This window comes from Tetrao urogallus (assembly GCF_951394365.1).
Source record: "Tetrao urogallus genome assembly, chromosome: 6".
Taxonomy (NCBI): Eukaryota; Metazoa; Chordata; class Aves; order Galliformes; family Phasianidae; genus Tetrao; species Tetrao urogallus.
In genome coordinates this window covers 27,639,919-27,784,097 of record NC_136819.1, presented here as the reverse complement: position 1 = coordinate 27,784,097, position 144,179 = coordinate 27,639,919, and the positions used below count along the sequence as shown (strand labels likewise).

Genomic DNA, 144,179 nt, shown 5'->3' with positions numbered 1-144,179 from the left:
TGTGGAGCCAGTAGTTATTTGTACGCAGAGGTGTGCTAACTTGTAATGAAGAAGGGGAAAAATTGTTATGGTCATATTTCACTCTTTAGATGCAGAACTAGTTAAGAAAAATACATCTGAAGAAGTTTTCTGGCAGAAAACACTCATTTGAGGCAAACAGAGCAAGCTGGGTGATATGCTGGGTTTGTAGCACTGAGCAGCAGGGAAGAAACTTGGGGGCTGGCACTGGGCAGCCAGATTGGTGCTCATCCATGCACCACTCCAACCCTTCTAATATGGCCTCCCTCCTTCCTCAATGCCTCCCCTAAAGAAAGGGAAAAATGAGTATTTCTGATTTTTGGTCTGAACACAGACAAAAGTACATTTTAACCAAAATTTCCAATTACACACAAAAGAAATTATAAGTCTTCCACAAAAATTATGAGTCTTCCACAGTTCTTTTCAGAAGGGACTCAGCTCCTGGCTCAGAGAGGAAGAAAACATTCATTAAAAAGTGAATGGAGGCAGAAGCAGTGTAAGCAGGGTGGTGGGAGAAGGGGCAGAAGCCAACGAGGAGCTGGAAGGGAGAGAAGGCCATGCTTCAGAAACCATCTTCACCAAAGCAGAGCAGAACGAGAAGCTCAGTGTTTGTCACCTTAAACTGAAGACTTCTACAATCCTCTGTGCAACAGGCACAGAAACGATGTAGATGGGAAAGGCTCCTGCATAGCCCAATTACTACAGACTTCACAGCATTAGTCAAATTAGAACCAGAAGACTTGTCTGGCCTGCTCCTTTGGGGCCACTGCTGCATTGTTCCCCTTGTGAACGCTATTTCCCAGCACTTTGTCCAGCCCAGTTTTAAATTACCCAAGTGATGGCACTTCCACAGCTCCCCAAAGACACTGTGCCACAATGTAATTTATCTCAGAGGTTTTAGACGTCTTCCTTACATTCAGGATGAAATTAAGGAAATTTATGCCGCTAGTTCTCATTATCACGTCCTTGGAGCACTCTCAACCACTCTCCTCCCTGCCTGAGATTTACATGCTTCAAATACTTGTAAATAGCTGTTCTTCTCCACGGTTATTCTTTGGCCACAGCACACAAATTTATTTTAATCTTTATAAATTAGCTCAGGCAGCCCTTTCATATACATCTTGCTCTGCTCCTGGTTCCTTTGAGATGGTCAGCAGCAGCCTAATATCTGGGAGTGCCTGCTCCCACCAAAGCCAGCAGCAGATCATCTGCTGGCTTCCAAAACAACAGGTTTTCAAGAGAAGCTGGACTGTTACGAAGCTTAAATCTAGAGCGATACACACAAGCTGCCTTCCTTGTCCACCCCTTTGAGGGTCTCGCCATCTCTTTCTGCACACCCGGTGCTTGCATGAGGACTGCTGTGCTGACTGGCACACAAAGGAGGGCAGTGACATTTCCAGAGTTTCAACCCAAAAGTCAGGTCTCCAGCTGAGAGGAGTGAAATGCACTGTAACACTCACTGCCTCTGCAGATCTGATCGCAGCAGGGGATGTGAAAAATACACTGATACGGGTTATCCTCAAAATACCTCCCACTTCACTCGGAAGGTGCCAAAACCTGTAAATTCATCCATTTGAATGCAGTTCTCAAGTAAGATTTCACACAGCACCCTCGGCTTTTACTGACACGTATATTTTATTGACAATTTAGACATCTTAATCCTTCGGTGTTTTTTTTTCAGCTGTTAATTCTGCATCTGCTTAAAAAAAAAAAACCAACACCCATAACCTCACATCTAGCATGATTAATTCATTCTTTTCAAGTCCAGCCTGTTTACTGCTCTTTGTTCATTTACGCACTAGCTGTTTACAGATTCTCTCTTAATATTAGCTCTGTTATTTGCTAGAGACTCAAGTCATATTTACCATATGGTAATTGCAGAGATCACATGGACAACAAATAGTGGAAGCTGAGCTGTTACAGCAATTACAGTAAGTGGCAGCAGTCTCCAAGCTATCTGCTGCCCCACCTTCATGTCTTTCCCCCTCACCCTCTGTTGCTTTTCCTTACGGGCTGTACAAACCCACATGCCATTCTGATCTCTATAGCACAGAGATTTGTTCTTCGCTATGGCATTACTGCACAGGTTTATTCACCTTTTGGTCTGCATTTTATCTGCTGGTCTGCCCTGCCTGGCTGTCTGCCCCACTCTGTTCTGTCAAGGGTAGACAACTGAATTGCAGCCTAGAGCTGGTCACCCTAAATATCTGCTTTTTCCATTCTACTTTTGCAACAGAACTACCTTCCTCCTTTGCCCCAAACAGGAACGCAGTATGCCACCCCTCAGAAATTTCCTGAGAGAATCCTAAGAGACCAGATTTTACAGGGTAGTTATAAGTCTAATGGAGCATCTCTTTAAACCTATTTGGACACCTTGACCTCATGAATTAATGAATTTTCCACTTGCCATCTAGATGTGATTTCACATTTCCACAGAAACCCAAACAGATTACTACAAGAGGCCACTGCTCTTTTCTCCAAAGAAATTCATGATTTTTTTTTTTTTTTCATTTGGTTCCTGACAAGAGCATTGGGCAGGTCTCACATTTGAAAGGTATACAGCTAAGCCATGTATGTAGCTTGATTCTTCCAGAAGATTCCAAAAATCTCAAGATTTCCTGCATGTATGCTGTCATAAAGGTGATACAATATAGATGTCATGATGGGGGCATAAAACAAAGCACCTTGTCTGACACGGACGATCCCCCCCTCACCATGTCAAACATACTGGTAGTGACAAGACCCTAATACCCAGCACTCAAGTCTCAACTGAGATATTAGCGAGGAACACGTAGAAACTTGGATGCATGACAGTGTCTATCAGAAGAATTTCCTAGCATAGTAACATGATAGTTGTAGTGTTGTTCTTCTCCAAAGTGGAGAAGTACCACTTTCATGTATTCAGAGTACTACTTTGGCCAGCTTCCTTCCCAATGGTCTCCTTTTTGTGTAAAGTCACCTCACTTTTGTGCGATGAGCACTGTCTTTCTATTCCTGTCAACCTGATGATTAGATGATTACCAGCAATTAGATGAAGGCTGGTAAGACAGACGAGAAAGAGGTCCTTGGGCCAGCTCTTCTTTGGTACAACTCAGCATAGTTCCCATGAATCCAAGAACAGTTGCCAGAGGAGCTCTGGCATCACTGCATACAGCATAATCCACCAACAGGAAAGCTTAATCTACTTCCTATCTGTAACTCACTCACATCACACCCAGCAGTTGGAGGGACCTTCCTGCTTTCGCTATACCAAACACTCTTCTCATCAACCCCCTGGTTCCCGCCTTCCCCCTGTACTGGACCCAGGTTTGCTACAGTTAGTCCTGCCAATAGGAGCAGCTGAGTCATGAGTGATGACCACATCAGCCAAAGGCACTGAAAGGAGAGAAGGGAAGGAGAAAAACCTCTTTCCACAGTCCCAAGTCTCAGCAAAGGTCTCTTCTCCAACACGTGTTCAGAGTCACTTTGGATCAACTTCCTGAAGCACCTCATCCTGAAAGTGCAATGACACAGTCGCTAGTGCTAGTTACTTGCTAGTGCTTGAACAGCATGTTCAGCACACACAGCCTCCCGCTGCATGGGCCATTTAAGCCACTGGGGCAGAGAGGTCAGCCTCAGCCTTGCCACCAAGGAGCACAGCCTTTTCTATTGATACTACCCTTCCATCCATTTCTGTAGAGAGAAGATAGAGATGTGCTCTATTTGAAGTCCAAATCTCTCCTAAGACAAGGTTAAGGCAAGAAAATGGTAGGGTACCTCACTTACTGGGAGTACATGTGGAGAACTGGCTTGAGCAACAGCTAAGGCAAAAATTAGCAGCTTGCATTTTCCCATTATTCCACACTCAGCCCATCCCCTGGCCCCTCGGGCCAGAAAGCCTCTCCTGCTCATCATACTTCCCCAGCAGCATCCTGAACCCAGCTGTCCCTGTAGTCACCGATGACAGCCTCTCCAGAAAATAAAAGACAGTCACTCTTAAAGCCAAAGACTTGAAATGAATCTATTTTGCTGAGGGAGCAAAATGAGCAGACAATGAATAAATACAGTTTTCCAATGAATTTGAGCCCTGTATCCCAACAGGATCCCCACTCGTCAGTAATCCATCCTCTGCCTGTTGTCTTCATTCTCCACTGTCCACGCAGGTGCACAGCGATATTTCATGCCCCTTCCTCTGAACCTATAAATACTCAGCACCCAGCCAAGCAAGAAGCAGCCCATTTCAACTTCAGCACTACAAGATTGGCAGCACTTGTTAAACTGCTCCACTGCTTCATCACATCCAGCGTTACGAGGCATAATCCTAGTCTCAATTTAAGAACATCAAGTTGCAGCTTCCAGTTGCAGGAGTTGTCCCCCCTTTATCCCTTCAAATGAAAGATCAACACGAAAGCATTGGCTCCCATGTAGGTATGTGAAAATTACAATCATGTCACCTCTTCAGGATCTCAGCATCAATAAGTAGAGTAAGTTCCCAGAGTCCTGCATGACCAACCACATTCTCAGCTGTTATTGCACCCATGCCTCTTCCTCAGTATCTCTTGGAAAATTCTTTGGCTAGAAGGACAGTGAACCAGGCCAAAAGAAGCCGCAGGGTACCACCAGAGAGCTCCCAGACTCAGTGGTGTTTTACATAGCAAGCACTGGATACTTACTATGATGAGCACTTGTGCAATCTGTGGAATTCACAAATAAATCGAGAAGTACTGGAAGGCTCAAAGGAAAACTAGATATGCATGTAAATACTCAAAATATCCATAGGTTCACCAGGTGGGATGCAACCCTCCTGCTCCAGAACATATTCCAACTGCTTGCTTACGAGTTTTCATAAAACTTCGTAATGTACACATGCAGCACAAGCTGGGAAGGCCCTTCTTAACCTAGTGTCTGTGTCCTAACTGGCCCAGATGCTCTCTTCAACCCAAAAGCCAAATCCCTATGTGCCCATGAAACAGACAGAAGGCTACACATAGCATAAATGAAGGATTGGATGTGTGAGGGATACTGTTAGAAGCCTGGGGAAGGCATGGAGTTGTTGTGTGATGTGTATGCCCCATCCCTGGAGGAGTTCAAGGCCAGGCACTCTGATCTAGTGCAAAAGTGTCCATGCCTATAGCAAGTTGGCCTTTAAGGTCCCTTCCAACCCAAACCACTTTTGATTCTGTGAGCTGGGACAACGACTGGAGTATAATGAATAATTCCATATACTTAAATAGGAAAAGCAGAGGGAAAGGGCCAGAGCTGAGGGAAAGAGAGGTGGCTGTGACTCACTGGGGTGTATTGAGGCAGCAAGGAGAAGATCTAGGCAAGCAACAAGCGCTGGCAGCCATTTGGCTGACAGAAGTGCATCAAGTGCAGCTTAGCATCTTCTCACCTTCAGTTTCCCGGAGTGATTCCCCAAAAGGGAGGCAGCTCTGTCATGCTCTGAAGGTGAAGCTGTGCCTTCTGCCTGGTATAAGAGCACACTGCAGCCAATGGGTAAAATTGCCTACCTACTAAAAAGCAAACCCCAACACTGCCAGAAGGGACAGGCTTATTTTTAGCTGGGACAGCAGCAGGGTCACTGCTGGTGCTGCATTTCCCCATGGAAGCCAGGGTTTCATGAAGTGCACTGTGTGCGCAGGGTCACTGCAGGGGAAACATCTGTCAGGCCAGGTTTGGGGAGATAGATTATTGAAGTTAGGGAAGAGGAAACATTTACTAGAAGAAGTGAACCTGAAACTACTCTGTAAGATTAAAACAGAAGCAAAAAAATGATGCTTGAATAGTCAGAGCAGGTGGTAATTTAAGCGAAGGCAACTTCTCCTGCACCCTTTTCTAGGGTGCTCAGGCAGGAGAATTCTCCATCACATCTAACACCAGATGCATTCCCTATGCTTACCTCTTATACTGTACATTCTGAAAGGCCCATTCCTGTCTGGGATATGCAGCAGCATGCCATTTTGCCTCATCGGGATCCTACACAAATGAAAAGTTTACGCAGAGAGATCCAGCTTGCATTGTACCTTCAAGACAGCAACACTAAGACCTCCCTCTCACTCCGGTCTTTGGGTCCACAAACCAGGGCCCTCAGTTATCTGTGTGGCAGGCAGCTCCCCCGTGGCTCTCAGGCCATGCTGTCTAATCAATCGCGGCACATTCCATGAGCACAGGGCAGCAGGCAATCAGCCCATTGCTGCCTCATGAGGAGGAGGGGCAAGTCCTCCCCCACAAGTGGATTTTGTGGGTGCAAACCTAATAAAACAAGCAGTGCTGCTCACATTTGTACTGCCAGGGAATACAGTATGGAAGCTTCAACGTGGTGAGATCATTGCTGATGAAGTGCTGAGCACTAGTGCAAAGCTTTCAAGGGACTTGAAAGAATTGAGAGCAGAGGGGAAGTTATTATTTTATTCTCTTCTTGAAGAGGTCCATTTGGCATGTTGCATCTGAGAAATAGCTTGGCCTGCACTCCTTGTATTTGATGTTATTTTTCAATCTAGATCAACCACTGTACGTGTTCTTGGGAAGATTTTATATTAAAAATTCCTTTGTCTTCTTTTTTTTTTTCCCTGTGTCTCTTAATAGCTTATCAAGTACTTTGCAGATCCCATCACTCTTAGGTTCTGTGCAACTGATTTGCATTCAGGACTATCCATCTCATCAACAGTAGACTTCAAGGCTGAACCCACTCCAAGCCTTTACTGCTTCAGGCAATACAGACAGCAGCTTTACAGGTGGAAGCAGGGCTTCTTAAGCCAAGCTGAACATTTTCCATGTCCAGTCACCTGCTCCTATCTGCACTAGTTTTTGCCTTTTTGTTGGCCTAACGCCAACAGGAACTGATCGGGCACTAAAGGAAGCTGAATGCAACAACTGCTCACACACTGCTGTGCCCATTGCCTGTAGGGGATGGAACAGGAGCAGGAACAAGCAGATGGGAAGGCTGTAGAAATCATAAAAATGACTAACGGCAGGGGCATCAGCTGTACAGGCAGGGACAGGTCTCCCCCTTCAGCATCTGCTGGATCACTTATCAGGCTTGTCCTGCTACATAAAGGTCTTCCACATATATCTTTTTCAGCCAACATGCACATCCAAGGGTCACCACATAAACTCAATCAAAATCATGAAAGATGATGGAGGTAAACTTTCAACTCAGTATAAAATATTACTTCTCATCTAGGAACAGACACATCAAGGTGGAAAACCAAGACACCTAGGCCTTAGGGCCCCTCAAACAAATGGGGCCTGATAGCAAACTGCAGAGAGGGAAGGACAATAGCTTCTCCACATAGAACATCACCACTTGGGCAACCCCTGTGGGCATGGGGAGCTGTGGCAGAAGGCACCCAGAGCCCAGGGGTAGGTTTCACAGCCTGCCTAGAACCTGGCAACGGATTCCCTGCTATCACTTCTCCCGCAAAGGGGAGCGAGGGCACATCCAGACAGCAGAACAAGATGTGGACACATGCTAGCCTTGGTGTTGCCTCTGATGTGGCCCTGGGAAGTAAACTGGCTTCCACCAGTGGCGTCAGCATACAAACACGCTGGCACTCGGCATCATCAGCACCAGATGCCCACGTTCACTCCTGCACGTGTCACCTTCAACACAACCACACCTGTGAGATCTAAGAAGTTCCCTCTCACACACGCATCCTGCACCGCTACCATCTCTTCCAATTAAAACCCTCTTCTGCTTTGCTGCTGGATACTGCTGCTGTTTACTTTGAGACAGCCTCCAAGTACCAGGCTAGGAGGAGGTGATGAGGTGATGATGAAAGCAGCGGCAATGCGGTCTTGTATGCTATAGTTTCTAAAGCTCTTTGACACGTCCCTGGTTGCAAAACATGCCCAGCAGCACAGGATATTTAGTATTTCTGATTGCTCTTGACCTGGCTGTCTCTGCTGCTGTCCTGAGTTAGGAGGCTTAGGTAAAAAGACAGCAGAGTATGAGAAAGAAGCAAATAGAGCAAGTCCAGCTTTGCAGCTCTGAAATAATCTGCTAGTGAAAGGAAACGCTGAATGGAAACAGAGGCTTCTTCCTAAATCTGAGTGCTCTGGAAAAGAGCACTGTTTTACTACGATGGAAAATCCTCGTTGGAGTGTTTAGTTAGAAAACAAGCTATCATAAAGGAAATGTTAAGAGCCCTAAGCTCCCCTCTCTGCCATGATGTCAACTGTCAGGGACATCAGTGACAGCTCAGCTGTGTGATCAAAGGCTCCAGCAAGCGGATTTAGAGACAGAATTGCCAGAAAATTGAGATTCAAAGGAGCCCAGGGCCACAATGGTCACCTGTTTATAAATGCTTCTTATGGATGAACTAATTACACTATGATGCTGTATCACAGGGCAACATTACCTGGACCTCTTCACTGCATCACTGGAAGATGGGGGTGGAGGTGATGGTACTTTCAGCCTAGCCTGACATATCACTGCTGCTTGATGCCTTGTTATTTCTGCAAAATCCTGAGTTTGGGAGGTCATCATGCTCAGCTTTGTGCATACATGCGTTGATCACCACCCAGAGCTTCCAGTTTCAAGCATTAAGGCAAAGAAAACAGAGGGGAAGGAGGGAAGCCAGCTCCCACCTATGCCTCGCCTCTTCTGCAGCAGCCCCTTCACCCTGCTGCAGGCTCATGGTGATTCCCAGACTCCATCCTGGATGTACTTAGGGACAACAATCTCACCTACTTCTGCAAACCCCATGTCACCAACCTCAACAAACGTCAGACCACAAACTCAGCTGCACAGAGCGCTTTAGTTGTACACCAAGAGCAGCTTGGGATCTTGCGTGTCTCTTAGTGCACAGAGCTCCTCAGGACAGAGCCTAGCTTTTAGGCTAGACATCTGTACAGCACACAGAAACGTGGGTTCCCAACTGGACTGATGCCTCTAGGAGTTACTGCTATCAAACACTAAATGAACAATAGTGCTAATCTGCGCCACAACACCTAAGCACGGTGGGTGATGGCAGACAGGGTATCACAGCCATCAATTTCCTGGCGACAGAGATTCCTTTTCCATATCAAGATACTTTTTGTCTGTGTAATCTAATTTCCTTGTTTGATTTTTTTTTTTTTTTAAATACAGAATTAGATATTACTGCCTGATTTAAAAAAAAAAAAGGTACCTGGCAGACAACCAAAGCCATCTTTTTAACTGTTGAAGCACATGAAAGGCATCAGAAACAGACAACAACAACAAAGAACAAGGAACTATTTGTCAACACTGTTTGGTCATTGGGGAAGCTTAGGGGAGGAGAGGGATGCTGTTTGTTTAAAGCAAGCAAACAAAACCCTGACAGACAGGCCATTTATCTGTACAGTACTTCAAGATATTGTGGAGAGAATACATCTTAACTTGGTCTCTATCAGAAAATGCTGACACACTCAGTTATGGCTCTCCCCATCCCTAAGGATGGATGATACTATGGCAGAAGGAACCCTCTGAGACCAAGGGAAGTGTTGGGTCAGGTGTGATGCGGCATTAGGTCAGCACAGGCTTCAGCAATGCCCTCTGCAGCCCTATACAGAGTACAGAGCTACTCCTGCACTGATCTGATGATGGGAAGGACTGTCCCCATCTGGCTACCACACCTGGAATCCCTGCTGGAATCCCACAGCTGGCCGCTCTGGCAGTGGTTTACTGAGAAAGGAGCAACTTCTCTGCAAGGGACGTGTGCTGTGGGATGGCTCCACATCTGCCTCCCCTTTCACATTCTGTCATCCGCTAGCTGTAGCAAACTCTTCCTCACCAATATAGGCTGGAAAATACCATTAGCTACTTTGTACAAACAAGCTCTGGGGAAAGGGGTGGGGGAAATGGGGCGGGACAGGACGCCCTATGCCCAGCAGCATGCCAGAGTCTTGTCACAGAGGCTGGGAGCCCACCTGGACTTCCACTATGCCCACACAGGACTCCGCAGCGGGAATATCACAATATCATACCTTCCACATTCTTGAACCACTGGTTTATCAAAATAGAAGTAGTACTTGGCTTGGGGAAAAAAACAGGCAGCTCAACTGCACCTATTACCTAGGGCTATGCATGTCCATTCCCTCTGCCCCCACCCCAGCTGGCATTGCACCCCTCTGTTCACAGCAGGAGGGTGGCTCAGGTGGCCGCCATCACACTGAGCACCAGCAGCAGAACCAAGGACCCCCACATTCCTCTGCTCTGCCCCAGTCAGCCCTTGGCAACAGCAGGACGTGCTCCTTTCCAGTATCACTACTCCCGCTCAGGAAACAAGTCTCGTTCCAGCTGACCACAGAAGCACCAAATGCAAATCACTTTCCTAGCTAAACCATCATCAGGGCACACAGCTGCTTGCAACAGCAGTGGATGGAGCAGCACCAGGGACTCCCTAGGAATGTCTGCCCATGTGGGAGCAATGGCTCTTCCTGCTGCACCAAAGCAGAGTACTTTCAAGGCTCATGTGTCCCAGCAGCTTCTGCCACGCTACCAGGGAGAGCGGGTGAGCACTGTGGGCAGGATGGGGCTGCCAGCTGGGATTTCCATCCTCCAGCTCTGTTTTCTCCAGAGATAGGCAACAACTCAAGTAAAAATCACCCTTTTGCTATATGAAGTAACGTGAGAAATTAATACATATACATGCACATAGAGAGGAGGATGCATATAGGGCACGCACATTTTTCCAGTGTCTCCCCTTGGATTTGAAGTATATTTCTCAGGTGAAATCCCCCAGATGAGCTCAGGAATGCACGAAGAAGCCAAGAAAACCAACTATTTCTCTACATTTCCACTTGAGAGAGGAGGAAAATGGCTATATCCTAACATTGTAATATAATTAAAACCAAAACCACTTGCAATGGTTTCATCTCCCACTTAGGGCAATACTTCAGACACAGGTAAGAACAATAAAGCTTAAAGAGAGGCTGGGCAGAAGAAAGAGCAAGAAATCACCCACCATCCAGGCCAGTTTGCGTGCATGTATATGTGCGAGCCGGGGGCTGCGGGAGCCCCGCAGGCGGCCCCGTGCCCTATTTAGGGCAGCGCCTGGCGCAGCAGCTATATTTGACACCGGGGGTAAACAAGCGGCACCAGCGGACAGAGCGCGACAGCTGCCCGGGACGGCAGCCCTGGTGCTCCCGGTGTGCGGCAAGGATGGCCCAGTACCCCACCCCGGCAGAAATAATAATAACAACAGCAATAAAGAAGGGGGGAAAATGAAAACGAGGACAAAAAAATCCAAAGGAAATAAATTTATAGCACTGCATGAGAGGCGCAGCTCCAGGCAGAGCCCCCCCACCCGGCTGCCGGCATCCCTGCGGGCCGTGCCGCGACACCCCCGGGAAGGATCCCGGCCGAGGCTCCCGCCGTGCCCCGCCGCTCCCCGGCCCCCCCGGCACGAAGGCTGCAGCGGCTGCCGCGGGCACGGCGCTCCCGCACCCCGTACACACGGCGCCGCCGCTCCCCCCTCGGCCGGAGCCCGCAGAGGGTCCCCGAGCCCCCACCCCGGCGTCCGCACGGACCCCTCGGCGGCGGGGCGCTCGGCCGCCAGCCTCCCTTTCCCGGGGAGCATCGCTTACTTACCCCTGCTGGCGGCTTTCCTGAGTTTTTGGGAGGTGGGGGGGCTCCACTGGGATAAATCCTTCCGGTTCCTAACGGAGCTCACTGCATCTCGTGGGTACCACCGCCGTGCGTGTGTGCGGGGCTGCTCCTCCGCATGTCAGTCCAAGTTGCCGTGCTCGCTACGGAACCTGGGCTCTCTTGTGCAGCTGTCAGGGTGAGCGGGGAGGTGCATCTGGAAAAGGGGTGGGGGGACGGGAAACGTCGGTAAATCCACCAGCCTCGGTCTTCAGCTTCAGGCACGGCGAGGGAAGGGGGAGGAGGATGGAGATGGAAGGGGGTCGACGAGGGAGGGAAGAAAATGGGCTGTACCCCAGATGGCAATGAACGTGCCGGGCTTCCCCAGCGCGTCCAGGCTCTCCGCACCGCGCAGCAGAGCGGCGCTCAGCCCGATTGCCGCGAGACGCCGGGGTTTGCACAACTGCAGCAAGAAGCCAAATCAAAAAGCCAATCTGCGAGCCTCCGAACTCCACGTCACCCTATCAGCTGGGAGCGAGAGCTGCAACAGAATTACAAGCCGTGCATATTTATGCTCCTGAACCTGGGGGGTGGAGGGGTGATTTTCGGATTGTTTGAAGGGAGCCACAATGAAACCAGAGCAAACCCTTCACAAAACAGAGGCAAAGCAGCTGTCTTGCATGTAATGCACGCACACAGACCTCTATGCTCCCTGTGGGTTATGGATGGATGGGAACGTGCACTCACCCTCCGAGCGTACTGACTTGACTTTGTGCATCTCAAGCAGGGGAGGGGATGCTCACAGTGGCAAAGCCTCACAGCAGAAGCTATTGATTGCACATCTGAAATTTAAGGGATCTGCCACAGATTAAATATAGGCAATGTAATTACACAGGCAGCCTTAGTCCTGGTAACTACCCGAAGCCACATGCTTTGGTTTGTGCTTGCAGAAAGCACCCGATCATTTTTTTCAACCAAAGTCAAATAGCAACTTGTGAGACAGCAAGTCATCCCAAGGCAAAAATACACATTGCCTCCAAAGTTGCTATTTGACTTGGGCAGGAGATGGCCAGGGGCTGGTTTCTATGACCATGGAGCAGGACTGCAGCTCTGTCTCGCACAACACACACAGTGACCTCTGCACACGGGTTTGTCTTCTGTTGCCATCCCCTCTATTTTTGCCTGTTGCTACCACAGACACAAGTTTCCAGCCGTTATACATGCTGCTGTGACTTTTCACTAATGTAATGAACCACAGAAGGTACTGTAAGGCAATGTTTCCTAGCACAGCTGCATACCAGGGATGGGCGATTCCATCCCTCAGAGACCAGCCAGCAGGTCACAGCGTCCCTGAACACCAGCTGCTCCATCCTGGTGATTGACCCATAGGGCAGCCCTGACCCCACCACAATAGGATGGAAGGGTCCAGAAACCTGCAGGAGCAGTTAGTTATAGTCTGGAACCTGCTGTTGTTAATTAGAAACAGGGGAGCAGCTGGAGGAGGACTCAATCACTGCCAGGTGTGGTGAATGAGCATGAGGCAGCAGCAGAGAACAGCCCACAGGGTCTAGCCTCAGCTCTGCATCACCATAAGCCCCACCTGCTTCTCCTTTTGTCTCCCAAAAACCCAAAAAAGACAGGCCAGGTGGGGGACATGGGGACACACCAGTCAGAGAACAAGCTCTAGCCAGGCCAACATGCCCAAGCTGGGGATGCCAGCCTAAGAGCATCAGTCTCTCAGTGCTCTCCAACGCTTAGTGAGGTGGCCCTGCTGGCGTGGCGGGAACTCTCTGACACAGGACTCATCATCAGGTGACCCCAAGCAAGTGCAAGAGGCATCAAAGAGGGGGGGGTACAAATGGCACATTAGTGGGTGCACACCCTCATGCAGTGCACAGGATGGCAGCTGATAGGAACTTCAGACAGACAGAACTCTATTGGATGCAGCCATTTCATTTCACATCAGTTCCTCAGCCCAATACATAAAATCACACCTAACGCATTTAAGAGATACTCGGGCATCTCCCTCTTTCCTCCTGTTCCATATGGACCTGGTCTTGTATTGCTCAGTTCAGGTAGAAAATGTTCATAACAACAGGAAACGTGAAAGTTTTTGTCTCCTTGGTATTGGAGGTGTGTTTGCAAAGTACTAACTTGGAGTGAAAGCATACAAACACTTCATTTGTTAACACTAATAATGATAAATCTCTCTTGTTCATGTTACCTTTAGCAAATCATAGAAATTTCAAACTACCAGACTGCTTGCTACTGACCTACTAAGCAAACCTGGATCTCAGTTTTAATGAATACCAAAATCACATGATGTTTTGAGTGTTACCTAACCTAAACCAAAACTACCAAAAGACTACCAAATACTCATATAATTACAAAGCAAAAAAGTATATGTAAACATGTAAAGCAAAAACTGTTCCCCTCCAGACTCCTCCAAGATCATCTGAAACCTCAGAGGCAAGATCTCCTGTCAATCAGAAAGGCCTCTTGAGCTCTTGAGATTTGGGTCAGAACAAGAAAAATAGACTTCATTCTCTTTTCTTTGCCTTGCTCACCTAAGGGTAGAGTTCCAAGATCCTATGGCTTCAGTCTTCTGCTGACAGCCATGCTGGTAACAGAGACACTGCCTGTGGAGCACACCTGAAAGCAGCACAGCTGGTACAGGCAACCTGTGGAGCAGGCATCAACTTGCTCTGCCAGGGCACAGTACAACCCAAAAAATCTGCCAGTGTCATATACATTGTGGAAGAAACTCTGGGAGCATGTTAACTGAATCAGAAAGGATCTATGTCTACTCCTTCACTCTCTAAGTATGCACTTAACACGCACAGGTAAGGATTCCACACAGTTTCTATCCAAAATTTAGACTGATAGGGCCATATTTTTACTATTTTATAGCAGAAATCACAAGCTGCAGGCTGAGCAAATTCCTAGCTGAGCAAATGCAGGGAAATGGCTCCCACCATCTTGCTGTTCTCCTCTGATCTTTCAGCTCATGGTCTACTGAGCCAAGGAGAGACACAAAATAATCTGTATCTACTTGTGCTGTTCCACCGACTGCTCCTGACCCACAGTTTGTATCCAAGGACCTAGCACATCTCCCTTTTCTCATCTGAGATTCGATCGTGGTGTGATCTGGGTTGTGTCATGTTATTTTTTCATAGCTTTGCTTTTCCTACTTCATCAGCTTTCATCAGGTGCCTGCTTAGGTTAATGTCAGAAGCAATGGGATAATGTCACATTATGACATTTATTGGTATGATGCATCTCTGGAGCCTTGAAATGAAGTTCCAGATCTGAGAAAAAAATACTTTCTAGGGGAAAAGAGGAAAGGAATCACTACATTAGAGGCAGCTCCAAGGCTGTGATTACAGAGGAAATGTTTAACGTGAAGCTTTGTGCTTTATTTTCTCTTCACAAAAAAAGCCTACTTTGCAAACATGACTGGAGCTCTGAAAGCCAAGCTAGGCTTCATGCACACATCCTTACCAGCAAACAAGATCCCATCAGACAAGCCATGGGATATCTGTGACAGCCCATGGGCCTTCATAGTACTTCCCATGAGCAGAGGGCAGTTTCTACACAGGACTTAGCAAATCACTGTCTGCAACAGGTGCACAAGAAAGGATGAAACATTGCTTGTTCTTTGTTTAGCGTTTGTGTGCTGGACAGGAAGGAGTGAAACAAATTTGATCTCTGATTTGCAGACGTGACTTTAACACGTAGGAATTGATAAGATCTTCCCATCAATACTTAGAACTGACCCCAAACTAAACCTTCTGGGAAGTTCTAAGTCCATCTTACGATGAGTACTTCTGTATGACTGTCTTTACAACAGCAACTGAGTACAGCACAGGGACAAGCCCAACTGTAGGCTACTGATACTACAAATGTATCTCGGCCTGTGCTTGCCAAAGGTATTCTTTGTACATGAACAAGGACCTAGAGGATAAACCTAATCCTTCAGACATTGTGTACAACAACAACAAAGTCAAAAATAAATTTAAAAAAAAGGAAAAAAGTACATATAGTAGCTAATCACTGTGTGTCCAGAGCATCTTAACTGCTGATAACTTTTGATGACAAGTAAGGAGAGTAAGGGTAGACCTCAAAGCTGGGCTTTGATTATGGTGGAATCCAGGACACATGTCGATTCTAAAATTCTCCATGTTAGTATCAGTGAGTGGTATGAGCAGTAGAATGTACCTGCTCAGGAAGAACACTCTTGTACCTGCTCAGGAAGAACACTCTTGAACCAGACCTAGCAAGATAGTACAACCCAGGCAGTAAACAAGCATTCACTCAACAGGGTTTTTCTCCAGCATTTTAATTGCTAGCTGGGGCTGGTGTTCAGAGATTGAGCAGCTCTGAGACTTTCCTTCTTTGTAGGCATCTTACAGAAACAGCACAATACCAATCCTATTATAAACTAGTGTATATGTTTTGGAGGGTCTTCAATAGCATAAGACTTTTTCAGGAAGGACCAATGTTCTTGCTTACAGCATCAGGGACCATGCCTAACAAGCACAAGCAAATCCAGAGGCCCCTTCCAACTGCAGTGACTAATAATTAGCAACCAGCACCCATACTGCTGGAAATACACCCCTTTTATCAGATTGAGAAGAAATATACAAGGCTCTGATTATTGAAGTGGTTTGGACCTGCTTGTCTTCACGCTCTCACCAAGGAACAAGAAACCTCACATCAGATGAAGCTGGGCTGAAGCTGTGACAGATGACAGCAGCTGACATAATCACAGAGGCCTGCAAGCACACCAGCACATTCTGATGATTCTCATAGATGCCTCACAGAGCTCTAGAAGAGGATTCAGCTCCCAAACTTGTCAATTATTTTTTTAGCTGTTTCCCAAAATCATTTCAGAATCCAAAAGTAAATAGGAAAAGCTCATACTTCATTGATTTCAAAACCCAAGAGAGACAAAATCAGTGGCACTTCTTCCACTCTGGTTTCCCTGTTAAATATTTGAACCGAGATTTCTTCTGCTTCCTGCATGCTGGCTAGCAAGAAAAGAAAAATCCACAGTTCTAAAACTAAGCCAGCTGTTTGTGGGGAGGAGGACTCACAGACACCATAGAGCAGCAGCTGGTGCTTCAGCTATGTGCTGTGCATGGCCTCTCTCAGATTCTTCTCCTTCACCTCTTCCTTCACAATTTTGGAGACAGTGCATTTACTAACTGCTTTTGCTAACGGAAAATGGTCGGGTTATATTCTATGCAGGTAGAACACAGGTAATGGAATAGATATTAGGCTCAAGGGTGAAGGTTGCCTTAACCTAGGGACTGCATCCAAGGCTTCATATCATAGCTTGCTGCTCTTTGAGGTGCGAGATGCTGGAGCTGAAGGCCCCGGACCTCAGGGGATGGTACCAGATCGCACAACACAGACCTCGATAGCACAGTCCAGTGGGGATAACAATAAATGCTGAATAAAGATAGAATAAGATTTTACTATTCCCTTAAGGTGAATGTAATAATTTTTTTAGCAAAACAGCTGAGACATACTAAAAATGTCTCCTATGCAATCGTGTCTCTTCTTTTAAAAATCTGGGACAAAGTGAGGAGCACCAGATTGTCTCTTCCCCTTGAGCAGTTAGAAGGAAGCCATGCTTCCCCTCCAGGAGACTCTGATCCCTGTTTGTAAAACTCCAGGGAAAAAGGACCTTTAATGTAAATTAACATCAGCCATTCTTGCAAGCTAATAGTTTAATTAAAGGAGTGAAAGCCTTGCATGGGGAGGCCTTGGAGAGGTGCATTGCTCCAGGATACGTGTGGCCTTTCCCCAGGTAACACAAGCGGATGAGTGCTCCTGGCCTAGCTGAGCCCATGATGCCCTCCCTGCTCCCCCCTCAGTGCTGAGGAGAGAGGTCTTACAACAGGGCTGGGCCATGCTTCTGACACATGTCCTGGTTCTGGATGAAGTGGGTGACCCTGACTACAACACCGGATGACCCTTAAAGAGTTGATTTACTCAGGCTCAGTTTCTGCTCAGACACTCAGCCGTGCCTTTTCCCACACATCACCTCACGCCATGCTGTGGGGAGAGCTTCAGCCCTGATCTCAGTCAGTGCATCTTTTATGCTGCAGGTCTAGAGCAGCTCTGCTTCCCCACAGCAATCTGTGCCCTGTGCAGGAAGAGACCTGCAGCAAGGTATTTCTCATCTCTCAAGGCAGCTGCAAGGGCTAATTGCTTGACACTTGGCCGCAATGCCCTCTTGAGGATCAAGGTGTGGCTCAGAACACCCATTACGTGGCTTATTATGTGGCTCATTACCAAGTTTAGTATTTACTAGACAAGAGAAACAGCCTGCCTGCTTACCATTACATTGCTCACAGCACAGGAGCAGCAAGGCCCTCAGCCTGGACCTGCCACAAGCCCCTTTGTAATCTCTCTCCAGCCGCTGTCCCTACTGACACCCTGTTGCTTGTTCTAATAGCATCCAGCAATGGGCTGAGCCCTTACTTAATCAACATGCTTATTTATCTTTCTTGTTACTGAGAAGGAAAATAGAGGTGGTTCCATGGGACACAGGCAAAGCGCTGCCATGTGGGGACTAGGCAAAAGACCAAGGGTCCTGTTTCCTCCTCTGGCTGGTGGGGCACCATCCCCTCTGCATCTCCCTTTAGCTCAACACGTCTCCAGAATGCTGCATTCAGAAACCTGGTGGGTTCACTGCCACACCCATGTGGGATCCCAGGAAAGGTAAAGGAAATGGCCTTCCCCTCCATGTGCATTATTGGCTTTAATCACCCAGGCACGCAGGGGAAAAAGCATACAGTATAGCCATGAAGGGAACCTCATTTCATCATGCCTTTGGAAACACAGAAACCTGGGAACATACTCCATCCATCCTCTGCAAAAACATGTTTTTGTCCTCATTTCTTCATCAGTGATTTCATGGTTTACTGCCCTCATGAGATAGAGCTGCAACTGCAGCTCCCTTGTTGGACTTCTTTGGTGGATGTGCTGAGACCTTAAGACCATTGCCAGCATGGGCTTAAGGAATGCATGTTCAAAGAAGGGAAAAAAAAAAAAAAAAAAAAAAGATATTATTAGAAAGACCAAAGCCTCAATGAGTCCCATCACTTCCCCCAGCTGCTGCTGTGTCTAATCATCTTCATAGTGTATCAGGAAGTATGAAATTACCGATTAATTTTATGACTGCGATTTTCATCACAGAAGGTGGAGACAAAATATTCCTCTCTTCAATGCAGCTGCAGATTCCCTCTCATTCCTCCTTACCCCACATACTGCTGGGGAAACCAGTGATACAAAACATTGCAAACCAGGTCACCTCTTCTCTTTGATGAAAATGCACAGACAAGCTCCAGTTCTTGCTACAGAAATCCCTCAGGGTGCTGAAATGCTGAGCATGGGAAGTTACCTTCACAGATTTCCCAACAGCAGATAGTGAATAAATAAGCCACGTGCACTTCTTCCAGGGCTCTGCTGCCTGGAAAAGGCTCCTGCAACTCTCAGAGTGGTGAGGGCAGGCTCTGAGCCAGGCCTCCATCCAGACACTTGCGCCCATCAGCTACAGCTGTCTGAGCACTGCACTGGCTTTGGCCAAGACAAGGATCTCCACATCTTGTAGGACTCGATCAGAAAATGCACACTGCTGAACTATGGATGACCTTCTTTAGCTGGTACAGAACTTGAGGTCAATCCCTCCTCACACCTATCCACACCCAGCAGCTCTGGTCCTCTGCCTTGCTACATGCTTTTAGAGAGGTGAGCATAACAACGTCCTGATCAGTCCAACATTGCTACAGCACACAGGTGGAAGGTAGAGCTTCCCATCACTTTAGCAAAGTAGAGCAGATGATGAGATAAAGCCTAACTCTGAATATGGACTCTGTCCAGAGCATCATAGCTACCAATTCTCTACAGAGTCTATCAGCAGACATTTAATGACAACAGCTGAGTTGATGTATTCTGCTAAAAGACAAGATCACAACAAACAGGGCATCGACTTGGTCCTGACCTCGAACTAAACTGGAGCTGGTTGCAGTCCCAATACTAATGGCTCAGCCTCCCGAAGAGAAGAGGGCAAAGTGCCCAGGGACCTCCTGGTATGGACTTCCTTCTTCACCTGCCAGACACACAAGGTCACTGGCCACCCTGCCTCTACACTCTGCTTGTTTATTATTCATTTAAAGAGGTGTAAAGTGGATTACTTGGGCAGCAAGAATTCTCCAGCTTCCGTGGCACGGGATGGAGCTAGCAGCATGGGCACGTGCAGATGCACACACTGCTTGGTTTCCACCAGCGGCTTCCAAGCTGGGCTGAGCAGGTCAGAGAACTTGGATAGAGACAAACCCTGTAGTTAAAATACAAAACTAAACCGAAGTGTTATGGGCTAAGATGAAAGGAAAAGTAACTCCAAGGCCATGAAGCATTAGTTTTGGTGTGTTTTTTTTTTTCCCCTTGCTTTAATGTGATGGATCATCTGATAATGACAGGCAACCGCTCTGACTGACGTGTACATCCACGATAAAGGAGAAGGGAAATTGGATCTGAGGCTCCATACTGTATTTTAGTGAGTTTCTAGAGTCACCAGAAAGGGCTGCTTGGTCAGACTGCTAATGCCATCACATTCCCTGCAGCCACAGACACGCAGTTGTGTGTTCAATTTCCTGCCATCACTCATTGTGTCTTACCGTGCAGCCAAAGAGCAGGAGTGTGAAGTGTATCTGATCTAGAGACGTACACAAGTTAGGCACAAGCTCTGGCTACAGTAGGAAATTCAACTGTTGATGAGAACTAACAGGCACCCTCTCCTCTCCTACCTGCATATCCTAATCTGTTGTTGTTCAGGGTTTAAGCTTACACCTATTGTCACTTTCACCAACAAATCAGTGAATTGCTTTATAGTTGTTTTTTTTTAGCTCAGCCTCTCTCTGCTGAGAGGAAAGATCTCTCAAAGGGAATTGGGGCATTTCCTCCCTCCCATCTTCCACCTCTAGTTGCTTTGTGCCATCATGGAGTTAACACACTGAGCAACAACTTTGCTTCCCTTTACTCTGACACCTTCTGCAGCCTGCAGGAAAGGCTGGTTGGTCAGCTGAAGGGGAATGGAGAAGCAAAGGAGACTGTAGCAACAGTTACCTTTGCTAAGATAGAGTGAAGACTCCTTCGTGTTCAGATACAGGATGAAGCTCCGCTGTAAGGACATGAGGAATCCATTCCTGCTGTGGGCTCTGCTAGGTCTTCAAGCAAAATCACCCAGCACACTCAGTCTGCTAGGCAGGAGGCCGCTCATCCAGAAGAACCATGAGACTTGAGGGGAAAACCAAACTCCAATGGAGCATGGGGCACTATGCACTGGATTCTACCCTGCTGATATTTGGAAGGAATGAAGTTTGTGAACCCCACATGGAGAAATGCATTGCTTCTGGTATCTCATCCTGAGCTGAGTACACACAGCTCCATGTCTCAGAGATTTCAGAGTCCCGACTCTTGTTTGCAGCCCTCACTTGTCTTTGTACCACTAGAGTACAGCCCAGATCAGTCAGATGCAACGAGTTTTGCCCAAGTACAGCCAAATGCTAAGCAAAATACCCAGGATATTTCATGAAAACAATTAATTTATTTTACATCTATGGACTGAACAAGCATCTGCCCCTGCATGAGTCTAAACTGCACTCCCACTTTTGGAGATCTGCACTACAGCCCCTTGAAATGCCTCCCTAGCTGAAAAATTCACCCAGCAATAATATCACTTGTCTGACTGGCCCATCAGGCAGCAATGTAATAGACAAGATATTGATGCAGCAACCTGATGTAATCAAGAGCTATAAAAGGCAAAGCAGTAAATCATTCGGATGCAACAGCCTGCGCACTTAGCTGTTCTTTATGTTTTCAAAAGCATTCAATAAACCAAACTGCATTTAACTATTAACAGTCACACAGGAATTTTCCTTTGCTAAACTCATGCTCTTGTAGACAGAGATAGTAGCAGGCAGGGAAACATGGCAGGGAAGTAAGTCAAGAAGTGTCCAGAATTAAGATTTATTTTTCTTCCCTACAGGCTATCTGAGGCTTACCTCACAGTCAAGCACAGCTCATGTAAAAGGCAACTCTCACTGCTCCTGGGGTGATGGAGTCAACCACATCCTCCCTAGAACTCAGCGCTCTTAGAACTGAGCATCAGGCACGCTTCTAAGACCTGAAATGAGAGCTGCAGCACAGACAGCTCTGACAAAAGCCTGCACAACACTAACTGGAAATGAAGAGTCAGGTCTGTCCCTAACACCTCAGTTAGGACCAGGACATTGGCAAGTTGCCAGGCAGAGGTGGATATGCTGATGTCTGTGTTCTTCCTGAGCGAGACCTGCTGATCCCCAGAACTGTGCATTCAGGGAAGTTGGAGAAACGCACACGAGTGGGACTTCAGAAGAGATTCCTGCTGGAGGACCATCTCTGCAGAGTAGAAAAACGGGTCACAGTTCCCTACCTGCCAGGGACTCAGTATTTCAGCATACTCATGGAAAAAAGCCTCCTTATAGATTGCAGGTATGGAAAAGCACTTTTTTATTCCAGCCCAGGGGACAAGCTCTACTTTTCCTCCACATCTCAAGACTCTGGTTTCCAAAGAGCAAATCAGTCAAGACATACAGAAGGTAAATATGATCAATAATTCCCATCAGTTTTTAAAGTGACTAAAGAGACAGCTCAGGAGCTGGAAACAGCTGTAGATCAGGCAAAAATGGAGACACTTTCTCAGCTGCTTCTGTACCAGAATTCCTGAGAACCAGGAGATGACTGAGCTTTTCTTTGCTTATTTGGCCTCAGCAATAAGGCAAACTTTGAGTCTCAGACAGAAAAGAGTATCAGTACTTCAGGTTTCTTTACAAACCCTTGACCATCTCATCAGCCTTCCCCAGCAAATTTGCTGCAGGTGAGTGCACACGATGAAACCTGCCTGCAAAACCAGCTAGGTCTCACAGTGGGTGTCTGGTGACAAGTGCCTCTGATAGCCGTGGAGCTGCTTTAACTTACCCCAGCTGAACATTTTCCCCATTGGCTGACATTTAACTGCCCTGTTTTTTCCAGAATTTTTCAAGAACTCAGACACTCAAGGTGACTCATCCCCAGCTAAGCCAGAGCAAGCAGGAGCTGTCACACCGTGCAATGCTCTGGCTGCCCAGGGGGGCTGCCAGTAATGCAGAGTGACCAGATCCTTCCTTGCCTTATTAGCTTGTGTATCAGCCAGATATTGCAGGGCGTCAGTCAGGCTGGATGGACCCCTCCTGGGTAACAAAGACATGAATGAGGAGGAGCCCCTCCCTATGTTCTGCAGTGGGAGATTTATACTAATGCAGCAACAAAACTCAGTTAGGTTCACATCAAGCAGCCCAACTGACTTGCATAGAGCTACCCCAAGATAAATGGGAAGAAAATCCCTAATTACAACAACTTGACAAGTAACTTGCTCCTTCTCCCATTCTCCTCCCTTTCCTTTATATCTTGTCAGTCTCTCTATCATCCTGCTCATGATTTTCTCAACTTTGCAGCATGCGTAGACTGAGGATTAATCTTACCGTTGCGAGCAGAATTAGGGGCGGCAAAGCAGTAGTCGGAACAGTCTGGAGCAGGAGGCATGCGGTCAGCAGCACGTCCTGCATTGCTAGGCTTTGGAAACATACCCGTGTCTGCCCACACCAAAGGTTTTTCCACCACGGCCCCCCTTCCTTTCCCTTCTGGTCCCCTTCTGATTCCCAGGCCTGGGCCAGCACACTTCTCACTAGGGGGCAGCAGGAGGCATGCAGAGCGGCACACAGCAGGGCCAGCTGTGAAAGATGTCGGGCTAGCCCTCCACATCCCCCAGATCAATAAATAGGTGCTCCCACATGGGGATGGGACAGAGCCAGCCAGCAAAGCACGGGGTTACTCCAGAGGCTCTAGGGCAGCACTGCCTGCCATTAATATTCCTGGCACAGCATTAAAAAGAGAAGCAAATGGGATAGGAGGCCAGAACGGCAGCCTTGATGTAGGGACATGAAAGGAGATATTTGCTATCAGATCAGAGATGAGGAGGCACCATGACAAAAAAAGAAAAAAAGGGTGGGGGGAGGGGGAGGAAGAAGAGCTACAGCGGAGGGTTCAGCTGCTGAACAGCCATATGATGGGCATGAATTTGGAAAGAGCTGCTGCTCCCTCAAAGACACATGCACTGCTCTGCCTCTCCCTGCTTTATTACAGTTGTAGAGGAAGGAAATGGGGATGAAGCTGTGCTCACACTTTAGAGCTGCTAAAAGCTGTGGAAAAATGAATTGAACACACAGGATGAATTGAACAATAGAGTTGAAGTGACACAAAGTTTGTCACTGGCGCCTTGGGAGTGGGAATTACTCAGTGTGGGCAAGCTATCCTCTGTTTGAATAGCAGAAGCTGCATTTATAGAGCAGCTTGCTCTGAGAGGCAGCTTAGTCGTAGAAAACTGAATGCAGCTCTCATTTTGTGGGCCAGGAACCTTCCATTTTGGTATAGTGCAGCACAAGAACCTGCTCCTAAAGTACTTGGAACAAGTGCTTGGGTTCTACTTAAATACTAGACATACTGTAGGTGACACCAGTAAATTAAATTAAAATCAGATCAAGTTTCGCTAGGTAGATAATAAGATGGGAGGAACAAAGCCCCAGAAAGCAGAGTGTGCACCAGTTATGATGCAGTTCATCTTCCCCAAGGATCAAAGAAGATCTTGCCAAAAACAACACAAACCACACCATTCTCCACTGAAATGAAACAGACTGAGAAGCACCACAGAGATGTAATTAGCTGTAACAAATAAACTGCTTTAGGACCAGAGGTGAAGAAGGAAAAATCCAAATAGCACTGGGAAATAAGCTTTTACAGATGAAGGAAAACAACCACCAGTGGGACTTGGCTCGGGAGAGCTCCTGGGGGCTCAGTGGGATTTGAGGCCTGAAAGTACTCACACAGGTCAGCAAAGCTTGGCAGGAGCTAAGGACAGGGTGAAGTTAGGTTCCCAAAGTTGAGTGGTGGAAACAGCCCAAGATGGGAACAGTGTTCTGGAACACAGCTACCTTTTTGCAACTTCAGATTTTTAAAATAATATTTAATATTTTTAATTGATCTGCTTTACTTCAAGCAGGACTCTTTGGCCTGAGGAAGGATTACACTCCATGAGCATACATCGTGGTTTGTGCATGCAGACAGCCTGGAGGAGGCACAGCTCTCTTTCAAAATTTCATGATGATGCTGACTTCAGACCAAAAGAACCTTGAACAATCCCCTGTGCTTCGTTAACACAGCTCACATGCCAGACACTATCTCTTCTTGCTCCACTGAGGGTACTCACATAGCACAGACTCAAGAGGAACAAGATCTGCTTCCTGAATTTCACTACAGCTTTTAGCTTCATACTGATGAACCAAAGGAAAACTCTTTGCCCAAAGATGCCTTTTGAAGTTTAGGAATGGAGTAATGAGGTAAAAGGATTTGAACAACTTGACCAGCAAGTTTGTTGTTTGTTCTGGATGTATCAGGACACACGACTAGAGCTTTTTCCAGAAACCAAACAAAGGTTCATCTCATTTCAGTGAGACAGGTACCACCCTGAACTCTCAAACCCACTGCTTGGCCACCTCTGTCCCTGCAAAGTAAGTAGAGAAAGATCTGTCCATGGGAGCAGGTCCGTGAGTGGGTTCTGTTCTCCCAGTGCATCCCATCTGCAGTGACACCTTGCTGAGCCCAGAGGTGCCGGTGTGGGCACCACAGGCACCAGTCAGAGGGGAAAAGGTGCACTGCAAACAGACCTATAAAAGAGAGCAGGCAAACGAAAATGTGAACGTGCCTTCTCTGAGCTCTGGCAAATTGGCACTGAAAAAGAAGCATGAGTCATTAGAAGTAAAGGATAAACCTGTCTCTTGTATTTAAAATCATACAAATACTGAAAGTTCTTAGCTTCTCAACCTGCATTCCCCATCCTTACAAATACGGTTAATGCAGACATAATGTTAAAGGCACAAGAGGCAACAAGTGGAGGCCACAGTGGGCAATCCCAATCTGTTAGTCAGACAGCACTCCCTCGTATGACGAGGCAACACACCTTCCACCTGGCATACTCTCATGCCTTGGCCAAGTACTGCCTTAAGACACAAGAGGAGCTAGGAACATCTTCCTTACAGAAGTGTTCTCTGGGAGGCACCAACACCGAGGAGCTAGCTGATAGATGAGGACATTGTTTGCTGATATGATCAGTCCAGACCCATTCCTCCTCTGTATATCTCCATGCATATCTGCCTATTTCAGTTCTGCAGATGGGTGTCTCCAGCACAAGGCTGCGGCTTCAGCAGCTATCAGCCCTTTATTTGTAGCCTTCAATACTGGTTTACCACAAGGGAGTGGCAGCTTGCATTCCCAGTGCTGTCCCTCTGGGATGCTGATAGCAATTTGGAGAAACCACTAGAAGGGGAGATATGCAAAGACTTCACTCTGCACAGCTGAGCTTGCTAAACATCAAACCATTGTTGGCAGGACAGTGATGCCGGGAAACAGCCCCACCAACAGCTGGGCTGAGCATAGATGTGGCTGGCTCCTTCCAAACCCACCCTTGGAGGGAAAAATCTCTTAAAGAATGGTCTGGATTTGGAGGACATTCCGGATTTGTGCCTGTGCAGCTCCTCCAGTTCTATTTGTACCACTGCAATGTTCCTAGATTTTGAGATTACTTACCATATGGGTTTGCACCCTATGGACTCCCATCCTGTCCCTGTTACTTTCTGATCCCAAGGCTGGGTACACGACCTAGGCAGAACTATGCAAGAGCCCAAGCAATGGTTGGAGAAATGGAAGCAGGACAGCAAGCAGGCCCTACAAACTGTTATCTTTTAGTACATAATTTCTAATTACATACTTAAGTGAAGCCTAGAGTAATTTAGTAAGTTAAGCATGTAATTCCACTTTAAATTATGGGTGATTCCCTAAAGCAAGTGCTTATGTGTGCCTGGGGCTACTCCCTGAGTGCTGCAAGGCTCCCTGGGCATCTGAGAGGTCACGCTCCAGCCACCACATCACTCTGCACACTACCAGACTACAAAGCCTCACTCCACACTTGTGTGACAATCCCAAGTCACCCAGAGAACAACTACTTTTGTTGTAAGAGGAGTTGATGGGAGAGAGATGTAGCCTGTTGTGTCTGGGGGCTGCCTGGCCCTAGCTACACACTGCACCAGGCAGCCCAAGAGCCCCAAGGAGCCCTGCCCCTCTCCATCTGCCCGCACAGCTCCAGCAGCCAGCTCACCTCCTCTCACCCCGCTGCACAGCTGTGCTGGAAGGAGCGCATAGCACAAACCTGCCTGCTTCCTAGTTTCAGTATCTATAAAAGGAGGTTAAAAATAGATTCTAAAGGTGGCTGTCTATCTGGAGATCCTTTGATGAGTGCTGTGCAAATACAAGTTGTCGTCACTAACAGCCAGGTAAGATGAACAAAGAAGTGGGGGAAGACCTGTGCTCAGCCTTTTGATGGGTTTGTTGTGTGGAAAAACAAAGATCTATTAAAGATACCTTTTGCTGCTCAGAGAAAAACAGGAAACAGTGCCACTTATTTCACTTTTCATCACGCATACCTCAGGTCTTTGGGTTCTCCAAAGTCCTTCGGATCATCAGCTCATCCACAGAGAAAGAAAAGAGGAGGCAGGAGAAATCAATGTGACTTAACTAATTTTACGGGTGGCTGTCATGCAGCTGGAGGTAGCGTATACATACGACTGAAGACTTGGCAAGCTGGAGAAACATCACACTTCAGCTGGTGCCAATACAATGGAGAACGGATTGAATATAATGCTCAAGGGAAGAATGAGAAAGAGGTAAGGGCTGTCAGCTGCTCTCGGACACATGGAAGATGCTCCCAACAATAAAACCTTTTAAAAACCTTCCAGAACTAATTTCATACCCACTCAAGGAAGGCCACTCCAGCCAAGGTGAAGGCAGCAGATCAACCTTCCTTAAGCAACTGTTTCCTCCTACTTTGTTATCTTCCAGGATGAAAACATCCCAATGCGCTGAAAGAGTTGTGCAAGGTGCTCCTTCGTCTCTTACTGCAGATGCCAACACACCCTGCCAGAGCTGAGCCAGAGGCACGGATCCAACTTGGGCAGCTGGGCATCTTCCTCCACTAACAGACTAACAGCTCAGGCTGGAAGGCATCTCCCCCCAGCCTTCCCAGAGCACATCACTAGAACATGGGACTTAGCACATCACATTTTCTGCATCTCTACACCTAGGAAAGATCACAGCTATTGCCAGTGATTGCAGTGATCTCCTTTGTACTATCAGCTAAAAGGGACAGCTAATGGCTCGAGCTGCTTGCTAACACCACCAAGAAATTTATCTGGTGCAAAGGATCATTTCTCTGGGCATCGCATAAGTGCAGAGAACTAATTTTTACCCCTTGCCAGCTGGGAAAGGGGTAAGAATAAAGGGTGGGAAGAAAAAGCAATTATCCCCTTTTTTTCTATTTGTAGCAGTTATGATGTGATTTATCCATGATAAACAGGGGGAGACCATGACAGACCTTCTGTACCTCTTTTATACTTCTTAGGAAGTAGGAAACAATTTCTTTCAAGAGCAGCAGTCAGTTATTTCTCCAAGGTCAACAGTCAGTTCAACCTAGACAGCACAAATGCTCATTGGCATTTCAGAGGTGAACAGCAAATAAACATCAGTTGTTTAACAGATTCCCTCCTCTCTTCCTTGTGCTAGATCTGATTTCTCCTTACGGAAAAAGATAAAAGAAATAGGTATTACTAAGTAGCTTCCATTGAGCTACACAATGTCATGTTGCTGGGGCTGCCTTACTCTTTGGGCAGGACAGGGAATCACTCTGGGGGAACATCCCTGGATGTGCACAAGGTCAGGTTGTATGGGGCCCTGGGCAGTCTGAGCTGGCAGGTGGCAGCCCTGCCCATAGCAGGGGCTTGGAACAGGATAGGCTTTAAGGCTCCTTCCAACCCAAGCCATTCTATAATTCTGCGATCCCAGAGCACTCTGCCTGTGCCAGATGTGTTCTGGTTGAATATTATCTGGAGTGCACAGTCACCTGGAAAGAAACGCAGAGATGCATGAGGAAGTAAGCAGAATGCAGCTGAGAATCTGGGGGGAGAGGGAGATGCAATATCACTGTGCACAGCTCGCGTGCAACTCAAGTCAATCCACTCTGGTCATGACATTTCTCTTGGTAGAACATGTCCTCTCCCCACTTCCTCCGCTCTAATACACTGATGCCTTCATTTCCAAAGGTGACATGATTACAAGGAATGCTAAAAATACACACAGGCCTTCGTTCTCTCCACCACCTCCCCTCCTCCGGTAGAACAGAATTTCCAGCTTTCGTGTTAGCAATCAAACAGTGATTTAACCTGAAAGGTGTTCTGGGGGCCAAGAGCATTCATTTCTTTTCATTATGTCCCTCCTTTACACAACACAACGTACCAAGGCTCACACAGCCCAGCCTAGTTCTTTGGATGACTACCAGCCCTTTCGCCCAGCCAAAGGGAAAGGATACCATTCCCTCTTCCACCCTCCAACATTAACCATGCCCTTCTGCACAGAAAGAGCTCCAGGCTTTTACAGTTCAAACGTGGCCATTTCAACTACTCTTTGAGGCCAGTACAGCCTTTTCCTTGCCAAAAGACCAAGGTTATAGCAGACACAGAGTAGGGCTCCATCACATGCTGCAGCCTGATGCTCCCTCAGAACATGAGCCACTCAGTGCATACATGCCAGAAAAGCCCTGCCAGCTGCCCGGGGGAGAGGGCCTCAGAAACCAGACAGGCTAGCACTTAAATACAGAAGACCTTAGATAACAAGAAGGTGATGATAAAAATCCTCAGTTTGTCTTGCTCCAAATGTTCGATGCACTTGTAACTCTACAAAACAAGAACTAACACCACATTCAGCCCATGGATAAGACAGACTTTATGCAAGCAAGCTGCTCAAAATGATGGGAAAACAGTTAACAAAATTACAGCTTATTCATAAAATTAGATCACTATAAATTTTTGTTGCTTCAAATGCTTTTACCTCACATTTGAAACATTTTCTTTCTCTGCTGTGGTTTGAAAGACATACCTAAATACTAAGTTACAGTAATTCCTGCTTGTGTGTTAGGTATCCAAAATAGAAGCTTTAATTACAGGTTGGAAATGCTATAAATGGCAGGCAATAGATCTCAACAACAGTGGATCAAAAGGGAATGAAAGCCAGCAACATGGTTGTTTTTGTATAAAACCAGAGCACATTAGCCTGGTACAAGTCCTCAAACGTTAGACAGAATTTTACTTCAAGCAAAATACTATGCAAAAGATTTATGACTTAGGAAGATTAAGAAAATGCAATCACTTCTACTTAGGATCGTTGTCAGCATCACGAAATTCAGGTACTGAGACTTTTTCAACGTTCTTTCAGAAAAAAATGCCCCTTACGCCTCTAATTTGTTCACAGAAGAGCTACATGACTGAAAGGTACTTCTGTCAGTGAGTGTCTCAAAGTAATCAATTTCAAAATTTAATAGGAGAAATCGATGGTTGAAGCATTCCAGCACTTGTTTGGGGGTCCATAAGTTTTTTATTTATTTAAAATCAAGTATTTACTTAAAATCTCAGAAAGCCCTTTGAAGGTGGATGCTCTGCAGCAGTGCGCACATCTCATGGAGCAACTTCATTACAAAGTTAAACACAGGATATCTTTCCGTACAAAAATAGCACACGCACTTTATGTTCTAGTTACTGATCAGGGATCGTTTGAGTATGAAATTTGTACTAAAGGATAATGAGTTATTCCCTTGGGAACACGGAAGCAAGCTGCTCTGTAAACCCAGAAACATGAGTTACCTCAAAAAAAAAAAAAAAAAAAAAAAAAAAAAAAGGAAGACTGCCTTCTGAATGCCTGGTTCATTACAAAAACTAATCATTGGTTCATTTTAAAAGATGAACACAATGACACATTCACATGTGAGCCAGGCTCACTGCTACACACCAAGAGGAGGCTGTGCTCCCCACAAGGACAGCCCACTCCTTCCAGGTCTGCATAGGACTCTTTGAAGGGAGACAGAGACTGCATGCCCAGGATATGTGGTTTATTACTTATCCCCACCTTTCCTTTTTTTAGTAACTAGATGGTCACCATATCATTTTACGGTCTCTTCCAGAGATAATACATATGATTTTCCTGTTCCATAAGTGACTGAGGGATTACTTGGTAAAAATAAAAACCCTTGCATATTGCAATTATGCTGATGCAACCATATAACACATTCCATATAATCCCTAAGCTAGATCCCCTGCAGAAAGCAAAGCAGGGGCTGCTCTGAGCAAATTCACCAGAAAAAGTTGCACAGATCTCTCCCAAAATCTCCTCTTATGAAGATCAGGCTCCTGAAGCCACATCAGGATGAAAAGAATCAGGAAGGAAAGGACGCATTATCTGGGTGATTCCCCAGACCTTGACAGAGGCACCACCTCCAAGCACAGTACCCAGCATGCGTCATAGCTCAGGTGGGCAGACATAGAAACACCCAATGTCCCAACAAAATCCAAGACTAAATAGCATTCAAGTTTTCGGGGGGGAGGGTTGTTTGTTTGTTTTTTAAAATCAGGGCCATCAAAACCTTCACTTTGTTCTGCCTGCCTCTTTTTTAATTGCAAATTAATAGATCTGTGTACAAAAGCCTGGACTCGGTGAGGTCTTCATACACTGAGCCTGGCTGGTGATTACAGTGTCCCCTGTGGGTGCTTCGGTTTGGATTTCAGAAGTTCAGGAACTACCAAAACTTGAAAAATATGGGAGTATTACCACTGTATTATCATCGTAGTATTGTAAGGGCTTCTTGGGTGAGATGTTTTTTTTGTTTTGTTTTGTTTTTTGCCTGGTCCCAGAACCTCACCAATGTACGAACACAAAGTCCTCAGGGGGAGACTTATCTGAAGCGTTGACTTCTTAAAAAAAAAATAACAATTAAAAATTTGACTTCTAAATCTAAGTCAGGTCTCCTATGGAGCAGGAATGACAGTAGTTAGAGATGGAAAAGAGCCAGTAAGTCACTGAGCCTGGACTGCTGCAAGTTCCCAGAGACACGCCAAGGACATGTCAGGACTTGGCCTGGGACTGCATCTGATCTCAGCCAAAAGGGCAAGAAGTGGTGATGGGATGAGGACAAAAGCGATCAGCAGCTGCCTCTGCGCACTCTGCCAAGGAGAGCCAGGGCAAGCCTCCTTGGAACAGAAGTCAGAACTTCTCAAGTTAGGCAGATGGTATTTGATCTGCTCTTATTACATAATCCTGAAAGGTCTGTACCCAGTTTTCTACTGTCCTAATAACGCTGTTTTGCATGTTATGAGAAACCTCAAGCAGCATCAATAAACTATTCTCACAGGGCCAGTTTGCTGACACACTCTTCTTGCTTTTGCAGTACACAAGGTTATCTTTAATGGCAGAAAATATCTTTTTATTGTTCCCTGCTGACTTGGTGGAGATAGATCCACTGACCTTACCGCCCATGCAACTTGTAGTCTAGCTGGAGGATGTTCTAAGCAAAACTTTTGCTCCTAAAGGAGGCTGAGTTGTCAAGAAGCTCAGAGCTTTTCAAAAGAAGAAATTTAAAGTAATATCAGCATGCTCTGATTTTCAAACTTCATTCGGAGCCCGTAGTCCCATTCACAGGGCCCTGAGTTCATGATTTTGTTATTAGTTCAGCACAACCAATAAGCATGTTTGCACTTCACAGGGAGCACAGAGACCAAACAAGTGTGCAATTTCAGACTTTTGCACCAAGAATACACATTTGCATGGCAAAAAGCATTTGCAGTGGGGTGGATAGCCAAATAGCAGTAAGACTTGACCCCAGATTGGATGGAATATAGTTACGTCAAACATATAAGCACGAGCAGACCGGAGTCTTTCCACGCTTGAAAATCACTTCATTGCTAGACAGGTATTCTGTTTATGAAGAAGCAGAACTGCTTCTGACAGGTTCTTGGCGATACCAGGTAAAGTACTTGTGGGTAGGCCAATAAACATAAACAAAAAGGAGACTGGAACTCACCCAACTGGTGAAGGGGCTCTCTAGCAATGCAGCACTCCTCAGGTAGCAGCCTAGGTGCAAGAGATGCTCTTCCTTCAGTGGCTGGCCTTTATATGAGTGCAGGGCAGCTCCCACCTGAGTCCACTCCTTTTGCCCATGTGCAAAGCACAGGTGCAAGCAATGTGCCTGCGCTCCCTGGGCCAACCACACACTGCTTCACCAGGTGCTTAATCACCAGCTCAAGCCCTGACCTAACAGTTCCCCTCCAACAAGTAATTTAAAATGATGGAAAACATACACCTATCTTTTACACACGCGTAGTGCCCTTTTGAGACTATGAAAAATGCTGGATTTCTTCTTATTATATTACAGCACATGTGAATTCTGCTTGAAATACTTAATACAAAACGACATAATTTAAGACAAAATGAACAGAAATAAATTTAGGTTGCAGTTTTAGTGAAAGGAGGGAGACAGAAGGACTTGTTTTCAGACACAACATCTCAGCTGACGTAAAAGCCACAGTATCATCAGCCAGGAGAGCAGAACATTGGAGACAGTAGAGAAAAGGTCTTCAAAACCCCTGTCAACTGCAAGCATGCAGCTTACCCTGTGCAGTGTGGGGATAACACTCCTGTGCACAGCCACAATGTGCGCAGCTACACACACAGTGAGCATGAAAGACACAGATTCACCAATTAACTGAGGAATGGACTACAGCAATTGGTTCAAAAATGTATCACAGAAAAATAACCTATCTGGTTGATTGACATTTAGTAACCTATTCATTGAGAGGAACCTATGTTGTTACATCACTCTTACTGAGAATATTTTCTGGGGGGGGAAAAGTTTTGGAAATTGCTGAAACGTTCTGTGTTGATGTTCTTTTGAGCGAAAAATATGCTTTTAAGACCAGTGGCTTTTCATTACTGAAGTTAAAGCTCCCTGAGAAAAAAGAATCAAGAACAGGAAAACACAAAAAGCAAAATAAAACATCACTGTTCACTCAAAATCATTTATAAAACCACCGCCTTTCAAAACACAATACCTGACTTTTCATTCTGACTTGAGACAAGAGCATTTTTAAGCCCAGAAGTTCTTCCTAAGACAGAAATGATTTTCCTCTTTCCTCTATCCAGAGGGACCAGTCAGAAAGAACACTCTGTTTTCTAATACTATTTTTGTCCCTAAGCTTTTCTTCTTTCCACTTCTTAAATTATTTTTTCTTAGTTTCTTTTTATTTTCTTTCCTTTTCTAAAATGCCCTATGTACTGTAAAACAGAAGAAACTTGAGCTGGGAAGCCAAGATTATTTGCTCTTTCTCTCCTCCTTTCCCCTGTTATTCAGAGGGAGTATGAAAAGAGCTATATTAAGCTGAAATTTTATTCTGCCATCCTCTATTCAACAAAAGATAGTCCACTAAAGCCACTAAATCACAGATAACACTTCTCTGGGCAACATTATTAGGAGCTGACAGCTGGTGATGGATGAAGATCTCATCTTTTATAGAAAAAAATACATTTAATTTCCTTTGTACATAAAACAGAGAGCAAAGCATTGTGTATCTAAAGATAAAAAGAGACCCAGTGTATGCAGGGTGCCATACTTAAGGGGATACAATAATGGGGCTGTGTTTCAGAGCTTACATTTTACAGGACATCTTCAAATTAATTTAGAAACCACTATTCTTCAACTCTCAATAGACAGTGAACACTAAAAAAAGCAGAGGACATTTTGCGATCAGCTCCATTAGAAATAAGCAGCGCAGAACCTGAGCTGTTACTTTTCAGCAAGAACGCTGGAAGAAAGGAGGAAAAATAGAGAATGCATCTAGAGGACAGACTGATGGGTTTCTCTCTGATTATTCCTGGGATTAAGCAAGACTCCTGGGAGCCACTGGGGCTCCTCAACTGATAACAGAAAGGATTTCACGCAGAACATGCACAGTAGAGTCAGTATCAACGCCAAGGATTTCATCTGCCACCTTGACAGATGGCTAAATGTTAAATTAAATACACTATTTGTCCATCAATTAAAGCACATCAAGCCTGACCCCAAGCATGCTGGGTGAAAGCACATAAATTTCTCCCGCAGAGACGGGTAATACACAGTGCTGCCTTATTGCTAGTTTGTTTATTTTTTCCCTCAAATGACCTGTGACCACGACACATTCTACTTTTCACATTTGCAATGTATGAATGTATTTTACATGGCCTTTCTGCAGCACTAACAGCTGCTCCTTTGGTTGAATTTAATTTTAGCACACCTCCCAAGCAGGAGATGGTGCGGATGAAACTTTAATTACCTGTCTGTGCTAAGGAGGACTTTAACTGCACATGTTCAGCATGAAAATACAGTCGGTCTGATTCCAGCGGTAGGAAAGACTGCTTTGGTTCTCCTGGGGTAAGGAAGAGTTTAAGAAAAGCATCTGTATGGAGTTCTTGTTTCCATGTCCAGACTTTGGATGCGTCTGGCTGCAAGTCCTCATAGGAAAAGAAGGCCCAACAGTCAGCAATGACCTTACTTTGAATACAAATCTGTAGTTAGCTAGGCTAAAATACAGGGGATGTTTACTGAGAACCTTACTCCAATGAAGGATGAAAAGAAACTTTCCACTGAAAACACTGAGAAAAAGCAGTCTTTCCAAAGCCAGAAAATTATGGAAAATTCTGTGCTCATCTTCAGGTCAAAATAGCTTTTCTGCTTTCTCTAAGACTTTAGGCCAACACTTTTTTTCCTTATTTTTCTCCAGTTCCCGTAAGAAACATCGCTTGAATTGAAGGATAATACTTAGGCTTTCCTCTTTCTTACAGAAAGAAAAGCTCATCGAACATGCTGGAAATCAACACGCAGCTTCTCCTGGGCTTGTGCTGGAAGTTCAAACAGAGCAACTTAAAGCAAATCCAAGATCATCGAGAATTACAAGGATTTCAGAAGGTGAAACATACTGCTTTAAGTTTCACTTATAAACATAGTACACAGTGTACACACAGTTAACTGTAAAACTTCCACAGAATGCTCACCTTTAAACCACCCCAGGTTACTGCTTCTCTGTGCAGAAATGGGTTTCTCCTGATGTGAGTGCTCAGCACTGTGCACGCATTCCTGCCAGCACCGATCAGTGTTACCGATCCTGTTTGTCAGGATTGCTCCCCACCTGCTGGTGGGGTGTATCTAAGACATTGTTAAGAAGTTTCTGCATTCTGTAGTCTGCTTTATAAGTTCCACCACTCATCTCTCATTAGGTCCCTCAAAAAGTAATGCCTTCTATTTGTTTCCACGCAAACCACAACAGTTACAAAGAACACAGTAACACTATTTGATAGAGCAAATTCTCAGCTACAAAACATTGTTTTTCAACACAGTCACCACCATTTGCCCATGAGCTGATTGAGACGCTCTTCATTTTGTGATATCACAGCTGTGCATGGCTGCCCAGAACAGAACTTTTCTTTTTCATTGCCGTCCCCACTGCTGAAACAGTGCTAACAGCTGGCAACCATCCAGCTGGACACTCACTGGTGCTACACTGAGCTCACAGATTCACAGAGCCTTGGAAAGGACCTCTAGGGACCACCTCCTCTAACCCTCTGCTAAAGCTCTCCTGATCCTGGAGACAGCTGTAATTCATCAACTCTGGACTCTCAGCAACAGGTGCTGGATGCTTAGATTGACAAATCAGGAACTTGGTAGGGCTGTTTCCAGGTACCCTAGAGATGATCAGAAGTGGCTTTTAGAAGGATAATTAAAACAAAACAAAAACAAACAAACAAAAAAAAAAACCAATCAAAATAAGCATGAATCCCAAACCAACAAATGTTTGCCTCTGTGTTACGAACTACAATTCTCCTTATTTCTGGAGTGTCTTCTATTTCAGGATGTGCGACAACTTAAGAGACTTTAATAGTGTCTCTCAGTCTGGTACTTTCATAAGTATTATTTCCAATTCTGTTGCTGAGAAAAGCACAGCATAAAACACGAGGCTGTCGTCCAAATGCATGGCAATAAGGCAAAAATCCTGAGGCAGCTCTACCCATTTTATGAAAAGGACAGCTTCTGAAGCTGCCAAATGTCACTGATGGCTTTTTTTTGTTTGTTTTGTTTTTGTTGTTTTAATTCAAAAACAAATAAAAGGGGGTGGGGGGAATAAATGGGATTTTTTAAGTGGAAGATCACTAAATATTCAGTCCAACTGCGACTATCGCTTCATGTGTATCTTAAAGAGAAGGGGCAAGTTAAAATGTTTTCCAACTGCATATCATTTCTGTGCTAAGATAATTCCATCACTTTCCAGAGATGTCATCTCAAAGGCAGTTACAAATATGCCCTTGGAAATTATAAGAAATACAATACCTGTGAAAGTGAAGTAGGGGAACATTGCAACCCACAAAGAAATATCAAAAGCCAAAACTGGGTCCTACATCACAACATTAAAAGTGTTCTCCACAGAATTAACTGCAACCACATTCCAGAAATGTTAAAATAAGATTACTGATCCCAAAATATCCCTCGTATCAATTTCCTAAAAATACATGGGTTATTTTCAGTGTGTGATTTGGCCATGAAGGAACGTGATACACATAAGGGCTTCATCAAAGAGAAATATCTTTTCTTCTTCCCATGAGGGAAGAGGTAACTTCTCTTATGTGCTGTTCTTAGAAAGCCACGTGCTTATTTCAGGGGTAGTATCACACCTAATGTGTGCAAAACTGGAAGCTACTGATTCCTCACCATCTGCAAAATAAAGGTAACTTCAGTCAAGGCTGGGAAAGGAAGACACTTCCTCTGGAATAGACATAATTAATCTGAAGAATCCACTTAAGATGGGTCTACGCCATGCAATGTAAGGAAGCAATTCCAGTGGCCCAGCTAGCACCTTTGCAGCTGCCATGGTGCTAGCGTTAGTAGGAGCTCTAGCTCAGGGAAGGCTGTCACTGCACGTACTGCACTCTGAGCAATCAATCTTGCTGCTGCCAGTGGAGCTGCACCAGAATTTGAATTTAGGAGCTGAAAAGATGCTTAGCAAGCTAGTAGTTTGAGTTGCTCCTTATTTGTGCTATTTTATATCTTCTTCGCCCGAGAACATCGTATTAACTTGCAGGTAAAAAAGAATGTAGAAACAATGAAATGTTCCTTCTTCTCTAGTTATAGCAAACCTTAATGTCCCCATATTCTTGGTTTTTATAATAATTTTATAATAATTTCCTTATGGCACATACATTTGCCTTGTCTTGTACTGCTCCTCTTGGTCCTCTCATGGTTATTTGCTAGCACATTTACTTAGAAGCAAAGGTACTTATGGTTCTGCACAGGGAAACGCACAAACACACAGCTCCAGCCTTGTTCCAAATGAGATACACATTCTGATGGTCTTCACAACTCTGTCAGGAGAAAACCTGCAGAAAACATGGCGAAGTCATTTTACTTACTGCTTTATGACTTGCTCCTCAAACTCTTCAAAAATCAAGGTAGATTTCTCTTCCTGAAAGACTGGACCTTATCACAAGAGACTGAAAAAACTACATGCTGAGGGAAGATTTACATGAGCACAAGGAAGCTACCCCTAAATAAAGTGTCCAAAAGGACATTTCGATTGCATTTCACAAATCCCCTGCAGAGAGAATAACCACACGTTTGTGAATTCCCAAGGTTTTATCTATAGGCATCACTGAATACTCTGAATCCAGAATCTACAGTTAATTTGTGCTCTAGTGCTCTATTCCTCCGAAGAAGCATATCCTCCTCTAATAGCAAATAAACAGCAAAGACAAAAAGATGTTTCAGAATAATTCATCAAAAGGTAAGCATTTTTGAGCATGTGCACAAATATGCATGTAATCATACACATAAGATGCCCTTTACCACTACGCAGTACTTCAGGAAGATGCTGCTGCAATGCTTGCTCACATGAAAACTGCACACGTCTTGGTAACTTAAGCTGAGAAGCTCCAACACAAAGGTCTTGCCTGCATGCAGACACTGATAGTTAAACTAATAAAAAAATCAGCCCACAGCTAAATAAATGCTACTTGACCAATTACCAGCTGACACTCTGCACATGCTCCTGTATAGACAAGTTCCTGAAAATGAAACATAAGAACATTATTTAGCCAAAAACAAGCTCACTGTTTCCGAACAGTTCATATGCCTGTGGAGTCCCTGACAAGCTTAAGAGCTTGAAGTCATGCAGGGGCTCTCCAAAGCAGCACTTATCTGGTCACACACATCAAGATGACAGCACTGTTGTTTTCACTGTGGCACTGAGAAATGACTCTTGAAATGTGAACTCTTGCTGAAGAACCTCTCTTTTGAACTGTGGTTGTCAAAAAACAATGAAAAAGAAAAACTGTGATATTCCCAAAATCAGTTTTTTTGTTTTGTTTTGTTTTTTAATTGAGAACTCTCATATACAGCCTGTGGAATTCTGTGCAAACAGAAGCAAACAAAGAGCTTCATACAACATAGTGCTTTTTAGTTTGATCTCGCATTTAGTTATATACATATTGGCATGAATTGCTCAGGACAATTCCTCCATCCCAAATCTGTTCCTGATGCTGGTTTAGAACATAAGGTAGTCCAGCCTGAGACTTGGTTCCGTAGGCAGCAAAGCAGGCTTGCTCAATCACTCTGTCTTGAGACGGGCAGCCTCTCGCCGTTGCTTCTGAACGGTCCTGGAATCTTCCCACAGCTGGGGTCCTCTAATGTTCTCCCAGTTATCCAAGTCAGATTTTTCCAATTTCTGCATATAAACATCAAACAGAAGTGTCACCTTGAAAGCATTATGATTTAAAATATGCATTAATCTGAACTGTTTTCTATCTGTGCAAGACAGAGCATCACCATCGGGGTGAAGAACTGTCATCCACCCTCCAAAAGTTGTTCAACAACAAAGAGAAATAATTTGGAAGTATTCATATAGCTAATAAATGATTAAGGTGGCATTACTGCCACTGCTTATCAACAGATAAGGAGAGGTAGAATAGGAAGACCTACAGCATCTGAACATGACTGAAAACATTTTTGTATTCATTCTTTCTTCGCTCACCTTGTTTTCCAGATCAGTTCCTCATGTGCAAGTCTGCCTGAGTTGGGAGCGATAAGCATTGGTACAGCTGCATCACTTTTAGTGCTGACCTGAAGTATTCTGTCAGCACAGATACAAATCTTGCTGGAAAAGAGGAATCATCCAGCACTATGAGAGACAGTAACAGTGCAATTCCCTCAAATCCATGCAGTTTTAAAGTGGAGAGAAGTGCACGACGCTTTCTGCTGCCTAGCTTTTATGGTACCCAATAGACACAGGCCTCTCACAAAGTCGTACATAGGATGTGCTTACTGGCCAGGCTGTTAGCATATACTTAAAAACTAGTTAGATTTTAAATGATCTCCTTACCTGTTCCTATTATCCCCACTCAGATGAGGTACTCACCACAGTCTTTATCTAGCCTGAGGGGAGAGCAAAAAGGAGGAAGAGGAGCCCCTCTAGCTTCACCCATCAAGTGCTGCTGTTGAGGAAGCTGCTGCTGTTGGAACTCACCTCCACAGTCTGGGAGAGATGCAGAAGTACCTAGCAGGTGCAGACCCAGAGTGCAAACCCCACCCAATGCTCTGTAGATGACAGTTTGCTCTACCAAACAGTACTACTGTGCTATTTTTACTTGCTGTAGTTTGCACTGAAATAAATAGGAGGCATTGCTTTTGGAGCGATGTAGTTTAATTTGAGCTTGTAGTTTAATTTGCTTTAATTTGCATGCAAATACTAAGGGACTTTAAAAATAACTGCAGAACAATTCAACAGCTATAACAGACCTGCTACTATGAGCTCATGTTACATAAAAGTTTTCTGCCACTTCTACAATTTGCAATAAGTTTTGTCAGATATCAAAAGAAATTAGGCAGCGCTCAACAGAAGATCTACGAGAACACAGACACAGCAGACTTTCCCAAGGTAGAAGCAGCTGAGTTTCTCATATAGTGGAGCTGGCACGGGTCTTTCTGAAGCATGGCCCTCACTATTTATACATCTTATAACTAGCTGCTATTTGATTTCAGCTGGAAGGGATCCATGCTGACCTAGGAAGAGGGAGAAGGAGGGTGCTCAGGGAAGGGATGCATCATCCCATGCATCAGCAACTATCCACTGTGCAAATTCAGACTTTAACACCTGATTCATAGCAGTTTCAAGGAAACTACACTAAAAATAACCTTGTGCTTTAGCATATGGCAGGCCTGCTGATTTTATTAAGCACAGAGGTACCACACAGCTGTGAAGTTCTAAACTATTCCCAAGGGTGCTCAGCTCCCAAAGTCCAAACAAGAAACAGCATTTAAAATATATACCACAAAGCGTGTAAAACCCAAAGATACACTATGTAAGTGTATCAAGAGAGAGATGCATACTGGAGAACCTTACCAAAAGTTTGTATTAATCTGCCCTGGAAATTCACAATGGCTTTTCAAAGAGTTTATAAAACTCTTCCAATGGAAAGAGTAAAAGCAGCTGGAAAACACACTGTGATCTAGTGACAGAATAAAGCTACCACAGCTCTCTGCAGTAAATGCAATTGCCTCAAACTACAGCGCAGATGAGATGTATGTACGGTTTTTTTTTGTCAATTAAAACACAAAGAATTAAAGAGTCTATTGAAGCAGAAAGAAACATTTTTCTTATTTATTTTCTTTATATTTACATAAAAGGTAACTTCTTTCCCTCTACAAAGCTTCTTCAGACTACCCAAGCCGCATCACACTCTTAGAATTCAGGCATGATGGCAGGGTTTCTTTCCAACTGAAGCGAACCTGACTGGACTGGTTTTATTTTTTTTTTATTTTTAGACCCCTGTACTGTGCCCACCTAATTTCACCATAAAGATGGTAAGCCATCTCCAGCTTTTACTAAATCCATACAGTCTGGCAGTTTTAAAAGTGAAAAGCTTTTTTTCCCAGTCAAATGTACTAAATAGTCAATCATTGGAGACTACAATGAAATGTAATCAGATCAGACCAGCCCCACTTTCCCTGCTCGTCTCAAATAGCCCCAGGGATAATGAAAATTAGCTGTTTAAAGTAAGATCAGTGTAGTCCATTAAATCTACTGATTCACTTCCTAAATCAGCTAAACTGCCTCTTAAAAGTACAGGACTGACAGAAGCTGTAAATCCAAGAAAAAATGCAGTTATGCAGGCAGGCACAGTGAATAAAAAAGAACATTCAACTCTTTGCAACACAGCTGACTTTTAAAACTTTTGTTAAACAGCCCACGTGGCACCAGTGCACCGCACAGGACAGAAAGAAGCCTTCACTTCTGAGCTGCTGGTTCAAATATCTGGCTGGTTGGTTAGTAAGTAAAAGCCATAATCCTCTGTAAACCTTACAGTAAAATAATTTTTTTAAGAGTTTGAGTTCTACTCCTGCAGGATCATTGTCAGGCCACAACAAACCCAAATTGGCAAAAATACGTGTAGAGCCTTGCTGCAATGATGAGTTGCCACTTGCAATAAAAGTTTGGCTGTAGTCTGCTTCCTACATGTGAAATCCTGTTTATTGCATAGCGCGTTGCAATAAGTTCTGTGACGAGTGCCACAGAAAGAAATAACTCTAATTCAAAGAGACAATTATTTCCCATTATTATAGTAAGCAACCCCATTTGCAGATAAAAGCTTAGCCAGGGAAGAACATACTATGGCTGAGAAGCAATGAAAGAAATGCATTAAGCTTGGTTGTTCTTGCTAGACTGTCAAAACAACTTGAAGTCCATGAAAGATAGACTGAAGAGCTCCATTCTGACACAGAGATGCAGACGTGCAGAGTTAAGGTTTATACTATATTTCCTCCAGAGGGACTGAAAGCCTCAAGTTTATCATCACATTTCTCGGGCTTTATTATCATTTTTTCCACAGCATTTTTCCCAGAGCCATGTCTCTGACATCTCATTTTCATAATAAAATCTTGGTTTCACTCACTTTGCTTAGGATGCAACAAAATTTTATATTCAATTATCTGTGATTTAATTATCTATAATTAGCATTCCTAAGATTAAAAAGAGGTACCTTTCTTTTTTTCCAACTAGAGAATATTTAGTTTTTGTATTAGTTATACATAAGTGTATTAGGAAATTGAATGCTATGGCCAGAATATTTTTTGCTCAGTAAGGGAAGAAATGTGAAGTTTTTGCATTTAAGTCTCCACAGGTTTAATTATCTTTTTAGCTGCTGAAGACTGGCAAAATCCACACAGATGAAACCAACAGAGTTCTTGTTGCTACCTTCGGTAGGACCCAATGCTATTCACCTACAGCACAAACAATTAACTTAGCACGAGCTTGGTTAAGAGGCTCTTTCTACATAGGTTATTTTCCCCTTAGTTTGGACAATTCAGCACTGTGGGGCTGTGCCCCAAATCAGAAAGACTGAACTACATTGGGATATACTGTTTAGAAATTAACTCTATTTAAGCATAAGACTACGCAAACTCTCCAACTGGCATGGCAGAAGGAATCATAGGATTGAGAGTGAACAGAAATATCTTTAGTTGGCAATGTTGTAAAGGATTTGTATCATGGATGCCATCTATTTGCAATGCCAAATTGTCTATTACATTTTTTTTCCCAATTTGAAGAATGAGAAATGCTTGCCTTCGTCTCAGAGGTATCATCAAGTTTAACGTTTGCAGAGTGCACTCATAATCTCGTGTGAAGATGCTACAGTGATACAAATTACTTAATAAAACAAACAATTAAGGTAGTTGGTTAGAACTATATGGTTACACAACTTTGCCATGACTTCCCCCTTTACTCTTAATATGAAAATCTTGGAAGTCACACTAAATCTCACGAAATAACTTGCTATGTATGCATCACACTCACACAGCACACACGATGGACTTCTGGGTTCAAAGAATTTACAGAGCAGTATGGACGAAGTCAAGAGAATTCAAGCTGCATGGGTCATTCGCTTTATTGTTTCTTCCTTCATCAAAATTGAAACTCTGAAATACTCAACGTATAAAGAACAGCCCAAGTTCTTTACTACACCCGCAAAATCAAACGTCCAAAATTCAGCAAATTCCACAGTGAATTAAGTAATGAAGTACACTTAGCATGGCTTCTACTTCCCTGGTATATGGAAGTCTTATTAAGCTATGGTTAACTTGCGCTTGGAAGTAAAAAGCTGCTTACTGAGGTTTATTTTATGAATTTACACTTCAGGAGACTTAGCCAAGCTGACAGCAGTGAGAAATTTCTGGATGTTAAGTGTCTTATCTTGCCAACTTTGCATCATAATGAACTCTGCAAAGGTCTGTCCTGGTTTCTGCAGCAGAGCCCTCTAAAAGAGGGACAGACACTTGGGATGTGTGCAAGCTCTCTTTCAACTATTGAAAGCTGAGCTTGGCTGAAGGAGATCCAAGATCTTTTGCAGTGCAGAAGTGCAGTAAGAGCAACAAATCACTCCTGAACCCTCTAGGTCTGTGCCTAGGAGGTAGAGCAGATGCATTTCCACAGCCTGTCCCTGTCTGGAGCCCACAAACGCCTGCTGAATTTTTAAGCTGGCAACACAGAGAAGGTTTCTTTCACGTATCTTACTTGGATTATAAATACACTTTCAAGTGTGAACTATTTTTTCACTATGTGTACCTAAAGTTTGGCAAAATGTATCTGCCTAACAATTACAAAAAACAAAAAACAAAAAACAAAAAAACCTCTTGAACATCTAAACCAAAAAGCATTGTACAAGGATCGAAATACACTGGACTTACAAGTCCCACCTGGTGTTTTTCCCTCTGAAGAGATATGAAAACTAGGCATTTACAGGCTTCTTATGTGAGAGAAAAAAAAGCTGTAACGAATATCAGAGGGAAAGGGCTAAGAGACCACCAGCAGAAGAAATGATCAGGTGCTGTGAAACTGCGAAACTAACACCAGTGTGTGGAAATAAGAAAAGAAACAACTAGAATAACTATACAACAATAATGTCAAATTAAACTTCAAGCGAAGCCTTTACATGACTACCTCAAAGTAACACACTCTTTCAAATCAGCAGCCAACTGCATTAACTAGTGTAGCTCTCCAAGCTCCTGATTTCAACCTGTGTCGCACACAGCACCGCCCCTATCCTGGCCTTAGCCAGCTCAGGCAGCACACAGAGATGCTGTTCTTTACAACTTCCTTTCTCTTCTATACCTTCCTGCTGATTTTCAATACATCTCTCTTCCAGAACTCGCTTGTCAATTTATATGCTTAAGCAGAATGCTTTTCTCTTTGAAAAACTATGGCTTTGGTCAGCTGTTAGCAGAGCAACTTCAATCCTTCCAGCCAAAAATAGTTTTTCTAATGACATCAATGGCAACTTTTGATTTGTGTTATTGGGCAGATGTTTGATGAGGACACTGATATGGGTGCTGGTGCCCCACTGTACTGCCAAGGTCAGTAAAGATACTTCTCAGCAATACTGCTGACGGCATAGTAAACAAGTAGCTTGAAAATATACCATTCAATTCGTCTGTACCAATGGGCCCTCAAAATGTTGTAGCTGAGAATGACTGAAGAACTTATCTGAATTTTTCCAAGAATAAAGAGGAAGTTTTAGGAGGTGAATTCTGGGGTATTACTTTGGTTGGAGTATGTTTCAGGTTTGAACCTCCTCCACTTTCATTTTTGAGCTGTATGATGGCACAGTGAACGCTGCCTGCCTCATTGACCTGCTGGGAAGATGCCATGAGAGGACGGAGCACCGCAGATCGAAACATTAACAGCATTTCATTCAGCCTTGTAACTGCTCAATGAACAAAACTCAACTCTAACCAGACACATCACAATGCCTGGGGTTAAACAGGGAATGTGACCACTCAATTATTAAGAACCTGATTATTCCATTAAAAACTTCCAGTATCCATGATCAGTCTCCAGCACCATCTCCTTCTCCTGCTTGATCAATAAGTCTCTTAAGACATCAGCATCCCACTCTTTGTCAGTAACTTGCAATGCACAGTATGTTTGTACTGTTTAAGTGCTACATAAAGATGGTCTACAGTAATTTGAAAAGTAAGGAAAAAACATGTGAGAACTGTACTAGCAACCTTCTGAAGTCTTTCAAACAGCTGGAGCGCCTATATGGGCATCATCTGGCAGTCACAGTATTCTTTGACTTCCAGATTCCAGATAGTTTCTAAGGAAGCTCTTATCTCAGTGACCTGGCAAAGTGGCTTTTCATTGGCCACTTCATGTTAGTTTTGCTTTCCCTTTTCTTTTTTTGTCCATTCCATAAACACTATCTGCTTTGCTGTATCCACTTCAGAGGTAGTAAATGCAAGGAATGTATAAAGCCTCAATGGCATGGCTAAATTCCCATACACTGTATTAAAAGCTACTTTAGAGTTATTTCATACCAAAGATCTAGCAATTCCCCACTGGAGGCCCAGTAATGACAGATGTGCTTTACATTTCTACATAGTCAGCTCCTCAGAAGAACACTCCCAGCACTGCCTGGGAGATAGCTGCTTCCTCTAGGACCATAAATGAACAAATTCAGTTGTGCTGTGTGGATGTCACTTTCCCTACTCTTTTAAAAAAAAAAACAAAAAACTTTTGTTGACAGAGAACACACAGAGTTGGCCCTAACATGATGAGAGCTGCTCTGTTCTTCTGGGTTAAAAAGCCACACAAGGATGCAGGCAGTTACAAAGAATTCTATTTTGGAAAAAGGAGAAGAGATTACTTGTTCAACATATGTGTACATTGCAGTCCAGTTTGCTGCCAGACTGCACTGTTAGCTGCCTTACTTTGGTTTTTACCTATGAGAAATCATCATCATCTTACAGGGCTAAGAAACACGCAGATGCAATACACATAAAGAAACAATTCATACCTACTGAGAATCCCATGCAAAGAGATATGCTATAAAAATGAGTAGAAAAAAAAATATTACAGGACTGTTTGCAAAGATGAATTCCAGAAATAAGGCCAGTAGGAAGTGATGTCCTGTGAGCTTTCCTCAGGAGGTATGTGTCTCTTTCTGAATGAAAGCTTTCTCACAGCACCTCTTCCTAAGAACCTATTCCACCCACCACTAAATTCCACCTTTATCTGATTGTTGTTGTTTGTTCAGTTTCTTTTAATCACATTTTGAGGCACAAGAGCTTTGAGAGTGCAAGAAGGAGGAGAAAACTGCTTGGGTATGGATTGCATACACACTCAGAATAAAACTCCTAGTGCAAGGTATTTTTAACCAAAATCTTTCCCTTGTCTTGTCCACGGCAGTCTCTATGGCAAGCTAACACCACTTTGTCCTTCTCTACAAAACCAGAAGTGATGAGGACTTACAGTGAAAAAAAGAGTCCCCAATTCAGTTTACACTGGAGTAACTGAAATGCAAACAGCTTCATCCAGTGCTTGTCCAATGTACAGCCTGGAAGACAGGCAGAACCCATGACTGTCTGGAGCAGCTTTGCTTAACAACACTCTGACAAAGAAAAGATGGGAAGGGCTTAAAGGAAGAAGGAACAACATCTCATCTCACTTGGTGTCATAAACCAGCGTGGATTTTCTTCCCCAATATTTTTAACATCTCTTAAACAGCTCAAGATACATAGCCACTAGCATTTAGCTCACAGACACTGAGGTAAATCAATCAAACAGGCCAATCCATTAATTCTCAAACAATAACAACAAAGTCAGTAATCCTCTGGTATCAACCAGGGAACCAACAAGATGCTTGCAGATTTCAGCCTCTGCTGAATTATCTTCCAGTACAGTCCTCCCATCCGTACCTCTAATGTATCTACTGAATACTCTTAAGACAGTAAATACACAGGTTATAGTCCCAAACCACCCCACCATACCTCTGATTTTGATTTTCTAACTGTCCTGGATAAACATTTCAGCGCTGCCATTGCAATACCTCTGCTATAATTCTCAAGACAAACAGCGAGACGTCCATTCAGAGCTTACACTGACCTTTATTTGATCTATCAAATTACGAGGAACAAAATCTGCAAACCACTCAGATACATTAAACCAGGAGTAGTGTTCTCTAGACAATCACACAGCACTGTACTCTACTCACTTATCCCGTGCCAAGCCCAACAGTTCACAACCAGTTGAAAACTTTAAAATTTTTCAATTTAATGTTCTGTAAGCCAGACTTTTTTTTTTTCCTGTTATGTTCAAATGATGTTCCTATCTGTTAATAATGGCCTTTGCTCCTACTATCTTTGTTGCATCAGAGAACTCATCAATAGCTGGCACTTTCCTCTAATGAAGGTATTTATATACAACTAGTGTTCCTTTACGTACTTTCAAAAGTATTCAAATCTTTAAAGTTTCCTTGAGGCATTTTCTCAAGCCCTAAGTGCACATATTCAGCCTTTTCTGCAACCTGTTTGATTACTAAAGTCCTGTTCAAGATGTGGACATCAGAAGCAGATATTGCACTTGAGTACGAGCTTTATCAATAACATACTCAGAAGTAAAAGTCATCTCTTCCTACTATCTGCCATTCCAGTTTATATTTATAAAGTCTGAATTAGCTCTTTATGCCACAGCACCACTATAGAAGATCAATCTGAATTATTCATTCACTGACTCCTAAATCTTTTCCAGAGTTGCTGCATTTCATCACACAGTCCACTCTGACCTGCATTTCCATTTTTTTAACAGATAAGGGCGGCTTTTTTAACGAGTACTTCGCTCATTTGATGGGCCCCGCTTACCAAGTAATGCTGAAGAGGTCCCAGCACCTTCCTGGCCACACTTTGACTACTTCAATACTTTGGTGTCACTTGTACATCAGTAATGATTTTACAGTTCTTTCCAGATCACTGAAAAAAGAACTCAGTATTGCCTAGATATGTCAACCTGTCAACTTATTTAAAAGAAAACTCTGTGATGTCCTTTTATCAATCTTCTCTACCTTCTCATTTACTATTTTCACAGCAATAATTTTACATTATTTAACCGTACTTCAGTTCCTGCTGGTTAAAAACGTATCTGGTTTAAACTCAACTGATTTTTCCATCATAAAATTATAATTCTGTAGGTTATTAATATGTTCTTCTTAAGGTTGTTATTGGCTGTTGGGTTTTTTGCTTGAAAAACCATAAACAACAATTCTTTATTTCAGGGTCTGATGTGACTGACTTGAAGCAGGATCATTTTTTTTTTTTTTTACCGTCTACTACATCACTATTTTCACAAAAGTACAGAAACAAAATGCCAAAATAAGGAATGCAATTTTGGCATCACATTTAAGCAATGACAAGGAATATATTCTGATTGTTAGGTATCCACAAAAAGTTTGTGACTCATCACCATAATCAGTTCTTTACCCCTTTCTTCCAAACAGTCTTTTTGCACTTTCAAATACAATACTCTAGACTTTTGTCACAGGTCAAGAACTTGACATTTTTTACAGTGTGTTCTACAAGGCACAGCTCAGCAGCAGAACTACATTTCCATTAGTACCAGTGACACTAGTGGACAGAGCTGTGATTTATTAGGCAAAAGGGAGCAGCAAGGACTAATTGGCTGGATGAGGACACACAAGTGTGTGAGAGGAATGCCTAAACAACAGAGAACACACGCAAAGGTAGCTTGTTCCTATGAGGTACGACCTCATAATGAATGGCATTACTAACAGATCTGAGATACAAGAAATGCAGTACATAATTCAGATGCAAATACAATCTTGCTCAAATCAGCACACTTTCCAAAAACATTCCTATATGAATAAATGGTAAAGTTTGTTTAGTTTGAGGGAGTAGTAGTTAATAAACAAGATGATAAAAACATCTTTGTTAATTTTCTTGCTGTAAGTTGATTGTATCTGTGATTACATCTTTTCTCATCACCACCACATCACATTGAAGAAAAAGTGCAGACTTCAACAGGCATGAAATAGGAGAACTGTTGTTGTCGTCTGTAATAATCCAATAAAGGTATATCCTTAAGCAGAAATTATTACATTCTAAAAGAATCCAGTATATATTCAAAATGTGGACTTTTGTAAGGGCAAGAAGATAACTTTAAAAGTCATTGTGAGGGAAGAGCAATGGACATTTGCATGCATCAAGCAATCATGCTTCAGAAGAGCTGGCTTGGTCCCCTCAGTAACAGCTGCAGATATAATGCTAATAATATCATAAAATAAGGCTTCACATATTAAAACAGCAACTTTTTTTTGAAACTGCCCTTGATCTTTTATCACACCAAATTTAGAAACAGCCACCAGTGTAATCCTCCAATGTGACCTAAATATAGAATTAGATGTTCTTAAGAGCTGGACCACATGGGGTCCGCAGAAAAGTGCTCTCCTAAATGTCAGCGGTAACTCGGTGATTGGTTAGATTTTGTCCATCAGAATAGAGAGGCAGTAAGTATTGATGAAAACTGTCAAATAGTGACAGAGAGGCCGTGAAGTACACGCTTGACTGCCGAACTGCTGGTGGTTCCGCCAGCTTCACTGAAGCAAGGAATGAGTATGCCTCCTGCCTGCGGGTCAGCGCTCGCAGTAAAGTACACGTTGAGACCAGAGACCAAAACAATGATCTGGATCTCTTCTAATTATGTGGAAATTCACATCCATTTGTTTTCCTATACTGGTCTGGCGTCCCTAGAACCCAAGCACTGCTTTGGAAAACTTTCAGCATGAGAACTCTCAGCAGTTTAGATTAAGAAAAAGTAAGATTGCTTCTGTCACTTCTGTCCATCAGGAAGGAACCTCATTACCTGAGTAGGCTTGTAATACATTGTTATGCGGGCCACATCCTATTACCATTGATTTCTCCATAAAGCTGATGCAATTATGGCCATTTAAATATTACCCTTCAACTATTTACTTATCTTGTTGGAAAGAAATCTAAGCATATCTGAATACAGATCAGTTGATTTTGTGGTTAGGCAGCAAGTAAAATAGAGATACGGTTCTTTTTACTGCTTGTGGTTCTTCCATATAAATGAATCAGAGTGGACACACATATATTCTATGGAAAACGAGATGCAGAGTAATTGCAGAGGCATTCAGAACTGACTGGATTTGTATGTGTTGAGTTTCCACTTGAGCTTTCCACATGTACTTAAAGATCAAAACTTTTTATTTCCCACACCAAAGAACACAGTTTGTTATAGAACACAGCTCCAAATTATTTTCAGTAATGGTAAAACATTGTCATAAGTCTAGCAAGTAGGCAGATGTTCTGCAAAATTACATAGGTAAAAGTGCAAAAGGTTGAGAGTTCTTTCACAGATGAGTCACAGAAGAGTAATGTAATAGAAAGGTTTTATTAGCAAGACCACGTACCACCATTTGGACACTTAAGTGTGAGAGCTATGGGTGCAATCAAGCTCTTGAAGGGCTTGTGACAGGAATGTTGAATGCCATAATCACCGGGAAGACCATGGTGATAGACAAAGTGTTAACTAGACATCTGATCTGCAATTTTAAAACATTAAAAATTATCTGAATTAGCTTTATGCTTTGCTTCTGGATACAAGGAGCCTTTTTCCAGTTCTCCTAACAAGGCTTTCTGCAGACCTGAAGATTTATGAAACTCTAAATATTAAACTGGACAAAATAGCTATTTTGAAGCTCAGTAATATTTGAAGAAAATGTACTGTGGAGGAAAGAAAGAAATATTTCTCTATAAAATTTCCTGAAATAGTGAGAAAGTAATCACGGTTGTTTGAAAGCTATACAGAAGTTTAAAAAGCAAGAAAATGGTAAGAGGCAGCACATCAAGTACACTGTTCAGGCTAAAGAGCATCAAAACTTACGTAGCAGAAGTGTTGACATATACACATAATCATACCATCTAAGCCCAGCATCAGCTCTACTTTTATAGACCAGGTAAACCACACACATAGTCAAATTTATTTGTAGGCACCTGGACATCAAAGTAAAGCTGTTTTCAGAAAGAAGCACTGCATGTTCAAAAATCTTACTTTACATAAAACCTTATTTTTATTGGACATCAGTGAGTCCAAGGCAGATGGCCGATCTAATTTTAGATAGGGACAGACCCACCCCACCAGCAGCTAGGGTAATAAAGGGTAGCCAAGGTTATGAGCCCCAAGCAACAGATTTATTTTACCTTATATTCAGATTCCAACGTCACATTGTTCTGCTTCAATTTTTCCTTCAAAGCAGGATCAACCTGTAAAACAAATATATATATATTTATATATAAATATAAATAAAGTTTGCTTTTAAGATTTTTTTTAAAAAAAGAAATTTAAACCTCAAATAGATCAGTACATGAAATCCCTCCTCTCCTACAAATATATGCTGTTTGTTTAGACAGTAGTATGATGAACTGGGCTGAAAAGAGACAAGTCAATAAACTTTCATATCAAACCAGAAGCACATCTGTAATTAGACCCATACTTGCACAACATTAGATACTTCCACCTGAAACTGTTCAGATCAACAGTTTTGAAGTAAATAAAGCCTTAAACAAACAAAAGAAAACCAACAAAGAAAAAACTGCTTTCATGTTACATATTTTACTCCTGAATGGTGTGTTCAGTGAACAGGCATACAACACACTCTGCTTTACAAAGTCTACACATAAATCAAATTTCCAACTTTCTGGAGAACACATTGCTCTTTCCTAGCTTTGATTCTATACCAACAATGTTGGCAATTACTGCCAACCTACAGTTAGTCAAAGAACAAACCCAAGAACAGAAATATGAGTGAACAACAGTGGATAAATTTCATGCAGTTGAGCCCAGAGGGAGATGTGCTCATCCCTCCCCTTCCTAAGCCTTTCTTAAAAGGCCTGAGAGCAGAAACATTCTTCATCCTTAGAGAAAGTGTTTCGTCTTCTTTCTCCTCAAACAGAAATCAGCCAAATGTGCAGTACTCAAACACAGTCTTTAGGCTAATCAGTTAGACTATCAAATCTACCACAACAAATCATTCTCATTTTTAGACCTTAAATACAAATGCTGTTAAACCAATAGATATGTGAGGGGACTGGAAATGTGTTCAGTTCTACAGCTATGGTTCACTAGTCCAACTATGAACAACTCAATCAACATAAATTGTTACTCTTAATTTGCTACTTCTTGATCTGATTGAAAAGTGCTCAGTTATCCTTATCATCGTTGGCTTTGAAAGTCTAAAATGAGTCTAGAAAGGAGGGAATACAAGTTAGACAACTTGCCTGGCTTCTACCTTCAGATTCTGCCCTATATTGGTCTCCTACACCGAATAAAAAATGAGATGCTATGTCTGTGCCTTGGTATTCAAGGCCTGCACAGAACTGCCCTTCACTGCAGACAGATTGCCTCTCCCTTTCTGTGACTGTGACCTCCAACAACAGCCATGCCTCATTAGAGCAGCAAACCCATCCATCACAGGCACAGAGTGGGACCTTGCTGGGCGGCCAGGCAGGCTGCAGAGCTCGTGTTTGCTGAGATGAGAGCGATCGCGGACCTCAGTGCGTTCAGAACTAAATGCAAACACCATTTGTTACGCTTAGCGTTCTCACAGCACACATATGGACAAGGGGAAATAAATGCTTCAGCAGGTGAAGAAGCAAGAAGGAGGGAGTTTCATTTCCTCCTACGTTCTCCCTTCAGTTAATAAGACACCTGAGATAACACGGTTGGAGCAGCATCTTTACTTAATTAGCTGCAGCCATAACTTAACTCCTACGAGGTGAAAGGAAACGAGCAGTGAAGGTCCTTCTGTCCTCACACTTCCTTCCATATTTATTCTTCCCTCTGTGAAGGGAGAAGACTGGCTAAAGCAGATACATCCCAGACATCCCAGAACTTGTAACTGTTCCACATTATCTTTGTAATACTGACAAAAATGCAAAAATGAAAGAGCATGGTTTAAATTTCTCAGAAAAAAACACCACTATCCAATAAACAAGAAACAAAGAAAATCTACTTCTTTAGAAGCACAAATTTTATTCAACAAATTAATTTACTGAAAAAAATAGCAATTGAACCCTATCTTGAGGGCAAATGATGCAAACATCTTGGCAAGGGCTTAATATTTACTTGACAAGTTGACAAAAGACTCAAATCCAACCTGCAGAACATGATATTTTGTTTGAAGTTGGACAAAAATATCAGGGAGCAAAGATGTATTTCCTCTTATCTTTACCTTTCCCTACATACTTACCTATAATGTATAATTAAAACACACTTGACTCTGCTCTGAAGTCGAGTCACATGTGCTCTAAGGCCTTGGCTGCAAAGCCCCATTTTGCAGTTGCCAAATCTGAACAGAAGGTCACAAATAATTTTTAGAACTAACAGGGTAGTTGAAGGAAAGTGTGCTCTGAAGCTCTGCTTTTCCAGCACTTGTACCATGCTGCGTAATCCTTCTGACAGTACAGTAAGAAAAAAAGGAAACGTAACGGTCCTATTGCCATTCTGAAAAGGCAGATTAACATCAATAAGAACCACAATCTCAGATTATACCAGGAACACTCACGGTGTGGGTAGAACCAGAGAAGTGCCACACATTACACACCTTCCTCAAGAGCCAAGCACAAGCACATCTTGCTTCATTTTGATTGCCATGCCAACACACGTGCTGCTGAAAGAGCTACAAGTATTCAGCCACGCGTTGAAATGAATCACCAGCTATGCTGTGAATACAAATCCCCATTGATAAAGCTGATGGGAAAGGGCAAAGCCCAAATGCCCTCACAGCCTGGCACTGGCAGTAACCTCTGCACCATCATTTAGGAGGCAGTCAGTAACAGAAGACAACATCCATTTGCACCAGCCTATTGCCTGTCAGGCCAAATCTCCGATACTCCTTTAAGATCTATTTAAATCCAAGCTCTGTCACTAAAAATGGAATTCAAAGATGCATGTTGTTCTTTTAATTACTGCATATCTTGAAATTATTGCTGAAAAGCTACTGAAAGGCACAATAAAAGTATCTGGACAGTTTTCATGAGAAGCCACCAGCAAGGCTTGGACATCTGTACTAAAGATACCATTCCCCAAAATGGGTTCACCCCTTACTATTTCTGCATAGAGCTCATAGCAACGTGAGTGAAACCTTCTCAAAGTATGTTGCTCTATACAAGTTCATTTTGCATTACATCTCTTGGAAACACAAGGGTAGGTATACAGACAAATCTCAACACAAACTGTAAGTGCAAAGTTATCGAACTATAATTTTGTCTTGTCTCACAAGCTCCCGTACCTTCAAATTTACCCTTACTAAACTTCCAAAGGTTCTCAAGATTATCAAAGAGAAAGACTTAAAAACAAAACAAAACAAAAAACTTCAGGCAGCAAATCACAAAAATATGCCTAGAAATCTTAGTAGGCAGCTACTTGAAGCTGTAAGTCTCTAAAATCCTTTTAGAAGATAGCTCACTTCTCATGTTAAGGCTAACGTTCCAGTCTTTCAGTTCAAATTAGCTCCAAGCCTGGCTCTGGGTGCAGAGCTGGAGCATCTCCTCAAGGCGGGCAGGAACACCTCAAGCCCACGACCCCTACCAGGCTGGGGCCTTCTGCAGTGTGCTGTGAGAAGCTGCCAGCCCCTGTGTTCTCTTGGGTAAAGGGTATTTTTTATTTGCGACACAAATATTCCTGGCATGGTTATAAACCTAAGAACTACTAAAAATTCTCTAGCTAACAGCTCTGTGCTAGTCCTCAGTGACCACAGCTCATTTTGGTTTAGAAGCAAATAATAAATACAGTGACCGAGAGCTGTGAACGTCGCTTATTTTACCTCAGAGATACCCAAAGGATGGCTCTGTCAGCAAGGAGCCCAAAGAACACCACCACTACCCCCTGTCAGTGCATTAAAGTAGGCGAGCAGTGTCATCCTCCATTCAGTCCTCAGACAGCAATGAATTGATCCACGTTCTGATTTTCAAGGCAGCATCCTGTCACCCAGAACAAATGCACGCCCGGGTGTGTAATTCAGACAGCCCACCTTCACAATAGTTATCCTTTATTTACCCATACCTTCTCACTATTTGTAGGCTGGGGTTTTAGGGCAAGCCAAGCTGTGAGTACAGAACATCTTCTAAAACTGTGGGCTCCCTCATGCTGCACAGCAATGCTGCCAAAGGACAGCCATGCCATGAGGAGAGCCCTGTGCCTCAACAGGCCCCTCTCACATCAGCCATACGCTGGTGGCCAGGGCCTGACCAAATATTTGCACTCCAGCCTCAGAAAACTTTCCCTCTAGCAAACATTTCCAGAAGACAGAACTTGTCTACCCTAAAACTAGTTGGTTATTTTTACTAAAACATGGGTACTCTTTCTTACCCAGTTCTCCACAAAATAATATCCCACTGAAAGATTTCAGCTTTTACTTTAGAAACGGGAAGGGCGATGGACAGGATTTAATGAACATGAATTAAGCTTTTTTTTTTTTCTCCCCCATCTGCTCACACCAGCATAAACAGATGGGCCACAATTCTCCTGCAGCATCCACAACACAGCCCACAAAATTGACTGCTTGCATGAAATCCTGCAGTTTGTTCTCCACACCCATTTTTGAAACCTAGTATAAAACAAAAACCACCAGTTCAGGCTGTCCCATAGAATACTATCTTCAAATCCACAGATCATGTCAACTCTATGACTCTCCAACTAGATGGAAAATCAGCAGTCTTAAGCAGAGCAACTTAAATTTTCCTTGAGGAAAGACTCCAATAAGTTGTTACAAAAGTCTGTGTCACAAATATTCCAACCTGTGGCTTTTAAGCAGCATGGGCAGCTGTGGACATGAGACGACGCATCCCAGGACTGGGGCAGTGCCTGTAATCTACAGCCAAGTGTCATTCTGCTACAGGCAGTAAGAGAACGAAGGTCAGAGCATCAGCAAGAGCAAAGGGCAAGGGAAAACATACCATTACATGTGCCTGCATTCCCAGCAGCCTTTAATTACTTTATTCCGAATTTTTAATACACAGAAAACATGTATGTAAGGCTATTGCTCAAGCTTGGACAGGAATACTTCTGCATATTGAGGCAATACTGAGAACAAATCCAACACTCAGGCTCACATCCTTTGACTCTTTCATAAGATCTGCATAGAACACAGACAGAAAAACAAAAACTATATATATTTAATCCTGCCTCTGACAGAAATCAATGCAGACATTTCCAAAGGAGCAATATTAAATCTTATTACAGAAGCAGTTCCCACAGTTTTGGTACATGATGTGCCAGTAATCTCTCAAAATCTAAATCTTCTGCTTGCTTCCAGATGGATTAAAACAAATAAACAAACAGAAAGCACCTACAATCTCAAAACCTGGACCACGTATTTTCACATAATAACGTAAGGGCAATGCAAGCTATTATGTTCAAAGTTAATATGGAGACCAAACCAAACTCTTCATTAGCAAGTACTTAAGCACATCTAGATTTTTTCGTATAAAATCATCACAGCTAACAAAGTTTTCTAGCTCTGATTTCTGAGAGGGAAAAAAAGGTACTCAAGCATTTAATCAATGAATGGTATGCCTTCATATCCTGCTTGATTTGCAGGTGCACATTTATTTGATATATAAAACATAAATTAGCACCTTAGACCTTGGCTTTGAATATGCCACCATAAATTTCATTTCACAGTAAAATTCAGCACAAAAACTGCTCTTTCTGGTACAAAACTCTGGAAGCAACAGCAAAACCCTTCGTGTTTCTGAAAGGTCCCTGCAAGAAAACCCAAATCTTGCTGTGTACATGAGGATGCAGCAGACCCAACCTAAGCGCAGACCCAACCACCTCTGCAGGGCAGAACCTTCCAGTATGGGATTTCAAGGGTGGCACCCCCAAGCTTTACTATATCCTGATTCCCCTGTAGCCCAAGAGCACAAAGGGAGGAACTTGCCAAGAATTGGGTGCAGTTTCCCCCCAATCTCCTTTTTAGTTTCTTCCGAACAAGAAACAAAAGTGTAAGAGCTTCCAGGTGAATTGGAAAAATATGTTCAAGGCCTCAGAGTGAACTATGCAAGAAAGACAGAAATGGCTCAGCCTGCTTTTACTGACAGAGGATTTAATGCTTTAATCTGTCGCTACAGGAAGGGGTGAAAAGTAAGGCAGCAGTGAGTTCAGTCCTCTGGGCTGAAATGTGGACCATTGGTCTCTTAACCTGGAAGAATGTGCTTGGAGAATTTGCTGAATCAGCCACCACAAAGCATTAACAGGCAAAACAGCAAGAGGAACAAGATATCTGCTTCAGAAATATAAAGAATGTTTCTCAAGGTGCCTTTGTGAAGCCTCTTTAGTATGCAATACCCGTCCTGCTACAGCCACTTAAACAGTATGAAGTACACAATACAAAATAAATGCCCTTAAGGTATCAGTCCAGAAAAAGGAAATGTTACAAAAGCCTTTGTAACTCCTTTTCTTCTCCTCAAAGTGGGTATAATTTATGAAAAATTCATAAAATCTACTAAAAGATTTTTACCATATTTAATACGAGCTTCATCACACCTTAACTTACCTTCGAGCACTTTTTAACACCTCAACAAACCTCCCAGAATTCCTTATAATGCTTCGGCTGTTAATAATCTGACACGTGCAGCTTGGAACGTATTTTCTGCCATGTTGGCTAGCCTGGCACCACGCTGTTTGTCAGTGAATCGCTAAGGTTAGAAAAGACCGCTAAGCTTTTCTAGTCCAATGAACAACCCATCACCTACACCAGCAAGAAAACATACACTGAAGTCTTCTTCTGAGTCCAAATATTTCTCAATATAAAACAAAAGAAAAATATTTTGCTGGGTGTTAACCTCAACAATTGATTTTGGCTACACGTCTCAAAACTTTCTGTAAGTACTGTAACAACGTTGGCATTTTTTAATGGGCATTTTAACAGAAACAACTTTCAGAATTCAATGTGAATTTCATACAATGGCTTTCGTTCTCTCCAACCTCCATCTCTGCAACAAATTACATACTGAAAAAAACGTAGGTTTTTCTAACAACCACCATCCTAAACATCCATTTTGTAAAAGAATTACTGCCTTTATAACAGCTTTCCACCCTACAGTAAAAATACTTTCCATACTGACATCTAGTGAAGTTTTACAGAAAAAGAACTTGCACAGAGCTTACTGCCTTCCAAATGTACATATAAAATGACTAGAATTTGTATGTCATGCATTCTTTTCTTTTGAAAGATATTTTGCCACTATTTTTAAATAAAGAACATGTTTACCTGCTGAAGGCTCATCAGATGTTCTGATGGGTATATCAGAGGAAGCCATAATGATGAGATGTGGAGTAATTAAAATTAAACATGACTAATGCAGTTACTGGTTTTCCATTATGCGAGATGAAAATTTGCAGTTCCAATTTGCCATTAGATATTCCGAATAATTGGATCTTGTTACTTACTGTATTGTTTCAAATGTGACGTATCTATTTATAGCAGAGAAAAACATAAATGGACCATGTAATGCTTCCAGAACTAAAAAAATACTATAGGACTCAACAACAGCTGTGCAGAAAGCAGTCCCTAAGCCCTCTGGCTACTACTGTACTTTTAAGGGCTAAGCATCCAACATGAAAAAAAACCAACTATAATAAGTTCAACGGGAATTATGAATGAGAAGCATTTTAATTCATGCACTGTAGATAATAATAGGGCAAGTTCTCTCTCTACGCAGTATTGCAAAGCTTGCATTTCTACATCCTGTATCAGTGAAGAAAGAAAAGATCCTTTGGGAATACCTAAATGAGAGTCTCCTGCTCCCATTCATCACAGAACACGGAAGGCTGTGTAAGAACATGTATATTCTTTAAGGGTTCAGAAGTGGATGGGCTTTAAGGAGAGCTTGTGAACTTCTTGACCCCATGGCTGCCATTTTGCCTGCACTAGGACTACACGCAAACTCAAAGATCTTCTGTCATCCTGCAACTCCAGAGAGGCAAGACGCCATGTTATACCAGCTACAACATTCATTTCAGCACTCACTCCTGTTCTCATTTTTGTATGTCATAAAAAAAAGGCATTAAGCACTGCCTGACACAACACACAGGAGGCTCAGTGCAGACTCCATGGAAAATATATCACCCACCTAAACACAAGCACGTCTATAAACGTGTTGTGTAGTAACAGATACTTGGAGAGATATAGATCGTGTGTTTTCTCATTAGCAACTGTATTCCACACACGAGTTTGGGTTCTGCTGTTTCAGCCACACAGAAGTAGCTAGCAACAGAATCAAGTGAGTTGAGTTTTTCCAGCCTCAAAACACAAAGGATAAGGAAGATCTTAGAGACCACACTTAAAACGGGAGCATCTGCAGGTGTAAAGAGTTTTCAATGCCTTCTTGGTAACAACTGTAAAGATCTACAAGTCAAGAGCAACAGAAAATCCTGATCTGGGGACTGGGACCTCAGCCCTTCCACTTGAGTTTCAGTCTGCTGATTCCACTGCCAGGGCCTCATAAGGAGACTGCAAAGCTCTCCTCGTGTTTGTGGGAGGTGAGGGGAAAACAGCTGGATGTTATGTTTGAGCTAAAAACTACCTGAATCTGAATTACACACTTGCAATCCCTCCAATTGCATGGCTAAAAATACCAGTAATTAATCGTGTCAATGTGACAGGATTTAAAAAAACAAACAACAAACAATAGAATACTTAGCGCTGTATAAAATGTAAAATTCTGAAATCTATCAACATTTTATATACCAAAATTAGTTCCACTTGCAATGGCACTATAATGAGTTTCTCCACTTAACAGTCTTCTCTTCATCTGAATCTAATCTTGACAAGAGAAAAGAAAGACCATGAAGAATTATGAAATGGAAAAATGGCTTCTGTTTCAAAATGAGGAACCCAGAATACTTGCATTCTATTTCATACTTTGTCACAGAGAAGCTCAATAATCTGAGATAAATCTGCCAGATGTCCAGCTTTCCCTAGACGCAGCCCTTTTTTTCACCCAGAAATTCAATCCAAACCAGAAAAAAAAAAGAAAAGAAAGATTTGGCCACTTGCCTGGAATTTCCAGATGCTGGGCAGCACAGTCATGCAGTAGCTCTGACGCAGTTGCTAGATGATTGGAAATCCTGCTGAATATATATGCACTGGGACTGTCAGCCATCCAAATAGAGTTACCTTGTGTGCAACCATCCAGAACATACGCAGCAAGCAGCCTTTACTGAGAACTCCCAAGTAAGATATGCCAGGTAGGACAGAAATTGTGTCCTCGTTTTCCTGGACAGAAACACAAGAGCCCTCACATGAAGTATTCACTCTATGGCAATCTTCTAAGTGCATCCACATACAAGAAAGCTGGAACAACACACCAGGCCATCTGACATTTACTTGTTCAGAACAGGCAACATAGCAGCAGCCACTCTGCTGGCACACAAATCTCAAGATTCAGAAGGAGATTTACAGGCAGCTAACACCTGGTTGTGCAGCAAAATCCACAGCCTGAATTAGACTTCTGAAATAAAAAATTAAAAAAAAAAATCAAAACGCAAGGTGGTTAAAATGCCTAGGAGGGGAATTCACACTGGGCAGCAATTAGAGCAACAGTAACTACAGAGCAACAACAGGAAAGACTGAGGAGTTTCCCAGACAAATAAAATGTGCCTTTAAACTCCCTTCCACACCCTGGGTAAGGGCGTGCTAACCAAACCAGAAGGTACCAGAAAGCATCCCTACTTTTACAGTCATTCTGTACGAAGCCTTGGAGATTGTACTCATCAGCTCACCTAAGGGAGATCACATCTCACTTAATATAGATCGAGGAATATATTTAACCAAGCCTAAAAGGTTTTCTATATACTTAATAAATGACAAGCTATGCAACACCATAAAATCTCTAGCACCAGAGAGCTTGGCCAAAAGCAGAATATTAAGCACACAAAGGGCCTTCAGGCCAGCTGTGATAAACATCCAGGCAGCCACAGAACAGAGGAATCACAGCTTCTGATCTAGTCAGATACTAAGCCCATGAATCTTTAAATCAATTATTTCCAATCTGTACTAAAAACACATCACCTTTCTGCCTCTTAAAGACAAGCCACTTCTCATTCAGCAAAGCTCATTACGGTATTCTTTCAAAAAGACATAGCATAGCATGGATGGTAGGAAAAAATGTGTATTACCAAATAATATTACTATCACCATATCCCATATCACCAATTTAATGAGACTGTTGCAGCTTTCAACAACCATACTGTGTTTTTGACAGCCCATATATAGTTCAGGTTACTAGCAGAAGTCTTTTGGTGTTCATAGGTCTCCCGGTACTACTAGCACAGGCTCCCTTCATCAGAGTCTCATTTTCTTCAACTTGATAGGGATTACGTGAAAAGGCAGGTATGGGCCATATGTCACCTCCAGGCTGTCCCACAGTGTTTTTAGCTGTCAGTGGTGGCAATAAGCAGGGGGTGCAAGTGATTGAAAACCATCTGAAAGCATGCACACAGCATCAGCCTCTGGATGGAGAGACGATAAGAAAAATCTTATCGAACCCAGGACTGGATACGTATTTGGCTTTTGAGAGGTTAAAATGCTAAACGGAGAGGATGTCTGAAAAATGAAAATTCACCTATCTGTTGGGCATAGCAAATTCAGTAAACACTGTTTATAGATGAAGTGGGAAAGTAATCTGAGCTCAAGCAAAATTGATTACTTTCTCCTTAAATCGATGCAGAGTATACAAATACAGTGCTAGCAGCTGAACCTCAAAGATTTCCAAGAATAGCATAGATAGACAGCTTATTTCCATACAGTCCCTCTGGACTGAACCGAAACAACAGAAAACTGATGTCTGAACATCTGGTACCACCACAGTGCAGCTCTGCTACCTTTCATTTCTGTGCCATATTGCAGGGCAGAAATTACTGCCTTGGACAATTCTGAACCACAGTCAAAAGACATAACAAGCTTCAAATCCCCGTGCCAACAGGAGCCAGGCTGCTTCACTTAACATCCAATTCTAAAACCCTCCACTAAGCAGGCCATGCTTGAAAGCAAGGTTTGCTTTAATTTAGCAAAAAGTGCTCCATTACATGAGAAATGACTGACAAAGAGTTTTTTTTCCCTACAAGCAATCTTAAGTCTATGCATATGAGAGCCTCTAAAGCATCAAAGGTTTCAGCGTATTATTTTCTTAATTTTTGGAGGACCTAGGATCAAGATCAGTGAATTTAGTCTTTGAAAATCACTTAAATCAACTTACACAAGGAAATTAGTCAAAGTTTGTCCTTGTTAGGTGCCTGACTCAGGCCAACCTGAACTGCTTAAGTAAAAATAAATACAAAATCATCAGCCTCGATCCCTTGCCGCACTGTGCTTGTGTCATTAGCTTACTGAAACCAATCAAATACATAAAGGTGCATTTCTAAGTAAATAAAAGTTAGCCAAAAGCTTGCTGAGAAGACTTAGTTACTCCACCAAGTCCAGTGACAGACCCTAAAATGATTTCATGATTCCTTGCTGACAAACTTAGAAAAGACACCTTCCCCATCCAGAACAATCCACAAAACATTAATTAAAAAGGTTTTGATTCAGTTTTGTTCACACTTGCATCCAACAGATTCCTTTTAATGCTACCTCCTATGACATCATGGGAGCAGAAAAGGCAACTCTCCATAATCCCATTATACTTCAAAGACCGCCAGCGGATCAAGTAAGAGTTCCTTCTGAAGGAAGGCACGAGGCTCCAGGGAAAGAACTTTAAGGGCAGGCATGAACACTGTTTAAGCTTCTGCTACAGTCAACTGAATAGAGATGGGTATTTCTAGAGGCAGTAAGATACGTGTTTAAAATAGGATCTGAGGCTTCCGCACCTGAAATTACACAAATGTTTATCTCACCTACTATTTACCTGTCAAACTGAATATACTGCTGGGCTAAGGATGGCGCATCTCACTGAAATGTGGTAGCAATAAAGTTTTGAGCTTAATCTCTCTGCTTTTTCCTGCAGTCAAACAAGAACATCATTCTCAAGCATTTATTTGAATAAGGAAAGAAGCATATTAAGGAGGCATTCCTGGCTCAAACTATCTACACTGGGCTGCCTGGATAGCTCCCAAACTAGGCTCTGCATTCAAGACAGTGGAAACATGAGCAAGGTGAATCCCAGACAATGCACAGCATCACAAGCATATATTTAGATTTAGCTGAGCAGATACTGAATGTTTTAATTTCACTTACATAACTCTAATTATACAAATAATCCAATTTTGACTATTTTAAGTACTAACAGTGTTAATTTTATAATTTGACCTTTACGTTGGAAGGAGGTGCTGGCACATCTAGAAGTCCAGAGGATGAGTCTATACGCATCTGGAACAAAATCAAGCAGAAAGTCTGCAGAAAATAGAAGACAACTGAGTGTATGGAATGACCGGGGCTGGCAGCCACAGAGTCATGCCCATCAGTTATTGTTAGAACAAACCTTGTGCTTCTCCCATTCAGTCCAATTGCAATGACCTCACCTGGTCAGATTACTCCTTTACAATGGTGAAGTCAGTCACGTTTTAGTCAGACTTCTGTACTTAGGGAATACTGAGTTGTAAATGATTTCAAGCACAGCTCCATCAAACAGAAGCAATAGCCAACAGGCAGTTTTAGTAGCAGTAATTCAGGGCGTGGCTCCACCTGCCATTCCTGTATACACACCTGAGCTGGTTTGTGTAATGCCAGCCAGCAACACAGCCTTGTCTACTCACTTGCAGATGTACTACCCTTTTTGGGTAGGTATTGCAGCCTTGTATGAATATCGAGCTGCTGCAGTTGTCATGATCAGTGCTTTCCAACAACTTTCAGTGCAGAGGAATGTTTCAGACTGCAACACAAAAGCATTCTAATAGGCAGATACCCCTTGTTGACTATCCACTCCCAGCAACCAGTACATGCTGGGCTGATTTCCTGGACCTTCCTGAGGCAATTGCCAGTTGCATACCTACCTGATACAAGGCCTTAATGGCAACAGGATGTTTCTCTGCTCCTGTTTCCGCCTGCACTATTTCACCCTGACCCAAAACACTTGAATTAATGCATCTCAACTGAGGAAATGTTTTTTTAAATACTCATTTGAATTTAAATAATTCTATTTGACTTAATTAACTTGACTATTGCCTATGTAAAGTAGAGCAGCTTTAATTACCTTCCTTTCACAGAGAAAGTGAGACTCACTAACATTCGGTAACTGCCTTCTGCAGTCATTTATATCTCAGTAAAACATTACTAAGGTGATCTCTTAGAATTCTACTTCTGGGGTGCGCTGTCTTTGCTTAAGACAAAAGAAAAAGAGGAGTGAACCGGGATCTTACATCTTATGATCTTGTAATAATGTTATATCTTATAACCACTGAAGAGGTCAGTACAACGATGCACTCCTGCACAACGCATGTTAGGAACTATTTGCAGACTTTATAGTCAATTGATGCTTTGCTTCCTGACCTCAAGATTCCAGGTTACCCACAAGTGCTCGTGCTGCACGTACCCTGAAGGAACTTGTTTGGTGCGATCACCTCACACTGAGAACCTGCCTCCCAATAACACCTCCTCAATAAAGCTGTATTGGAGATTAAAAACTTTGTTTTATTAGTCAGAAGGGTTTGCTAAGGATTTGCTGTCAGCCTGGACTTCCCCAGGAAGTTGATGCATTGCTGCTCTTCAGCCCTTCACGTTAACTATCAGCCAACAGTACAGACCGCTGGTCTGTTACTTCTGTCCAAGACTCATATCCAAAATAAGATCTGAATTAGCACGTCTCTAACCATGCCTTGAATGGCAAAAGTGGGCACAAAGTAAATAAATATAAATTCAAAAAAATGTTATGTACTTTAAACACTTTTTGTATATTAAACAGAAGTCACATTTTCTGTTTTAAAGGTGTCTCTGTTCAACTACATGTGCAACATTAAAGTACGACAAAGACAGAGCTTAGTTTTCCATTTGAGAATAAAGGTGCTTGGAAACATGCCTACACAAACCCGCCCATTGCTTCTCCACTAATTCAAGGTGGTTTTCCCATAAGCATATCTGGTTTTCCATGTCCAACTGCAATTTGCATAAACTCTTCCCAGAAAAGAAACAGTTGCCTAATCTGCATTAATGGCTATTTTGGCAACAACAGATGATGGAGAAATCCTCGATTCTGTCTAGCATAAGAGGCATTTACATCAATAAGCATCTCGGCACAAGTTTATTTAAATGCAGTCTGCTCAGCATGCTTGCAGAATACAGCTGGTCTTGGTATCCCAAGTAAAATCAAGGTGTACCCAATGAGGTTTACTTCTTTTGAAAGAGATAGACGTGAACAATGCCCTGATATCCAAAGATGCTATTCTAAAAGGACAGAATATCTGTTCTTGCTGCTAGTTCCTCTCCTTCTGCAGCTCTGTTTTTGTTCCAGTCCTAACACCACACATCAGCTGAGCCATCTAAGTCCTGTCTATCTAGCAGCAGAATTAGCAGACACTTAAGTTCAGCAGCCATGCTCACAATAAGTGGTACAACATAATTTGCACGTCCTTAATATACAACCAGAAAAGACAGGCACTCAGGCATTACAAAGCCTACCCTATATCCAGATGGGTTGCTTAACTTTCCACAACCTCCATTTTTTCAGCAGTAACATGGAGATAATAAACCTGCCATGTTTGACAGCAAGGCTATGAAGCTTCATTAATTTAAATGATGAGAAAGCCTACTGAGCTCCATATAGAAAAAGTGTTATTTAAGTAAGGTTTTTATTCCAGAGGAGCAACAAAAAAAGATTCCATTTCTGTTATTGTCTACATCAATTTGCATACAACTGTCCAGCTCCCCAAGAGGTGCACTCTTCCTTTTTCTGCTAAGGACTTCTGTGTGTTACATAAGAAAAACATTTACTCTAACAGAAAGATGTCTCAACCAGTGAAGATCTTATGATCATTGGATTTTTAATAGCATTTTTAAATTACACAGATTACCGTTCTTTACCTAAGTTACATGTGAAGTATTTCAACCAATAAAGAGAGAGAAGACTGCATTCTAATCACTTATGCTCTCGTAGTTGCTGAATTAGAATGGTTCTTAACTCTGTTTTCATGGACATAGAAACAGAAACTAATGGAACGCATTACTTTCATTTGTCTCACTGTAACTACCAGCCTAAAGTTGGTATTGCTCGATTGCAGCTAATCTATACTGTTCTTTATTTAAATTTCATCTATTCAAAAATAAAATCATGAAAAGAAAGCACAAAAGAGATGCTGCAGCCTTAAGTAATACAGGCTGGAGCAGAATCCAGATGTCCTCTTTTAGCTTTTCAGAGAACTCCAAGGTGCAGTAGCTTCCCCTCAGAGCTTCCATATACTGCTGTCTAATTCAGTGATGCTTCCCTTGGTTATAAATGCTGAGACACAGAACATCATATGTCTGAATAAGTATAACCATGACTGTCTTTTTACTCTGGGCTGCGGTCACTGTTCAATTAATGGAGGTCAAATGTAACCTATTGAGTACAGATCTGACTAAGAAACTGACAGGAATAACAGACATCTTCTCCCCCCTCCTGTGATCGCCACCTGATTGGAGGAAAACTTAAATGCTACAGCTGGTTCTGAAAGCCTAGGACTGGAAAATGTAACCAGCCAGAGCACTAAGATTCTTCTCCCATCTTATGGGCTATGTCACGTAAGAGTCTGAGCAGTAGCAGCCTGCATGGTGCTTCATGTGCCATAGCCAGGTATGCAGTGCAGAGAGCAATGCAGAACAACTGAAGTAATTCAGACGGCCCACAACAATTGTCTAAGGCGAAACATGAGGGTCTCCACACCCTGAACAGGTGAGGATCTGAAAGATTTGACAGTAGAAAGCCACCGCAAGCCTGCTCCGACTTATGTTACAAATTCTGTAGTGAACATCTTATGCACAGACAGTGTCTGGAGTCTCACATAAACACTTTTTATATGAAGTGCTCTACCATCTTTAAAAAGCTTCACACCTTCTGCAAGTCAGCAGCGCTGGGACCACAGTGACCCTCCGCATCGCAATGGCAGGCTCACAAAGTACCCCAGCCCTGCAGGCATGTGAGCCCAGGCTGAACCGGGCCATGCACAGCCTCATCCAGTGGGCAGCAACTTTCTTTTGTGCACCTTTTAAAATATAAAGTTGTTTAGTCTAAATTAGGTACAAAATCTTTCTAATAACCTCCTTCCTGATGTGCTACACTTCCTTTCTCCAGACTCAGAATTGCCACTTACAAACAACAGTAGTAACCAAACTATTTGTTAATCACTTTCCACAGCTGGCAAAAAGACTTGCTATTATCTCAGCCTCTATTATTCTATACTGCTTGCTGCCTAAGAGCATAAAATAATATCTCCTAATACTAATATTTTGTTTGTCCGAGCAAACTATCTTTTATGAGTCAGCACATTTGCAAAATGAAATGAAGAGAAAACCACTTGAAGTACCTTGCCATGTAGTTTGTGGACATCATATCTTATCTGAGCAAACTCACGGAGTCCAAAAGATCCCCCAACAATGTAGAGCTGAAAAACAACACAATGAAAGCGTGTGTTAGAATCATCACAGAAAAAAGAATCATAGAACCACCAAGATTGGAAAAGATCTCCAAGATCATCCAGTCCAACCATCACCAACATTTCCTGCTGAACCATGTCCCCCGGTACAACAACTAAAATTTACATGTTGTGAAGAACACTCCACATACTGACACAGAAACACAGAGAGCAAAGTTTTGTGGTCTGGCAGCTGGATATATTACAGAGCTACAGCTTCAAAAGGTTGGTAAGAAAATCCTTTGAGAGTCCTACCACAAATGGGACAGCCCCATATTTGTAGCTCAAGGCATTAATGCTGTTCTTGTGGATAGATACTGATTCATCTATACATACAATAGAAAAGGAAGTATTAATATCAAGGAAAAAATAATGCTTTCTTTATGTATGAATATTCTGGTAAGAACAAGTAACAGGAAACAGAAAATAAAAGCATTCAAAATAGTTTAAAAGAGCCTGAAAATTATTTAAGATTTATTCAGCCGTATCTGGTATGTCAGCTGATGATACGCTATCTTCACACCATATGCTGAAAGTCTCAAGGAACAGACAGTAAATGAATCTTAATATGGTTGACATCTCAGCAAAAAAAAAATCCATTAGCTGATATTCTTTAAGCTCTAATGAAAATTATGTTAATTAACATCTTATGTGTAAATTTAACAAATGTCATGTCCTAAAGAAAGAAATCAGCAGTACTACAGTCAAGTTTATAGTTACAAACAGCGCTTTATGGTTGTGATGTCAGAGTGGCTGTGGTGGAGCCAAAGCAGATGCACTGGTGTACAGCAGGTTCAACGAGAGAGAAAGCAGAAATCCTTGCAGCATCACTTCAAAATTAGCCTGTCTGACAACAAAATTGCATGAAGTATATTGTTATGAGATGTAATATGAACAAAGGCACGTTCAACTATAAAGCAAATGTTTGGGGACTTTTTTAGCTTAGATCATCTAAAACTCTGTAAAGTAGCTAGTGGAAGTGAGGCAGACAGCTGCTGCATGAAATAAATCATGCGCTGCTCTCATTTGGCCTCACCACACTGTTTCACTTGTTTGACAGCAGCCATCTATTATACATTAATTTCATGTTTGCAGCTATACACATGATAAAGAAGTTGATACACACACACTTCTCTTCCTTAAGACAAGTTTTGAAACTGTAACCTTATTCACAACATCTTTATGCTGCTCCTGGGGTAAAAAACTTGCATTTTGGTTTCCTTTTGCTTTTCATACAGCATAAGCAGAACAGCCAGCGTGGTAAGCTGGACACGTCACTTAGAGCCATTATCAATACAAATGCCTTACACTTCCAGTACTGTGATGGTCAGTTTCTCTTCCTCCAGATCTTCTCCAACCTTGGTGATTCTATGATTCTATGCCACAGCAGCTACGGGCAGCTCTTAAGTTAATTATATATATATATTTAACTGCATTCAAAAGTCAGTAAAAGAAGCAATGACAGTACAGGAAAGTATCAATGAGTTTGTGCAACTGTAATAGCATTAAAGGTAACAAAGTACCTGGAGACAGACAATGTGTTGAGTGAAGTACTGGCCTTGGCTTAAGTACTGCTGTTCTCTTTTGTACTATGAGGGAAGATGTCCTCACCTTGTTCATATAATTGTATTTAAAGGGAACAGTACAGACATACAAACAATGATAGATCTAGATTTAGCAGGCAAAATAATCAGAAGTGGGGTAAGACATTACAAATTTCAGCAATGTTCTTAGCTTGTTGGCTTTGCATACTCCATAACTCTCACTCACGTTTCTAGTTTTCCAATTTATAAAATGGAGATAATCTCTACGTTCCTTGCAAGATAAAAAAGCATTACAATGAATTAAATTGCTCAGTGTAAGTCAAGGGCAAAGCAAAGTCCAGTATGTTCCAACAAATGCCAGACAGGCCCAGACAAAAGAGACACAGGGGAAATCCAAGCAGAAGCTATTCAGGATACCATATAAATAGAACAATTAGGTTGGCAACATTTTCATGAGGTCAGATGCAACTTGACGCTCCACTTAAAGTGAAAACTGGGAAGGTAATTCCAAACAAAAAGAAAATTAAGTACATTTTCCTCCATCCTGATTTAATAATCATACATATGCTTAAATCATAAAATGCAAATGCATGAGCAACTGAAGATTACCCAAGTCAGAAAGTTGAGATATAACGGCATTCTGCAACAGTTAGTTTTACATGCTTCAGATACAGAGCACAAACTTTATTATGGAGTGAACACAACCTGCTTAATTACTTGAATGCAGTCAGCAGAGTGATGAAATGCTGTGCTTTCTCCTTTCCTCCCAAAGTTTAGCTTAGGATGTAAAACCAGGAAACACGTTGGTGAAGCAGCACTCAGCACCCGTTAGGGTGAGCAGCTCAGCAGCACAGTGAGCTCAACCTCCCATCAAAGAACTCGTGCTGGATCATTTCTTTATGTTTCAGTGAGTACACAAAAAAAAAAAAAACCAACAAAAAAAACCCCTACAACGTTGTAATGCAATTATGCATGCATGGAAGATTTGCGTGTTGCAAAACAAAATGAAAGATAGGATGTGACATAAGAGCACCATCTGTCACATACACTCAGCAGCCTCAATAAATGTCTTATGTAAAAAAATGACATAAAACTCTCTTTAATTCTTTTTAAAAATCTATTTGTTCACTTCTGCGTTGGGAAGTATGTTATGCAATTAGTTATAGATGGCATCAGGCTGATCACTTGAACTGTGTTTTAGGATGGATAACACTTGTGTTTGTCACCAACCACAGCGAGACGATGTCCACCGAGGACTCATAACAGCACAAGAATATAGTTAAGAGCAGATCCCTACTTTTTTGGAGCCATTTTCAGTCTCTTGGGCTAAAACAATAACAGGAAACAATTTCTCCAGCAGCAGCGATTGGTGGTGTTATAAGCATCCCTGTTGCTAGAGAGACTCATCCCTGTTACAGCAGTGGCTGTGACAGGCAGATCACGAAGGTACATTACATTTGTTGCAGAGCCCTACATGAAACCACACTAATTAGTGCTGGCAACATATATTACAGTGTAAAGAAAGCAGGAAAATGTTATGATAAATATTGCTGGTGAAGGAATGTGATAATTTTCAACCTCTTCTCCAGGACTGCTGCTGCAAAACCCTCCAACTACTCATTGTGAGCTTCAGAACTAGAGCAGCTATGAATGATTTTTATTTTAGTTTGCAGTGATCACAGTCAAAAGGGTTTTGGGGTTTCCTTTCTAAAGAACTGTCATGTATGCAGTGTAGGGCTGGTGAAAGACAGCAATTTGGCAGCCCAGGGGACTGAAGTCTCCCATTTGTTTCCTAAATAAAGCAGCATTTTGCACTGCCAAGAAAATCAGCCGAGCCTCAAGCGCCCTCCTCTGCCAGCTCCCACTCAAAGGAATTGCTTGCCAGTGCTGCGCAGGCTGCTGAGAGAGAACCGGAGCAGAATCCTCTCTGAAACTGACTGAGATTTCACCCTGCTCCCAGTGGGAGCGGAACCAGGTCTGCCTTTCTTCTTGTCCACAACCACTCTCGGCTCAGATCAGGGGAAAAACAAAAATACAAATCTCTTAATTTGATTCAAGAGCACAATCAAGTAAGGGAGCGCTCCGACTTGCTGCGTACACTAGAGCTTACAAACTGCACTACATCCAGAAACAGATTAAACACGCCAATAGATGGCTGCATCCTCACCTGGGGCAGCACCTGGCACACAGCAGAGGCAGTCACAACCAGCTGGTAACGCAGCCCTGTGCAGTGCTACGCAACCTGGAACTCCAGGCAGAGTACTGCACTTGGACAAGCACTGCCTTAACCAGTTCAAGGTAGAATATGTTCAAAGCAGTCAGTCTGACAGTTGCAAATACGAGTGGCTACAGGCCACAATACACCAAAACCAGTCCACACACTTAGACTTACAAAGTCGTATGATTTGGAAGGGCTCCTTAAAGGCCATCCAGCCCAACTCCCCTGCAATGAACAGGGACACCCACAGTGAAATCAGGCTGCTCAGCCCATCCAGCCTGACCTTGAGTCTCCAGGGATGGGGCATCCACTGCCTCTCTGGACAACCTGTGCCAATGCTTCACTACCTTTACTGCAATAAACTTCTTCCTTATATCCAATCTAAATCTCCCTCTTTTAGTTTGAAACTGTTTCCCCTAATATTACCACAGCAGTCCCTGCTAAAGAGTCTGACCCCTTATTTCTTACAGCCCCCCTTTGGATACTGAAAGGCTGCTCTCAGGTCTCCCTGGAGCATTCTCTTTTCCAAGCTGCATAGCCCCAACTCTCTCAGCCTGTCACTTGCAATGCTACTATTCTGTGTCTTAGGAAGAAAAAAAACAAAAACATTTGTTTATTACAATGTCCATTTCATAACAGGTTGGAAAGCATGGCAAACACATTAAGCAGAAACCAACCTAAGAACAATGCAGAAGAGACAGCAAGCCAGATGTTCCTCAGTGTGAGCAATTAGCAAAAAAGGGCATTTTCAGCCACAGCCCTGTCACTTTGCATTACACACATTGATGGCTTGGACTGCTCAGATGACCCGGGAACTTCACTCAGCAGCTGCAGCTGTCTGAAAACCAGGTTTGCCACGGTGGCCAAGCTGCAGCTGCTGGGTACCACCTTCTCTTTCTCCAGAAGCTCCTAAAAGCCAAGATTTGGATTCCTTCTTGAAATTACCAGTCTGGGCACTCACGGGTTCAAAAAGTAGAAAGGAGCACCTACTTGTTTGTCTAATACTTATCTGGAAGATACTCCTCAAATACTAAGAATCAAAAAGAAAAGTTGAAGGCACTGATCCAAAGGTGAGCTCAGAAACAGATGAGCTGACAGTTCTGCATATTTCACATCTCATTGAAAAACTCCACAAGTAATGGATGTTAATGAAAATCCTGCCAATTCCCCAAGCCTGCATTCCCCCACCACCACCTTGAGTGATGCCAACAATGTTAACAATAGCACTGACATATCTAGAAGTAAAAAAAAATGTTGATTGCAGCAATCCTTTTTCATACACTATCAAAAGATAATTTAATAACAGTTTTTACAGAGAGAGCAAGAGCCACAGCTTCCAGTTGAGCTGGAATTCAGCAGTGAAAGAAACTCATCCACAGACAGAAATTCACATCCTGATGGGTGGGAATGTGGGTTTTTGGAGCAGGTCGATAAGGCTGGGAGACCAGCGGTTCATTGCGTGGCCTGAGACACTGCTGGGCTTCTCTGTGGGTCTCCTGGGAGATGAACACATGGTCACAGCATTACCCAATGCCGTCTTGCTCCTCTGATGCCTGGGACAAAGTGTCTATCAAAGAAAACCTGCACTGCTCAAGGCAGCAATGTAGATGGCAACATAGGACAGTCTGTGCACATGAACACTGGTGGAAATACATTTTAGGAAAACATTTACTCATAGAAAAAAAGATCTTTCACAGTTCCAGGCTGCCCTCATCTTCTCTTTTGGCGACACTGCACACAGTAGTTGAAACACCGAAGATCCAGAGAGAGGAAGTGACCTACAAGGAAAGCACTTGTGAACACGCAGTCATTACATGACGAGGGAAAAAAGAAGAAAGCAAAAGAAAAGGAAAGATGTGGAAATCCTCATCTACAGATATGAAGGATTTTGCAATGCTCTACAAGCTTGAAATCTGAAATAGCACATGCATAGAGCAATATGCTTAAACAGGTGTAAAACAGAAATCCCCAAACGAGCACAGACTGTGCGTCCTGCCTGTGAAGACACTGAGAAATTCATATTGATAAGCTGACAGGAGAACTGGAACCACAGCTGCATGTGGCTTCTGCAACTTACAGGATATGAAAGACCCTCGTTTGGAATCAGCCAAAGGCTGAATCACAAACACAAGATTTGGAAAGTGTCCTGAGCATGCAATTTAATGATTTTTACCATGTTTTTTAAAGTAGTGATGAAGCTCTCCTGGAATAGAACCAAGTAACCTGAAAATGCTTGTGTACGGTAGGCTTCATGAGATAAGGAGACATTTTACATTATGATAGGAAAGAGATGCCAATGCAGCTGACAAAGACACTTAAGTCACCACAGCACAGCCCTCCACCCTAACAGTGAACTTCAGAGCTACATCATGCAGTCAGCCTGGCACCAACACAGCTGTCACCACCTCCACTTCAGCCCTCAGGCTGCCTGGCCAGCAGCACACAAGCTGGAAAAAGTGTGCCCAAACACTGCAACTGACACATCTTCCTGGCAAAGCTGTTGTCAGTTAAAGGTTTTAAGGATCAGCCAAGAAAATCCCTTTCAGACGAAAATATTCTAACAACTCCCAAATGAACACAGGGGAAATAAAAGGATCAAGAAGATAATTTACACTAAAAAGGAAGAAATATTTTTTATATATATTTGTGCATGTATGCTCGTAGCGAGAGCCTAACCTACCACTGAGTTACCATCTCTTTAACCTTGGAGTATTTTTAAAGAGTGTTATAGAGGCTTTTTATTCAAATATGCAGTGCAAGGAGGCAAGACATGAGATTCATTTCAATAATAATAACTGCAATAAAAAAATACAGCGTTGATGAGGTCCGGTAGTATTGAAGAATAAACTTCTGTCTAGTGAAAAAATGTACAGCACGCAAGCTTCTAACAGGACCTTGTATGTCAGTATTATCACCAAATTCAGCAGAACTTGAAGGTCACAAAGGCACACTTTTGCAGTTCTGGACACACATTCAGTGCCACTGGTGCTGCAGTTGATCTTTTAGCAAAACTGTGTTCAGCTCCTGAGGTGCTTTCAGAGTTCAATGTTCAGCTGGGGAGCTGCCATGAGCCACATGAATTGTCCTTTTCCTTCCTCGTTAGGTAGTCTTTGGGCAGCAGCACGATGACATTCACAGGGGAGAATAATTTTAAGGCAGGGGACACGTGAAACCCCAGAAAGAAAGAAAGCAGAGTGTTCCTCTGCTTAACACTGACTCCGGAGGAAGGATCTCTGAAGTAAATAAAGGGGAATGAAATTCTGGAGTGCAAAGTCAAAAATAAATTAATTAATTAAAAAAAAAAAAAAAGACAACAAAAAAAAAACAGTCACCCCAAAACTTCCGCTATAGACTGATGAGAAATCGTGCAAAAGCATCAGAAATGCTGAAGGGCTGCCATGGTCTGGGACCCGCAGCCCTGCTGGCAGCTGCTTCTTTAATCCCTTCCTAAAGAGTACCACGAACTTCCCATCCTAAGGAAGAGTCCCTTCTCCCTCAGCAGCCGACCCGACGTGCGTGGACTTCAGCGCTTCTTTCACAAGCCACAAAAGCATCGCCACCCACAACGTATCAACATCCGTGCAGAACTTCTCAGGACAAGCTGACCGGGTGCCTGCAGTAACCCCAGCAGCACAACGCCTGCTGCATCTTTTATGTGCCGGGCCTTCCCGAGTTTACAGGAGCTGCTAAACTCGTCCCGCTGAGGGCTCGGAGGGGTCCATCTCTTCACCCTGCATCTTTCTGCCTCTCAGACCGACGTTTCCCTTTTTCCCCACAGTATTATGACCTGCGTGCATCTTGCAGGACCCGCCAAGACACCTTGTCCTTTTGGAAGACTGGTCGCTCGCAAGCTTTATGGCACTTTTTCGACCCCACAAGAGAAGTGGCACATCCGCGCCGTGCTTCCCGCAACGCCTCATCACGCCCCCAGCTGCGCCTCCCCACCGAATCGGACTCGTTCGTTACCGGAAAGCTGCGGCCACGGCGTCCATAACGTATCCGCACAGCGCCTTTCCCCGCCCCGCCGCACCTCCCGTGCCTTAACCCTCTCCCTGACCGCCCCGCTCACCAGCAGCGGCACGCCGAAGGTCATCGTGCGGCCCCGCCACAGCTTGCGGAGCCGCTCCATGAGGCTCCACCGCCCGCCCGCTGCTGCCGCTTCCGGCGCCGGGCCGCCCGCCACACCGCTCCCTCCGCCGGCGCGGCCCACACACGGCGTTCCGCTGCGCTCCGCGAGGCCGGCACGCCGCTGAGGCCGGCTCGTAGGGCAGGCCAGGTGTTGCCTAGCGTCGTATAAATGTACTGCGTCGTTATATTAAGGCATCACGCTCATGAGTGGCGGTTCGCTCCGTATTCCAGCAAAGCAGAGTTGCTGCAGTGTGGCTGTTGTGGTGAGATCAATGTGCCGTCCGCAAAACTGCAGTGATCCACACCTGCTCTGACATACAGTTAGTGCTCTCTGAATGCATACAGGGGAAGGAGCAGGGACTTTGCCTTCACGAGAGAGAGCTTTGAAGCCACAGGAATGAGAAAGCAAGAAATTATTACGCAGTGGAACAGGTTGCCCAAGGAGGTTGTGGATGCCCTGTCCCTGCAGGCATTCAAGGCCAGGCTGGATGTGGCTCTGGGCAGCCTGGTCTGCTGGTTGGCAACCATGCACGTAGCAGGGGGGTTGAAACCACATGATCGTTGTGGCCCTTTTCAACCCAGGCCATTCTGTGATTCTGTGAAAAGACTTTGTGTCTAAACTGAGATCAGGGACATTTAGAGAAAGCAAGAGGCACTGAGGGATCAGGAGCTTCTACAGCTGGGACACCCCAGCAGGGCAGGACCAGAGCAGCAGGAATCAGTGCCATTCAGAGACGATAAAGCACTGAGATCACTGCTGCAAAGAAACACACAGCATCTGCCCTCCCCAGGGCAGCATGTAGGCTTTGTTAATATTCACTTGGTGGATAACTGCTGTGTTGCCAGCTGAATCTTCACTTACAACAAAAGACAGTCAGCTCAGTGCTGGCAAGGTACACCTGTAGCCCCCAGTAGCTTCTGTAGATGAACAGACATCCTTCCAGAGGGTTTTCTTCATGATTTTGACCTTTCTCTCAAAGCTCATTGATTAAGGCAGTCCCTGAAGTCTGGTCATTAGCTACATCTTTCATTTTGTTTCCTAAGGAAGTGACAGACACCAGAACACTGTCAGTTTTCCCACATTGTTATCCCTTATCCTAATCACATTGCACCCCAGAAACTTGCATATCCTTTCAAAACAAAGCTGACTGCACAGATAAATTCCTCCAAGATTTAGAACCATTCGTTATTTATTCCAGGTAGCAAATGAATGAGTTCTACCATTCAGTCAAATACCTGAATTCCAGAAATGCCAACTTTCATATGGGAGCTAAGAGAAGAGAACAGTCCTGTGCCCATCTCTGTGCTGTACTGAGGGTGGGATGAATCTCCCAAAACCACGACAGCTGCCATTACAGACATAGAAGTGCTGAGGAGAGAGGTTATTGCTTACCTCATTCCTCTCACTTTAACTTTCCTTAGAAACAGTTTGACATGTAACACCAGCATTATGCTAACCTCACCTTTGTTGTTACTTTCTCACCTGTTGCTATTAGCTCTCTGTTAGAGAAATAATCCACAGCTGCTGATGCTCACGTGCAGTCAGCACCCTCATGTTCCAAATTCTAAAAGGGCCCAACAAATCTTGGGTTAAAGGGTTGTGTTGGTGCCACTGAGTGCTCTGGTCAAGAGTTATAAGCTGTTCTTTTGTTTCCACTGATAACTACTGGTATCTGAAATTTTCCCATGATGTTACAATCCAGAAGAGTAAGAGAAAGCAAATATGAAACTAAATGCAAATGCTATATAATTACATGATAATAACAATAATTTTATGTTCAGAAGGATAAGATTTGCTTAAATCAAACATGCTGTGCCAGAGATAAGCAGTAAATTAGACTTTAAAAATGTTTTCATTTTTAATAATCTAAAATGCTGTTAAATTACAGAGATAAAGCTATTATCAATATATATTTTATTTCCACAGTGTCCCTTTGTTCTTGTCATTGTTCAATCACCTTGAACAGAGAGGGGTGAGGAGAAACCTTTTTGAAGAGTGGAATATATTCTCATTTTGATTTACAACAGAGGTTGCATGCCTCCTTGTTATGACCCCTACATAAAAGACTGACAAACATAAAAGTAGATAAACATCTAGTTTTTATGACAACAACAGTTCATCACCCCAAGTGTTACTCCCAATACTTGAAGCACTTATCCACGTCCCTAAGAAGGCTGAGTGCAGCTTTCTTGTCTGTTACAACACAGTCAGTTAGATATTTTATCTTCTGGAATACTGTGAGGGTTTTACTTGTGAAATGTGCCACTGGAGCCATAGTTCTCTCCTAAATGTATAATGATGTTCTATCTGGAGCTCAGGTGCAGAATAGTAACCTGAGGGTGCTGGTTGGCTGGCTTTTGTCAGATCAGGAATCCCTGGTCTATGCAAAAGCTCTGGGAAAGCCTTTTCTTACTCACCTCCAGAGAAGGACCTACAAAGTGATTTTAAAATTCACTGCACATACTGTGCTGCTGGCTATTGGCAGGCACCCTGGGAACTTCAGACGAATGGAACTTGCATTGCTGGTTTAGGCTACAGTGACCATGACTGCAGGTGAAAAGAGCACACAACAGTACATTGTGTAGTGTTGCTGGGCAGCAGAATGGAAAACAGGATGGAAATCTTATTAAACATCCTGGAACAAGCCAGGGTAATCAAGACTGGTGCTGGATTGGATACCAGGAGCTGTAGAACGGCTCACAATGCAGTACTGACTGTGAGTAGCCAAGGTTTATAAGGAGTATAACTTTAGTTCAGTACAGAACTTGCAGCAATTTGTTCAGAAGATGAAAATGGAAGGTGCGTTGTAAAATGCTCATTGTCCAAACACACATTTTTCTCCTTTTTCACTGAAGGTACGCACATGTAACAAAACATGAAGCACTGTCTGTGCAGACATGATGTGCATCATAGCCAAGACCTTCAGCACTGAGAGCATGCACTTCTATATACCTGAGCTAAAGAAACAGCTGGTTGGATTTAGCATGCTCTTGGTCTTCCTGCAAGAGTAAAAGGAAACAACATCTCTGAAGGACTTACAGTTCTTTCTGGATGGAGAGGAAAGTCCTGACTTGATAGCAGCTGTTGAGAACAGCGTTTCTAAAGTTGCAACCTCCTGTCATCACCAGACCTGTTCTTTTTTATCCTCCTTTGTGTGGTCAAGAGGAGCTAGAAGGGGGAGAGAGGCTTGGGTTTCCCTTTCATGCTCTCCTGCATCTTCTGAAACCTTGGTGAGGTAATTGAGTAGAAGGGTTGGTATACCTCTCCTTTTCTCCCTCCTCAGCTTTCTTGTCAGCCATCAGAATGAACAGAAACAACCAGATTCATATAAAGAACCTGCCTGGAGAGACCAACAAGCCAGCTCTGCCCATTTTTCATGCCAGTGAAATAGTGCACACAACAGAAGGCACCATGGTGGCCCATGCATGGGAAGGGTCACCCATGCTTTCTTGATGTGGCCCTAGGTTTCCCCCTCCACCTCCAGAAAGGGAGGAGGAGGAAACAGGTTCATCACTTATTTTTTACCTTCTTGGGTTGGCTCTGCAATGGTCTGGGGAAGGGTGGCTCAGGAGACAGTTTTATGTTTATGGGTGCTGAAGAAAAAACTGAAAGAAGTACTGATCTTCCCAGTAGATTTCTTCCCCTTGTCTTACTGCTCCAGAGGGCCATTTCCCTCAAAAACAGCCAGCAAATGTCAGGTAGAAGATACGTTTGCCAGCCTGGAGAAAGGGAAAAAAAAAGGTAACCAGGAACACTGCCTAGAAGTAGGGGATCTGAGAGGGGTTTGTGCCAAAAAGCACCAACATGGACAACAGTCATCTCTGCACCTACTTAGTAGCTGCCTCTAAGCAGTAGCTTTTTTTTTTAAATCCCGAAGAAAAGCCATAGTAACACATTCATTTTCTGGGTTCTCTTTGTTATTATTTTCAAGAGCAGGGCAGTCAGTCGAGCTCTTAAATTTGAATAATGAAAACTGGTAGTTGTAAGAACATCAGCACCTTTCAATTCCTTCACATGAATTAGAAACCTGATAATTACAAAAGGGATGTGGCTGAGTGGAGCTTGTTGCTGGTCTAAGAGATGAGAAGGTTGAGTTCTGGCTCTGCCTGCCTCACTGGGTGCAAGCAGGAAATTTGCCATGTGGCAATCCAAGCCAAAATACAGAGGAGGCTGCTGGGAACAAGTGGGTGGGGGAAGAGATAAAAAGACAAAACTGTCCTAGTGGAGGGACATCACAGTATGGTGCTCCCTGCTCCTACATGAGCTCTCATGTCTGAGAGAGCAGCATTCTCCATGGATCAAGGAGCATGGGGATCCTGGGAGGAGAATCCAGCAGAGTTGCCACACTCCTCAGCTCAGTGTTGGAGTTCACAATCATTTTGCCAAGTAACTGTAGTAGCAGCCTTTTGAATAGGGTCTGAAGCTTCTCCTCAGTAGTAGGGGTCTTCCCTCCCCTGCTTTGTCAGATGAAAAAAGAGAAAAGAGGGGAGAAACCATGGTGTGCGAAAGGGTGACTGAGGAAGAAACAGCACAAGAAAGAGGAGAATGTTACTAGAGGCCATAGTGGGCACAGCTCAGACCCTGGTATGTCTACAGGTTCGTGAGGTGCCTGAGGCTGAGGGAGTGGCAGAGGTGGAGGGAGACTCCTCGTCTGTTGTGTCCCCATGCTCCTCCTTGTGCAAGCCAAGGCTGATGTGGCTCTGCAGGGCTGCTGGGGTCAGCCACTCCTTGGGGAGGCAGCTCTGGAGGAAAGGGATGCAGGAGCTGAAGTAGGCCAGGCGGTTCACCCAGCGGGGGATCTCTTTCCCACACAGTATCTGTGGAGCAAACAAGAAAAGAACACAGTTAATAGTACCAAAAGGCATTTGTAGTGGCAATGTTATTTCCATCTGTACCATCATCTCAGCAGGGTGAATTCCCCGTTGCTCTGATGAGAGCTGTTTGAATGCAGGGAGCATCTTCTACAGCTAAAAACAGCTCTAAATGCAAATGACTGCACACAGTGACTTCTCAACGTGCACACAGAGCTCTGCCAGCCATAGCCCTTATCAGCATCAGAGCGGTGACTGGGGAAAACAGCTCATGGCCCTCAACATGTTCGGCTCAAAAATTTTGCAAAAAGATTTAGGCCGTTACTGGGCAGACCTTGAGGAGTCAAGAAGCTGAGCCCAATGAGGCAGATGGAGACATATAAGAAGTTGTTCTTTCTGCTCACTTTTCATCCTCATGCTGACACACCAAGTCAGTCAAGCCATGGTATCTACTCTTTTTCCTATTGTCAAATTACCCTTTAATTTCTCTGTGTGGTATTTCCTGAAAGTGGGGAAAAGAGGAACAAACATAACTCTCACAATTGTTTTCTCTTAGCAGACACAGAAGAGGCACCAGGAGCTAATCAGCCTCAATGAGCTGTCTGTGGTAAATATACTGCCAGTGCAGCCAGTCCCACAACAGCATTCCAGAGCCTAAAGTCTGTGGAAGGTACAATGGTCATAATACCTGAATTCTCCTTCCAGTACAGTTTACAGGACAGACTGGGAGGAAATTCCACCCCACTAATCCCACTTTATGTAGATTAATGGTTCCAAGGTTCCCATGCTGCTCCTTCTGCCAATGCTAAATTACTTTGCTCTTTCTGTCACTCTCTTCCTATCTAAAACTACACTTAATTTAATACTAACTACTGCAAAAGGTGTTTGTCTCTAGTCCATTAAAGAGCTTATCTGGTGAGATGTCTATTATTGACAATGGAAATGCAGAGCTTGCTTAGAGATTCTAAGAGATCTGTTAGGGAGCAGCACTACAGCAGTTGCTGGAGGACAGGCCAGCCTGCTTTGTAGTTCTAAGGACTGATGACCATCTGGTCCTTGATGCGTACTGTGATCTGGCCAGAACAATCTCTGCATCAGTCCAGCAGTCCCCTTGAGTACAACTAAATTAGCTAACTCCAACAGCGTGGAATTCCCAACAAGGTGTGGAGCAGGCAGTCAACCCATGACCATGCTAATTCCACTATGGAACTCGGTTTATTTTGACATACATGATTTAAAAATCAATGTGTGAAACCAAAGACATTATTGTTAGGTATCAGAGAATGAGCAGAATCATTTAGCTGCTAAGATTACTTGCAAGCATAGATTTCCATTCTTTACCAAATATCCTGTAACTTACAACTCAAATGTAACTTCTACTTCAATTCTTAACAGTGCTGCATTCTACTTAACCTTAGATACAAACATATGAATCTGTATTTCCAATATTTTTAACCTGTGGCTAATTCCTTCATTAGCAGTTCTCCCATCCAGATCCTTGGTTTCCATTGCTAGAACTACTGCTTGAATCAATAAAAACTAGCTCCTTCTACCTGCATTTAAGACTCATTCATAGAAAATTGGCTGATGTATTCAATTTTCTCACCAGACATCTATTGCTTTCACAAGAATATTCCTTATTTTTTAAAACTGTATTCAATATCTTACACTGAAACACTTGAACCTGAGACAAAGCCAACAAATGCAGAATTGCTTCTAGATTTAGTAGCATTTCTATTTTTCTTCCCCAAGAACTTAAGCAACATACTGCCTGCGTAGAAAGTGACTCAGTTCAGGCTCCTTGGGACATATGCACTCATGTGAATTTAGTTCTCAAGAAGCCATAAGTCTTACTAACAACATGCCCCCAAATATCAATAGGAAAACAAAAACTGAGCATGATTCTGATTTCTTCAGAAAATTACCAGAAGCTAAAAAGCAAAGGAACGGCACAAGGTTAGACTGCCTGGAATGGAAATGTGATTTTAAGATATAGTTTTCTTTTCTAAGCAGATCCCATAGCAACTGAAATAGCCCTTCCCAACATGGAAGCGATGCTGAGATGTTTGCCGTTTGTTTATGGGAGCTTCTTCACCAAGAATGAATCTGTGAGGCTAGGAGAAGCCTCTCTGAGGACAGAGAGATATGTGGACAGCAAGCCATCAAGCAGAAAAGGGCAGGCTGGGGAGCTAAAGGATATTGATGAAGTCAAAGTGGTTTTCCTTTCCTCAGTTGTGCTTCTCTCTTGTTAGAGAAGCCTACAGTTGCTCAGCAAAACACACAGCTCAACGGGAGCAAAAAGCAACTGCAGGGAATGCCACTAACACTACAACCTGCTCCTCTGTTTTCAACTCCTTGCCACAAAAAGTACTGTGCTACAGCACCCAGCAGTACTTAGCTAATGGAGAAACATCAAATAAACCCGACTGCAATGGGATTAAGCCGACTGAGCTTAAATAAAACAACAAAAGCAAAAGGAAATGTATGTTTTCCAACTGGATATGAGTCCACGGAAAATGTACTTACTGAGGCTCTTCAAGGCAGTTCTCAACTGAAAACCAAACACTGGAGCAGTGAACTCACAGAACCCTGTTACTGTCCATTGTTTCCCCAACCAGAACTCTCATCTTTGTTAAAGGTTCTTGGAATTTGGAATTTTTGAGTTGTTTTTTTTCTTGCCTGACAAACAGGTGGGTTTCTGTCTTTTGAAGGGGATAAGCTCCTGCTTGCTTCCTGAGACCAGTCCCCACTTCAGGCAGAAGCCCCTGTGCAGGCTGCATGTACGCGCAGCTTCCACTGCGTGGCACCTTGTGACAGTCACACATGCCTCCCAGAGCTGTAGTTGATTTTGAGGACTGCATTAGAGCCGTGAGTGACCCAGCTGGCATCTGCAGAGTCGAACGGTAACAGCAGTTCAGACATTTGGGGCTGATGCCAAATCTGACAGAGAAGCTGGTCCTGACAGGTTGGGTGCTACTGCTGCTCAGCTGTCGAATCCACACCAGGATTTCAGCTCACCAAAAGGCAGCTCATTTAGAACACAAGACGAGCCTCTCAGCATCTTAAGCCTGCCATTTTGCACTAATGAGTCCCTGGTTAAAATGTATGAAGAGCTCTGGGAGTAAGAACTGCAACCCATGACTCTTCCCTCCATTAAAAACCCTAAGAGCTAGGGTTAATTTCTCAGCAAGATCTTAAAGTTCCTCGTATGCTTTAGTTTGAGCAGGGAAACAGCTGGAAAACTCAGACTTAAATGCCATCCATCAATGGACAAGGCTGAGTCTTCTGCCTTGCAGAGGACAGTGCTATCAGTGAGCTGTTTTCCTCCTCTTTCTCCTCTTTCAAAAGAGAGTGATGCTCCGAGCTACACTCTAAGCACTCTGTGTCTGTTGGCATATGCCAGATATACTCTGAGGTAGTCTCACAAAAGGAGCCCCTTTCAAAAGAGGCTGAAGGACTGAGTAGCTATAGATCCTAAGACAAAATGCTTGGATGCAATAGGCTCTGTGCTGTGCTGGATGATGCACCTGGGGCAGTTCAGGCCACGAACAGAAGAATAAGTCAGGCATGCCGAAGCCACGGCCCCCAGGCTGCGTGCGGCCTGGCACATCTCGCAGTGCGGCCACCCTCTGCCCTGCCCCGTCATGGCGGCAGCTGTGTCCCGGTGTGCACCCATCACTCGGCAACAATCAAAGCACTGGTGTGCGACTGGCACTGTTACTGGAACCAGAGGAAGGGGAGGGTGCAGTGCAGTGCTGACTGTTTCTTGTACCCATCACACACACTAAGTTGCATCAAACTCCACGTGTGTTACACCTGGCACATGCTTGTGCTGCTTGTTGAGAACAGTGCAGTGTCGAGACAAATAATACGGCACTATGCTTAATTTGTAAGGAAACTGTCAGCTTTCAAAGATTACAATTTGAAAGGACATTATCTGCAAAAACACGCTGCCAAATTCGATGCATATCAAGGAATGCTTTGTAAAGACAAAACAGTGGAACTAAAGTCTGTCATCTCCACATAATCTTTTTTAAAAAGTTAACACAAATAGACTCAGTTGTAAATGCTAGTTATTTGGGAGCAAATCTGATTGCAAAAAAAAAAAATAAATCAAAACCATTTACTGATGATGAGTTTATTAAGCAATATTTGGAAAGTGTGGTAGATGTAATGTGTCCTGATAAAAACCAGATTTTTCTAAAATCAGTCTCACCAGACTGTAGCCAGGTGCACAGAAGAAGTAGGAACTTCTGTCAAAGGAAATCTGGAGAGTGCCAATTTCAATTTTTATGACTTGGCAATAGATGAAAGTACTGATGCCACAGATACGGCTCAAGTTTTCATTTTCATCAGAGGTATTGATAATGAATCACTGAAGAAATAGCTTCTTTGGTGCTGTTAGAAGACACAACTAAATATCATGATGTGTATGAAGCAGTAAAAATTACGTTAAAGCAATTTTTGTTAGCTCTTGCCAACAACTCATCTGGTACAGCTATTGATGCTGCCCCGACGATGATTGGTAAAAAAGAGTAACTTATGAAATTAATAGAAGATGACACAATTACCACGGGCAACTCATTTTGATGAAATATCACTGCATCAGACACCAAGAAAATTTATGTGCAAAAGCTTTAAAAATGGTAACATCAAGCCAATTGTCATCAAAGCTATGAATTTCATAACGTCCATGGGATTGAATCATTGCCAGTTCCAGGAGTTCCTTAAAAGAATGGATGCTGATTATGGAGACATCATTTACTTTTCTTAAGGAAGGTGGCTAAGTCAGGATAAAACGCTAGAAAGATTTTATGATTTGCAAAATGAAATCAATTCATTTATGGAACCAAAAGGAAACTTTGTGCCAGAAATTGAAGATGAAAAATGGCTCATAGATACAGCATTCTTGGTGGATTTGACCACTCATTTAGAAGAGTTAAGCATAAGGTGAGAATCAACTTATCTGTGCTGTGTTTCAAATCATAACAGTTCAAAATGAAATTTATGGCAAGCTCAAGATATGGCAAATAATTTCATGCACTTTTATGTGTTGGCTAAACACTATCATAAAATATGCAGCCTTGTTTTCAGTTTTGATAAAAGAATTTGAGAATAGGTTTCAGATTTCCAAAAAAAAATCATCTTTTTGTTCATGTTCACAACTCCATTTCCTTTTGACATAAATACATTAACTACACATTTTCAAACGGAACATATGAAGTTGCAGCCAGACGTTCAACTCAAAGAAAAATTTGATTATGTCTCTTTACTAGATTTTCGTAAGACCTGTCTTAAAAGACAAAAATATCCCGTGCTTCACAATCACACTTTATACGTCATCGCTTTTTGGCAGTACATACATTTGTAAACCACTGTTTTCAAGGATGAATCACAGGAAAAGTAATATTTCATCAAAAATTTCTGACAAGCACCTCGAGAACTCACTAACATTTGCAACCAGACACTGATGAATTATTTTCAGAAATACAAGGTCACATATCCCACTAATTTTATGTTTTTGTTTCTCCCTGTGTTTTATATTTAAATAAAAAATATATTAAGAATAAGTCTTGTTACTTAGATACATTAACTATATTATAAATTTGATATGCGTGTCAAGACAATTCCTGCAAGTCAAAACATTGGACACCCCTGACATAAGACAAGAACTTATTTTTTAAATGAGCCCTCCCAAAAGCAACCACGTAGTGCCCCAATCTGTGAAAATCAAATGCCCAGAAGTAACATTACATTCTTCAAACAATGCATGCTAATTCTTTCAATTCCTATCATCAGGCTGAGCCTCTGAGAGTTCAGCACTGAACATCTGCTAAGCCATGCACCGCCACTTCCACTTTAGCAGCCTTGCTGAAAATGAGGTAGCATCCACACAGGGCACATATCCATTGAGCTACTGTACAGTATTACCCTTGACATGTCTTACAGAATGCAAAGGGTTTAACTGGTACCCAAGGAGGTGCTGTTTCAAGACCAGTGGCTGAGAACAGCTGTTGCCCAGCATGATCATCCATATGTTATAACATACATAAATATATATGTGCACACACACACAAAGTGTGAGTTGAACATGTCCAGGCCAATCCACATCCATGGATTAATGGACATTAACAGCATTAATAACCTTTTTCTTGAATAGGTAACCAGGAAAATCCTACGTTTCCATCTCAGTTTGAAGCCTTCTTTCTTAACACTGCACAGCAGCAGGTTACTGAGGATGGCGATGCAATGAGTACAGAGAATACTGGAAGCCATAGGAACAGGGGAAGACTTTGTCTGGCAGCATTGGCAGGACTCCTAAGCAAAAGCTTCCAGTTTCAAAAGCTATCAACATACTCAGACACTTCATTTACACTTCAGGCACTGGCAAAAAGGACATGGTTTTTTCTTGCCATCTTTGTTTGTGGAAAGGAGACGTATTCTTAGCATTCTCACACACAGTCACACTCAAAGGCTCCATGAGATGAACTCCCCAGAGGGTATGAATTAACTTAGCTCCAAGCTGTTATGCTTAATTATAACAGAAAGGCCACAGAGCTTTTGGTTTGGAAAGACAGCTGCAAAAATAAAACAACAAGGTAAAATAGATGGTACAAAATATCCACATTTATACCAGTTCCAGGGACCTTAAAATGTTTTGCTGTGTTGGTTTTCTTTGTTGGTGGCAGTGGTGGCTTGTTGGTTTTTTTTCCATTTTTCTCTCCAAACTCACTCTTATAATATCTTCACACTTAATATTTTTGGCTAGATAGATCACTTTAAAGAGAAAACCTGAAACTACTGCAGAGGCTCATGGAGCACAATCAGACCATTTGCAAAAAATTGAAATGATGTCCTCGGAACTTGACATTTTGAGAGTTTGATTTCTGTTTCAAATTATTTGCCATACTATTCCGCCGCACAAGTAGGTAGATGGAGGAAAAGGAATTACCAAGAAACCTGGAATGTGCATGTTTGAATTTATTCTGTTAACCACTTTCATTGGGATAGAGCACTCATTCAGGATAGCAAGACTAGAAAAGCTAATGATGGAAAAATGATGGACTTTTATTGTAGCCTTCATTCCAAGGACTCCCCAAATACTTCATAAATTTCAACTGATACACAAACTACCCTTAGAAATCTCACTTTGTCACTACAGAATGCAGTAGCACATCTGGAATGCAGTGCAGCAGTTCACTAACAGCATAGAGTCAAATTCATGCATATTTACAGGCAGTATTGAGAGAAAAATGACATCCATCTGAAATCATGAGGATAATTTATGAGTGCAGGATGTTGTTATTAGTAACATTCTTCTAGATGCATGTGGTATTTTAAAAACAGAAAACAAGATGCATCCTGTTCCTTATAGAACTGGCTACGAGGCTACTAAAATAAAGCACGTCTTTCATCAGCTTGTGTGAGGACTGGCTCAGGTGCCTGGAAACCAAGGCTTACTCGTGTTTTTTATACCCTGTGGTTGCTTATGGTTTGTTGTTCATTTCTGTCCCCCTTTCCTGCCTGTCTGCAGTGCTCTGTCCTCTGCCAATAACAGACTAGCATGTATGCTTTTGCACAACAAAACACACATCTCCTCCTCACAACAGAGACAACTTTTCAGCAACTGTTGACTAAGGAAAATAAATGGGTTTTACTTGTCTCCTTAGGACCTGCTGCAGAATGGTTTATAAAAACTTCTCTTGCTTTTGACTGTGACACACAGGCCTCCTGAAGTTCCCTTCTCTGGTCTTTAATCCCTTCTCTCTGGGCTTACGGCTGAGGAAAGCTTTCTAGTTTTAATAACGTTACAAGAGCTCATGTGTGTCTGGGGATGGACCTGGAAAGCTTTGGGGTTGAATTATGCATTGTGACTAACAAGTTGCCCTCATTTGGTCCTTGACTCAGCAAACTTGCCTTTCTCAGCAAATCTCTAGGAAGTCAAACTACTTTAAGGGAAGCATGATTCTGATGCAAGTTTGTTATATGCTGTCGGTTCTGCCTTAGCTGAAAAAGGACAAGTGACAGACAGAGAGAAAGGAGTATGTGCTGGCCACCATCAGTTGTCCCTTCAGTACAACCCCACAGCCTCCACAGAGAGATTCTGTTTGTGTGGCTTTACCAAGCACATCCATCCAACCTGACATGGAGATTTAAGACTCATACTGTAGTGTCAGCAACCAACAGTAGGAGGCCAGATACCTGCATGAATCCTCACTTGCAGGATTCACCATGCAGACTCCATCAGTTAACCTTCAGAGCGTCATCATTTGGAGAACATCCTTGTCAACTGAATTGAGATTCCTGCTGACTTCAGGAGGGAGGGTGCTATTTAACTCCCAGGGGAACTTCACAGTGCTGCGTCAGTAAGATTCTGACTTCTAAAACCACAAATACACTGATTCTGATTCAGGCCTCTCTCTTCTCCTCCTGGAATGTGTTTTCTATGGATGACGAAATATTGATTAATAACAAAATAGATTCATTGGTATTTAAAGGAGTAAAGGGGTGAAAAGGATCAGCGAGTACAAGAGGAAGATGGATAAAGAGATATCAGTCTGACCCTAAAGAGCCTTCTGAAGGATGATCACATATAGAAGTTAGCCTTGCGTACTAACTTCAGTGTTGGTTCTGGTCAGTTTTAATACCTTTCTCTGGGTCATAATTTAGGAAGCAAATAGAGATCATGAAATCATAGAATCATTAAGATTGGGAAAGACTTCTAAGACCATCTAGTCCAACCACCTACCCCTGATGTTCCCCACTAAACTACAGTCCCTAGTATCACATCTACACATTTCTTGAACACCTTGCAGGGACAGCATCTCCACCACCTGCTTCACCAGCTCTAATTGCAGCCAAATTCTGAATATGTGGACTCCAGCGGAATTCATACCAGCCCAGTCAAGTATTTCTGAGCCAAATTTATCCCATGTTTATGATTCTCTGAAAATGCTCCTAGAAATCCAAACTGGTCCTACTAATAGACCCAACCTTCTCCTAAGTTTTTGTTTGTTTCAAAAAACAAAACAAAACAAACAAAACAAAACAAAACCTTTAGAGCATCTGCAAGACAGATAAATAATTTCAGGCCAGGAATCTGCTACAGAATACAGTGTTTTGACTTGTTCTGCATACATATAAATCACAAGAAATTATTCCTCTTTCAAGAAGAGTGAGAGAAGACACGATAAAAGAATAAAACTTTCTGTCTCTGCTGCCCTCAGGCAAAGTTTTTCAACATCAACAATCTTTAAGGTCAATCAAATCAGTGTCTTTCAATTCATTTCTTTTGATAAGCATCAACTTCAGATCTTGCCAAAAGGGCTCAGAAGACTCACAGACTTTATTGCTGTCCCACCACTGGCTCCTGGGAAATAAAAGGGGTTATTTTCCCTGCTGCTCACAAAAGCCTCGCTTCTCTGATAATTTTTTGTCATGCGGCCTATTGCAAGGTGCTAAACAATTTATTTAAATAGCAACTGTTCCAGTTTCTTGGCAGTAATAACATTGATGAAGGGAGGAGGAGAGATTTCCTTGAGTCATTCCACTTATCTGCCAGTTCTGGTACTGATTCAAAAGTGTTTTTCTCCCTTCCCATGTTGGTTTGCCCTTTTCTGAGACAGGCTGTACCAACTGTTGTCACTGGTAAGAACAGAGCTCCATAGCTTATCTAAGACAGGAAGCTTCAGAAGCACGGGAAATTGCTGGTGGGAAGTGAAATGAGTCATCCTGTTTGTGAATGGGTTAAGCAGTAGGAGCTTTTTCAGAATCTTTTAACTTGCAGCGACACAATGTCCTTACTCAGTACTGAGGAATATCACCAGACTGAAGAACCTGGAAGGAGAAAGCACTCATCCCCTCTCTGGTCCTTCAGTTACTGCTTTTTTCAGGCAGCTGTCCTCAGGCACTGCGCACTCACCATGTGCCTACAAACGAATAGGGCTTGTGCATACCTGCTCCCAGTTTGTCTACTGGCTTTCAACCTTTCTACACGTGTCTAGAGGTATAAGCTGTGCCACCTATGCATTTGCCTTCCACAAGTCTAAATTGTACTGAAGAGTTGCAGAGTAATCACAAACCATGTTCTTGCACTGAAAAAAGCTCTCTGACAGCAGTTTCACAGTTCCCTATATCTGCGTGCACCTACCCTTATATATACTCAAAGAATAGGCTTGGTGATGGCATAATTGTGCCTCTTTCTCAGCACCCCAAGCACACTGTTCATAGTGTACTTCCTTGTTTCCCCAAGATGCAATGACAAGTGCTTCTGCACAGCAGTGGTATGGCTAGGACCTCAGACCTGTGGATTCTTGCAGTGGAGCTTACAGCCAGCAATTACTTTAACTGGCTTTTTGCTGAAAGGACAGATGTATTCTTAGAATCATAGAATCATAGAATCACAAGGTTGGAAATGACCTATAAGATCATCTAGTCCAACCGTCTCCTCATCACCATTGCCACCACTAATACTAAACCATATCATGCAGCACGTCATCCAGACGCCTCTTGAACACTGCCAGGGATGGCGACTTCACCACCTCCTTGGGCAGCCATTCCAGTGCCTGACCACTCTCTGAGAGAAGAAGTTCTTCCTTATGTCCAACCTGAACCTCCTCTGATACAACTTGCAGCCATTGCCCCATGTCCTGCTCGTTGCCTGGGAGAAGAGGCCAAATCCCTCTTCACCACAACCTCCCTTCAGGAAGTTGTACAGTGCAATGAGGTTTCCCCTGAGCCTCCTCTTCTCCAGACTGAACAATCCCAGCTCCCTCAGCCGCTCCTCATAAGACTTGTGCTCGAGACCCCTCACCAGTTTTGTTGCCCTTCTCTGGACACGCTCCAGGACCTCAACATCTTTCCTGTAGTGAGGAGCCCAAAACTGAACATAGTACTCGAGGTGCGGCCGCACCAGTGCTGAGTAGAGGGGGATGATCACCTCCCTGCTTCTGCTGGCCACACCATTTCTAATGCAGGCCAGGATGCTGTTGGCCCTCTTGGCCACCTGAGCACACTGTCAGCTCATGTTCAGCCGAGCATCAACCAACACCCCCAGGTCCTTCTCTTCTTCACACTCATCCAGCCACTCATCCCCAAGCCTATAATGCTGCATGGGGTTGTTGTGCCCAAAGTGCAGAACTTGACACTTGGCCTTGTTGAACCTCATCCCATTCACCTCAGCCCAGTGGTTCACCCTGTCTAAATCCCTCTGAAGGGCCGCTCTACCCTCAGGCAGATCAACACCACCTCCCAGCTTGGTGTCATCTGCAAACTTGCTGAGGGTGCACTCAATGCCCTCATCTAGGTCATCAATAAAGATATTAAACAAGATGGGCCCCAGTACCAACCTCTGGGGGACACCACTTGAAACGGGTCACCAGCTGGACTTCACTCCATTCACCACGACCCTCTGGGCACAGCCCTGTAGCTAGTTCCTTACCCAAAGAAGTGCATATCTGTTCAGACCATAGGCAGCCAGTTTCCCCAGAAGAAGCCTGTGAGGGACCGTGTCAAAGGCTTTGCTGAAGTCTAGGAAGACTACATCAACAGCCCTTCCCTCATCTACCAGACTAGTCACCCAGTCGTAGAAAGAGATGAGGTTGGTCAAGCACGACCTGCCTTTCACGAACCCGTGCTGGCTGGGCCTGATCCCCTGGACACTGCGTACATGCTGTGCAATCTCATCCAAGATGATTTGCTCCATAACCTTCCCTGGTACTGAGGTCAGGCTGACAGGCCTTCTTCTTCCTTTATGTTTGCTTTACAGCAATTTACAACTTCTATCCTTTTGCTATATCATGTCCTTGTTCTGAAAACCAGGAAATTCAATAAATCGTATTATGGAAAGATCTAATTATTTTTGTCTTTTTTATTTTAAAGGGTTTTTCTAATATTTAGTAGTCAATTTTTTTTTTTTTTTTCCATCTGTGAGAGTTTTAATAACCTCTTTTGTCAGGCAGGGCAACTCATAAAGAATATAAATATTTTGCTGTTCCTTGGAGGGCCATTTGCATGTACAGTTGGGATTGTCAGAAACACAGTGACTTACCAGCAGATGATCAAACAGAAGGACTTTACCCAATATTGAAGTCGTCCTGACTTAATCCACATACACAACATTATCAGCATGCTAAAATCTTTGCTGCGTGCCTGCAGCATCCCCTCCCTGAAGCACCTGCAATACCAACAGACAGCAAGGCACGGAAGCTCAGAACATTGCAGGAATCTTGGGCTCTGATACTGGTGGTACAACTGATTTTCCTTTGAAGAAATTGCAGGCATAAGCCCCCCGGGATTGCCTGTCCTCCTGATGAGTTTCTCAGATAGCATGATGCTGATACTATTTGATTTTGGTCACTGTCAACACAAGCAGCTTGAAATGAACCAGTTCCTTGTACACAAATTCCTAATCCCAGTTTGATGAACCTCTTTACTGTAACCCACAACTAATTTGCTTAAGTGGTTTTATAAAACCAGGTACCACAAGACCATATAGCAGTCAGAGTGCCTGAGACAACACTAACTAGACTTTCACTAATTAGATCGAGCTCCCTCACCTTCCCTCGCTGACAGATTCTGAGGATGAAGGAAAACCACAAAATGGTATCCAGTGATGGTGTGTCAGGTGCCTGAAATTGAAGTGGGGCATGCGCTCAGGAAGTGCTTCTAATTTCTCCTTCATGACTGCCTGCTGCTCACTAAGAAGTTCTGCACTGCATTACAGCAGAACTTCATTCAGAACTGAAGACAGTCTGCAGCACTTAATAGGCAGAGATTTACATCTATCAGGCAGTTCTTTACTTCTCAAATACCCTAAAATTCCCTAATGATTAAGCGTTTCTCAAAAAATCCACAGAAGAACCCTGGTCATACATGTTCACTTATTCACTCTCCATGAAAGCTGCCAGAAAATGCAGCATTATGCCTTCCCTTCCATCTTCTCTGCAGAATCAAGGCTTTGGCTGCAGCTCCTTCAGTCCAGGTAACCAGATGGGATCCTCCCAGTCTGCAGACCAGCCACCAGGGCAACATCTGTATGGATACTAATTAGCAAGTCCACAGCCAAGTGAGGACATCAGGAAGACCAAACATGGCCATCAAGTACATAGCCATACAGCCAAGTCCTAAGGCCTGCCGGATATATCTGTGTGAACTCATTAACTCACACATCAGGTTTAGGTTAAATATCAAAAACCACTTCTTTACAAAAAGGGTTGTTAAGCACTGGAATAGGCTGCTCAGGGAGGTGGTTGAGACACCATCCCTGGATGTGTTTAAAAACCATTTGGATGTGGTGCTCAGGGACGTGATTTAGCAGAGGGTTGCTAGACGTAGGGTAGTACAGTGAAGTCGTGATTGGACTCAATTATCTTTATGATCTTTTCCAACCTGAGCAATTCTCTATGATCACCACACAGCTATCAAGTCCCAGCTCCCACTTTGCTTGCTGATACAGAGCAGTACAAGCCACAAGCCAGCTAATTCACCATGGCAGATAAGGCAGCTTTCATCAAAAGATTTCAAAGTTCTTTTCAAAGGAAGGAAGTAATCCAGCATACAAGATAGGATACTCATGAACAAAGCAAGGATGTGACTTGCCTGGCATTAGGCAGGAGGCTCAGAACAATCTTCTCCTGAACTCACCACACTGCTTATGCCCCAGGCACATTTATTCTGCCAAACAAAGCTTCTAACATCCTTTCTCTTAATTCTCTGAATACTTGTTCCCATTTTCTGCTTTTAACTGCCGCTTAATGTAGTTGTGCATAAATAAATGCTAATTAGTATTACTATTACTCCTGCACAGAAGGAGAGCATGAAAGGACAATACAAACACCAAGACTAGTCTCAGCATTGGTTTAGAGCACAGATCTCAGCTCTCTTTTCTACATTTTGTGATGACGTATTTCCGTAGTCTTGAGAGCCACGTGCCATGCAGTTAATGCATTCTGCTCACCTTTACCAGCTGAAGGTTCTGCCTTGGAACTCTACATGTAGCTGGTTGTTTTTTTGTTTTGTTGTGCAGTTTTTTTTAATGGGTACTACAAAAACAAAAGAAAGCACTAAGGCTGCAAAGTAAAGCTAGCATTCAGATGTTGAGAAATGAGAATAGAAACTTGCTTTTAGTTCGAGAGGTTCTGCCTCATCAGATTTCAAGCAGTCTTCAACCATGTGGTCAGAACTGTCCTGAACTAAGCTATGCTACTTCTCTCACACCTAGCTCTAAAACAGAGTAATTGTCAAATTAGTGCACTTACAAAAAAGGATGGAGACATCTGTCATAAGGTAGTCACACGTACTTCTAGTATTGCTGACTGAGACACATTGAATGACTTTGACTTCTTATTGTCTTAACACTGGCTATTTAAGATTTTTAGGCCCCTTTTTCTTTATCTTGATGCTAGAGACCATCCAGGGCCTCCTACTACTAGACCTGAAGTGTACCTCCTCTATTTTTGCATTTTTAATAGTTTAGACAAGGGTAATGAGCACAGTCATATGTGAAGAGCAGCAAAATAATCCTGCTTGCCTCTGAAGGATTTATTAAATTGACCTTTTGAGTTCTGTGGTGGTTAGATCATGCTGTTAATATTTTAGATGGATTTCCCACCTTGATTTACCCATATGAGTAATGAAGAAGATGAAAGCAGAAGTGCCAGAACTAGCTATTTAGGCTTTTATTTTATTATCCAGCTGTGTTAAGGGGCAGCAACAAGTCCACACATATGGGTCTGCTTAATCTGTTAAGAAAGTGAATGTAGAACAACCTAACCCTACATTCCATTCCTGATAAGGTGTTCACTGAAGGTTTACTTCACCTTTACTACAAATCTTAAACTTAAAATATACTATTAGTTTTCTATTAACCTCTGTCTTGTTTGACTTACATTTCAAAGGTTGGGTAAGGAAAGGGCAGTAAAAAGTTTGCTGATGTGTTCCAGCAGAATCAAGGGAAAAGGGCTTTGAGCTTATGGCTTGGGCATGAGACAGAGCTTTTACATGTCAAAGTATATAATAAGCAATGGCCTTATTTCACTGCTGCAAGTAAAGCTTTCTTTAGCTTTCAGTAATAATCGTACAGCTTTCTCTTAGGTTTCCTTCAAAATATTTAAGTTTGCATTTTGTTTTAATAATCTGTAAGCTTTCTGTGGTAATTTAATGATTTGATTCCAAAACAGTAGTTCAGACACTCTACTGCTTGAAACTCATTCTGTACCGACACATTTTCTCCTTGCTTATTTTAACATGACAGCATTTACTGAATGGACTCATGTCATTTTCCGTTCCAATAATTAGCAAAGGTGAAATCAATTAAGAACTAGTTTTCCTAAGAGTGTATGCGAGTCCCTCACAAATTAATTGCTGGTTCTCAGATTCATTAGAGGTTTTCTTCAAAACAAAACAAAAAAAACATCACACATGTTTTGTTGTTGATGGTGGTGGCTTTTTTTCTTTTACAGACTCATCTCACTTAGGATCCATGGTGGGCCTTGTTTGGAAATGGTCACTTGTAGCAAAAGAAACTATTGGACTCTTGCTCTGTATAATGAGGAAAGGTGAAAGATTTGCAGTGACTGAGGATGGGGACACCAGAAAATGAAGTGAAAGTTTTGCAGTTAAAGTAGTTGAACTCAGTAAAAAAAGTTTCTATCCTTGTATTTGCCATACAATTCCTGCAGAAAACACAGGAACATGGTCTTGGTTTTAGATAGAAGGTCAATTGCACTTTCTGTTTCTTATTTCTTTTCTGGCACAGGTCAAGATCCGGAATTCAGATTTACACAAGTGCTGAAGACACATGCCTTAATGAAACATCAACTTTGATCAACTTTGGGGAATGGAGGAAATACAACTTTCCCTCAGAATTGTAGGATCTTAGTCAATTGAAAAATGGAATATCCCAAATTAACAGAAATTCAGGATAAATTTGCACTTTTCCATGCTTCAGTTCTCTCTGAGCAGAAATAACAGCTCTCCTACAATTCAGTATTTTTGGCAAAGTGGAAATGTATAATCATCAAAGAAGTATGAGAAAAAAGTCAACACTTAAAAAAAAAAAGCATTCTAAATAGTGCACGCTAAAGAAAAAATAGAACATTCACTTCTTGAATACTGCAATATTTTGTTAGCAGAACACTTAAGCCATTTTTATTCATTTTCAGATCACGGAGGTTTCTTTATGCTCTTACCATTAAAATGATAGAAGTTTGAGTGCTGGCCAGGTTTGTCTTTGCCATTTCTGCTCTGCAGCCTATTCAATGAGCTTCGATGCAGGAAGTCCAAGTCTTACAGGAAGTTTAAACCAAGCCAGTAATAAACCTGCTGCATCTCTACCTCCTAACCCTTTCTTTTTGAACATCAACAGGCTGTCAAAAACATTAAGGGCTGAGACAGGAGATTTGACTCTTGGCTCTGACTTGGCAGTACGTTCTGGTTCTGTTTCCCCTTCTGTAAGCACTACTACAGATCTGAAACAGCAAAAAACAAAAAAGAGAGAGAAAGAAAACAGCTGTGCCCACCTCAGCCAAAGCAGCAGAGAAATGATTACAGTTCTTGTGCATCAGGTGGTATGCGTTGCCTTTGTACTCTTTGCCCAGCTCTTCCATAATTTTATCCACATCCTCTTCTGTGAAGTCTGTGGTGCCTAGTGCGATGGATTCTCTAGTAAAAGCAAAGCACAACAGGAAACATGGAAAGCTTGAATGAAGAGAGTGATATGTCACCAGGAAAAAGGAAATGATAAGGCAATGGCAAGAAGGCCAGGTGTAAGTCATCAACATGCATATCTGGGGCTATCAGACAGATTCTTACTTAAAAAAATGGCATGCTAATATCCTCAAGTTTATCCGCAAAGCAGATTACAGCACAGAAGCAGCCCCCAGAGCCTTCTGCTCACCACCAGGGACATCTCAGTTCTTGGGGTCTGCTTGTTTCCCCCTATATCCATAGCTGCTCAGCAGAAAATCACAGTAGGACAGTGGAGACAGTTTTCCCGTCATAGAGATGTTTTCCATGGTATGGGCCACAAAGGAGCAGACAGAGCTTTATGTGGGAACATATTGCTTCTCTCAGTATTCACTCAATAGTGCTTGTTCTTCTAAAGTCTGCAGCACCACCAATGTAAACCCATAGCCTGTGAAAGTCAAGTCCCATCTTCTGAGGGCAGTTCCTTGAACCACAGCCCCAAAGCCCAAGCACCTTGAACAACCCCTTAATGAAGTATCCTCTCAGACTCCTCTAGTAAGCTGGCCTGTCTTTTGTGACAGCGTAAGTATAAACACAAGAGATGACTTCTGCAATATCCATAACAAGGTGATGCTCATAAAAAGAGTAGTTTTTTATTTCCCCATGCACTGGCTCTGTATAACACAGTTATTTCCATTCTTGCTGATAGGTAAAACCAGGAGCACGGAAAGGAAAGAAAATGAGAAGAGAGAACTACACTGATTTATAACTATACTTTTAAACCCTTCTAAACACACTTCAGCACCACTCCTCATTTGGTGTAAGTTTTATCAGCCATCAAGAACCCCTGCAGAGCTCCATTTGAACAAGGATTGTGTAAAGGAGGCAGTGAGAGTGCTAATGAGAGAGAAGGGGGGAAAGGACTCCCTGCTCTCCCTACAGAGACAGCTACTAGCAGGGAAAGAAAATGTAGAAAAGGGCCCTTACTTGAATTTAAAGGTCTCGCCAAGCTCTACCGCACTGCCAGGTGTGATCTCGAAAATCCCACTGAAAGGGTAGGGATGCCCTCCATAGGCAAACTCTGACAAGGAAAGAAAACAGACAGACTGTGAGTAATCGAATGAACTCTGTGTCAGGATGGCAGCTGTCTTTAAAGCTCAGCATCAGCACCAGGGGCTGGGCCATTGCCAAAATCAGCTTCAGTCAGTCTCTGAAAGACATTTTCTCTGCCCAGTTACCTAGCAGCCTGAGGATACCCTCAAAGCCTCAGATCCAGAGCAGGTTCCATCAGTGCTAATACTGCTGGCTGCACTGCTAATTAGTACCTAGCACTGCTAATCTACTTCTCAGTGCCAGAAAAGCTCGCTGGGTCCACCTCTTTGTGCCTGTCCACATGGCTTCCTGTCAGTACAAAGTTGAGTGGCAGAGGCATCTGGAAATACTATGAGAGGCTGTCAGCAGTGATACTGAGCTGGGAGAAGCCTTTCCTAGAGTAGAAAGAAATCTGTCCTCTTCTTCCAGAGGGATTTGCAGGCAGCTATGAGGAATTCTTTGCTGGAAAAAAAGCCCAAGCTAATTACATTCTGCTGCCTTAGCATGTGGGTTGAGCCTGGAGGCCCCTCCATGTTATATGGGCCATCTCACATGGCCTATGAAAGCTACTGTGCTTGAGACAGAGCACAGCACCCCCGGCATTTTATCTGCTACATGGCACTAGCTAAAAATACCACGAGTAAGATAATTTCAGTCAGTCCCATTTAATGCTGTTTGAAGGGAGAAACGGAAAGTCCGTGATGCTGTCCTGTCCTTTAGCTTCACTTTGCTGCATCTCTTCTCACAGACACCTTGACCACATCCCTTGGATGCTCTACTCAGCTTCAAACCACTTGGTTATTTCAAAACTTACAGACCATAGACACTGATAAAAACTAACACAAAGCTGGTTTACTCTGACACAGAATTAGCACAAACTTTCCTTATATAGATTTCAATACAGCTACTGATCCATCTCTCTTCCCCCACCCCAGACTTTCCTTCACTGCCGGTCCTTCCAATTTGATTGGTCCTTCCTGCTATTCTGCTACATGCCTGCACAAGTTATAGAGTCTGCAATTACACACTAAAGATCAAAATTGCTACTTGGTTCATGGCAGAACTGCAGAAGTTCTAGCTGGACTACCCAACAAATTAAAACAGAACTGGTCGAGTTTTTCACTGCTCAAAACGTTCTTGCCAAAAACTATAAATTTTGGATTCTTTTCCAGATCAGACCAGCCACACTGTTTTTTTCCCCATGTACTGAAGATAATGAAAGGGAAATACTTCATACCTCTGCCGTAGATCTCAATGCCAGAGTGGAAGACACCAATGCCCAAGGTGGAGGTGTATTCATTTATCCAGTACTACAGTAAGAAAAAAAATCACATTTGGAATTATTAGCAGGAAAGAAACATGCAGCCTTGCCCTAACGCATCCCTCCATCTCCTTTCCTCAAGGCAACTTCTCTTAAGGACAAGAAATATTTTTGTAATTTTTCTGAGACAAATTGTGACTCTTTATAGACTGACAGCAGTGGGCACCTTGTCAGCACAGCTGACTGGGATTACTTCTCCAAAACAGGCTCATCTAATCCTTGCCATATAAGGCATTTTCCTATATTAAGATACAAACAGACCTGAACCTTCATAAACCTGGCTCTGACAGGACATGGTCATTCATCTTTCTCCTCATTTAAATATCTTTCTCTATTTTTTCAGATTCACTTCTCTTTATCTTCCAGATCTTGAAGAGCTTGAGTTAAAGCACTCCCAGATATTTTCTGCACACTATTTTACTTCACTTCCCAACATCTTCTGCAAGTTTTAGGCAGGTTTATTTGGGCAACCAGATTTTGGAGACAAATCCATTTCTCTCGTGTGTCAGAGGAGCACCATTTAGTAGTTACCTACATCATCAGTAATTGCTTTTTAAGAAAAAAGGAGTTCTGAACATACCAGTCAACATTTTGCTCAGAGGCACATCACGTTATCAAGCAGTGTTTCAGAAGAGACTAAAGTCTGGCTGCTCCAAAATCAGGAGTGAGGCAACCACAACATTACCCAACTCTGAGACAAATTTTCAAGAGGAGCTGTTAAGCAACTGCTGCTTTGGAGTCCAGCTCTTCCTCATTAAGTATAGAGCAGAGGAGCACCACAGCACGCATGCACCACTCTTCTGCCAGCACTGCTCAGGGCCTGTTTCCACCACACCGTGAAGGACAGTGCAGACATCCAGAATTAGCTTAGCTGGGGCTTGTTTGGAGTGGGGAGCTGTGCAGCTATGCCAGGGCAGTGCTGCACTGGAGATAATGAGCCCTGCTCAGCACAAGTATTTATTAGGTTAGCTGCAGAGCTGTGCTGCTGCAGAAATGATATTTTCAGGCAATGAGTGGAAATTGCCAGCGCCTGGTGTATTTACAGTTCACTTACAGTTAGCATGCAGTGAAAACGCATCTCTAGTAAATCTCAGCAATGCAATTCCTATTGTAATCAAGCACTGCAAGGGAAGAGAGCGGCGTTCACTTGTCTCTCTGTATGATGATGAGATAGATTCATTAAGTGAAAATTCTTTTATGGGTCAGATAACAGCTTCTGGAGAAGCCACAATGATCTGCAGCATCTCTGGTGCCTGGTGACATGGAGTTCCACATAATGAACAGAACCCTCTGCTCTCAGGCAGCCAGAGGTTTGGCACACTCCATCTACCTCCTGCACTCTGCTTTCTTATGTATTTTTGATGACTGCCTTGAATGCGGTAACTCTGTAAATCACCTGGAAATGCTTTCTGCATGACCATTGCTACTCTGGAAAAACACAGTAGCTTTGATGTGAAAAGTGCTGCCCCCAGCCTGACTTGATGTGGGGTTGGCCAGTATTGATACCTTACACTGTGCTCCCCAAAATTCTTGCTTCTGGCAGTACAGCAGCTTCCTTTCCTTACAGCAAGCCCTGTAATACTTCTTGTTCTTTGAGTTTTGGTATCATAGATCATTTATTAGTGCAGGATACCTGACCCAACCTAGACCCCTTCCCACTGCTCTCTTCAATTTTTGTAGATCCTCTATTTAACTCATCACTGAATCATGCAAACTCTCGGGTCTGGACACACCAGAGCACTAAACCAGAGCTAGATCAAGCAGCCCTCAATATCCACCAGCTGAGATGAGACATGAGCAGCACGTCCTCTTCTTGAGCAGCGCACCGGTGTTTGGGGATGGATGCCCCCTTGTTTTCTGCTGCCTTTCTCCACAGACCTCTGTCTCCCTGCCCACTGCAGGAGGGTTACCCCTGCTCCTATGGTGGAAGGAGATGTATATGGGAAGAATCCATATGATACCAGCCACAACTGCTAAGGAGCCCAAGACCATCTCACATGGGCAGCAAGGGCATGCCCTCAGTTCAGTTCTTTCATCTCCCAGTCTCGTGGGTTAATACCTCAGGCTCTCAGATAGCATCAGTAAGAGTCACAAAAATACTAGTTTCTGCAGTCCCACAGTAACTGCTTCCAGAGGGTAAGGTAAGTAGGTTACCTTCTCCCCCCGGCTGAGCTATTGGCTCACAGCAATAATACAAGTGCAACATACCAGGGTCACACCAGCTGCTTTGCTTACAGGAGTAACTAATAAGATCTTTTCAAATCAGAAATGTTCTTGCATATTAGCTAGTCAGGCTATCCGCAGAGGCCATGCTGCATCTGGCTTCTGTATTTCAAGCAAAGAATTTAAATTGAAATCCACTTTCAAATACAGTTTTCCCTTCTTCCTTGTTAAAGTCCATGTTGCATCCAAACAAATAAGCAAACAAAGAAGAAAAATAATGCACTAAATACAACCGCCTCATATAAGCAGAGCACTGTCATGACACAAGCCCATCCCGTCCTCCACCTGCCTGCACCATTCTTGTTCCCAGCATGGCCATAGCCCCAGAACAACCCCTGCCCAACCAAGGGAGCTGAGACAGGCTGCAGACAGCAGGACAGCTAGTGAGGAGGCTCCACCAAAGGGGAAGGGAGAGAAACAGAAGTATTTCTCTGCTATGCCAGGTGCTGAAGGATTACAGCCATAACACAGACTTTTCTGTATTTAAATGATGTGTTCTTTAGTATGAAACCTTTTATTGAACAATTATGGACAGAACTGTGACAACCTCAGCCATACTTAAATTTCAAGCAAGCAAAAACACTTTTTAGTGTTTTCTTTCAAATAACCTTAATAACACAGGGGTGTTATTGAAGTGTGATCTGATTTGCATCTTAGATAATACTGAAGATTTTTATTTGCAGTCAACTATTATCAAGAGCAAAATGCAAAGCAGCTCTGAATCATTGCTGCTGTCCTCAGCTCACCCCTATCTCCAGGGTACTGCAGAATGTGCCTTCAGTGTACGACTGAACATGCAGCAACCACTGCCTGGCACTGGGGCACAGCCCACAGCTTGTCTCAGGAGGAAACTACGCTGAAGTGAACATGTCAGTCACTTGCAGAGCTGGAAAAAAGAATCCAAGCCAGATTTGAAATCCAGTTTGTAGACATAAGCACGAGCCAGCCTCGTTTTCCAAAGGCTTTGCAGTTCTGAGCATATGAATAGCAGCAACAGTCAGCAAATACACATCTCTTGAGTAAATTGGCTATTGCTTAGATTAAAAAAAAAAAAAAAAAAAAAAATCTGCAGCCTGTTCTGAGCCAGATGAAAGAGCTGGGGGATTGAATTCAGCAGGATCTTAGAGGGACTTGTGATTCATATCTGCATTGCATGCTGCCTGCAAAATCATGCTGTAAAGCCTATACAGAAGGACTTGGACCATTCTGTCTTGTTTCCATCACAAACCAAGACAAAGAACAGCTCAGAAGGGAAGAGAGGCAAGGATGAAGGCAAACAGACTGCAGCTGCTTCAGAAAAGCAGGAGACAGCCCAGGAATCAAATTCAAACCAGAGAGGAACCTCTTCCCATTTGCATTTTGCAGTGTATCAGTTAAGATCTTTTAATGCAGGTCCCTGATGATGTAGAATTTGGAATTTTCCAGTTTTAATTCAAGCCATCCCTGATTTCATGGTTAGTTTGCTTCAGTGTTCCAAACGTCTGGTGAGATAGCTAAGATTCGGGAGACGCTCTGAGTCAGTTGTTATGTTATCTATTTTATTCATCTTTACTCCTCGGAAATAGAAGTGAAAGTCTTATTGGGATGGGAAACTATATCTCATATTTGCAGATAAGAAACTAAAGAGCTTCATTATGCCTCTGTTAGTTTGATACAAAGAAGCAGATAGTGCAGCACTTGCAGATAATGCCACCCTTTGACTTTCCAGAGCATGAGTTTTTAAGAACTGCTACTGAAAACATAGGTTTCCAGAAAGAGAGATCCATCTATATTTCAATTCAATCTTCGGTTGATGCCATACTATAACATCAAAATTTTTATCACTGTTTTTTCTTTATCTGCCCTATTTTAGACCATTATTTTCTGTGGCATCATCAGATTCTTCCCAGCATTCCTGTACCAAGCAGTCCAACCTAACTAGCTCCCTTGAGACTAGAGACAAGACTGTCCATAGGACAGGGCAGCTGGCTCACTGCAGTAGAGAGCCTTGGCTTGTCAGATCCAACTGCAGGACACCCAGGGCTCTAGCTGCTATTGGTATGCTCCATGAAAGGAGTCTGACCAACAAGAAGCATTTCTTCTTTCCTCTGCATTTATTAGATATACCATGCAGCCTTTTCCTGGTATTGTAGTGCTTGGCCCTGCCATTACCTTACCTAGGCAACTTCAGGAAAACATGCTACGAAGTGTGAATGGTCATAAATGTACTGGTCAGTCATATATCAAACACCAGAAAAATTCATCTGTGCTGTTTAAGCTCAAGCCAAAAGCCAGTATTAAACAGAACATCTGATTGATGCAGGAGACCTGCCAGAGAGCAATAAAGTGGTACCTTGGCACTATTTTCTGACATGTATTGATCCAGATCTGAGAGATGAGAGCACAAACAACAAAGCTACAGAGGAAACTAGAGAACATCATTTCAGGAAATCCATGAGTGAAATCTGAGCCCTCTAAGGCCAGATACAAATGCTCAGCAACTTCAAAAGAGTTTCAGTTTCCCCCTGTGAATTTTTCTACAAACCAAACCAAAATCTAGAATGTCGGGCCTGCAGAGGTGGAAGGAAAGAGCCTAAAACAGCTCACAGAATATTCTCTGAATAATGGTTGCAGTAGTGAAGGAAGCATTATCTCAACTATAGACATGAAGAACAGCAGGCTTCCTGTAGATCTTTGTCAAGGCACTTTACTCATATTATGGCAGTATTCACTAGTGTCCCACAGCCCCAAGCATGCACACAGCTCTGCTAATATGTCCACGTCCTTCTGCTGTTCATTCCTTCTGGCCCACAGCTCTAGTAATAAAAAATCATCATCATCATCATCATCATGTGGAATGACAATTATATAGCATGGCTGCTGTAAGTTTTCTTTGGCAATTGGATGAGACCCAAGCTCATTTCAGTGTGACCTGTGTCTCTTTTACACTCGCTTCCCCAGAGGGTCAAGGTTTTTATATTAACCAAATCTAAAATGCTATTTCCCTAATACACTGTGAATACAGATTAAGCATAAAAGGATTTAAATGCATGCACGCAGAACAGCAACTGAAAAAGAAGCTTAACAGGATATTGAGAAGAAGAGTGATGACAGAGGCCTGTCTTTGGTAGTTTATACCTGGGAAAAGCTGTCTGGATAGGTGCTCACCCTGTAGAACTCACAGAATATGACTCTTCTCAGTTGGAAGATCACCTTCTATGCCGTGCTCTCTTTGTTGCTGGCAAAAGGGATCAGATCGCTCTAAATCTTATTAGCCAAAAGCCTCTGTTTTACTCAGGTATGCTAACTTCACTTAAATGCCAGACAATGTTAAAGAAACACAATACTGCAGTAAGCAGTTCTCTTACAAACCAAACCCACAGATCAGTCTCCAGTTGTGATAGGTAACAGCAGGCAAGTCTCAAGAAAAACAATTCATAGAGAGCAGTCACTGGCACCTTTGTGAACAACCAGTGGCAGAACTGATCAAAGCCTGGGAAACTCCAGGGTTTCCTACAGGAGAGCAACCGAGTGCAGAGAAGGCTGCAGCCTCAGTGCAACTGGAGAGCTTGATGTGGCACTTAGATGGAAGGCCATACATGAGAAGACTCCACTTCAGATTTGGACATTAAGACTTTTTAGAAGAACTGGCTGGAGGTACTTCAGGGTCCCTCAGAGCAGGGTCACACCGCAGAAAGAAAAACGCAAGGCACCTCTTTGTGCAGCTGACCGCTCCAGTGCATTTTGGTTGAGAGGGGTTTAAACTTCCTAGCCTGGCCCTTCTCAGCTTCTGTTGAGGGCAGTTTCTCACTCTTCTTGGTAATACATCTTAGTAAACAGGGAATCTTCCAGACAATTACAGCCTGAATTTACAGTTTATGATGCTAAATGTATTCCTCCTACAACCCCATAAAATGCTAAGCTAAGAGAAGAGACAAAGCAACACAACACGTCAGAGTGGCCTTTTGCCAGCACAGAATCACCTGCACTCTGGGGAGGTAAGACAGGCTAGACACCTACAGGACCGTGAGAGCCAACTGTCATAAGCAGCTCTTATATTTTTCAGCCAGGCTCTGCTCAGGATTCTTTTCCTCTCAAGCTAGTTTAAATACATTCTTTAGCTGTTTCTTCAGGAGGAATTTCTTTGAAGCTTGCTGTGGTTTTTCAGACATCATGATACATTTCTGAATTGCCCGATGGATGAACCAGTGCTAAAATCTTAGCAATCATGAAACATAAAGGGCTTATTTCTGTGGCTTCTGAACTCCACATGTGGATTAAAAACTGATGTTGCTGTTGAGGGAGAGTTGGAAATCTACTTATGCTTCAATGTTGTGACATAATGTGATTTTACTGGAAGAACAGCAGGACAGAATAACATTAATCATGCTGCAGAAAGGAAATAACATGCATCTGAGCTGTTAACTTCTGGGTATATTCTGAACATTATACACTTAAAATTATGAAAAAAAAATTAGCTTCAGTGTTTTCACTTACCACTTCATCCTACAAAAGGGCAGGCATAGTCCTGGCTCAGCATACTAACATCACTTGACGACTCTTACAATCATTGACTTTCTCCATTGCCACTCCACTTTCCAACCTATTGCACTGATGGCATACATCATCCTGAACAGAGCTTCTTTCCTGCAGCCATACCAGGGAGAAAGCTCACCCCTGGGTAACCTTTCCCTCAAGTCGCACACAATTGTAACCTGCTGCTCTGGCCAATCTGGCAAAATCTGCATTCAATGCAGCCAACTCCTGCTGGGCATACTGAACATTCATCCAACCAGTGTTTTGGAACTTGATCGGGGACCTGCCTTTCCAGTGGAGGGAGAGAGCAGCTAGCTGGCTAGATCAAGCAACTGTTTTCTGTCCCTGCAGAATGAACATCTCTGAGTCTTCTGCTACTTGCAGGTTCACACAGAAGCTGCAGGAGTCAACTCACAAGATCAAGGGTTTGTCACAGCAGTCATGACACCAATAGCTCAGTTTGGGCATCTGTATTCATAACACGATGTTTGTAGTAAATTATTTGTGCCATATGAGAAGCAATATGCCCTTTTCCCAACCTCTACCTGCTTCCCTTAACCTCAGTTTTGAGTACGCCTGAAGGAGGCCAGGGTGGGTATGCAAGTATCTGAGGGAAGCACTGAAAGGTTGTTGCTAGAGATGGGTAAACTCAATAACCCTTGCAGAAAGGCTTTCCCTGCTATTGCACACCACTTCACATGCTCCATCTCCTTAGTTCTGAGAACATCCCTGTACAATCAATCTCAAGAATATGAAGCTAGAAGGAAAAAAAAGAGCCCATTTGTAGGATTATACTGAAGTGTTTTAACTCCTGGGTTAGCCTTAAAACTCTGCCCCTCTTGCAGTATACCACTGAGTGTCAGTAAAGTCACTGCTTCAAGTGATACAGTCTATACGGTTGGAATTAGGTCCATTCTCAGTCTTAGGGCAGCCATATTTTTGAACATATTTTCTGATAAAGCTCTTATGCACAGTGAATTCTCTGCTTCACAGATGTACCTCATTTGCTGTCTGTGTACAAACCAAGTTCACAGCATAAAGGGAATTGAACTCTCTTGAAAAAGTCAGACGATGTAGGTAAGTTATACAAAGTATTTGTTCACATGCAGTAGAATTATTCTCATGTTGCAGGACTGAATTAGTTGCTTTATGACTCACACATATTAGTCATTTTCCACTTGGACAAAAGAAAGTGAGGTTAGAAGGGGGAAAAAGGCAAGAAATACACCTGGAGAACTTGTGTATGCTATGAACTCAGCTAAGTGCCAGTACCTTTCCCTGAGATGCATTCACAATGACAAATTGAGAAGTTTTCAGAAAGAACAGCTAAGTGATCACAGACTGACTTAAGAGAATTAATACAAAAGAGTTAATAGCTTGGCAAGGCAATGACTACAGATGAGAAATTTGCAAACATTTGACATGAATTATGCAAGAAGACTTTTGAAGAATGGTACAAAAGAATTCAAGTAGGAGTATCGCATTTATCGCACTCAGTTTAAAATGAAGTGAGACTTAAGCTAACTATTCTTGAGTTTTCTGGCAGTAAGAAAGCACAAGGAAAGATTTATATGACCGAAAACTATATTAACAAAACATTAGTGTGCCTGTGCATGGCGAAGTATTGAATGGCCTGAAACATTTTACACTGGTAGTATCTAGGAAGCTATTAACATTCTCAGCTGAGCATATTTTGGATCCTGTGTACCTATGTGCATTGGAAGCCCTCAGTGCAGTCCATTGGGCAAGTCAGGAAGCAGGTTTCCCAAAGACCATATTAGCTGACTCATGCAAAACCACAGGGAGATTAATAACCTACAGTCCAGTTTACCACAGGGCCTCTGAAGTGTGAGTGCAGACTGTAGAATTATTAGGCAAGTCATGGCCAAACTAGAGCCAGCAGCATGGCCTCAGGGCTCTGTGCTTCACCTTTCCATTCAACAGCTTTCCTCAAGAGCTGGCACATTCAAGAGGCTGCCCAACTCTGTGGTCCTTCACCACCTCTGTCCAGAAGCTAGTCCTGTCTTGACAGGCAGTAGTACAGAAGGAAAAGTGACATTTAGTGTATCCTTTGAAAATGTGGTTTCCAGTCTATGTATCAAGTTTGCTTAGACCCAAATATTTGCCTTTGTTGGGAAAACCAGGCCATAGGTAACATGCACCCTGAGCTCTCCATAGAGCAGCTAATTGTCAGACATCTGCAGCTTGGCTCTGAGGTGCTCAAATACACAGTGATTCTCTCTGCTCTGGCAGATTTGTAGCAGGAATTTGAACTTCAGCCTGTCACATCCAAGATGAACACCATAATCATTAACTATAGCTTCTCCACCAGTGTGATGTATGTGCACGTAAACAGGCCCATCAGGAGAGAAAGAGATCCATGCCACCATATAAACAGGCAGTTAAGGATTCTCTGCCAGAGGCTCTCACCCTACTCAGGTACCTGAATTTCTCTCCTTTAGTGGCCAAGTATTCATACAACACTGATTCTTCTGCTCTGTCCTGTTTTCCCTAAGGCTGCTTCTGCCTAGCCAGAACACATATACTTGTGTTGGAACGCCAACTGCCCATGTCTGACCAAGTAGGGCAGATTTTCTTGAATCTTCTTTTCTTATACACTCTCCATCCATTAGTAATTCAAGAATGAACTACTGTTCAGCAGGATCCAGTTCATGGGTACAGCCATCAGAGCCTCTTGGAGCCCTTCTGCACAAACGATGATTCTTTCAGTTATTCCAACACTTACCTAGACAGCCAAATCATCCAAATATACTTAATCTTCATTTCATATCAACAGCCTTGCTTATTTACAAGACTACCATCATTTCTGCATTATAGCTTACTCCATTAATAATTTCACCAAGGACATGTATCTCCTAGATACAAAAAGCAGTGACATCTGCTCTCTTTACACTAAGAAAGTAGTTAAAGCAACTTCTGACTTCTGCTAAGTTCTTATATGGATAACTACTCAGAGAAGGTTGAGGTAACAAGGTCCTTGTAAATTACAGCCATCACAAAGGGACAAGAAGTCTCTTCATAATGTCACCAAAGAGCCAGGAGCACCTCAGGCAGTGAAATAAGCAGACCTTTTGTTCCATTCCTTTCATAAAAAACAGAACAGCATACTACTTTCTACCTGTTTTGCAGAATCTCAAAGGAGGCAGCGGACAACTTCAAAGGAATCTGCTGGCTGGCAGGCTAGGATTTGTTAGACAAATGCTGACTTCTTCAGCAGTAAGGTGTTAATAAGAAAAGGTACATCAACTTTAAAGTAAAGAAAATTATTGTCCAAAAGAAAACTATCTTAGCTTCAAATAGGAGACCAAAGTGCGTTCATACATCCATACACAAAACACCGAAGGACTGTATGGACAATCCCATAGGTAGAATGTCAAAAAAGGACATGAGATTCATATTCTGCTGTAAGTCCATGGACATCGACTTCACCTTGGAGTTCCTAATGGCAACAGCAGCACCTTACAGCCAGGAGTTACACCTACTGCTAGTGAACATGGATCCCCTTGGGCAATAAAGTAACCATTAAAAACAAACAAAACAAAACAAAACAAAACAAAACCAACAATACATTCTCTAGATCTCCTGCCCATACAAGTGCTGTGTAAGGCCATAAATCAAGTTCAGTGCTTACATGCCATACAGACCTGTAAATTCTCATTCTGACCTTCTCACCCACTTGCCAGGAGCAATTGTGCCCGTGAGTCAGCAGCAGCTGTCAGAAGACAGGGGTGTGGGCTGCTTGCGCCCAAGGAAGCCATACTCCCTGCTGGCTTTGGTGGAACATTTTCAAAATATCTCACTACGCCCATGATAGAAATTGGCCGGGTGCCATTAACATTAATTTGCTATTGCAAAAATCAATATTTATCTCTAAGCTTCTAAGAAGGGAATCTGTTCTGCAGCATGGATGGGGGAAACCCTTTAACTGTGCAAGCTGAGATTTTTCCTGGAGAGGTTCCAGGGGCCATGCCTAGCTGGCAGTGTTTCTAACCAGCTTAGCTTAGGAAAATACAGGGAAACACAGCCTTCCTCAGCAAGCCTTGTCCTTTTTTCCTATGCTGCTTTGTCCTGTCTTGGATAAAACTCTTCAAATACAGTGCCAGTTCTAAACTGTGCCTCATCTCTCTGCATTGTCTTTTCCTACGAGAGAAAGGATATGGGTACATTTGTGCCATAATCATGAAGTCTCTGTCTGCATCACAATTACTGAAGAAGTGCATTGCAGTGATGCTTCTATATTAAAATTTAAGGGACAAAGCGGAAGCCAAGGAACTCAGCCATAGCAGTGATGAAACATCGCTGTGCCGTGGGAATTCAAATACACCTTCCCCAAAAGGCCAATTCCCGCCGCTTTGAAGAGGACTATACAAGAGCAGAGCAAAGAACATTTCCTTACGAAGGTCACTGTCTAAAAAAATGGGTTGCCGTGTAACCTAGTCTAATGTCACACTGGTTTTTGGAGTACCTGTCTACTACAAAGCACAAAACTGATAGCAAAACAGCAAGCACAGAAATGCAGATAGTGACTCCTCTATAACTCATGACCAAATGGCTTCCACACTGGGTAATTTTAGCACTATTTAGAATGACTGAAAACAACACTAGCCACTAATACTGTAGGAAGTCTGAGTAATCATTTCTAAATGGTGACACTCAACTTTGGATGCTGACAAACAGCTTTGAGGATACTTTATCCCCCATATGAAGATGCAAGAGAGTGATTAATACATGCAGCATGACATGATGGTTGGGAAAAAATTAAAAAGCTGTGGGAGTTTCTTAATGACTCTCATGCAATATGCTGTACTCTGGTTTGCTTGAGGGCTACAGGGGATTTATTTTTCTTCAAGGATTCCCACTGTCTTTATTTAATAAGCTGCAATGAATGTGTGGCTCTAATGCCATTTAATGGTGATCCATTATCAAAAGATGGGAATGGCAGATAGTTCCAGAGCTTAGCAACAAATATTCAGCATTTATTACTATGAAGACACTGTTTTGGGTGAAAATCATGTAATTTCAGGTTGAAACATGGCCATCTGCATGGCTCTCCAGTGGGACAGACTCTGTGATTGTTTCCCACAAGAGTCACACCCCCACCACAGGGACAGGCACAACCATGCCACATGTGCAACTTCTATGGAAAACACTAAACCTGTCTTCTCTCCTCCCTCCAAAAACCACAGCATTTGTGAGACCAGTGTTGAAATATCACTCAGGCTGCTTTAAGTAATTCCATCTACTGGGTATAGTAAAAATTTTAGACTAATGCTAAAACATAACTTCTATGCTAGTCCACTGTGCACATGCCTAGAAGAAAATCTGAAACGACCATGCAATTCAGCAGGCTGGTTTTTCCATGGACATGCATTTCATAATACCTGTACATCTGAAACACAAATAGTGAGATCAAGGATTGAAGGGGAAAGGCAGGATAAGGAAACAGATGAGGAAGATCAAGGAGAATAGTTTACCTTATGTAATAAATTTCACCAGTAATATCCCACCTCACTCTCCCAGTTTTATTTCTCTATCAAAGTCCATTAGATACTACAATTGTATTTTGGCTTCTATTTATTTTAGTTAAAAGGGAAATGATTGAATATCTGTACCACAGCAGGCAAATGGTACCATCTGTCAGATTCCTCAGAGGTCTGCCAAAAAATTTTCCTGCACGCAGAGTAGAAGCTAATCTGAACTGTGGCCAGGCCAATACAGGAGAACAGGGTAAACACTGTAAATGCCTCATCTAGCTCACAACATCTTCTAGTATCAAAGACATCTGCTCTCAGATTAAACTCTCCCTATAATTTACTTCTTTCGAGAACCATCTAGATGCTCAGATACCTATGACAGAAAAACCAAGGCCTTACTCTGTCTCAGCTGACAAGGATCCATAGCTCTCAAAAGCAAACTAACTCATTTCTAGGAGTGAAGCAGAACACTCCCATTTTGATTAGTACTAAAAATAAAAACCCGTGTAACAATAGGTCACTGAACTCAATAGACAAGTTCTGTGAATGCTCAAAAATGCTGCCCTGACAGGCAGAGACCTGAGAAATTACCACTCTTTCTAAAGCAATCCACTGGCTCTATGCAATGTTCAGACAGTAAGGCAGGAGAACACAAGCAGAACTCTACGCAACTGGACCCCACTGAGATACGGACATAACTCTCACAAAAGATGAAGGAGATTGTGCAGCAGATGTGGATCTCATTTCTTTCACTAAATCTGTAAGTTAGTTATCTTGGAGACCAAAAGAAAAATGAAGATTTTTAATCCTATATGAGAAGGAAATATCTGGACACTGAAGGAATGAAAGTCACTGAAGTGACGAGTGGATAGATTTGAGACCATTCAGTTCCCACTCCATTTATCTGCCTTCTCCCGAGTTAGATAAATGCATATAAGAGGAAAAACACATTTGTCAAACAAATAAGATCAGCAGCCCAGATACTGTATTTCATCTTATGGTAAACCTTTTTTTGCGCTATGAAATGTAAGCTTGGTATCATTTATATAATTCCTTTTACTGTTTTTTCCCTTCACACTTCAGAATATTCCTCAGCTTCTCTGCCAGTGAAAAAGATCCAAACAATTTTAAAAAAGTAATCCATATAAAACTTCAGAGAGGGAACAAAGGTGTAACTGACTGGACACTACAACCAAAGGAATGTTTGAATCTGTGGAAGTTTTCTTCTTTCAAACAGTTAAGCCTACTCAAGCTAATAAACCAATCCCCGTTTGCATGCATCCTATCAAATCTAGTTAAAAAGTAGCTTGTGATCTCTTTGGAGCAAGAACTCTCTTGTTCCACTTTCTACAGTGTCTTCATGAAATACAGTGAAAATCCAGTTCATAGCTGGGTCTCATAGTTACTGTCAAATAATTTATTAACAGCAGGTGAAGGCAGATACCAGCAGTCAACAGGAGAGTGTTGACTCATCCAAGTGAAGAATATAGTTAAAACTTGCACAAGAAATGGTATGTATTTGTTCACATGTACAAACACACATAGAATTGCACCAGAAAAGTGAAGGATTAGAGAACAGCAGCTAACAGTAAGAAAACATGCCCAGAGTTCAAAGTCAGCCACAGCTAGACTGACAGTCAACCTCCTCTCACATACATTTTAGTAATAAAATCTAGAATCACATTCAGTATTGCACCAAAGGTGCAGCACTATATAATTGTCCGTGGCAATTCTCCTTAAGGAAACAATTTTCTCCTAACCATACCTCCTCCACAGTGCAGTCACTTGCACAGGAGTGCTGCTGAATCTCTAGAAATGCTTGTGCTGTGTCAATGGTTAGCCTGCTCAGAGGCCAGCATCTTTCAGCAACGAAAATACACACAAAGCACTTTTCTCAACTTTCTCCCAGCTTGCTATATCCTCAAAGGTATATTTGTACACTGTGAGCCATAAGAATAAGTACACAGCTTGGTTTTCTATCCTTCAACAGCAGTAACTTCCAAGTAACCAAGCATGAAAACAGTGCTAGATGTATAAATACAGGCCACCAATGCATCTTCGTCTCTTAGCAAAAAAAAAAAAAAAAAAAAAAAAAGTGCAGTCATCTGTATTTCTAATGTCTTGTAGCCATGGTTGTTATCTCACTCCAACACTAATGCCAGTGGGGTTTGAGCAGTTGTGTTTGCAGGTATCTTCTTGGCTTTCCTTTCCAACTCAGTGTTAGCAAGGCGCAGACTCCGCATTTGTCAGATGAGATGGTCAAAGATAAAGGACAAGAGCAAGACCAGTTCAATGCTGAATCACTGTGTTGGTGCCAATTCTAAAGAAGAAATTCTCCCTCAGAGAAAAAGAATACCAACTACATTCAACAGAAAGGTGAGATGGAAAACAACATGCTTCACATCATAAGCAAGCATTGGGAAGATGTCTGAAGTAAACAGGAATCAGCACTGAGTTTTAAAGTTTTAATTCAGTATTGATCTTTAATACCACTGCTCAGAGGAGACTTCAGACAAGTTCTTTGGAGCATAGAATCATTCACCATCATAACACTGAAGTTTCAGTTCAAATCCAGTCGCGCAAAATATTTAGATAACATGAACCCATACATTAGGGGGTTAGAAAACTTCTAAATATGCAGAGCTCTTTTACTGATCCAAATTGCCTCACTCAAATTGCCTCAGTATGGGGTTTTTTTTAACAGCAAATAAAGACATCGTCACTTACAGCTTTTAGACAGACCTGAAGAAGGTAAGGATAGCCTCTCCAGTAACATTTAGCTATTCTATCAATCCTTCCTTCGACACATCAGAAAAGCCTGTAGGGCCAAGCAATAGCAAAGCTGTAAAACAGAGAGCTTAAAACTGACATACCTATTGCAAAGAAACTAAATAAAATCTTTGCATCAGAGCTTTCTTGTTTCCACTAAAATAAAACTGGTGATATCCCCCTGCCTGAACCTCCCACTTTTATTTTTTGCAAAAAGAGTAGGAAGAGTGAGGAAACCAGAAGAGGCTTTGTTTAAGGTTGACACAGATGAGTATACAATATGAACAGACAAAAATCAGCCCTGAAGAATTCCAGGGACAGAACAATGCACGTGCAAAGGTTTCAGAGGAACTATGAAGACAGAAGAGTAAAACAAGGACACTAGCAATTATCGTGGGCACCCTCTCTTGTGTAAAGCGTCTTTGGAACTGTAGTACCAATCTTTAAACTGAGAACAGGTTGAAAACCAGTGAACAACACATCTGTGAACTGGACATCTAGTCCAGATGAACTAACAGAAGCTATAATAAAGGATATAATTAACAGATCAATACAAATGATTGTTTGAGTAAGGGTCGACATAATTTCTGTAAGGGGAGTTCCATGAAATCCACTTTGCAATATTCTTTGGAAAAGTCAGTGAATATCAAGAAAGCAGTGATCTTACTGACATGGCTAACTGCCATTTCTAAAAAAAATGTTATGACATTCTTCATATAGCTAGTCAAGAGACAAAGGAATAGAATAGGATTCTGCAGGTGGCATGAAAAACAGAGATAGAAACTGACGAGTCACTGTCAGCTACAAGATCCATCAAAAGAAGCCAGTGGCAGACATTTCAGTGCAGGGTAGTTGGTAGGGGGGCTTTTCACAATAGGGAGCAGACCTGCCAACTTCCTAGTAAAGGAGGGTTTATGCATCTGCTCAAGAGAACCAAAAGGAAGAAAGAGCCATGGGTCATAAAACTCTGAGTTAGCCAGAAATGTTATATGCTTGTTCTGCTCTGTCTCCAGCAATGGGAAGAACAACAGTCTTGGACTAGATGAACCCTTGCCCTGAGCCAGTTTGGCCATTCATGTGTTCGTGTGTTCTCTTCTGCGTAAAGAATAATGAAAACATTAAAAAAAAAAAAAAAAGAAAGAAAAGCAAACCTCTTGAAAGTGAGTTCTCATATTATAACAGTAATTTTAAAAAGGAACAAAATTTTCTTTCCCAGAAGAGAGAGAAAGACACAGTGGAGACCTATTTCAAACTCCTATCTGAAGATTCAGAGAACTGCTGGAAGAGAGTCTCTCGCTCTCTGATAGTTGGGATACAGTTTAAGCAATGGTTTTGAGATTACATGGTAATTGCCCAATTAGCTCTTGCATGCAAAAGGGATTCTCTTGCATTTATCCATATCCAGCAAGGCAGAAATCCAAAGCTTTCTGCTCACTGTGGATTTGCTCTTCCATTTCATTAGGATTAATTTCTCCACCACCCACACGATTCACTGAATCTCTTCCTCCCCTCCCTGCCCCTGTGCCACCTGTCAAAGTTATAAAGATGATTGTTGCTTCTTAAAAGCAGCACAGAGCATCTTTATCCACCTATTTACTGACAGATGCTCTCTCCCCTTCTTTGCTAGACTAGTTCTTTCCTAAAGCCTACAGTCTGTCAAACCATCCACAGAACATAGATGTGCATGCAGTATTTAAACACACCATCTCCAGTAACCCCAGTGTGTAATGCCACTGTATCCCAATCCCCCAAATCCTAGGTTGCTTTCTATTTTGACAAGTCTCAGATGAAACACAAAACCACTTTCAAATCTAGTAGCCATCAAATTAAAAGATAATCTGTATAAACTGGCCAGCATAATGACTTCAGGCTGACCCAAAGCAATTTTTTTTGTTTCTAAAGCAGAAGATGAGTTTGGGTAGATTAACATGCATGCAAATCCTGTTGCCTAGCCATTGGGCAAAACTAGGACTGACTGTTTCTCCTCATCTCTTTCTATTTCAGTCCAAGGCTTATACAGGGTCATGGGAAATAAGTGGGGCATTAATTCTTCTAGCTCTGGCTCATCTACCCCTGTATATTAAGTGACATCTTCTCAGAAAAGCCTCTTGAATTGTATTACCAGAGCTGTTCTATAAGTTAATTGGTGTGGAAAGAGCCATCTTTGATCCTGTTGGTGTCAACAGTACAACATGAAGTCCTAGGAGTTTTCTTTCAAATTGGAATCACGATAGCAATACAGAGCCTGCGGTATCATTTTAAGAAAAATGAGCTGTGGAAGAGTGCTTCTGACCCACTATCCTCTCCACTACTGGAAACTATCTGAAATCCATCAAAGGAAAGCACAGGTAAACTAGGAAGCTTCAATAAAATGCTTAGCACGGAGACATTTGTCATAATCCTTAAAAAGAAATCAGAGTACTTTCAGCAGCCACAGCTGGACAAAAGGAAGAACAGTCTCACAAACATAACGCTGAATCAAATCCCAAGAGACAGCACAACGATGAGACACCAAAGCATTAGACAAGCCATTCTCTCTGCATGCTAGCTCCTCAGTTGTGGGATGAGGATAACAGCTTTTTCCTTCTCCAGGGAAGCACTGGGAAGTACAGTAGAGAAGACAGAAAGGACCATATGCCAGGGTTGAAAAGACTACACAGATCTCCTGGGCACCCTCCTACTACAGCACCTGCAACAGCAGCACAACGCAGATACTGAAAACTGCTTTAAACTGGAAAGTATCAGCAGCAACCAGAGCACAGAACTGCTCACAGGGAACTAACGTATCCTAGCAAGACAGTGTACATGGCCCTCTGCTCTACATTATTTTCTTACTCACTCACTGCACATCTGCAACAATACTAGTGTGTTGCAACATGCACATCTGCAGTTTGCACACCATCATTTCAGATTGCCTGTGCTTTCCTAGCATAATTAAATGAATAACAAATTGAATGACATCTTCCCCTCCTCCTTACTTTGCTCTCCCATTCCTTCTGTACATGCTAAAGCAAAACACTCCCTCTGATTCAGATTTCAGCCTGTCACAAAGCCAGCAGCATTCTCCTAGGAAGCCTGGGCGCTAATGACAGAAACAGCAGCTGCCTCTAAACACTTCATCTGCCCTATGCAATCAAAGGCCAGTAAAAGCAAAGGCCAGGAGCAGGTGCATGGGCTGATCGATTAAAAAACATCCCCAGGTAGCAGGCAAGAACAGGCGAGATCATCCCATGCACATAAAAGTCAGAGGCAGCCAGTGAGGTGGCAAGAGCTGGGCTGGAAGCCCACTCACCATGGGCATGGGTGAGGCAGATCCCATCAGCAGGCCCCCAGTTCACCTCCCAGAAACCCTGCTGCTGGTTGCCCTTCCTTCAACCCAGGCCAAGCAGTTACATCTCAGATTCCAAGCAGCTGTTTGCATTTAACTCCTTTGGCATCCCACAGTCATCTCTACCCACCCCAACGGGAGCACTCTTTCCCTTCCCACAGGTGAGGCAAACCAAAGCAAAGAGATTTAAGCACCTTGCTGTGAGTATGATGGGGGGAGAGGGTGTTGAGTGTGGTGAAACTAGGACTATAGTTTTGGTCTTTCTCAAAAATCCAGTGCTTTAGTCAAAATGAAGGTTTGTCTGTTCTCGGCTAGGGTCCAAGGACATGCTTCATTGGCAGCATTACACAATCTATTTAGAGGTTTTGATTCCCACATGTTCAAAGCACTTGTACTTTTCACAAAAACACAGTGGTGTCACTGAACATGATGTTATGTTTGAACTGAAGAAAGAAAAAAAACATCTCTCCCCTTCTATTATTACACACAAATTCGTTTGTCTGCTATCATGATATCTTAGGATAGAATGAAACATGAGTAAAGTCAAGCCTAGCTATGCTAATCAGTGACAATCCATCATTGATTCACTGAGAAAAAAAGCATCCTGCGAGATTCACCATCGCTTATTTCACTCTGCATAAAGGCATCCTGGGAAAGACAGAAGGATGGAAGAGAATTGGAAGCCCTAGCAAAGCTTAGCATTAATTGTACCACAGTGGAAGAAAAGAGCACGCTAAGTCACACGCATGATCCTGTTTTAATGGTTCATTCACTTGCATACCTAAGAATTCACACGGTAAGGTTTTAAATGGAGGCAGGAAAGCATAACATTGCTTTCGTTTGTCAGCTCAAGCAACTTATTAGAAAAATGCTCTTGCTACTGAGAGCTTTCAGATTACCCAGAACCCTTTTGAAAAGAGCTCAGATGCCTGATGTTTAGTGAGAACTACCACTGTGTCTAGCAACAGCTGCAGACTCCAAGGTATTTAGTAAAGGCATCCTGTGCCACACTGCTCTGTATCTTTCTTTTTGTTTGGGTGACCCTCACACTATGACATTATTCAAAACGCTTTTTCTGCAGACAGGAGGAAGGAAACAAATTTACTCCTTATAAAAACCGTCCAATGGATAAATGGAGTTGGGATTTTGATTTCTTTCCAGATCCGTGTCAATGTATGTAAGCACAAGTAAAACTGAAATAAAGTGCTGGCACTGTTCCCTTCCTACTAGGATAGTTCCAGCTAGAAGGATTTGGAAGTCAAGTTCTCATATCTGAATACTCCCAACATTCAAAAACAACCTACATGTTGACACAAGCTGAGTGACTTCTTTCATGCCTGCTCTTTGGTCTGTCTCTGTCAAGTCCCCCCTACCTAGCCTACTACCTGAACACAAACTGCAGGTGCCTCACACAAGCTCACATGTCCCACTGTTCCTCGAGCAGTAGTAAACAGCATCTCACAGACAGGTATCTAGTTGAATCCACAGGATCTAAATGTTATTTAGGTGCCTTTCAAGGGAGATTTTTACTCATAAAGGACAACAATATCTACACTGCAGTAGCAATACATTCCAAACACACCCAGTGGTATAGCACCAGTACTGCAGGATCCATGATGCAAGCTTAACTTTCTGTTCTGTTTTCCCTGTTCCTACACATATTGCCCCTGTTTCTGGGCATAAAGAATGTTTCTAGGAATACTAGGTCATCAAATGTGGGGCTCAGATGAGATTACCATTACTTCTGGGTGTTTTTGTCTGTCCTCAAGTACTTAAGCTCTTTGAGAGAACAACAATATCACAAATAATGAGCAGTAGGGCACTGAAACCTTACTGACTTGACTGATAAAACAGTTCTCCATGCCTCATGAGCAGTTCAGATGCTTGACATAAGGGATATTGCGATGATTAATAATTAACTGTCTGGAGACACAGAGCTCAAGGACAGATGCCTCCCATCTGCAAGCTCTGCAAGCTGAGGCTGCACTTTCAAGGAGGAGGGTGGGGAGCTGGTAGGGAGAGAAGGTGACAAGGTTGGCACGCCCCTAGCAAGTCAGCAGCCTTTTCCAGACACTTTGCTTTTCGTCTCCCAGCACACAGAAGGTATTATTCTGCTCTTCTCAAGGTAATTTCACTACGCCAGTCACTGGGGGATCAGAGCAGAACGATCTCAGCCAATTCCTAGTGACAACTCTGCTAAATGAGATGCATCCTTAGAAGCTATCTTCATGTATTTAATAGGCTTTAACATCAGCTTTAATGAGACACCTCTGAGACCTCTGGAGAAGTAACAGACAGCTGGAAACATGCTTCAAAGTCCTGTGAGTGTGAGAAGTAAAATCCAAGTTCAGATGCACCAAGTACAGGATTTTTAAGTACCTGATATGTTAGAGAATATTAATTTGTTCTTCACATAAACTTTAAAAATTTCCATTTGCATATTTGTTTGATCCAGCAAGAGCTTTAACTGTATCAAAATTATCCAAAACAACAGCTGCAACAGGAACTGAGCTGCATATCTCAAAGTAATTACACATTACAAAGGGAATCCTTGGAGCATTTCAATAACGTGCCATGTAGCAAACAGCACTTAAGGCCGCAGATGGATACATTAGCTTCCTAGAATAACTTCACTGTGGCAAAGGATTTTGAAGAGGTCAGTTTTATTGCCACTTGTATCTTGCTCCTTACTGTCCTCCCAGAAAGAGGGTGAATTTTAAAGGATGCTGAAAAGTTCAAATTCTGATTGGTTACCATTAGACTGAAGAAGAAATACTGTGAGGGACTGAAGTACAAGGATCTCCCTCACATCCTCCTTTTCTCTTGCCTTCTGATTCAACACCCAGAAGAAACGGCCCATCTCATTAGCTGTGCCTGGACACAAGGGACAGAAAAAAAAATCACTTAGAAGTGCTGCAAGGCTGGAAGGACTAATCCAGTTAACAAGGTGTGGGACAGATGACTTTTTGTCCTCCCTTTCCCACCAAGGAGCATCCTTCCTGTTTGCCTGGCTCTGTCAAGGCCTCTGGCTACCATGGCCTCTGTCTCCTGCCAGCAGCACACTACCCAAGGGAAGAGCCAGAACTGTCCACAGACAGAAAAATAAGCAAAATTTGCATGGATTCATATGGTTTGCATTTGTTTATCCTGCAGAAAGCTTTTGCTCTGGAGAAGCCACCTTTCGCTTACGAAGCTTAAGGAAAAAAAATAACATGTTGTAGTACTTTTCTTTTAGTCCCAAGATTTGAGCTTGAAATGGAATGATTCAGTTTGCCTCTCTTTGATCTGTTTCTATTTGGCTCACACCAGAATTATTCTGTTCTGTTTTAGTTTGGTACAAACCATTCCTCAAACATTTGACCTCAGTATCCACACAGCAGCAAGCCCATGAAGCACAGTGCTTCAGCAGCAGGAAGTGGAGTTGGTCCATGCAACATTCCAACATCTCCAAAGAGAAGATAGCCAGCTGCCTTGGATAACAAGCAGCCATAAAAATTAGAGTGAACAAAGGCACAGCAAATGACACTGCAATCAAGAACAATGAGCACTAGAACTGTGGACAGATCAGCCAAAGCCAGTGGGAGGATTTCAGCTCAGAACATGCACTTTTTGCTCCGGCCTCTGCAGATTCTAAAACATCCAACACTGCCTTCCCACCTTTCAATAATGCCATCATCACAGGGTAGTTTAAGACGATGCATTAGCCTGCCTATCCTTAATGATAGGATAGACTCAGAAGAGAGGCTACATTATCTTTCAGGTTGCATAGTCAACTAAGGAATCAGGGCAAACAAAGACTGACTTCTATCTGAAAATGTCTTAAGAGGAAACAAAGCAATAGGAGTACAGTTGGCCTCTATTTACAAGGAATAGCAAGTGCTTTCTGTTTGTACCCAGTAACAATGAGTACAAGCACTAGTTCAGGAGGACACAGACCAAATTCCAAATCTCCTTAGCCTGGTAGAAGAGATTCAGAAGGAAGCAACTTGGCCATACTCTCATGGTGTGTCTGCAGCCAAGACTTCTCAGCACTTCATGGTAAAGTAGTTCCCTTTCACATGAAGCAAAGGAAAGATCCTTTCTTATATAAAATACACATTCACTAGACCAGAGAACAAGTATGAATAATGCCACAGCATGGTTCCAGCCTAGACGCCCTCCTGGAGCAGCTAGCTCCCACTGGAATCATCCACTCTTCACTAAAGGAATATTTCAAACAAATATTATGTGTTTTGACACAACAGGCCCAGACTGACCAGATCCTGAGCATCCTGCTGTCTGCTTCTGTGGCAGACCTGCATGAAGGGACAGTTTGACTCCCTCAGGGACTTTAACCAGGTCTCTGTCACTCTAGATGAATCAGCATGCTAGATGGTAGTAGTCAAATGCAGAAATACCACTGATCCTCCCCCAGCACACATCTAACAGTTGTGTCAGAACCTCTCAACATATCATGCTTCAGAATACTCCAAACATGTCTACAAGGTTGATAGTTGTGGAACAGGATCCATGAGAGAAGAGACCTGGACCTTCATAGAGGGGAAACCGGACATCAGGTTGATATCCTGAGCTGGCCCCCGATGCCTGTGCTTAGGCAGGTAAACAGAGCCCTTCATTTTTCATGTAAATGCTTTGCTAAGAAAGCATCTCACCTACAGCCCAGATTTCATTCAACTAGAATTGTGCTGAGGTCCTACAAACCACCAAGAGTATACATTAATGATAGAGAGAATGACATCTCACACTAGTCCCCCATGCTTAACCTCTTGATCTTCTCTTTCTGCTATATCCAACATTCATCAGGCAAATCCAGAGCTGGGAGAAGACGAATATATAGCAAATATAAGGTCATCTGCTTCAAGTAGTCTCAAAAAGAGTAGGACACACAGGTAGGCCAAGAACAGATGTCTAGAAATACTCAAGGTTTCCTGCATCATGCACCTAGGGAAAGCTAACCTATAGAAAAGGCCACCTATAACTCACCGTTGAGGTCCTCAGGCACTCTAACTCCCAGGCAGCAATCAGTACCCTAGAAACCTTTTCTTACATTAACATACAGTATAAATCACTAGTAAAAGATATTGAGGAGTTCGCTGTTGATTTAAGTAAGACTAGAGGTGAAGCACAGTAACAGATCCAGGGCTGAAGTTTCAACAAAGCATGTCACCAACAGAGCTTTCGTGGTGCCAGTTCCTCCATCTCCCAGATATGTGAACCCATCAGCATCCACTTGGCAGATGACCTATGTGTTGACCCACATGATGAAGGCACTTACTAAACAGGCTGAAATGCTTTCAGCGTTTTCTAGCATCCGGCAATCCCTTATGTAAATAAGCATCCCTGCCTAACAAAAATCAATTGCAGACAAAAGCATTTCTCTTCCCCTTATCACTGCTTTCTCATACACCTTAATATTCAATGCCGAAAAAATTATTTACTGATTAAGACAAATTTTCCATTCTTAGGACGTAACCTCATATTTTGCCCTGAGAAATCTCACTGATTATTAGATAAAGCTCTGAAGCAATGGGACGTTTTAACTCCTCTAGACCATTCACTCTCAAGAACATCCATTGCTTACACAGAATGACATCAAATTTCCTCCCTCCATCCCACTAAAGAATTTGAGTCAGCTTGTGAAAGCAGTCAACAGACTTGTGAATTTTGCTTTTCTTAGTTCCCAGCAGAAATATAGATGTAACATACTGATTGATTTCCGCCTCCCCTCCCCAGTTTCAGCTACATCATCTTGGCATAACAGAAGCAAGAGAAATCAAAATAAAGAATCAAATAAGCACAACCCGAGTCAATAAAGTGGCTTGGAGTCTTAGAACACACATATAGATTCAGTCCATCTCACTAATGCACAAGTATATATCTAGCTGCCCACCACCACCACCCTTCGAAACAGGTCTGACAGCTGTTCCAACTTAGTGGCTCTGTTTCTGTCACTGGTGCTCAGCTCTTTGCAGCAGAAGCCCCCTCTGCATGTATAATTGATCCCCAGGGGCTGTCCCAACGGGAAGCTAGATGGCCAGCTGAGCCCTGGCACCAGAGTGCCTCAAACCTCAAAACAGAAGAAGCACACGAGGCAGAAAGGTCTGCTTTGCAACAGACAGAGCAGGTCTTTTCGGTTAAGAATGACAGTCTCCAGTACCGTCAACCCATCAACTTTTAACAATACTATGATTTCTTTAAAAATTAAAAATATATATCTGAGGGACATTAACAACTTGACAGTGTAAACAGCCAGAGGCTAAACCTTGCTGCCAGAAGTATTGTGTTCTAACAGGAGCCTGCCTTAATGTTTGGTGAAAACACAAAAAGCAGCAGAGAAAATTCACTAGTCACCAGCTTTCACAGTTTCACAAAAGCAAGCAATCATTTTTCTCAGAATGGCCCAGAATCATGCTCAGAGAGACAGGTTAGCAGATTATGACATTGCCCATAGATGAGGCTAAAGAACAAATCGCAGCAGCAAAAAAAAATTTTGTATCTCCAAGTTAGAACTGACCTTACACCTGAAATCCTGCCCATAAGCAAGCCAAATCCTTCCTCTTCAGGAACCTGAAATGACTTTAGAGATACTAAGCCAGATTGGAACCTGCAGGATCTGCATTAACAGCACTGTCATGGGAGCCAGCCTTACAAGAAGACCTGTGAGGTTTTGCTCCAGAAGAACTCATGCATTTTTCATACTGTGTTACCCTTTCCTAAGCTCACTGTTCTCATCAAGGTTTCTTATATTTGCCAATGCTGAAGTAAAGGAGAGAGTGTTGTACAGCAGTTTTCCCTAGTGCATATAGAACTAACAGAAGTAGGAATTTTCACATTATCCTCGTTGAACCAATTCAAGTCAGTTCATGGGGCAACAGATTCAATGAGCTGCTGATGGGGTGAATGCTGTAGCTGGAGTCAGCTTAAGGACTGCAGTGCTGGAGAAACTCAGCAACAACGTGGACAGGCAGACAGCCTGTCACCCTGACAACATCAAAACAGGCTGTTCAGATAGCATCTTCAGGCTGTTGCTAAGACAACAAAACCCTGTTTATTATGCATAAATGGGCACACTTCATCACTGGACTTATTAACTCAGGCCATGCCACTTACTCTGCAGCTTCTGAATTGCTTTAGATCAGATGTTGCATTGAGTCCTTCTTGAACTGCTGAACTCAGCTGCAGATCAGTGTGTAAGCTGCTGCATCTTTTCATCTGCCAATTAACTTCCTCTCTCCAAAGATGCAAGAGAGAACGGATGTCTAGTTCCACGCCATCATTTTCCTCACATGCTTGAATCAAGCACTGACTACATCGGTGATCTGCACCATCGGACTGCCTTCCTTCTTTTCCCATGCTCAGGCAGAGCAAGGCAGAAATCCCAGTCTGTGCCTGGCTGCCTGCGGTCAGCCTGTCATCACTCTAATTGAATTGATGCAGTCTGGTAGAAAAGCAGAACAAAGCCTTATTTTTCTCCCACCTGCACACACTGCCAGGCTACTCAGCTAGAGCTTTGAGTTATTTGAAGATTTGAATGTACTGCCAGCAGATTTGCCATAACACCAAATTTATGCACTTATGAAGCCAGACACTTGCACCAGGAAATGTTGCATCCAAGAGAGGTGAAGTAGTCTCTCACACCTTGGGCTAAGGATTCTGCTCACATCTAGTTAGAGCAACTCTCTACTATCTGCCTTCCCTCACCCACAGTGTTGATCTATCCAGTTTCTGGTTTCTAACCAAGAGTCTTCCCAGAGATTTTGCTGGGCCCATAACAACAAGTATCTCAGTATGATTATTGCCATTACAGATTTTTGCAGGGGATAATTCACCTAACTTACTGTGAACCCAAGACCTATTATGCAGCACAAGCACAGTTCAACAGTCTAAACCCAGTCCCGTAAAGGAGCTAGCACAAAAGGCCAATGAAAGCCCCAGGAAGAAAAGGAAAACAAGCATCTGAGGTGCACCTGGTCCTCCCCTCCCAATGCTGCTAGTGGCAAGTTCAATTACTTGAAGAAACAAAAACAGTTTAGCATTTATGTAGGGCATATTACAGCACTGTGGGGAAACCTACTGCTAGACACCAGACGACTGTTATCTCACCATTCTGTCTTGTTACACAGCATGCTGTATGTGATGTGATTTGAAGACAGAAGATCAAGGCTCTGTATAAATGAAGTCAGCAATAAAATCCCAAGACCATAACTTTTCCTTCATCATTCAGAAATTTAAAAGATTTTCCTTTAAACTTAGTCCATAAGAAGCCTGTGAAGAAGATAAGACAACACAGAGCTTCCTAAGCCAGAGCTTATTCGTGGAAGAGGGAATTTCTATGAGCTTGGAGAGTGGTCACAGAATAAATAAGGATATCGTACCCCTACCAAGCTTTTCTAAGAATACGGCAAACTTCAGTGAACAGTGTGTTTCTGAGAATGGAAGTGATTCAGATTTGGCAAACGGTTTTGGCCGGAGATGATTGGCAAACATTTTTTAAAAGAGTCAAAACATTTCATTTAGTGTGTTTTAAGAAGTGGAGGTTTTGTTTCAGAACAACTTTTTTAATATATTTGGAGTTGCCAGAATTTAATTAAAATCTCCCAGAGGTAATATTTAGCATTCTGTTCTGTTTGATAAATTAACTGGCCAATGTATGAAAGAGGAAAGAGAAAGGAAAGATCCCACTGACTCTATATCACTTCATCTTTCAAGACCACAAGTTGCTGTATTAACTTAGAGCATCTCTTTAGCTCATCATATCAAGAAACACTACAGCTATCAAGCTATGTGATGAAAAAAAATCCATTTTCCATTTGCTTTCTTAGAAATAGTCAGGTGAGGCTGTATTTCTCTACACAGCTGCTCACAAACAACTAGTGAACAGTGCAAGAAGCAGGACCACCACCCACAAGAGGATTTCTCTCCTTTCTGACTAAGTGAGCTAAAAAGCATCACAGACCTCTACTTACAGTAATCACAAACGTGTTGACATTTATCTGAGGAATGAGACTTAGTCTTTCCTCCAAACAGAGAGATAATAAAATGTTCTGTGATCTAGTCAGTGTTTAAAACATTCGCACCACAGAATGAAGTGTTCTGCTTGCAATCATGCTGCTGCTTCTAAAATAGATTCAAAGACTCCTTGCGTACTGAAGCTAGAAATACAAGGAGCCTCTAATTCCTTTCATCCCAAAGCAGGTAACTGTAGTGGCCAGAGTCTCACACACTCGTGCAGAAAAACAAAAAGCAATGCTAGGATAGCAAGATTGTGTTGGTTTTTAATCATATACACAGATCACCACCTCCAAATCAGATGCAAGCAGTACATGTTAAAGAAAAATGCTTTTCAGCTGCAAAGAACAAGCAGCAAAGGAGCTCCCATCTCCTATTCTCTCATACTGTTCTGTATGAGAGAAAATAGCTTAAAGCACTAAAGCATTCTGCATTTGCAGAGTGGCCATACAGACCCTCTAGCTTTAAGCCTTTCCTCACAGATCACTGGCCTGTCCTCTCTTTTCAGAGCACATAAATTATACAAAATCCAACTCTCACGCTATCTCAGTGTCTGCTGTACAACACCACCACATGCAGCCTTCCCCACCACAAGCTGCTCGTCTGAGAATCCCCTCCCTACCTCCCTCCTGGAATTAAGAGAGCCAAACTGCTTCCTCTTCCTGATACAGCACCATACTGCCAAGCCTTGCTCCCTAGGAAAGCTGAAAGGCATTTATAAAGTCAGAAATAAGCAACCTCTTCAAAGCTTTTCTCCTCACCTGATCTGCTCACAGGCTGTGATCAATTTCCGATCAGCTTCTGCTGGGAGATCAGAAGCTGACTGGCTATACAGAGCATGGTCCATGTTCCCCAGTGGTACAGCTAGAACTACTTCACTTCTTCCAAGGAGAATGATAGACTATTACTACCTACTTAGGTACTATCTATTACCTACTGCTGAAACATTGCAATACCACTAACAGAGAAAGGACAGTCTAGATCAGCCCCCCACCTTCTGCCCCCATCATTCTCTCTGTAGTGAAGGCACCCACTTGCAAAGCCTCTGCCTTGACACACACACTCCCTGGCAACAGGACAGAGGGTACAAAAAGTACAGGCTAGGACTTGTACCCAAGTAACTGCACTGTCAGTATCTAGCTAGCATCACAGCTCATTCACCTGTATTCGCACAGAGTGAGGAGCTATTTTGGTACCTCCACAGTGTTTCCTCAGCCCTCACTTTGCAGATAGGATATCAGTCCACTTAGCTAATATTAAGAGCCCACTCTACTGTCACAGTGAACGGAATGTAATTTTCCCTTGGCTAAGGAGAATTCCTCAACTTCAGCAAGGCTATTGACACTGTCTCCCACAACATCCTCATAGATAAACTTAGGAAGTGTGGAACAAATGAGAGGACAGTGAGATATCTGACTAGCAGAGCTCAGAGGGTTGTGATCAGCAGCCAGTCTAGCTGGAGGCCTGTAGCTAGCAATATTCTCAAGGGGGAACACTGGGTCCAGACTTACGTAACATCTTCAACAGTGACCTGGATGAAGGGATAGACTGCACTCTCAGCAAGTTTGCTGATACTACAAAGCCGGGAAGTTTGGCTGACACACCAGACAGGCTGGAGAGTTGGGCAGAGGGAAACCTTGTGAGGCTTAACAAGAGGAAGTTCTACACCTGGGAAGGAATAATTGCATTCATCAGTTAGGGACTGACCTGACAGAAAGGAGCTCTGCAGAGAAGGACCTAGGTGTCCTGATGGATAACAGGCTGACCGTGAGCCGAAAATGTGCACTTTGGCCAAGAAGGCCAGTGGTATCCTGAGGTCTTTCTGTCAGGGCTACTTAGGTCCATTCACTGGTGTGATAGAGAAATCAAAATGACAACACTGTCACCCATTGATCAGTGAAGCAAGAGAAACCCCATTTACTCTTCTGCAGGGCTGCTCTTTGCTAACAGCCATCAGCCCTTCAGATAGCAAATGATGTATAGGATATAAAGGACTGGAAGACTTTGGGAAGGCCATTATAAATCATTACATTTTTTGGTACTTCTCTAAAGTTAGAAGTCACAAGAAGAAATCTCAGAGCTATTGTGCCTACTATAACCTGAATGCTATTTACCTAAGAATGATAAGCAATGTCAATGGGATAAAAGTGGGACAAGGAAGAGAAAAAGACTCATCCCTCTCATCCAAACAGTTGCTACATCAACACTGCCGATTGACCAGGGCTCCCATTTTTCTCTGCAAAACAGCTCAGGGTCTCATTTTCACTGGCATAAAGCATAAGCAAAAATGCCAGCAGATCAAAGAGAAAGCTTTGTGTGTTATCAGCTGCAAAGACAGTGGAAATTCAGAACAACTATACCTGCAATAAAAGAAGGACAGCAGTGATATAAATACATTTTCTTTAAATTTGGTAGCATGACTGTGCTGTGCAGTAAGCTGAAAACATCACAAGAGCCCCCAGCTTGAATCTCTGCCAAATGGATTATTTTTTGTTGAACATGTTTAGCTAGTTTGCTTTAAGATTTAAACCCAGGCAATATCTGCAGTCATTCTTGTGTCTGATTTAAAGAAGTGACATTTATTAATATTACAATGATTTAGTCAACTATTTCAAAGTAAGACAGAAAAAAAAAGGGTGAGATTCTTGTTGAAGGAAATCAGTCCTGTGAACCAAGTAAGATGATCTACAATAAATAGCTTATTAGGGGGAGTTGGAGGGAAGGGAGCTGCAAGTTATCAAGAGAAAATTGATGATTTATACTTCCAAAGGTAAAGTGATAAGGGACTGATCAGAGCAAACTGCCACAGATTTTACAGACCCAGTTATTTCTGGTAGGTTTCCAAGCAGCTGCTGGCCTATGTTAAGTCCATGTGAGAGATGGATTCTAACTGGGAAAGAGATCTATCCATGATCAGACCCCTGATCTGTATTATTCTGCATTCACACGCACACTTAAATTAGACTTCAGCATCCTGTATACTCTTCAAAATACTCCTGCAAAGTTCTCCCTTCCTCTCTTTTTGCAAGCATGTACAGGTGTGTAGAAGTTCTTTAGCAACACATAAGATATAATCACCCTGGACGCTGGGGGATTAAGAAATTGCTTTTGGTATAGATATTCTGAACACTTGGAATGCCCAGTGATTTTTGCTCAGTTCTTTGATGCTGAAGAAAACAAGTCTAATAAATAGATTTACCTGCTTCAGTAATTTCTGCAAAGCACCTTATTAAGTACAAGGTTTTGTTGTTGTTTTTTTTTTTCCCCTCTCTCTCAAGCCTAGTACTATCCAATGGGTAAAAGGATAAATGGCTATAATCTTTGAATACATGAGACTACACAGAGTGAGTATTTCATGGCTGCACAAAGCCCATAATTGAACTTCTGCCTTAAGGGTAAGCTTTCCTGCAGTGTAAGTGCTTCCAGATGCCATACAGGGGTCATGATGCTTGTCAGGAAAGCGGAGCTTTACATCCAGTTAATTGTTACCCCAGCTGTCTTTTTTTCTTCAAGACTAGTTTTCCAACAGCCATTCAAACAAATGTGCTCATTTCCCAGTTCCCCCGCAATTCCCCACCACAATGTAACAAAGTGCAGATTTTGCATGGCTACATTCCAAACTCCATGGTGTTAAAATCATAGCAGCAATATAAAAGCATGTAGCCTCAATAATCATGATGCAGAATTTGAACTGGAGGTGACTCAGTGGTAGTCAAACAGATGCAACATGAAAATAGAATGGTCCCTATGTACAGAGTATTAACTTGTGCTTAACCCTATGGAGTTAGTACTGACACATGAAGGTTTTTGTGGCTTACCAGGAAGTAAAAGTCATTGTGAATTAAACTGATGATCTCAATTCAGTTCACTGTGCCTGGGTTTCCATCTCAGAACACAGTGACCATAAATAGCAAGTTTCTTCTTCCCCAGCTTCCTAAGGGCTTCATCTTAAGTGTCAGTGGCATTAAAAAACAAACGCAAAAACAAAGTTTGTCCAGCATTCACATTTTTTCAGCTCAGTAGAAAAATATCACTGGTTTGGAACAGCTCAATAGTGGCTGGGAAACTTTAGACCACAGCCTGCAGCAGAACAAAGTAAAAAAAAAAAAGGAAGATAGCGCATAAACAGAAGAGCAACACAACCCCTTTACCTTCTTCAAATTATTAGCTAGGAACTCTTTGACATTTGCAATATTGGCCTCTGATTACCAAGAACTTGCCACCAGATGCTTGGGTTACCAGCCCTTGCTTGAAGAACAGCTTGGGAAAGTTCACAGTTTAAGCTGCCAAGCATCTGTAGAATAGAATCATAGACCATTAAGCATTCAAAACCAAAGTCTTAAGGAAAGACTTTACACCAACTTGCTCAATTTTGCCTATAGTAGCTCTGGTAGAGGCAGCTTCAAGTTATTCTAGTTGTGCTTTTCAGACTGTCTTTCACAGACACAATCCTACCCAAACAGTCCTTACCACACCCTCCTTCCATGAGGAAATAACTCAGCTTTTCTAGCCAACAAAAGAGTACTTAATTTTTGCAATAAAAAGATGCTTGGCATTTACCAGAGCCTACTCTTTGCTTTTTGGTGGCTACTCTCTGGAAAAGTATTTATTGTCTTTCAGCTCACTAACAAATGCAGGGAGGAAGTAAATCACTATCAAAACGCTCCTCATCCGAATATGCTTATCCTAAGCCTGTGCTAAGTCAGAGAGAAAAACAGGTTGAGCCAAGCCATCTTCTCTTTAGGTCTTTGTGCCAAGGATAGGATTCAGATTTTCTGATTTTTCAGCACAGGTAGTTTCCAATTACAATCTATACAAGAAGAGAGCAAGAGAATCAACTTGCTACACTATGAACTTCCAAAAAATATTTCCAAGGAGCATGTCCCTGTGCTCCTCCCTATGCTGAAACTTCACCAGTTCTGACTTTTTTTTTTTTTTTTTTTTTTTTTTTTACTCCTTCTGCTGCAATTAACCTTCAGAGACTATGATTAACTATGATCTCATGCATAAGGGATTGATTCAGATTACTATTAACCTGGAAACAACATCCCTAATACAATTCCACAGATGTTTCTCATCCCTGGATGACATCCCAACCCTCTTTCCACAGCCTGGTAGTGCACGATCTCTCAAAATTAAATGAGAAGTGGCTCCTGCAAAGAGAGAGAGGTGATCATATGTCCTTCCTTAACTGGGACACTGGAAATTAAAAAGTCCTCCCCTCACCCACTACTGCTCCTGAAAAATTCTGCAGAAAATCCAGTACAGTTTTACTTGTAGTTTGGCACAATATGCTAAACGTTTCAAAGAAAAATGCCATGGTCAGCATCATCTCTGACAGCCAGAACATGACATGCCTATATGAAGAGATTGCTGGAGGTGGTTGGATATCATCCTCCCTGAGGAACTGTGCTGGGCTCCTTTCATACAATGTCTGCCTCCAAGCATAAGCTCCCACCCAGCCCCACTGCTCCCCATAATCAAAACTGTTTGGTACTCACCATATCATACACATTCAGAATCACTGGTTCATTGGCCATTGTTGATTGCCGTGGAGGCTGGATTTAAACCTTTCAATCCCTGCCAGATGTGTGTTGCTGCCCCTAGGGTATCCTTTTACCCCGAGACAGACAGAGGGAAATGCCTCATCCTACAGCCTCCAAAGGAAGGAGAATGAAGGGAGGAGAAATGCTTACGGTCAGTAGGTGGGGGGTAAAGTTGGTTGTAGGGAGGTAGGAAGGTTTGGGCTTGTTTTGCTGGCTCTATAGGGTTGCTTTTACCCTTCCACAGCGTGACAGATCCCAGATTTCTTTCTAACTCAGTAGCACACCTTGGAGTCCATAGACTTGTGTAACCAAGCAGCAGTCAGGCTCGTAAATCCCAATCTACAGAAGACAGCCTCCGAGCCCGGAGATAAGCCTTCTTCTACCGCCGTGGGCAGCACCGTGACTGGGGGGGGCCTCGGCGTCCTCGGCAGAGCAGCGCGCTGCTACAACGCGGCTGTAGAACGCAACGAGCGGCGGCTGCGAGGCACGGAGCCGGGCGCACCGGTCCGCTGGGAGCTGTCCGCGGTGCTGGGACTCGGCCCGCGCTCAGGCGCTCCGGAGCGGGCTCTCCGTCCCCGGCAGGACGTGGAGAAGCGACGGTGCCACAGTGGCTCCAGCGCGCGGTTCGGCGGTGGGACGAAAAAGAGGAAGGGGCTGGCTGCCCCCAGGGCAGAGTGGGGATGGTATAGCCGCCATCCTGCCCGCAGCCGGGCGGGCAGACCCGGCCTCGGCGCCGAAGTTAACGGGCAGTTCTCTGAAGGAGGTAGCGAGGGATCAGCGGCTCCAGAGAGAAGAGGATGCCGAGCGGGCGACGCTTCCCGGCACGGTGCGGTTCCGGGTGCTTCCCAGTGCTCTGCTGTCCGCCAGGGCGAGTCCTTATTTCGGGATCAGCTCGTCCCGGGCCGGGCAGCCCTTGCTGACTGACAGCCGGGGAGACCTACCCCTTCCTCTGCTGGCTGGATGCATCTCTGCGCGGAACCCGGTGGGAGGGCGGGGAAGGGATGAAGCGACTGGGCACGGCGAGTAGTTTCACTTCTGTTAGTGGCAAGGTCTGGAGTTTCTTCTGTCCTGGAGCTACTTCACACTCGTGTTAGATCTGGGCAGTCCTGCAACATCTTTCCAGCAAATGCTTTCCTCTGATCAGGATGCAAGAGTCAATTATAAAATCCACTGCGGTAATTTCATCTTCCCTTTGCTCCTCCTCTCCCTCTAAAGGGAGAGAGGGGTCTGTGATAGTGCTGGGAAGGGGTGTAGTAGATGGAGAAATGGGCTCCCGCATGCAGAGATACAAGGTGGTGTGCAAATTGGCATGATGACCTTAAATGTTCAGACACCGCAGACTTTCTGGAGCAGCTCAAAAAAAAAAAAAAAAAAAAAAAAAAAAAAAAAAGCAGAGATGACCTCATCTGCGTTGGAGGCGTATCTGAGGCTTTCTGCCAGCTCTCAGCCAACCAGATCTGAATGAAAATTGCAGGGAGCCTGTTACATCAGCAAAGCCCAGCATGCCCCAGCCCATCCCGACACTGTCTTGAGTCACACGGGAACCATCCCGTCTGCGAGAAGGACTCACTTCTCTTTGTCAGGAGCAGAAGAAAAAGACCATAGAGCTGCGTTTTTGTAAACGACTTGTTACACAGTCTGCAAGAGGATTTGTGTTGGAGGCAGGCGAGCCTGAAAAGAGAGTGCATTCGCACCCTGCATAGCTAACTGCCAGCTCCAGAGAGTCAGCCATGAAAATTATCCCCCAGCTGGTGCCAAAGGAGGGCGAAGTAGTTCTAGGTCTAACCGTATACATTTGTATTTTGAAAGGGGAATACCACAGCTTGGTCTGAGCATGCAGCGTGGTAGGGACTCCAGCACAGCAATTTCGCCCAGGCTGGTTATTCCATGAGTGGGCTAAGCAGTTTCAGACACATGATGCTGGGGCTAGCACCCCAGCTCTCCAACCCATCACCCCCCAGTTACCCTGTTTAGGCACCTTTAACCATCTGGTTGTAGCGGTCTGAGGCTTGCAGGAACAGTTTGTGCAGGTGGGAGTGGGTGCCTCCTACTCCCTTACAGCTCAACGTCCAGATATTGCTTAGAGGACAGACTGAACCCCAGGCATCATTCTAAAGACTGCTAAGCAATAAAAGGCTCCCACTGAAAGGAGCTAAGCTCCTTCGCTTGTGCCATCACTTGTAAAGCAAACCTCCTACTGAATCCCACAGGGCTCCTGCTAAACTGTCAAAGATATCCTGAGATTGTTACTTTTGGCTCTCTCTGCTGTTCTGGCAATGATGTTTTAAAAATACAAGAGAGAGAGAGAGAGAGAGAGAGAGAGAGAGAGAGAGAGAGAATAGCTGATATAAGATCAGCTGATGTAATTGGAAAAGATGAGCAGCACACAATCTCTTTCCACATTTGTCCACTTGCTTACTTGCCAAATTAACTCTAGTGTCTGCAGTACCCAAAGTTCACTAAAAATAAATGAAGAGACTTAACCAGGCCCATATTCCAGTGACAGACACCTATAAATATTTAGTAGTTCAGAACGTGACAGACAGTCACAATCTTACATGTTCTATCCTAAAAACATTTCTAAAATAATCACCTATAGAGAAAAAAAAAAAAAGACCAGAAACCCACTTACAATTTTAGAGACAGAAGAAGGAAAAAAAAAAAAGTTTAAGAGCTTGATTTTAAATTCAGGTGATCAAAACCAGTCTAAATGTGCTTTTGTTATTTAAAGGACTTCTGCTATAGGAGAGAGAGTAAATGTCACTCACACAAGAAGACCAAGACTCACTTCACCTAACTCGAAATATAACTGCAAGAGCAATATCATGAATGTACCTGCTCTAGGCTCTCCAGTGTTCATGGAAAGAAGCTGTTCCACAGTGTCCAGTATTTGAGGGACCCTTTTTTTACCTCATTCTATTGTAGCAAACTTACTATAACTCCTGATAGAAGGGATTGGCCTGAATACAAGTGTCCTAACATTCATATAAGCTACTTAGCAGTCACATAAATTGTTTACAAGGCATGGTTTGCTTTGGACTGTGTTAAAATGTTTCACCAAAAGCTCAGGCTGATATCACTCATGCAACCAAACTATTCTATTTCAGAGGTGTGAGTACAATGCTGCTGACAGTCACACTGCTAACAGGCATCATAGTCTAAGCATTAAAAAGCATTCAAATTAACTGCAAATACAAAGGGAAAGAAAGATTCTCCTTACTCGGGATCTGTTTTGATCCCAAAGCTGTTTGTTTCTTCTGTGTCCTAAAAGTAGCTTCAGGATCAAAGCGCATCCCAAAGCTACTTTCAGGACATCACAAAAACAAACATTTCTCCAGATTTATGTCTAAAGCTCACTTTTAAACAGCCTCTTAGAAGACTAGTTTCCCAAGTTTCTCCACATCCTTGGCAACCACTTAGAAGGTGTTCATTTACATTCAATTTTGGTTATTCACACTTACTATTTGTAACATAAAACTGTGTGCCTTCCAGAATCTCTGCCTGTCAATCAGATAAGACATTCTTAGGTTAAGAAAAAAACACAGTGAAAGGGTTAAAAGTAGACAGTAATGTTACCAACCAACATGAAAAAGAAAACCACCAAGCAGGTATTAGCTTTGGTAATTACATAGTATCAAGGTCATAACTGAGAGCACTCCAGCCACCTCCTCCACGTTCACATTCAGGAAAGTGGCACTGCTGGACAGTCTAAATAGCACTGCAATATTCCACTGGGGACAAGAACAAAAGGAAAACAGAAGTGCAAGAAAGAATTAATGGAAGCATTAGAGTTCATGGTGGCACCTGAGGGTCTGTCTACTTGCATTACTAGTCAGGAATTCCAGCTTAAATTAACACCTTTCCTTAATTCATTCTCACGCACTTTCCAAAGCTCCTTAGAAACCCAGTAGACAATGGAGATTTCAAGTATGTTTCACAGCTGGGCTGCCGACTTTAAACACCAAGACACATAGTGGTTTTATCTCCAAATCAGGTGCACCATCCCTGGCTGTCCATTATATTAACAACTTGTTATTTTGGATTGTATACAGTACTTTTGCCCACATCAAGTTGTCATTCTTACCCTGTTCTGAGTACATTAGCCAAGACTACCCTTTTTAAAGGAAGTAAAAAAAAGTATTTTAGAAAGTAGATGGTATTTTATCAGATCCCTAAGGATTGTGGAGGATATGCTAGCATATAAAGGGAGTTACTGCTCTACCTCCATCTATATCAACAAATCACCTCTTGGGTGGGTGCTGGAGTTTTGCAGCTTTGTTCCAGGAACGTCACAAGAAGCATTTTGATTGGAGGAGTTTTATCTCACTTCCACTTGAGACTTAGCACATAACATTGAGATGACTGATTCCACTCTAGTTATTGTGTGTGGGATATAGAACAAAAACAGGGAGATGAAATCAGCAGAGGATGCCAGCAATGCCAGAGGGCCTATGCTTTGCTCTGTGTTAATGCAATAGGTGAAGCAGTTACCTTCAGATTGTACCAAAAAGGGGAAGAAAAACTGTCAAATTAGGCATTTAAAGGATTTAGCAAGACTGTGGGGAGCCATAGCTGAAAGCTAGGTACGTGTCAGTAGCTCAAGTAGCAAAATTAATATTTGCATTCAACTCCATTCAGTTTTGCATTTTGTCTCCTTTCTCATTGCAGCAACAATTCCCAACTTTTAAATATTAGGTTATTTGTCAGGGAGCACTGAAGGCTGGCTGCTCCTACAGGGATGGATTGTTGAATGCAGTAACATGACTGGCACGGCAGAACCTTCATTATCCATGGCCCCATCCCACAATTCATGAACAAGGTGCACAGGGCAGGCCTGGAGATGGCAGCCACGTTCAGCCAAATGTCAAGCAGGCTCACAGGGATGAAGGTCCAATGTCAAGCTGGGACACCGATGCACAGGTCCAGCCCAGCAGGGCAGGGCTGGAGTCCAACATCCTACCAAGGCAGGCATAGCTGGGGCAGAGGCTGACAGTCCTGGGCTGGATTGAAATGGGGCTGCTGGGCCATGGATAGGGCTGGGAGAGGCTCAGGGTAGAACGGGCAAGGCCATTAGGGGCCACTTGTGCCCTCAGGTCCCTGGCAGTTTGGACTCTGTTTACATGAAGCAACGTTGTCAGCTGATAGGCAATCAATATACAAGAGGGAAACTAGGGTGGAAATGCTGAATATGCATGTTCATTCTGATGGTAAAGATTTGACAAGTAGTTACAAATGTTATTAACAAATTAATGGCACTAAGTAATAGCTCAAGATCAGCAACTGCATGCAGACAAGAGCAATATCAGTAACTTTCTATATACCGGAGGAGATAAACAGGTTTAGTTTCAAAGAGCTTTTCAGTCACATCTTAAGACTACTTACTTGCACCATGATACAGTAACAGCATGCAGTGGATAACACGGTGACTCATGTTATTACATACCGTACAAACACACCAAAAGACAGTACAATAATTTAAAGAGATGGCAGGGATAAACAGCAAGGGAAAAGATATGTCACCAGCTCCCCATCACAGAGGTACACGGAAACAAAGTGACCAAAATTTAGCTGAATAGAAAACTTGCAGTGCATACAGTCAGGATCAAGTATAACTGATGTGCAATGCTATACATGTGAAGATGAGGATAAGATCCAAAAAGCTAGCTGCAGCTTAGCCCTCGGTGTGTGTAAGCTGTCTCTTTCCTGGACTAGGACTATATCTATCCCTCTGCTGTGTACGCCCCAAACTCCACTGGCTAGAGGACTTTCAGGCAGGCCAGGGGAAGGGGGGGAGAGGTCTTCACTTCAGAGCAGAGACCCAGCAAACAGGTTTGCCTGATGTGCACCAGTCCCTCCATCTCCACATAACCAGTTGAATGCAGAGTCCACACCCTGCTGGGATCACCGCCTGCTTTCCATACAATAACCTGGCGGTAATATTACAAGGAGCAGGAAACGTGGACTCTTACTCCTGTAGATTTAAAGCACACTTCAACAAATACAGCACCCAAAAACTTCAAATTATGGCATTTCATACCCTTTTTGGCACGCTTGGTCAACTGGCTCAAGACATGTTCATGCTCACTAGATGCTAAGCTGGGCTGGTCCAGCACCTTCAAACTACCTACTGATTAGTGTGCAGGTATCAGATACATGGGTATTAGGTCTCTTTTTCTGTCCGGCTGAGTATCATATTCTGCAGTCAAATCATAGCTGCATTCCAGAAAAGCTATCAAGGGTATAGGATACCAATAAAAAGGTGCATGTAAGCACCATACCTTACTCACAGAATTTAAGTGTTCCCTTCTCTATATCTATTCTCTTTGCAGTCTGATCAGCACCTGAATATAAAAAGTGAAGAAATCATAAAAATATTGAAAGGTGCGCAGAGTAAAATGCAACTTGTAAGCTGCTATGGATAGCATTTTACAATTCTACAAGACTCAGCAATGGGCTTTGTTTAATGCAAAGATACACCCTGGGAACTCTAATATGCTTTCGCACATCATCTGTACAAACAGGCCATGGCTAACCATCAGATACGCATGCAATGCTCAGCTGATTCTTTATTTAATCAAGCCCAAATCCACTGCAGTACCTTCTCAAACAAAATTGTTCACATCTAATAAGATCAAATACTAAGGAAGATTTACAGATACAGAGGAAAATAGAGCAGGATTTGGAGATGGAACGAAATAGATTTGTTTCTCACTCCTCCCACCCACAAATCTGAAGCAGCCTGCTGTGGTACATGTGACATATGTGGCTACCAATTCTTTTGAATACTGTTATAATATAAGCTGAAAACCATATCAGAGAAACGCAGTAATGGTGTCCCATCCTATCCATATTCATTGGGATTGGTTTGAGGTTTTACTTGGCAATCACAAACTAGTTGAAAGAATCCCCAGCACTAAAGCAGCCTGTGGCAATGCACACTTTCCACCTTTTGCCTATTCTTTACGGTTTTAGCGTGGCCGTAGCCGGAGCTTTACTCACCATTTGTCGTCTTTCACAAAGAACCTGATGTTCTAATCTCTTTCAGCTCTAAATGCATAGTGATTCAGGCTAATGGTGCCAAAGAAAAAACTGTGCATTTTTTTCCACAGAGCCACACAATCAAAAGTTCAGATTAACTGCATTTGTTATTTAGAAAAGCAGAAGCTGTCACAAATGCCCTGGAAGTGTACTGGTCAAAGTGATGATTTCATTTTTCCTCTCACCTACTAACAACACGCAGGTCAGATCAACACTTGAAGAGCAAGTAAATAATGTGAATCTAACCACCTAAAAAGTGAGGAAAATACAATTCTGCCTTTTAACAGTGAGGGAGAAGAGTCAACTGACAGGATAGAGAGATTGATGGAAGCACAGAGCTGTGCCAGAAGCTGACAGAGCTCATAGGTGTAAAGACGTGTTGTTGTTTTTTTATCCTTCATTAACCTCCTGCATCCAACCTGAGCGGGGGCTGTTGCTCCCAGCCTGGTTCTGTACTTATGTCTCAACCTTTTCCTCCAACTCCAGGAGTATGGCCCTACACTAAACAGAGCACTAGCGGTATGTCACTAATCACTCCAACCTACCACAGAGAAGGTAACTCCTGACAGGGCAACTATCAATAGTCTCTGAATCACTTTGGGATGAATCAGACTGTTAAAATATTTAATAGTCACGCACCAGCTTGGCTGCTTCCTCATCAAGCTCAGACCTTACAAGTTATGAGTAATACTTGCACTGTGCAAAGAACTAACATTCTGAAAAAAAAACTGTCTATTTCTCCACTGCTTTTTCCCCCAACACTGGCATAATGATTTTCAGAATGCTAGTGAAAATCTTCTGATGAGACTGAATTATATATTTAAACAAAGGAGGAAAAGGTTCGTTACGTAGATGTTTTCCTATTTATTTTTAACTTTTTAAATAGTCACACCATACTTTCTGCTTTCCAAAGGATGAGAAGGCTAGGTGGCACTGCAGGCTAATGGACTAGCTTCCTATAATATAGGAATTAATAAAGTGAAATTGGCATCCTTATCAACAAGCTCCAATGTTAACATAGATTTCTCCAGCCCTGAATCACTGAAAAACTTAAAGCAACAGGCCTAAGCATATAATTTTGCAAGGCACAAATAGCTCACTTGTTCTAACAACTGATTGTCCTCATAACTGAGCTTGAAGAAATTAGTACATAAAAATGGCAGCATTGCTTCAAACAAATATCAGAGTTTGACTGTTCCCAACTGTTAGTGCCATGAACACTAAAGCACACTCATCCACAATTACAGCCATAACCAACCCAAGACAGCAATATCAGCTTGTTTCTGGTAAAAGCCTTGAAACTAAACTAAAATAAATAGATAAATAAAATAGCATATTTCTTCTTCCTGTTGCACATTCTAGCTAAGCAGTTTGCTAGTATCAGAGGCCTATCTATGTTCCTATTAGGAGATATGATTGTATCAGTAAAGGACTTCTGCAGGTGCAGTTCTGCTGGCCCACAGAAATGGACACAAAGTCTTATTTCTGCCAACAAACACAAAGCCCATAGCAGGCTTATTCTTCCCAAGGAACTCTGTGACTCTGTGCCTTGCTCCCTGTGTCACTCCAGACATGTTCCACCTGGCTCTTCAGGGTAGCCTATGCACAGCCCACCAACAACCACCCCCTCCACTCTCCTCTGGTTTATCTGCATTTCCAAACACTCCCAGACATCAGGCTTTACTCTTGCTCAGACTCGACTCAGAGTGCACTGTTTGACACAGAGGCTTCATTTATCTTTTCATGCGTCTTGAAAGAAGAATACATGGTGCTTGTTTTGCCCTTACTTGTACCCTTGCACAGCAGTAATCACAGCCACCATCCATGACAATAACTCATGTAGAAACAAATGCAAGGAACTGTTGCTCTGAACTGGGGTGGAGGCGTTATTTCGAAGGACAGGGCTTCCTAGAATTAAAGCTACTGTGTGATCATTTGTTGGAAAATTACGCCTTACTGAAAAGCAAATGTGCAGCCTTAATGGTATTCCAACTGAGGTAGGGGAAGTACAAGACAGCATTCAGGAAGGAAACAATAGACGGATGATTTTGCTCTCTTCAGCTTCTCAAATGTGACATGCCTATTTGTATTGTGTAACTTTTCTTCTAAGCTTTACGATTTCCATTTTGTCACATGAATCTAAGATTATGGCATGCCATACAATAATATGAGGATAGAACGATTCTGTCTGCAATAGAACTGATCTAAAGAAATTATGTACTTTAATTAAGCAATCATCTATTCTTTTATCTTCTCCAGAAGGATAACACTGTGGTTCTTAGAGCATGTCACACATGCTTCCCCAGTTTCAAATGCACTTCCATTGCAGTGACATCAGCACTTAACATATAGCAAAACCTTAGTATCTTCACTTTTATGCTAGGACCCCAAGGATTCCAGCTACACTCAGAGTGCACTGATGTTCTTCAGATGGACATGGATTTGCTGGATCAGAATGGTCTCAATCCCCTTCATCCCTCTCCCTTTCTCCTACCAAGGAGCTGTGAATTCCTATTTCAGCACTCCTTTCTAACTCCTAATCTCACTCATCAGACATAAGGAATGGCAGAACAAAGTCACAGTGCCATGACAGGAGAAAAGATGATGAGTAAAGCCCTCCTCCTGGACAGAACTGGCTTAGTAGAATGTGGCTGATGTGTCTCCTATGGGGTCTGCTAACAGCCCTGGGGTAAGAAGTGCCTGCTAGTTTAGGAAGAAACAGTTTCTATATGCCTCCTCCAACCCCCAACCAATACCACTGCCTTTCTCAACAACAGACCAAGAACATATCCTCTGTGTCTTCTCTTCTATGGTCTTATTCATTCTCTTCCTAGATTCCTCTTGCTATAAAAGTCATCTCTGGATTCAAGAGGAAATCCTGGCCAGAGAGCTCATGTCGGCATGGAACAGTTCTCAACAGCTCCTCTGCAAGGACAGAGGAACACCTCCACTGCTTCTGTGACCCTGTAACACCTATAAGAGGGAGATTACTTGTAGAGATGTTGATGACAAGAGGAGAATGGGAGGGGAAAAATGAGGAAAAAGCTGAAAACTGGCCTTTTTTGATTCCAAGAGTTTGGACTTTCACATTTAGAGTATCCTACCAGAGTCCTGGCACACTTAAGTCTCAGATTTTCAGGAAGGGTAGACATCAGGATTAGCTTCTAGTCTGTTCCTAACATCTGTGTTGATTTCCATTAAGAACTCCTTTTAGTTCTTGTTATCTATTATTTGATGAAGGGCAGGGAACCAATCCTGTCAGTGGTACAATTCCTTTTTATTTTTAGATGTGACAAAAAAAGGACATTAACTGTTTGAATTTCGACTGAGTTGAATGGGCAATCCTTACTGATCTAGAAACCAAAACTTGTCAAAGTATTGATGGAAATGGCAACTGCTTCTAGCTTTCCTCTGCAATAGCTAAAAACTTCAGTTATTGCACCACAGCAACACTGCCTGTATTCCTCATGAAAATAAAGCCTAGTGGAATACATAGATCTAAGTGTTATGTCCTGCATCATTTGCTACTCACCACTAAATAAGACAGATGACATCTTGGCAGGCAGTAACACACCACTGCAAACTCTTTGTTGTGAAAGTGCCGAAGTGACAGATGATAACTATGCTGCCTTAGCACTACCAGCAGAGAGCTTGGGCTTGCAGACACACCGACCTGATAGTGCTGGGACACACCTCCTTTAGTGGGAAACAATGAACAATTAATGCATGTTAATTAACAATTAACACATTTACACAAAGGAAAAATGTTGCTAGCTGGATGAGAAAGTAAAGACACTTCTTCCCAGCACCAAACCACCTGAACTCACCCATGAAAGGCTCTACTGTAACATAAAGGCACACAGAGCAAAATCTTATAGAGTAAACCAAGGGTACAGCCCGAGCAGGCAGGAAAAAAATACAATGGGAAGACATGCTGTGCTGAACTGTGTGGATGGAAAAGCACATGGTTTGAATTCTCGTTGCCTCCCCAGTCTATTTTGGAATGACCCTCTGTAAAGCCCTGGATGCCCTTCTAAGATGCAGAACATTACCAATTTTAGCACCACAGAATGCAGAGGTTATAAGCCTAACACTTCATTGAAGAATTAGGGAAAGAAAGGGCTAGACCATGAACAGCATTTGTTCCAATACAAAGCCTGAAGTCAACTGAAGAGTAAAGTCACAGGTGTGGATTTTGACCATCCATAAAGGAATAAGAATTATTAGAGCTGGTCCTGAAAAGGGATATCTGATGAAACTGAAAATACTGGCAGAGTGATTTTTCCTCAAAGAAGTTCAGGATTTCATGATATACTTACACATATATAAATGTAATATTAAATACATTATAT

General features: G+C 42.8%; 2 protein-coding genes across 2 annotated transcripts; both read right to left on the bottom strand.

Moving 5' to 3' along the window:
- Nucleotides 1-39,096: 39,096 nt before the first annotated feature.
- Nucleotides 39,097-75,994, bottom strand: COX16 (cytochrome c oxidase assembly factor COX16; the record flags this gene model as incomplete). The annotated part of the gene is made up of 4 exons (XM_079537781.1): nucleotides 39,097-39,360; nucleotides 51,702-51,764; nucleotides 67,996-68,073; nucleotides 75,935-75,994. 4 exons carry the CDS (start codon nucleotides 75,992-75,994, stop codon nucleotides 39,244-39,246), a joined length of 318 nt encoding a protein of 105 aa, XP_079393907.1. The 3' UTR covers nucleotides 39,097-39,243.
- A 4,574-nt stretch (nucleotides 75,995-80,568) lies between these two features.
- On the bottom strand, nucleotides 80,569-132,783 carry LOC306948238 (deubiquitinase DESI2-like; the record flags this gene model as incomplete). The annotated part of the gene is made up of 5 exons (XM_079537779.1): nucleotides 80,569-80,811; nucleotides 97,326-97,467; nucleotides 98,479-98,572; nucleotides 99,821-99,893; nucleotides 132,745-132,783. 5 exons carry the CDS (start codon nucleotides 132,781-132,783, stop codon nucleotides 80,569-80,571), a joined length of 591 nt encoding a protein of 196 aa, XP_079393905.1.
- Between the last annotated feature and the right edge of the window lie 11,396 nt (nucleotides 132,784-144,179).